This window comes from Doryrhamphus excisus, chromosome 3 (assembly GCF_030265055.1).
Source record: "Doryrhamphus excisus isolate RoL2022-K1 chromosome 3, RoL_Dexc_1.0, whole genome shotgun sequence".
Taxonomy (NCBI): domain Eukaryota; kingdom Metazoa; phylum Chordata; class Actinopteri; order Syngnathiformes; family Syngnathidae; genus Doryrhamphus; species Doryrhamphus excisus.
This window is the reverse complement of record NC_080468.1, coordinates 11,314,715-11,426,492: the sequence shown is the minus strand read 5'-3', so window position 1 is coordinate 11,426,492 and position 111,778 is coordinate 11,314,715. Positions and strand designations below refer to the sequence as shown.

General features: G+C 39.3%; 1 protein-coding gene across 3 annotated transcripts; it reads right to left on the bottom strand.

Annotated features, from left to right (window-relative positions):
• Window positions 1-50,260: 50,260 nt before the first annotated feature.
• On the bottom strand, window positions 50,261-86,978 carry LOC131126083 (BMP/retinoic acid-inducible neural-specific protein 3-like). 3 transcript variants are annotated; one of them, XM_058068262.1, is made up of 8 exons: window positions 86,590-86,978; window positions 86,003-86,300; window positions 75,081-75,283; window positions 72,710-72,915; window positions 63,064-63,169; window positions 61,014-61,250; window positions 57,273-57,495; window positions 50,261-51,848 (listed from the first exon to the last, which is right to left on the bottom strand). In XM_058068262.1, the coding sequence occupies exons 2-8, from the start codon at window positions 86,266-86,268 to the stop codon at window positions 50,720-50,722; spliced, it is 2,370 nt and encodes a 789-aa protein (XP_057924245.1). In that variant the 5' UTR covers window positions 86,269-86,300; window positions 86,590-86,978; the 3' UTR covers window positions 50,261-50,719. The 3 variants fall into 3 exon arrangements, with proteins under 3 accessions (XP_057924245.1, XP_057924246.1, XP_057924247.1); XM_058068263.1 differs by lacking the exon at window positions 61,014-61,250; XM_058068264.1 differs by lacking the exon at window positions 86,590-86,978 and having other exon boundaries at window positions 85,994-86,092.
• Between the last annotated feature and the right edge of the window lie 24,800 nt (window positions 86,979-111,778).

Below are 111,778 nucleotides of genomic sequence, written 5' to 3'. Positions count from 1 at the left end.
TTGACTTAAAAACAATAAAAATCAAAATCAAACAATCAAAACAATATGCGTTCCAAAGAGTAATACATTAGTGTTCGTATTGTATTGTATGTGTTCGTATCGACGCACACATCATCCACTGTGGAACACAGTAATGGTGTTCTGTGTGCCCACAAACGGCTGCCTTGTCATTTTGCGGACACAAAGTCCAAATTATCTTGGTCTAGTAACCCGGAGAGAACCTATGCAAGCATGCAAAGTCCACACAGATACATTATGAGTGTTGTTCCGATCCAGCATAATTCAGAGTGCTTAGATTCTATTTACAGATCAAAAGTGAAGTTTGTTTGAATATGTTTCTTTCGGTCTAATTTTGATACAATGATGACTTTGAATTCAAAACACTTGTGACCACTGTGGAAGAAAAAAAAAACATCAAAACTTGCTTGATCATTGCCTAAATATATCCCCTTGGTTTTCATGCAAGTATAAACCTTTAGGACATCAATAGCCTGAAAAGGTGCTAATTTTTTCAGTTCTTAAACAGGCAAATATGAGTGCAACAGGGTTTAATTGAGTATAGGGATTTTTTAAAAACACAAATTTTCAATGTCATTGCCATGTAAACAGAGATTTTGGAAAACTTCACGCATGTTAGGTTAATCCATACAGTATGAATGTGAGTGTGAATGGTTGTTTGTCTACATGTGCCCTGTGATTGACTGTACCCCGACTCTCGCCCGAAGACAGCTGGGATAGGCTCCAGCATTACCCCTGTGACCCTAATCAAGATAAGCAGTATAGAAATGTATATGTATGTATACATATATATATATATATATATATATATGCATATATGTATATGCATGTTTTGTTATGTAACAATACTGTTGTGGAGGCAATTAAACAAGATATGCAATTATTAAAAGGAATGCTACTTGGCTAGCAGTTCACGTGTCGTCTCCTATGAATTTGTTATGGTCTGCAAAAATAATGTATTTGATGCTTCTGAACAGTCCAGTCAGGGCTGCAGCGTCGCCATGACTTTGGCATGCACCGACAGTCTGTGAATGCGTATTTGTGTGGAAATAAATAGTTTTAAAACGTCACTGTTTTTTGACACAGGAGTGGGGCAAATTTGCATTTTTGAGCATTTGTGTGGGCATGGGCCGAGATTAATTTAGATTGCACAATCTTTGTTTTTCTTTGCTAATCGTTATCTTCACTCTGTGGGGTAGAGTCACCACTTCCTGTTTCTTTCTTGCTAAAATGATTTTAAATGAATAGCTGCCGGCCCCTCGTTTCTGGAAAGGCCCTTCAAATGTGGGAAGTATTCCATGGAATTCCCAGACAGTCACTCTTATTTCCCAGCTGCCATGACCCAAAGCTTTCCATCTGGAAGGTGTCCAAGACAACAGCAGTTTCCGCCTCTACTTCCTGCCTTTCGCCTCCCCCCTTTCTTGCACATGTCTAATCACATGTCTGTGTTTCATGTTCAGTCAAAACATTTACTCACTTTCTGCCGCTTATCCTCACGAGGAGGGGGTTGCTGGAGCCTATCCCAGCTGTTTTCGGGCGAGAGGCGGGGTACACCCTGGACTGGGCGCCAGCCAATCACAGAGCACATATGGACCAAGAGATGCCTGAGGGGGAATCGAACGCGGGTCTCCTAGCTGTGTGGCCTGTGCGCTAACCACTCAACCACCGTGCAGCCAGGTTCAATACTATTCATTCATTCATTCATTTTCTACCGGTTATCCTCACGAGGGTTGCGAGTGTGCTGGAGCCTATCCCAGCTGTCTTCGGGCGAGAGGCGGGGTACACCCTGGACTGGTTGCCAGCCAATCACAGGGCACATATGGACAAACAACCATTCACACTCACATTCATACCTATGGACAATTTGGATGTTTTTGGAATGTGGGAGGAAACCGGAGAAAACCCACGCATGCACGGGGAGAACATGCAAACTCCACACAGAGATGCCCAAGGATGGACTCGAACTCGGGTCTCCTAGCTGTGAGGCCTGTGCGCTAACCACTCGTCCGCCGTGCAGCTTCAGTCAAAACACTGGGCTTTTATTTGTTCACCCACTGCTTTGGAAAGCATACATGCACATCTTTATGTCCCGTTCCAGAGGTACTGTACCATCTGGCTGTGGGCAGAGAATCCATCATCTGCATATTCAGTCAGCGATCCATCTCACGGAACAGGTGGAGGCAGACCTGATGCATCATAACTAAGAAGCCTCGCTCATGACCGCCCCTGCTGCACATGATGCTATCTGTGTGTTATCAAATGTCAGCTGGACATTGAACATGTAGAGTTTGTGCAGCCAGGATGACAAAATCAATGTTAAGCAGCCTCAGCATGAGTGGAATATCAATGATGGCACATGAAAAAGAAGATGTGGATCCACCCATCTCCCCTCAGCAGCTTGCTGTACCTTCAGCTTAGTAAATCTAGATGTATTTTTAATTGTGCTGACTTTTATAAATGCATGCATGAGTTGATTGCAACCCATCGACTATCAAGCTGAGAATAATTGGACAACTGCATCGTATTGTTGCCCGTGATCATGTTAAAAAGCTTCCCAAGCATTTCTATGAATTATACGAGCCAGGAATAAAAAGTTTCATTTTTCCAAAGAATACCCTGCAGGAGGCTAATAAGTTTGGACTCGCTCACATGAAACAAATAAGCCTGCAGCAAAGCCTGTAACGCACCAGCAGGATGTGTGACACAAAGCTAATTGGGTACATTGCTGTTGAATGTGCTTGTGTGCAAGAGAAAGCTGATTTATGGGAATCGTCCATGCTCCTGTATACCACTAATGTGGCTACTTTTATTCTGAAATATAGCCGCTTGGTGACACAATAGGTTGAGCGGGGAGCAGAAGGTGTCGGTAAACAAAACACAAATGTCACCTCAGAGTGATGAGGGCGCCGGTGTCTCTTTCATATTTACAATATGAAAGTGTTTATTAGATTCGCTTGCACAACGCTGTGATATAACAGCATGATGTTTTCAAGGCATGTGCGCTGTGATGGATAGTAAATGATAGGAGGTTTAATACCTTTGTAACGGAGAGGCTTCTCAGATTGTTTATTCCTGACAATAATACCTAATACAGACGTCCGGGCTTATCTGCAGTCCCTGTATGCCTACAAGTAAGCGTGTCTTATGACAGCGCAGCTGCAAAAAAAAGCACCCTTCCTTTCCCTGCCCGATCTTTTATACACTCAAAATTGTGTAGGAGGCTGGAGTCCTGGACCAATCAGCTTTTGTCCTGCTCTTACTTGTAACGGAGAGGCTTCTCGGGTTGTGAGATCGTCTCGAAGGATGCACTGGTTTGGAGGTTAGGGGGTGTCTTCAAATCAAAGAACATGGAAGATTGTCCTCTTTATGCCGTGGTGCTCTATGACATACTGTAGAAATCCTCCCCCTAAGGACTCTAAGTGGGTTTCGAAGAGAGGATAAGGGGATCTTAAAGAACCAAATTATAGAATGAGAACCAGATTGTTTATTCCTGACAATAATACCTAATACAGACGTCCGGGCTTATCTGCAGTCCCTGTATGCCTACAAGTAAGCGGGTCTTATTACAGTGCAGCTGCAAAAAAAGCACCCTTCCTTTCCCTGCCCGATCTTTTATACACTCAAGATTGTGTAGGAGACTGGAGTCCTGGACCAATCAGCTTTCGTCACTGCCCTTACTCGAACCACTTCTTTCATAGTGTTTCTGCTTTCGTTTGTTCGCACGGGCATCAAGGCATCTTTTCCGTTGTTTGCAGGGGCATCAAGGCAGCTGGGATAGGCCCCAGCATACCCACGACCCTTGTGAGGATAAGTGGTAGAAAATGAATGATTGAATGCTCCGATGGAGGGTCATACTTCAAGATCGTTGATTCTCGCTGATTCACCTCATGCCAAAGTTGAGTGTCCGAGCCAGTATTACCCCAGTACCGCAGGACCCCAGTTCTATGGAGGACCCCATACAACCCCAGAGATGCTAAGCGTCCAATTAGTGAGACAAGGCCCAGAATTTATCCAATGACGTCCAGTTTCGCGCAGTGGAACAACCCACTCTATGCTTCCCAATCGAAGACAGTAGACACTCAGGGTCCGACAATGTCAAGGAAGTTGTATCAGTTACCTGTGATAAGTAACTGATTCTGAACAAAAGATGAAAGTATTCTAACCCATATTTTGTCATATGAAATGTACACACAGCAGAACATATTGTGGATATTTTAGGGGAAGCTCAGCATCCTTTGCAGTCTTAGAGCAATCGAACGTAAGTGCACTGACTGGGTCCAGCATATGGAGCTGTACCAATGGTTTGACCTTTTAATCAAACAAGTCAAATGGATGTGTTTTAAGTTTGCTCGACATTGCCAGTGAGTGCCAGTGTATTTTGTTTGTATCACAAGGAAAGTAGTTATGTGTCTGCCCTACAGCCTGAACCCCCCGCCGGACCTGTTAAAAGTGTGCAAGCACATCAATTGAGCCACAGTTTGCCCGGCAACTCTCGAGTGGAGGAGCTCTTCTCAGAAATTGAACCTGTGCATGTTGGTCATTAGACTGTGTGGCTCATGCTCACAGCGTGGTAAGACTGCATACAGTTGACACGTTAACCGGAATCCTACGTGGTCTGAGCAAAGTCTTGAAGCACTTATTATGTACGGATGGCAAGGTTTGCCGTTTAAGACCACCCGTGAATGGTGAAAAAAAAACGTAGAAATACGTCTTTGGTTGCAAATTAGTTAATATTTTGACTTTATTGCTCAATTGCTGCTGAATGAAACAACCTCAGTAAACATACTACTTTATCAGCAGAGACTTGGTGCTTTTAAACTGCCTCAACTCTGCAATTAATTGGTCAAACGGAAGACAAATTGACCTTTAATTTCCCAAACAAAGATGAAAACATTCTTTTTAATGTCTTTATAAAAAGTCATACATTTCCCAATGTAAATATTGAAGCTTTCCAAGACTGACACTAATGCTGTTTGTGAATTTATCTTTGCAAGTGAATGTGACAGTAATGAGCAATAAATCCCCCCTCGTTGCCAAATTCCAGTCATGTGACTCCAAGCCACAGAGTCATGTATGGGAACTGGGCTCTCCCAATGGGACGGAATACCATGCATCATCGAGTAAGATGCAACCTTTGTCACATGGGAGGAAATTGTTTCTTTCTTGTCCTGATAAGAGTAATTAGGAAAAATCTGCACTGAACGACTCATTCTAGGTGAAGAAAATGTAGACTTCCTCAAATAGAATTCTGAAGAAGGTTCAGTTCAGTGAGGAAGTACTCGTGAGTCAAAAATACGCAAAATGAAGTGAGGAAGCAACCTCATTCTCATTTCAATTCTTATGTACTGCACTTTAAAGATAGCTTTATTATGACTTCCCGTTCTATTTTTATCTGTAACATATTCACATGATTTTTTTCAGAGGAACGTTATTAGGGCTCGAGCACTGAGTGCGAAAGCCCTATTGTAATCGTAATGTTTCTTCTTATTATTATTATTCTTCCGACGAAATGACTGCCATTTTGAGGGCCTTAACATGCCTGAAAAGTCACCAAATTTGGCGAGCGCATCAGATCTGGCGAAAAATTTAATATTTTATGGGTTTCAAATATAATGTTCCAAAATTGACTCACGAGCGGCACCTTGAAATTTTAAGAAAATTAGCCCCCGCCACCAGTTTCACCGATCGTCACGAAACTTGGTGGAGACGTGTGATGTACACACACAGTCACAAACCAGAGATTGACCCAACCCACCAAAAAAAATTTGGAGACGATCCGACCATGCATAAGGAAGTTACGGCAGATATACATTGACATACTTACGTTTTTTGTCAAAAATCGCAAAATTCAAACTCTGGCATTTTATGCCATTTTTGGGTTCTTCTGGGGCCCCAGTTGAGTGTGTGTGAGGTTTCCACTGTGTTTTTGACCAGAAAAGTGCATTAGAAGCAAGTTGAAAAAAAATGAAAAAAATGATACACCCCCCCTCCCCCTACGTTTTTGGTCAAAAATCGCAAAATTCAAACTCTGGCATTTTATGCCATTTTTGGGTGCTTCTGGGGCCCCTGTTGAGTGCGTATGAGGTTTCCACTGTGTTTTTGACCAGAAAAGTGCATTAGAAGCAAGTTGAAAAAAACTGAAAAAAATGACATACTCCCCCCTTACGTTTTTTGTCAGAAATAACAAAATTCAAACTCTGGCATTTTATGCCATTTTTGGCTGCTTCTGGGGCCCCTGTTGAGTGTGTGTGAGGTTGTCAAAAACTGTGTTTTTGACCAGAAAAGTGCATTAGAAGCAAGTTGAAAAAAACTGAAAAAAACATTTTTGCATCCAAGCAAAGAATTGGTACCTGTGGGGGCACTGCAATGATGTCAGCCTCCCTCTGGGCTCCTCTGCCTTCCTATTATGAAAAAAAATAAACTCATATTGGTACTTCTATATTTCTTAGGTATACAAATATACCAAATTATACCAAATTATACATTTGAGTGTTAAATAAATAAATAAAGAGCTGCCTAGTCGTCATCCGTGCCACAATGTGCCATTTTATGATGTGGACATGTGTTTTTTCCTCTACATTTAGTGCGTGTGGCTTATACACCGGAATTTATAATAATAAATTCACAAATATGAAATTAAATTCACAACAAATAGCGTGTTTTTTATGTAACGTCAAACATTTATGCCAGAATTTTGCCCTGGAGCGTATAGCATGGAGAAGGTTGCGCATTGTAGGTAAATTTTAACACATGCAAACACACACTTTAATTTCTAATGTGAACACTATCAATATTTCATGGTGTTAAATTTGAGAATTATTCGTTATTTGGATGTAAAACAAACCATTTATGTGTTGTTTATGTTGTGGTATGTTGGTATAGTGGTATATAGTGGTATATATCTTGCTGGTTTTCTCACATTTGTGAGAGGCTATACATGCAAATGTTACATCGAATGATGTAATGTATGTACAGTAGGTTCAAACCTGGATTTCTTGACTTTGAAGCAGATACGCTAACCACTGCACTCTTCTTAAGGTCTGGGCAGGCTGTGATGTGAAAATCATTTGATGGACTCGTTGCTCGCTCTTGTGGTTGCTCTGAATAGTGTCACTCATAGATCCTGTTGGTCAGGGGTGTCAATACTTTTTCCACAGAGGGCCACAAACTGAATGATGAATGGATGCAAGGGCCATGTTTTGTAAAGCTTTGTGATGTTGATGAGAATGTTGTACTATACGTATGAACTTCGGTGTAATGTCCATAAATGACAACTTTACTTTGGTTTGTTTGTTTCTCTTAATATTTGACTTAAAATAATTTTTTTCCAACTATTTCAACAATAAAATTTTCTTCTTTCTTTATTACCACAATAATGTGACATCATTCTCATAACGTTACAACTTTTTCTGTAACTTAATTTCCCCCCAAATTACAACTTTATTCATTGTTTCGTTTATTTTCCCACCATATTACAACCTTAAAAGGTCTTTCTTTTTAAATATTTCAGCTTTTTTTCTAGTAATATTTTGTAAAATTATAACTTTTTTGATATATTCTTGGAAAATGACTGCTGACTTTTCAATTTTTGCTGTTAGTTTTTATTTTTGTTTGTTTTGTTGTGCTGCTCACGAATGAAAAAACAGTTTCACGCCACAGATGGCCTTAGTCCTATTTTAAATATTTATCATTGTGCTTTTACATTGCAGTGGTGTATTATTTCAATTTGTCATACAGAAAGCAGTTTGAAATCTCCGTAAAGATAATTTATTTTTAATGTATATGAATCTGTAATAGTCAAAATATTTATTTAATATTTGTAGAGTTTTGTTTTGTATTATTATTGTTATTAGTAGGAGTAGCAGTGGTGGTTTAGTATTAACGTTGAAAGAAAAAGCGACTACAAAAAGTGAAATATTTGTGCCGTGAGGAATTATCCAATTGACTGGGAAAAAAATGACATTTATTAATAATTTTCTGCGGATATTATGTAATTGTCGAGTTTCCGTGGTGTAAAGACTGGCAGAGCAATGTAATATTCGTCCGTGTGGCAACACGTAGCTGATTGCATCGTTCCTCCAATAGAGTTAGTGATGCACGTGAGAGGTCGTGGTGACATTTTGCAACATTTTTGGTTAGTGGTGTGCCGTAAGATTTTACCAATGGAAATTTTACCAACTTGCCGTGATTCAAAAAAGGTTGAAAAACACCGATCTAACTGTTGGCTTTATGCAACTCCGAGTTTAGCCAAATGGTGGCAGCAGAGTCCTATTCTACAGTCTTGAACACTTCCTCACTTTATATTTTCAAAATGACAGCAAGAACAACAAAACAAACTATCCTCGTATGACAAAAAACATGTTGGGAATAAATAAAAATGCATTCCAGAGAAGTTATTTGCACTGTGCACCGGGGGAAAGTAAAGCATCAGTAAATTCCAAGCCTTGGAAACATTAAGTATGCTTTTGTGTAATATAATAGGATTGTGGGTGCATGTATGCCTGCGAGCTGCAGAATTACCACTGTGAATAGAAGGTGCACATCATAAACACACAATCTCTGCACTTATGTGAGAGAAAAAAAACAAACAAACTGGAGAGATACGAATGCGGTTTCTGCCTTTATGATCAATTTTTATTCTTCTGCAGCAATCCTTGGATACTTAGGAGCGTTTTTCTTGCATCTTTCCCCCAAAGGGCCACATTACCATGCATGTTTTCATAGTCTACAATGTCTATGTTGCTTTCATGCTTTATCGCTGTATGCATATGTGGAACTACACACACCTTTTATGCCTACAGTCAACATTTGGCTTGAAAAACATACGATTATTTCAGCTGTGTTATTCCTGTCCTCTGAATGCACTTGAACGAAAATCTGACTTTCTGCTCTGCTGTGTGTCATTTTCTTGTATTAATTTATTTTAGGAAAAAGGCACTCTTCTTACAGGCCTATTTCTCCCAACAGTTCGCTGTGGATGTGATAAAAACATAATAGGAATAGATGACAGCCTTGACAGATCCTGTTGGAAGGCGACATCTTCCTACTCTTTTTTTTTTTTACACAGTGAATTATAATAATAAAATAGGCTATCGGTGATGCAACAGTGATCTGTTTTGGCAGTTTTTTTTTGCATTTTCTGAAGACACTGTGATTGCAATTATTGAGGCAGTGGGGAAAACTGAGTATATTGACACTGCATATATTATTAATCAACCCGTCTGCACTCAGAAATATACTTCATCTTAAGGTATCAGTAAATCTCTGATTGGTGCATTTTGCAGGTATTCAGTCAACAGAAAAAAACAAGTACATTTACTACAATTTGTAAAACTTTGAAGGTTTGAACCACATGAAATTGTGATGTCCATTTGCCCACAAATGACTACCTCTGCTACTAAGTCATAATATTTTTACTTTTATGTTGTTTTTTCTTTTTTTTAATTCATTCATTCATTCATTTTCTACTGCTTTTTCCTCACGAGGGTCGCGGGGGTGCTGGAGCCTATCCCAACTGTCTTCGGGCAAGAGGCGGGGTACAGCCTGGACTGGTCGCCAGCCAATCACAGGGCACATATAGACAAACAACCATTCACACTCACATTCATACCTATGGACAATTTGGAGTCGCCAATTAACCTAGCATGTTTTTGGAATGTGGGAGGAAACCGGAGTACCCGGAGAAAACCGGGGAGAACATGCAAACTCCACACAGAGATGGCCGAGGGTGGGATTGAACTGGGGTCTCCGAGCTGTGAGGTCTGTGCGCTAACCACTAGGCCGCCGTGCAGCACTAATTAAATACAATTATACAAAATTATCTAAAATGATTAAAATAAATTCAGTTTCTGCAGTGGATGAATTGAATTTACAAGATTTCCTATGTTTTTTTTCATGTAAAATATTTCAAATTATAGAAAATTATTTAAATATTTATTACATTTATTTTATTTTTATTTATTTCATTTATTAAATTATTAAATATTTATATTGTTAATAACTTTTACAATATATCATAGAAGTATTAGAAAATGCCTAAAAATATGATAAAATGATGTTAAATTGCCTCGGTTGTGGCAACAAATGAACAAGGAAAACCAAGGTTTCGCAGTATTTAGTGCTCAGTTACTTTATGGGAGAACATGCAAACTCCACACAGAGATGGCCGAGGGTGGGATTGAACTGGGGTCCATTCACACTCACATTCATACCTATGGACAATTTGCAGTCACAAATTAACCTAGCGTGTTTTTGGAATGTGGGAGGAAACCGGAGTACCCGGAGAAAACCCACGCATGCACGGGGAGAACATGCACATTCCACACAGAGATGGTTGAGGGTGGGATTGAACCGGGCTCTCCTAGCTGTGAGTTCTGCACGCTAACCACTAAACCGCCATGCAGCACCACAAAAATATTCAATTTCTAAATAAAGTATGCTACCTCACAGAAATTCTGTCAGGTTTGGAACCAATGAACTGCTATAAACGAGGGATTACTTTAAAATTTTGAGGGAACCTGAATCCACCACAGCCCAAACACTGTCCATATTGACCTCCAAGTTTATAATACGCTTCCACTGCTGTAAGTGTAGCTATTATTATTTTAACAAACCACCTTTTGAGGGAGAATGCCAAGTCGTTGTCCCACGTATTAAAGGAGAATTACGGCTGTACGAGGAAGGAAAAAGAAAAAGGCAAACTAGAGCGTCACAATGTTTAGAACATATTCATCAGAGCACTTAAGCTAAAAGGGTAATTTCATAAATGGAGATAAAATCCATTAAGGTGATTTGTCTACCTTCCAAAGAGAATTTCATAGTGTTTTCACTCACAAGGAGCTACTGGCGGGTGACAAAGGAAAAAGCTCAATAAATGATTGGAGGCAGGCGTGTAGCCAGGGGATGCGCTTGTGCTGCTGGAGGCATTTTGCTGGCATATGAAGCCCCTCCGAGGAAAGGGTCTTCAAATCAATAAGGTTATCCTGAATGATGCCCTTTATACTTCCCTGATGGGTGTATTATTTTCAAAGACGACAAAACTTTCAACCGTGGGAGACGATAGGTCACTGACACAGGTAGGATTGAGGGGGAAAATTTTTTGAAAGCAACCAACAAACAGTAGTCGCCGGATTACAACACAGTCATGATTTCCAACAATTTTCCAATTTTCCAATATGGAAGAATGAAGTGCATCCCTTGTTGATTTTTTTCTGTCTGTTTGTACATCCCTGGAGTTACAGCTCTTTGTTTAGTACCTTTTTTTTTCCTATGTCAGCGCTTCATCTCACATCTCTTGTGTGTGGCATCCTACCATTCAATGTCGCCGTGACGTGTGAGACTGCAGGAAGAAAAGGCAAAATGATTACTGCCTGAAATGTACAATAGGACTCACCTGAAGATGCAAGTAAACAGCTACTCTACTCTACCACAGATACTCTACGATTTTTTTCAGGTTTTGTCTGCACGAAGGGGTTGGGGGATCCATTCAAATATGTTTGGATGGATCGTTTTTCAAGTCTATGTTTATTTAGTAGGGGGCAGAAAAATAAAGTTTTGTTGAATTGTTTTACACAATTGAATTTATTTTATTGTATCTATTTATGGCTGCACGGCGGACGAGCGGTTAGCACGCAGGCCACACAGCTAAGAGACCAGAGTTCAATTCCACCCTCCGGGTACTCCGGTTTACTCCGACATTCCAAAAACATACTAGGTTAATTGGCGACTCCAAATTGTCCATAGGTATGAATGTGAGTGTGAATGGTTGTTTGTCTATATGTGCCCTGTGATTGGCTGGCCACCACTCCAGGGTGTACCCCGCCTCTCGCCCAAAGACAGCTGGGATAGGCTCCAGCACGCTCGCAACCCTTGTGAGGATAAGCAGTAGAAAATTAATGAATAAATGAATGAATAGTATTGAACCGGGCTGCACGGTGGAGGAGTGGTTAGCGCACAGGCCACATATGAGGTTCGATTCCCCCCTTGGGCATCTCTTGGTTGTTGTCCATATGTGCTCTGTGATTGGCTGGCAACCAGTCCAGGGTGTACCCCGCCTCTCGCCCAAAGACAGCTGGGATAGGCTCCAGCAACCCCGCGACCCTCGTGAGGAAAAAGCGGTAGAAAATGAATGAATGAATGAATATTTGGAACTGGGGTTGCATGGTGAACAAGTGGTTGGTGGTTAGGAGACTGGAGATCTGTGTGGAGTTTGAATGTTCTCCCCATGTGTGGGTTTTCTCCGGGTACTTCGGTTTCCTCCCACATTCCAAAATGTAGCCCTCCTCTCGCCCAAATATAGCTGGGATAGGCTCTGTGTGTGCACGCATGTGTGTGTATGCGTTAAAAGGTTATCTCCCACTTCCTCCTTCCTGTCATGTGTGTGTCTTCCATTCACATGATCCTTGCTGAGTTCTTATCAAATGCACTTCTGCCACCTTGTGGACGTTTTTATGTCTTAAAATGGCTCTGAAGGGAAATGCCTTCGTGGAGAGTTGCATCATCACCTCTTTTTTTTTTTTTTGCCTCTGGAGCAATTTTTTTTTAATATGTATGGATATGTTGTTGGGATTGGTTATTCAGGTTTATAAACAATGAATCCTATTTCATGAAAATTAATTAATCACGTTTAGGTTTGGAACCACTAAACTGCTATAAACCAGGGATGACTGTAATTACATATAAAATAGTCTGTTTTTTTAGTCTGTTTTTTTTTATTTTATTTTATTTTATTTTTTTACCTCTGATGAGCGCTAGAAGATAGCTGGAAGGATGGACGCATGCTTTTGAACACAACAATTCTTCCCCCTCATGGAGCGCCGCACACACAATGCCCATTTTAATTAGATCCAAGCTACAGTTTGCAAAATAAAAGCAGTTTGAAGTCAAAGTCAAATGTGATATGAGCCCCTTGTTCACATACACATGATTCTTTTCTTTCCTCTTAATGTTTTTAATGTGTCTGGACTCGATGCTGGCTGTGCTGTGTTAAATTTGCCCCCCCCATCTCTCAGCAGTCCTGCGTGGGGACGTCCAAATCTGATCATTAAAAAGTATTCTATCATTTTTGAAGGTCATTAGCCATCTGCCGTAGCAGTAATAAAACGTATTCCCCCTTCACTCCGCACATGGATTTCAATACGACTTCAGATGCCAAATTTGAATATTTTTACTGCCCTCTTGGAGGCACACCACCAAATGTGAGCCAGTCAACTGAAACGCGGTTTCAAATGTCAGTCGCAGCGGCTGCACAACGGCGCCTGAACCTCGTGAGTGCTTTAACAACCACGGGACAAAAAAAAATCCACACTTCCGAAAGTCGCTGGGGTGTTTCAAGCTGATGAGGATGACGAGCAAGGACAGAAGGAAGGAAGGAAGGAAGCGGAGCCTAGAGCTCATCATAATCCACCCACATGCATGTTAGCTCTCGCTTTACCCAGGAGAGCTCTTATGGCTTATCAAGACAGATATGCAGTCTAAGCCAGCGCTGATTATGTTTAATTAAGAATCACTTGTGGATGCTCTCTGTGGATGTAACAACTCACTAACAGAGGATAACACGCCTTCTGGGTCATTTTTAAGATGCCTCGTGTGACCATGATAGGCAAATAAATGACGATTCCTGAGCTGATGCCAAAAAGAAAACGAGAGATCAAACAAAGTCATCATATCCGGTTAACAATTCTAACCATTCACTTAAAGAAAATTACCAATGCAAATATAAAAACATGAAATACAATTCATTTTCTTGTGCAATATATATGATTCACTTCAAATAAAGCAATCAATTAAACAGTTGGAAATGTACTTTATCATTCCCTCCTATGATAATATTAATTGCTTCTCTATGTTCATAATTGAAGAGAAAAAAAAAGTGTCCCAGTTCATGCGCTCTCCAAAGAGACTTTAAGATAATGTGATTAACGTTTGTGATTATAGTTGTTACATAACAGCTGGTGGCAAGATAATAGTATCCATTTGATAACAAAGTGGTATTGCTTTTTATCAATATATAAAAGAGCTGTACGTTTGACCATTTTGCAGTGAAAATGCTATTCTAGCACAATAGTGTCAAAATGTGACTAATGTTAGCATTGGAGCTAGCATAGCTATGCTAATGTTTGTATCCTCTGATTCCTCTCCGTAAAGGAACACTTCACTTTTTGGGAATCCTTATGTGAAACATAAACATATATTTATTTTCCCTTTTCTGTGCATTTTAACGAGTAAACAACAAAGAGTAAACAACTTAGTGTGAGCTAGCTAACAATGCTAAAAACAATTTGACTAAGAAGCCCTCTAAAAAAAACCCTCTAACAATGTTTTATTGTTTGCTATACATGCTGTAATCATGCATTAAATAACATACTTACAGTAACTTGCCATATTTTGATGATTTAAAACGTTACCGAAACTTCTTTCCTAGTCGCCATGTAGCTTAAGCTACGTCCGTCAATAACAACAGCATACATACAGCGACAACACTTACAATGTCCGCTCTCGTTGAGATGGCTTTTCAGAATTGGACTTTTAAAAAAAGTTTATTAGCATTGGAGCTAGCATAGCTATGCTAATATTTGTATCCTATGATCCCTCTCCGTAAAGGAACACTGCACTTTTCGGGAATCCTTATGTTAAACATGAACACATATTTTTTCCTTTTCTGTGCATTTTAACAAGAGTAAACAACTTAGTGTGAGCTAGCTAACAATGCTAACAACTAAGAAGCCTTCTAAAAAACCCTCTAACAATGTTTTATTGTTTGCTATACATGCTGTAATCATGCATTAATGAGTACAGTGATAACATACTTATGTAACTTGCCATATTTTGATGATTTAAAACATTATCGAAACTTCTTTCCCAGTCACCATGTAGCTTAAGCTACGTCCGTCAATAACAACAGCATACATACAGCGACAACACTTACAATGTCCGCTCTCGTTGAGATGGCTGTGTCTTCCAGCATTGGACTTTTAAAAAAGTTTATTAGCATTGGAGCTAGCATAGCTATGCTGATCCCTCTCCATAAAGGAACACTTCATTTTTCGGGAATCCTTATGTGAAACATGAACACATATTTATTTTCCCTTTTCTGAGCATTTTAACAAGAGTAAACAACTCAGTGTGAGCTAGCTAACAATGCTAACATCTAAGAAGCCCTCTAAAAAACCCTCTAACAATGTTTTATTATTTGCTATACATGCTGTGATCATGCATTAATGAGTACAGTGATAACATACTTACAGTATCTTGCCATATTTTGATGATTTAAAACGTTATCGAAACTTCTTTCCCAATCGCCATGTAGCTTACGCTACTTCCGTCAACAAATACAGCATACATACAGCGACAACACTTACAATGTCCGCTCTCATTGAGATGGCTGTGTCTTCCAGCACAAGACGTAGATAAATATAGTTTTTCGTGTTAGCTGCTACATTAACAATAATGCTTTAACTTGGTGAATATAAAAGTCAGTTATGTAAATGGAACATTGTTGTTGTTTTTTTAGTTTTTTTTGGTGAGGGCTTTAGCGTCAAAATAGGTAGTCCATTGTTAGCTAGCTCATATTAAGTTGAACACAACATATGCTGGTCTAGAGACCAGGAACCAGCATAGTGGACAAACACAGCTCATTAGCATTAAAGCTACAGACACACAAAACACCCTCTTCCCAGTTGTTTACTAAAACCACATAAACTGTCTAAATTCACGTACTATGGTTCGTTTTGGGCGACAGACTTTGAATACACTATTGTGACCCTGATTTAAAATGATTGAAAAATAGTATAATAAGCGACCTTTATAACATTCCACTCGCGGTGAGATGCAAATTGTCTATAAATATGAATCACTGCATAAACAGCTCCAAGAGAAAGTACACTAACTAATAAAAGTTATTCATTCTAATAACAAAATGTTATACCCACAATTCCAAACGATCACTCCATAAAATATTTCATTCCCTTGACTTTTATCCATCTTATTCAGTGACTCACTTGGGTTACCCCTGGTGACAGAATTTAGGATATCGTTCCTAAATCACTCCATCAGTTTCCAAAGGATTTATGAGGATGAGCTTGGCGGCCAAACGTGTCATAGTCACGCCGTATTCCTTTGGTGCTTTACGATCCGTGAAATGGACTCGGACTCGTTGGTCTTTCTCCTGTGCGGAGGAGGACGAGGAGGATGGCCAGTGACAGACAGAGAAGAGTTGCTGTTATCAACTCTGTCACACACTCAATCAGCATGACTGATGGTGTAACAATGTCAGGTTACACTATCAGGGGGTGGTGCTCATTGGCCAGATTTGTTCCCTACTATTTGTCTTTCACTCTGGCCCAGTCCGCATGGTAACACGTTTGATTTTGTTTTGTTGTTTTTCCGGTTTGAAAAGACTTTATTATGATACTTTCTAAGAGCCAGCTCTAAGAGTCATTTCGTTCGCAAATGACCCATCAATAATGTTTACTTGCAGAAACAAGATATATTACACCCGCAAACATAATAGACCACCAACGTAATACAAATCTGCAGCTTTGAATGTAATAATCCCGCAAATGTAATAAATTTCCCACAAACGTAATAAAATTTGCCTATTGCAAACATAATACTGAATTTCCTGCAAATGTAATAACTATTACATTTGTAGGAAATCTGTAAATGTAATAACTTCTCACAAATGTAATATAAGACAAAATAATGATCTTTGTGGTGTTTGTTCTTTCTTCTTTTAATGAGGGCAAAGGTGTAGATGTCAGATAATTCATGTGTAGATAATGTGTAGATAATTCATTTTTTTTCTTTTTTGTGGAAAAAATATTATTCAAAGAGTATCATTTGAATACATTAAAGGAATCTTTAATTATTAAATTATAATTTATTTTAAATTAAAAAAGATAACATTCATTAATTCATTCATTTTCTACCGCATATTTGTGATAATTGCAATTGTTTGAATAAAATTATTATTACTATTATTATTATTATTATATTTTATTATTTATTTTGATTATTTCTTCCCCATATACACTCAAAATCACACATACAATAATATACTGTAACTAAAACGCACATGTACACCCACAAACAAAATGTAATAATTTCCTGCAAATGTAATAGTTATTACATTAGTTATTACATTAAATTCAGTATTACATTTGCAATAGGCAAATTTTATTACGTTTGTGGGAAATTTATTACATTTGCGTGATTATTACATTCAAGCTGCAGATTTGTATTACGTTTGTAGGTAGTTATTATGTTTGCGGGTGTAACAAGACATATTGAAGGCTGGGCTGTTGCCAGTTTAAAATAATAACCCAAACAACTAAAAAGGAATGTTTACATCTATTGTGCCTCCTCTTTGATAGAAATTCTAAAAGAAGCGGAACAAGTTTTCTCTTCAGACATCGATTGGACTTTGCTAAAACTTTGTTGGCTGCTAATTGCCCTCTCCAGAGCTGGCGTTGCAATTATTTGTATCTACTTCGGTTTGAATTCTATTGTAAACTGTCCTTGAGACGCTAAGACTCATTTCACATCTGATAAAATAAAAAGGCTCCATGTTTGACCCATGATGTGGTATGCTTTGCATCATGGACTTTTCTCTTTCAAGTATTCTAGTACAGGTTGGCCTTGGTTTTGCCTACCTAGAGAATTCCAGAACATGAGATACTTTCGAGACTTTTTTTTTTTTTTTTGCTGTTATGGATGTTATGAAGGGTTCTTTTTTGTACCAAGAAAAGGAGTCCACAATCATCCACTTCACTCGTCTTGTTTTGTTTCGTAGTCTTCCAAGTCTTGTTGTTGCCAGGTTGTTGCGCTTGCCAGGGTTTTTGTTTTTTGACTGTGGATTTGGCCGCAACTATAAATATTTTTTAAATTTCTCTAAAAGATGGTTAAATATCAGAAAGAATGGTAAACAATACTTACTTTTTGACAAGATTTTGTACGATGTTGGACCAGTCTACTTAATCTAAGCAAATGTATAATATAAGACAACCGTATTTTTCAAGAGGAAAACATATTTTTGTGACAAAAAACAATACAAAACATGTCTTAGATTGCAATTAAAAAGGATATTGAAGGTATTTGCTCAATTTTGCTAGCTAAAGATAAAAGCTAAAACAAACACATAGTCTCACAAATACAGACGAAAAATACTTATACACGCACCCACACAAAAAAAGGACTAACGTGACAACTGACAGTTAAGGTGGAAATATCGGGTACGCATATGACAGCTTGCTTTGCAACAAAGGAAAAGCAGAATGTTCCAGACGCCTTGATGCCCCTGCAAACAAAGGAAAAGATGCCTTGATGCCCGTGCGAACAAACGAAAGCAGAAACACCATGAAAGTGGTTCAAGCAGGGGCAGTGGCGAAAGCTGATTGGTGCAGGACTCCAGCCTTGAGTGTAAAAAAGGCCGAGCAGGGAAAGGAAGGGTTTTTTTTGCAGCTGCGCTGTAATAAGACCCGCTTACTTGTAGGCATACAGGGACTGCAAATAAGCCCGGATGTCTGTATTAGGTATTGTTGTCAGGAATAAAGAAGCTGGTTCTCATTTTTATGATTTGGTTCTTTAAGATTCCCTTATCCTCTATTCGAAACCCACTTAAGAGTCCTCAGGGGAAGGATTTCTACAATATCAATAAAAATGACATTTATTTGTTGATTATTATTTTGTTAAAATAGGCATCATAACACTTCTGTTGTTTGCTTCCTTGCCCAAGCATTGTGCATGTGAGTGACAGAAAGAAAAGCTCTGGTTCACTTGGGGAAAAGTCGATGGATGCCACTTTCTGGTTTGCATGTATCACTCTACGTACTCTTGAGTGCAAGACCAAAACATTTTTTTGGACTTTTTCAATGTAGCTTCGATCAAAGAGCTGCCAAATGCCGACTCAAAATTTCAACCTCATATCACCTTGAGGTGCTTTGTTGATCTTCACCTTATTAACCGCTTCACTGACTCATTGACTTTAACCGAGTCAATGGTCCAAATGCTTTTTTTTAGCCCCTGAAAATGGATGTAATTCCTTTGTGGTTAGTATAAGGAGGGCATACTTCTGGACCTTCATCTCCAAGTGTGAAAGACACCAGTTTGTATGGATGAGAGCGACTCACCCTCTACTCTATTAGTATGTGTGTTCTTTGCAAAGTGTTCATTTAACTGTTAAATGCCTCAACGTTGAAATGTTCAAGGAAACTATCCAGCGACAGCCTCCGAAATACAACCGATTTGTCTCCATTTGCCCATCAAAGCACTGTGAGAGCATCACTCTGATCCATTCAGTGGACGTCTGCGGGTGAGGATGACTTCATTGAGCCACAAAGAGGGGATGTGACACATGAGTGGGGGGTCTGTCTCACATGTGGATGCGTCAATGGAAAGTGGAAGCAAAGGCAGCGTTGGCGAGAGTGTGTAAAAGTCACCTGAATTGAGAGTAATGAATCCAGAGAGAGGAGAAGACATGTCTTTCATCTTCAAAACAACTTGAGCCACTCTTTCTTCATCATGGCCTAAAAAAAAAAAAAAGTACATCCTCACAGCACAGATGCCGTTAGCTGCAGAAAAGGAAGGACAGTTTTCTAAGATATTCAACCACTTTACCTCTCGGTTCCACTTTTCACTGCCCTTCGGTGTTTTGAAGCTGATGAGAACGCAGCGCACATAGACAAATATTTGCATTCTAACTATCCCTTTAATTGAGCTTGATTAGAGTGAGGGAAAGTGGTGTGTGAAAGCCGCAAATGACAAACACACAATGCAGGGGTGCCAGGGTAACACACAATGCAGGGGTGCCAGGGTAACAGAATTTAAGCAATACGACAAGCATCAATGTCCATATGTTAGTGGTTCTCAAATAGTGGGGCGCGTATGCCCCCCCCGGGGGATGGAGCAAGGTAGCAGAAAGGACTTTCACTATTGGTATTGGTGGGAACCGCCCGGGTTCTTTAATTCTATCAACTGTGAAATAATTCAAACAGCCAGGAGTCTATTGAGGTCTTTGAAGGGAAACCGAGTCCCTCTTCCTCAGGCATAGCAGTCCAGGTTGTACACCGCAGTGTACATACAAGGCCAGTACCGCAATACCAATACCTCTACTTTTTAAAAATTAAGGTGAATGCATCATCAATCTGAATCTGATTCTCCTGCTCTCTCTGTGTTATGTCTGGGTGCGCCTGCCGGCTGGGCTTGCACATGACAGTGGGCTGTGTTTGACTACCTGTTGCTGTTGGGTTACATGACGGTAAATCAAACACAACAGAGGGAGCGAGCTGTATCCATCTTATATTTATCTTATCCATCAATATTGTAACATGAATTCAGTGTAAAATGGCAATGTTGCCTCTGTCCACTAGAGGGAGCCAGAAGAGTGAAGAGGGAGGATGATATCATTGCAGCGTCTCAATTAATGCGTTGCTCAGGTGCATTGCATTACAGGAAATCCTAGTTATTTTTTCACCATTTTGAATTCATATTGGTGCATGTTTGCATATTTGTCAGTGTTTTGAGTGTTAAGTCGCTGTGTGATGAGTTTAGTCTACAAATTTCCCCACTGAGGGACGAATAAAGGCATATCTTAGTGTTGTGTTGTAAGATTACACCATGAGTCAGACTGTTATAGTGTTATACAATGACCTCCTACTGTTTCCAATATGTTGACAAGCTTTTTGTACATCGATAGTTACTTTTTGTGACATGATTATTTGCTTCACTGACTCATGAGCGGCCCGATATTTAAATTCCACATCGTCATGAATGAATGTTTTTTGATCATATAGTATATATAGATTTATATGGAACATAAATCGATTAAGCCTTTGAAGGTGCATGTTTGCATATTTGTCAGTGTTTTGAGTGTTAAGTCGCTGTGTGATGAGTTTAGTGTTGTTTGTAAGATTACACCATGAGTCAAACTGTTATAGTGTTATACAATGACCTCCTACTGTTTCCGATAGGTTGACAAGCTTTTTGTACATCGATAGTTACTTTTTGTGTATATGATTATTTGCCTCACTGACTCATGAGCAGACCGATATTTAAATTCCACATCGTCATGAATGAAATATTTCTTTAGCAAATATTTTTTGATTATATAGTATATATAGATTTATATGGAACATAAATTGATTAAGCCTTTGAAGACTGGATTCAGAATCATACTCACAATCGGAGTGTGTATGACCTCCATGTGCAAGTATACGTCTCGCTGCAAAGTCTGGCCGTGTTACTGATTCATCACCCAGCTCCTGGACCGGATGACAGTACAACATGGTGGCGGTAGCTGTAACGGTATACTGTATGATGCTCAAGACACGCTAGATTGGATTCAGGTCTGAAGAACAAGTGGACCAGTCAATAGCATCAATGCCTCTATCAACCTGAACACACTATGGCCACATAAGGATGGCCATTATACTGGCCTCTCCACCTCTCCTGGTGTAATAGCCTGTCTCCTCGTATTGCATCCATGCTCTTGAGAATATAGTGAGAGGCACGTTTGGTCATGGCTGATGTGGATGAGCCATCTTGGAGGATATGCACACAGCAGATTTCACCTCACACGGCCACTAAATCGTCTGTAAAGCTATTCCTTGATGGGGCTTGCCTTTAATTTCTGACTGTGGCACAACAGGAAGTGAAACTGAAGCTGATGCTGAATGGTTATTACTTGCTAACTGGTCAGGTTGATATCCCTAAAGTGTGATTGGAGTTCCGCTGTGATGATTACGTGTTTGGATGATTTTAGACGCCTGTATTATCATAACAGCTATGCAAAACAGGAGTGAGCAGCGTTTTTTTTTTAACCCAAAATATGAGAACACCACAGCCAGTGGTTTCAGAGATAGTACAAAACATGTTTACTGTATAGTGTTCAATAATTAATAGCTAAACAGACACTTTCCTACTGATTTTGGACATTCGGAACCGTGAATTGATTTACGTGATGCATTGCATTGTAACCTGATGCATGTTCAAATAAAATCAAACCATTACCATAAGGAAATTAATTAAATAAAGGCTTATTACTCAGCCAAATGGACATATGAGCACATATAATGCAGCATGAGATTAACGCACCCAGTAGAAAATGCACAGAGCTAACAATATTAAACCTCACCTCTGTGCATTCACACACAGTATGAACATTTGTGAACAAGGACGAGGTGGACGTAAAAATAGAAAATATACGTCTATCTGTGCAGCATCGGAGAAAGTCATACACATGGTGTGTTCGTGGCCGCCATACCCGAGGAAGACACATTATTCGTGAAAGTATTAATATACCTGTGGGCTTTCTAACATAGTCAGTGCATCCAGTCGAGAAACAAATGACAGGCAGCTCATAAAACGCACTCATTATTCACAAGTACCACAGCTCTCGTTTTGGCACACAATATGAAAAATCTTCACAATGGAACACTTATTATACACAACATCAAACTTATTTGTTCATCTAACACACGCACACACACAACTTCATGTTGTCACCTTTCTTCTGCAGTGTACTACTTACCTGCTGTGGCTGTTCACAAGTTGCCTTCGAGCACATTATGTAAATCTCAGTGTCGTCAAGCTGTTTTAATATTTGTTCTGAAACCCCTACTGCAATCTGTGTACCCTTCAGGCTCTCCGTACCCCTTTTTGAGAACCTAGAGTCTAAAGAATACTGACATGATTGCTTTGCTATGGTTATAATAAGCTATGCAATCCAGAAATATACATATTTAAGCAAACTGCATATATTCTTTAGCCTAAATTAAGCATTTCACACATAAAAATGAACTAAAATACAAATATAAGTCACCAGTATTGCAGGTGTTCTGTGGTTTCCATGCCAACGACACAGAGGCTATTCTCTGTACTACAAGCCATCAACATCATGATTACAGATGGTGATATTTTCAGGTAGAATTTCTTGTGTAAACTGCTCTTCAAGGTCTCACAGTGGCTATAAGGATGAGAGCTTTGAAAAAAAAAATAGCCATATAAAATAAATTCAACTTGTGACCAGATACAAATGCCGAAACATGAGCACTGTGGTCTCTCAGTTGCAGGCAAGTGACTGAAACCCACAGAAAAGAGAACCGCGGCTGTCAGAATGAAAGCAAAGACTTTTGCAAATAAACCGAGATATAAGAGATCGCATGTTGACAACAGATTTGACATATTTATGACATGACGTTCACTTTGATGGAATTTTGTTGCAGTCGCCAGCTTTTACTTTGGTTTAGCTGCAGAAGCTAAACCACTTGAAATTAGAAAACATCGTGTCTCGGCTGGGATTTTAGGTTACATAAGCAGGAGATAAAGCGGTGGGTGGTCATCTTCATGGACGTGTGGAAAAACCAATGATTCTATAGCTTGTGCCAAGTGACACCCATCACATTTCAGCAACCCAAACACACCTACAAGATGTCAACCGCCTTGCTGAGTAGGCTGAAGGTCAAGGTGATGGAGCGACCAAGTGTGTCTTTTCAGGAGCTGAACCCAATTGAGCTCCTGTGGGAAAGGTGGAGGATAGATAGCCATGCTCTGTGATGCCATCATGGAGGAGTGGAAGATTATTCCAGTCACAAACTTTTGAGTTATTTTCAGTAGTTATGAGATTTTGTTTTTACGTTCTGATCTTGAGTACAATTCAGGCTGGAACGAGAGGCAAAAATAGGTAATGACACAACTCCCCACTAATGCGTTCGGCTTCGGGGCAATTTTAAGCCAAAAAAATGTCCATTAGGTGACATTTGATAAAGAAAGAAACACACATGACAGGAAGGAGGAGTGTAGCGTGTAGAAGGTTACACATTGCAGGCAAAGATCACAATCACACAGAACCTTTGGTGTTCCAAAGCAGAGGTTTTGTCACAGTGCGGCTTGTGAGTTTTTCGGTTCAACCCCAGGATGCAGAGATGAGGTAAAAATATATTTATTTTGCCGATGCAGCAGAATGACACGCTAGCAAGTCCACTCAACATAAGACAATGAACTGACAACGAAGGGAGCGCACACCTGAACTAAATAGGCAACACAAAATGGGAAACTGGTGCGGGAGATAATTGAAAGGAACGGAAAACAGAACAACAGAGGAAGTGAATACAAAATAAGGGCATGAACGAGGAACACAGGAAAAGGAACTGGGGGAGTGTGAATGGTTGTTTGTCTATATGTGCCCTGTGATTGGCTGGCGACCAGTCCAGGGTGTACCCCGCCTCTCGCCCGAAGGCAGCTGGGATAGGCTCCAGCAGCCCCGCGACCCTCGTGAGGATAAGCGGTAGAAAATGAATGAATGAATGAATGAATGAATGACCTGGGGGAACAAGACAGTCAAGTCATCAAAGTTTATTAATGAACACTAAAAAAAGAGAAGAAAAAACCCTCCTGAGCCCCAAGAAAAAGTCCTGATGTGCTGGCCCAAACAAATAAAAGGACAGTGAGGTGAACCAAACTGACTGCTCGCCTGAAATGAGAGAAAAAACACACATCTAAACCCTAAACAAAAAAACGGACAGCTATTCACACCAGAACAAACAAGAAACTAAAAGCTACCAGAAAAAGAACCCAGGCTGCTGCACAGCGTCACGCCAGCAAGAAGCAGTTGAATGGCCCTGGAGCATGACGAGAAGGTGGAGACGTTGCAGCCAACACAAGCAGAGCAGGGAGCAAAGAGAGAGCAAAGCACACCGACACACATTTACAGTATATACCGCATAACGGTGGGGCCAATCAGCTGCTTCCTACAAAAAATCTAAACATAAAATTGTCATCAAACATAAAATAATATTCATTGGATGTCAGTCAGGACAGGTCAGGTTTCTTTATTAATACTTCTAAGTATTACTCAGTGGAGGTCAGTATTCTGACTCAGTGTAATCTTTCAACACTTTACTAACAACACAAAATTCATCACACAGCAACTTAATACTCAAAAGTTGTACATACCAATATACCATGTCTCAAAATGAATAAAAAAAACATGTTTAAGTTTTCCCATGAGGTATTGCGTAAGAGCAATGCATTCAGTGGGGTGCTGCAATGACATCAGCTTCCCTCTCGACTATGGGCTCCGAGTCCTCTGGCTCCCTTTGGTGAAGAGAAGCAGCATGTTAGCACTATTTTCTATGCTATCTACACTCCTTTACTTCAAGTGTTGGTGTTTTTTTCATATTAAATTCTTATTGATGGATAAATGGGGCTGCACGGCGGGGGAGTGTTTATCACGCAGTTAGGAGACCTGAGTTCAATTCCATCCTCGGCCTGTGGAGTTTGCATGTTCTCCCCTTGCATGCGTGGGTTCTCTCCGGGGAATCCGCTCCTTCCTCCCACATTCCAAAAACATGCTAGGTTAATTGGCGAATCCAAATTGTCCATAGTGCTCTGTGATTGGCTGGCCACCAGTCACTGGCTCCAGCACCCCCGCGACCCTCGTGAGGATAAGCGGTTGAAAATGAATGAATGAATGATTGATGAATAAATCTATAAATCTATATTTCTGAGGTATAACATTTGAGTGTTAAGCTGTAGTGTGATGAGTTAAATGTTGTTTGTAAGATGAAACCATGAGTGAGACTGTTATATTGAGTAATGACCAATGGGTTGACGAGCTCATTATGATGTTTTTCATAGCTCATGATTGGCTTCTATAAGAACATATCTGTTTGTTCCTCTGAATTTAGTGTCTGTGGCTTATACACCTGAATTTACAATATGTATTTGTTAGATACATTATAGATATTCAAATCACGAAAGTCCATTCTCCCCTGACCTGCCCAGGGTGGTTCAAGACATAGAAGCATGTGTCAAATGTGCAAGAACTATGTGATTCCCTCAGTCTAAAATAATCATTGAATCATTTGTCATCTCCAAGAGAGTAGAGATGCTGCTACAGGGCACAGAATCTGACAGAAGCCTGACATAATGTTGAATGTGTCCAAAAAGCTGCCAGATGGCAGAGAGAGAACTTCTTCCAAGAGTTCTGAGCATAAACTGTAACTCTGTGAAAGCAGAATTGTATGTATCAGACAAATAAAGGATGTTGTGACTGGAATTATATTGTGACGCTGCTCAACAGTGGAGACCAAAGTGTGATCAAATTTCATTGAGTCGTCTTAGGTACACTTTTGTGTGTCTCTGTGGTGGTACTCCTCCTTGACTTTACAGCTTGTGAACATATGTTGGAGTCCAATAATTAGCCCCAGGGGACACACTACTGTCCTACCTGGAGGGACTGAAATCAATTCCTTTTATACCTCAATTTCTGATTGTGTGTAATATTTTACAGAAATGTGTTTCTGACTAATAAAGTGCTGCTAATCTGATGATTTCTCCCAGCAAGAATTGGATTTAATGTTTGGCAACCATGCAGGGGTCTCAAACACGTGGCCCGCGGGCCAAATGTGGCCCGCAGGACACTAGTTTGAGGCCCCCGCCTTGATATGAAAGTTTAATGTTAGTGCGGCCCGCGCAAGTTTGATATGGATGCTGTATGGTATCATGTACCCAGAAAAAATTAAAGGTTAAATAACTGTTAATAGTTATCCTCCCTATCCGTGTGGAAGTGGTAAGTTTTTGGCTATTTAAGTTTAAAGGAAATAACTTGAAGGCTATCGTTTAGGTCGCTAGCTCTCTAGTTTGCGAGTTAGCATGTGTCTAAAGACCCTGCAGTTGCGCAATATGTTGTAAATAAAAAAAGTATAAATGTGACTATAGTCGTGTTTTGTCATGTCTACAGGGCTCTAATAATGCTTTGTTAATTTTAATCTGAAAAAATAATTTGTCTACCCACCAACTATGTGGTTTCTTAAGTTTTTATTATTTGGTGTTTTATTATTATTATTATTATATTTATTTATTACTGATTGATTGATTTTCTTTATTCTAGATTTGTTTATTTATTTTTCATCTTATTTTGTGCAGAAAAATAAAAATTATGATATTTGAGAACAGTGGAATGTTTTATCAGAGCTTTTATTGTAGAAAATCGGAACCAAAGCACTGAAAAAGTTTGTATATTTTTCTTTTTTTATAAATGCGTTTTTTTTGTTTTTTTTTGGAAAACCTGATGCGGCCCAGCCTTGCCCAGATCCTAGCTCCAGTGGCCCCCAGGTAAATTGAGTTTGAGATCCCTGGTGTAGTACAAAAAAGGGAATGAGCGCCACTAAATGTGAATCTATTTTTCCTCTGAGAGAGGCTGCCGCAAATCCATGTATGGGAACATTTTAGTCAAAGGAACCCAGATAATATGACCACCTAGCACTGAATTTATAAATGTGCACTCCTCGCTGATTTCATAGGAAATGCAGTTATCACAATGAATTATACAGGGGGGATGAGTTTTAGATGAAGCGCAGCACAGCAAGAATTTATCATGCATCCTTCATGAATTCATGCATGCATGTATGGTTTAGGGACGCTCCAATCGATTGGCAACCAATCAGCATCGGCTGATATTTGTGGAAAATGCAATGCTTTTCAACTGCAATCACAAACTCCATGTGAAACTTATATGTCATTTGTGAGACTGCAACACATGCTGGGTAGCATGTTAAAAACTTTGATTTATTATGGTATTTGAAGAACAAACACTTGGCAAAGTATGATTTTCAAGGCTGATAGTGCAGCATCAGTCCAATGGCGGATAACGTAGCCAAAAAAATGGACAACACAAATACCCTGCCCCCAAATTTTATTAATTCACTTTAGACTGATCTTTCAAGGTACACAGAATCTTGTGTTCTATGGCTATATAAACATGGAACATACCAAATGAAATGACCAATAACCAACCTTTCTCAGTGGTGGAACACTCTGGATTTGACAAATGGAAGCCCAGTTAGAGACCCTTCAGATGATGACTCCCACAGCCTAAGACTCGTTAAAGAAGGAAGTTCTATGAGTGATTTACGTTCTCTTGAAAAAGTACGTAAAATATTCATTCGTCATTTTTCTATGCCACTTATCCTCACTCGGGTCGCTGGAGTATGCGAGAGCCTATCCCAGCTGACTTCGGGTAAGAGGTGGGGTGATTTAAGTGATTTTATGGTCCCTTTTTCAGATCATTTACCCAATAACAGGGGTACAGCCAGGAACTATGTTGGGCCCACACTTTTTATGTTTTAAGAATTTTTTAGGGGCCCTGTCAGGGGACCTTGGAATTGTCCAAATTTTCTCATACGGTGCCCCTGACCAATAGCACCCATTCGATTCTATCCATTCCCTTCCACTTGTCCGGGTCACAGGGCAGCAGTCTCAGTAGGGAAGCCCAGAATTCCTGGTACCCGGCCACCTCATCCAGCTCCACCAGGAGGACACCAAGCTGTGAGACATAATCCCTCCAGTATGTCCTAGGTCTTCCCAGGGCCTTCCCCCGACTGGGCATGCCCGGAACACCTCACTAGACAGGAGTCTGGGAGGCATTTGGACTAGATGTCTGAGCCACCTGAAGTGGCTCCTCTCGGTGGAGCTCCTCACCCTATCTCTTAGTGCGAGTCCAGGTACCCTACGCAGGAAACTCATTTTAAGCCGCTTGTATCTGTGATCTCGTTCTTTCAGTCACGACCCAAAGCTCATGACCATCGGTAACGGTGGGAACATAGATCGACCAATAAATTGAAAGCTTTGCCTTCCGGCTCAGCTCTCTTTTCACCACGACGGTCCGGTACAGCAACAGGATTACTGCAGAAGCTTCGCCGATCTGCCTATCGACCTTTTCTTACCATGTTGCCCCTGGCCAATAGCCCCCCATCATAAATAAACTGAACCATTTCCATTAATCCGTGTGATTGGTATCGGCTGACTTTATTCATGGATGCACGGTACCAGAATCGGCAGCACAAAACCTCTGATACATTTGCACAATTCAACATGTCTGTGCCTGTGACCTCCGGGCTGGATTATTGTAACTCCCTCTGAATAGGTTGCCCTAAAAAATATCTCAGGACCGTTCAAGAACACTACCACTAAAGAAGAGATCATATTTCCAAATTCTCCTTCTTACATGTAAAGTACTACACAGTCAGGCACCAATATATTTTAAAAAGCTTCTAGTGACCTATCACCCCATTAGAACACTGCACTCCCACAATTAAGACTTACTTGCAACTCCTAGAAGTACAAGCAGTTGATGTTTGCTAAATACAAGGATGAAGAGTCTTGAACCAGTCATGATGTGCTATACATATCACTATATTGACACTTACTATGGTACCCATTATGTCATTGTATGGTCATATCACCTCGTACTTTGGTACGAGGTACATTATTTAAAAAAAAAGAAAAGAAAAGAAAACCTTAAACTGTATTATGGAAAGCAGGAAGTGAACAAATGTAACAGTTAAAGTACCAGATGGAGGGGTAGGATTTAATAAGCTTTGCTTCTTCCTACTCCTTTTGGACATCTTACTTATTGTGTGGAAATATGGGGTAATAACTATAAAAGCAATCTTCACTCGCTAAATGTACTGCAAAAAAGGTCAATAAGGATAATTCATAATGCCGCCTACAGGGGACATACTAACTCCTTATTTCTAAAATCACAAATACTTCAACTTGCTGATATAGTTAATCTTCACACAGCTAAAATAATGCATAAGGCTAAAAATAACCAATTAGCTAAAATGTCATCCAATACTTCTCTACAAGAGAGGAGAAATATGATCTCAGGGAAGAACTACATTTGAAACACTTATATGCTAGGACTACGTTAAAAAGCCATAGCATTTCAGTATGTGGAATCAAACTATGGAATCGATTGAGTAAGACCCTCAAACAATGCACAACGATGAGCCAATTCAAGAAACAATACAAGCAGTTGATGTTTGCTAAATACAAGGATGAAGAGTCTTGAACCAGTCATGATGTGCTATACATATCACTATATTGACACTTACTATGGTACCCATTATGTCATTATATGGTCATATCACCTCGTACTTCGGTACGAGGTACATTATAAAAAAAACAAACAAAAAAAAAACAAACAAACTGTATTATGGAAAGCAGGAAGTGAACAAATGTAACAGTTACTGATTGTAAAAGTACCAGATGGAGGGGTAGGATTTAATAAGCTTTGATTCTTCCTACTCCTTTTGGACATGTGGAACTGTGAACTGATTATGTGATGCATTCAATTGTAATCTGATGCATGTTCAAATGAAATAAAACCATTACCAATACCATTAGAAGTGTTCAAAGTAGAATGAGTATTTAGTTGCTGTATTTAAAAGTAAACTCCAAACTCATCTTTTCCTAAAGGGTATAGTTAGAGCTGAGCTGTAGTGGTTAGCATTCTGGACTTTGGAGCAGACGCGTCGGGTTCGAATCTCCACTAGTAAGCACCATTGGTATTTGTCAGGAAAGGCATCTGGAATATAAAAGGGCTCAAGCCAAAAATCACTATGCGGATCAAAAAAGATCCGCTGTGGCGACCCCGTAATCAGGGGGAAAAAGCTGAAAGAAACAAACATAGTTAGAGCTGAGCCCTTTCTCCTGATACGCTGATCCTATCTTTTCCTTGAACTAAGATAAAGACGTTTTTTCACTTCATCTACCATCTGTATTGAATTGGTCTGTATTCTTCACCGTGTTACATTTAAGACGCTTGCAATATGACGATTGTTGATGTCGGTTTACATCACTATCTGTTGGCCTTCTGTATGACAGTGTTTTACATTGACTTTGTTTATTTGCTGACATGCAATCCTATTAATTGAATCATTATTGCAAATTGTGTCATTGTATCATTGGCTTCTTGGTGCTGAGCAGTGTTAGAGCCAGCAGACACATATTTACAATCAAGGGTGCCCGCCAGGAATTCTGGGCCCCGTGAAAAAAAAAACAAAAACACTGGGCTTCCCTGGGCAGCTGTTGTCGCCACATCTTTGTTTTTTGGGGAATTGGAAACCATCCCTCATCTATTCCCTGCTGGGCTGCAGCACTGGTCGGCAATTTTGTGTGTACCATGACTTCATAATACTACATTGTTACGACTGAAACTTGATTATTTTGAGTAACAAGGGTTTGTTTTATCATTGGTGTTTATCGTTGATAATTTAGTGATAATAACATCACTCCCTCACTGATCATGGTTCTTTGGAAAATGTGTTAATTAATACACGACTGCTGTTTCCTGGTTGACTATGGCTTATTATTAGTCTAAAAATATTGAAAGACAACTCCGGTTTCCTCCCACATTCCAAAAACATGCTAGGTTAATTGGCGACTCCAAATTGTGTACCCTGCCTCTCGAAGACAAAATAAAATAAAATAAAATAAAATAAATACTTACACTATATTTGGAAAGCAGGAAGTGAACAAATGTAACAGTTACTGATTGTCAAAGTACCAGATGGAGGGATTGGATTTAATAAGCTTTGCTTCTTCCTACTCCTTTTGGACATGTGGAACTGTGAACTGATTATGTGATGCATTCAATTGTAATCTGATGCATGTTCAAATGAAATAAAACCATTACCATTACCGTAGTTGCATTGAGATGGGAACTCGTTGTAATACACAAGGAACCACTTGACAGTCCAAAGCACAGAAGAAGAAACAACACATGTACAGAAATCCATCGTCTTCCGCTTCCCAAAATTAAAGTGGAATTACTTCCACGAGTCATTATGGAGTAAAGAAATATCAGTCAAATATCGACTTGAGGTGAGTAATGACCCTCGAAATATTCACTTATTATGTTGAATTATCGCCAAAGCTCACTTCTGGTCAGATGACATCAGTTAAATAATTATGTGATGCATTCAATTGTAATCTGATGCATGTTCAAATGAAATAAAACCATTAGTACATTAGTCAAACCATCCGGTCAAATCATTTTGAAAGGCTATTCTAAACTACAGAGTAGGAAAAGACAAACAGGGACGATTCTTTGCGAGACTGCCGACTCACTGCTCTTTACAAGACATCTGCTTTTGAAGAAATCAATCATTTGTAAAAAAAATAATAATTTCACTTTTTATCGAACATGAAGAACTCCTACAGGTGATTAATTCCCTGTGAACGTCTGAGGATAAGAGAGCAGGTGCAGCAAGTGTAATAAACCTCCTCCAATCTGTCGATTCCAATGAGTTTCAAAATGACTTATTTATTTGAAGCTTCTCTGTTGGTTGGCACAGATGTTTGGAAGTTAAGAGGAGCAAAGTAATGATGGTAGGCTGTTTGCAGAGGCCAGATTGCAGCAGAATGTTAAAAGAGAGTAAAAGTCAATGCTTACATTTCTCTGCCCTACCTCGCGCTATCTGAACATGTGTGTGTGTGTGTGTGCGAGTGTGTGTGACTCAGTGTGTGCGCGACTGATCTAAAGCTCAGTGGCATTACTCGGTCCACAAGCAAAAGACCCCGATGTGCCCGGACCATATGACTGGATTTAGTGTGACCCAGTTAAGATGAAGCCTTTACTGCTTTGCTTTTTGTGAGTTCTCTTTTAATTGAAGAGACAAGCCCGGCGATGGCGGAAGTAACACGAATAAAAGGGCCATTCAGGTAGTTTATTTTCACTTGAGGTGGAATTAGTCACCTATGATTAATAACCTGACACATCACACGTTCCCTACAACGGAACAATACTGATCCGTTCATTTATTTTAGCCGTGAACAACATTCACAGAGATCAATAGCTTGTGATTTTGAGATGTAATTACCACATACAGCTCAGGTTTTCTAAGCTGTCTGTGGATATGCTGCTTTTCCTCCCAATAATTGGCCACCAGGTCCCCAGCTGTGAGATTACCGCCCTTCCAGATATGGCAGCTTCTGCTTTCTAACAGTCCCCACAGGCTTAAAGTGCTGATTCCAATGGCTTTTTATTAAAGCGCTTATTCCTTCCTAATCACAAAATGGTGTTCAAATGCCTTGTTTTTTTTTTGTTGTTGTTGTTTTTAAATTTTTTTTTTTTTTTTACGAGTAAGCCACGGTTTGATTAATGTGATCAGGGAGTGCTGAAAGTGCTGCCGGTCTCAATGCTGAGCAAATGAAGCATACTAATTGTTTGTTGGAGAATTTCTGTATTAATAACATTAAAAATATAACATGGAGTATATGGCGCCATTTCTCGCACCCCATCCCCACGGGGCAGATATGGAGACAATATAGCGCCACATAACGCTTTACTGTTCTTGCGTCGACCATTTGGGCAAAACTCATAAGCAGCAAAGCCACATTAGTATTTTGTTTTGCTGTAATTATATTATTCCCCAAAGAAAATAAAAAATATATATATCTTTTTTAGAATTTAAGCAGATTATTTTGTGTTTTGGGGGGTAAACACTTAAAAATGGAAGATGGTGAATGGAGATCTTAATAAGATGATGAAATGTTCTCCCGTACTTGCCACACATTGCACACTAAGACTATATTGATTGACAGATTATGACCCTCAAACAATGCACAACGATGAGCCAATTCAAGAAACAATACAAGCAGTTGATGTTTGCTAAATACAAGGATGAAGAGTCTTGAACCAGTCATGATGTGCTATACATATCACTATATTGACACTTACTATGGTACCCATTATGTCATTGGATGGTCATATCACCTCGTACTTTGGTACGGGACAAAAATAAAATAAAAAAAACCCCAAACCCCCCCCCAAATTATATTAGGAAAGCAGGAAGTGAACAAACGTAACAGTACCAGATGGAGGGGTAGGATTGATTAAGATTTGCTTCTTCCTACTCCTTTTGAACATGTGGAACTGTGAACTGATTATGTAAATAAAATAAAATAAAATAAAATAAAATAAAATAAAATAAAATAAAATAAAATAAAATAAAATAAAATAAAATAAAATAAAATAAAATAAAATAACTGAAGTAGGAAAGCAGGAAGTGAACAAATGTAACAGTTACTGATTGTAAAAGTACCAGATGGAGGGGTAGGATTTAATAAGCTTTGCTTCTTCCTACTCCTTTTGGACATGTGGAACTGTGAACTGATTATGTAAATAAAATAAAATAAAGTAAAATAAACTAAAATTAAACAAAATGAAGTAAAATAAACTAAATTAAAACAAAATGAAGTAAAATATACTAAAATAAAACAAAATGAAGTAAAATAAACAAAAATAAAACAAAATAAAGTAAAACAAAATAAAAAACTGAAACTACAGTAGGAAAGCAGGAAGTGAACACATTTAACAGTTACTGATTGTAAAAGTACCAGATGGAGGGGTATGATTTAATAAGATTTGCTTCTTCCTACTCCTTTTGGACATGTGGAACTGTAAACTGATTATGTAAATAAAATAAACTAAAATAAACTAAAATAAAATAAACTAAAATAAAACAAAATTAAGTAAAATAAACTAAAATAAAACAAAATAAAGTAAAATAAAATAAAATAAAAAACTGAAACTATAGTAGGAAAGCAGGAAGTGAACAAATGTAACAGTTACTGATTGTAAAAGTACCAGATGGAGGGGTAGGATTTAATAAGCTTTGCTTCTTCCTACTCCTTTTGGACATGTGAAACTGTGAACTGATTATGGGATGCATTCAATTGTAATCTGATGCATGTTCAAATGAAATAAAACCATTACCATTACCATTACCATTACCATTAGCATATGTTATACGGTATCTGTTTGACATAATATAACAGAATAAGACAATAAGAGCCCTGATTATCTACTGACAATCATTCCCCGGTTTCTGATTAATCGACAATTACACAGTTGTGCTCAAGAGCCTCTTAGAAGACACAGGCTATCCAGAGATAATGAGAGCAGATAGCGTGCTCTTTTCCGTGTATGTGCTGTGCAAATCCACACAAACAGTTTTTTTTGTCCTCTCAGATGTTGCAGGTTGGAGCTCCAGTGGCCCCTCAGCGGGATTTATCCTCTCTTCCTCTCTAATGCTGTGAGTTTAAAGAGAATGATGCCAAATCAGGAGACTAAATCCCAACTCCCCGGTGGTGCAAACCCCAGGCAGAGTCCTGTTTGTGCTGTGCTTTATCAGTGATCTGGGAAGCATTGTAAATCCTTTGCATCGCTTCTTTCATCTGCATACGACTCCGTGATGCTTACTGTGTCATTAGCGCTTGGGTAATAATGAGCTGGTGAGGTGAAGAATGGCAACCTTCTCTTTGTATTGCCTGTGTGTGTGTGTGTGTGTGTGTGTGTGTGTGTAAGTGCAACAGCATTACTCATTATGGAAAGACTTTATGTAAATCCAAAAGCCTCTGTTGTTGTTAATCACGGCGAGGAAGTGATCCTCCACACTTTATTGTGAGACTCACAAGCTCTCCAAATGAAATAAGATGACGGTGTTGATTATGGCTGATGGTGACGTGCAAATGGCCGGGACTGAATTATTCTCAACCATCTAATCAGTAACTTAATTTGCTTTTACGGCACAGAGGTCCATCCTCCAGGGCAACAATCCATATATTGCTTTGTTGAGGAAGCAAATATTTGTTGTACAATGGTCGATGTCACATTCTGTGTTATACCATTCGGGGATTCTCCACCCTGGCTCTTAAAGTTCTGCAAACTGATGCAATATTTTTTATTTTATTTTCCCAAACGACGGAGTGAGACTTTATAGGTTCCTCACATTGTTTCCTGTTTCTTTTCTGTCTTTTTAATATATTTTTTTCTCCTTCAATAATAGAACATCTAATTTAAAAACTGCATTTTGTGTTCAGTTGTGTTGTCATTGACGAATATTTAAATTTACTGCATTTTCTGGACTATAAGTCGCTCCAGAGTATAAGTCGCACAAGGCCAAAAATGCATAAAGTAGAAAAAAACAAACATAAGTTGCATTTTTTTTACCAGTGATTTATTTGACAAACTACTTGACCAAAACAGACATTACGTCCTTTTTTTTCAGTCTTTTGTGCCATCTGTGAATATATTTAATATTTTTTTTCTCTCTTAATAATAGAACATCTAATTTAAAAACTGCATTTTGTGTTCAGTTGTGTTGTCATTGACTAATATTTACATTTATATAGTATAAGACGCAAAAGGCCAAAAATGCATCATTAGGTAGAAAAAAACATACATAAGTCACATTTTTTTAACCGGTAATTTATTTTACAAACTACTTGACCAAAACAGACATTACGTCCTCTCTTTTCAGTCTTTTGTGCCATCCATGAATATATTTAAGACAGCTGGGATAGGCTCCAGCACCCCTGCAACCCTTGTGAGGAAAAGCGGTAGAAATTGAATGAATGAATGAATATTTTTATTATATTTGTATATTCTGCGTGTCCTACAATAGTCACATATTGAATGAGTCAATTCAAAAGAGTCTGAGTTGACTATCAATATCTTGGTTAAATCATATAAAAATGTTACGTGGTCAAGGCTTCAGCTGAGCATACACTTTTTCAGCAAATGTCATTGTTTTTTTTAAGACATAAATTAATTTGTCTTAATAAACTGTTGAAAATGACATGAGTTGTTAACAGAAGACTGACACTTACCACACACACCCGCTTCAGTGGCACAATCCAAAGGAGCTGAAGTGAAAACGAGCTTGAAACGCGAGGAAGAGGAAGTCAATATCGATGGACTTCTTGGCTCATAAGTATTTTGAAAAGGTTAAAGATGACTCCTTAAAGTGAAGTAGAACTTGTGTCAGCAGTTTTTAACAAATCTCGCAACAACAACCAACATCATTGGATCATCATTGAACATCACTGAATGTAATTTGAAACGGATACGATTGTAAAAATTAATCTGGTAACTGAGAGTTTTGGTAAATTGTTGCTTTTATGTGGAGGCCTCTGATTGGTGTCGACTATGGACAAAATCAAAGGAATTAGATTTGACTCAAAAAATCCTTAGTCAAAAGTACAAATACAATTTCTATATTCTGTTACAGAGGACAATTTTGGAACACAAACACAGCTTGTGCTGAATCTGATGCTCATTTTTCAGCTAATTTGTTTCCCTCTTTTAGTACAAATCTAACGGTTCTTTTTCTATGCACACACATTAGCATTTCACACACAATTAAATGTTAATGTCACAAACACTTCCACGCAGAATGGCTGGAGTTTCATAAACACCTCGATGGTGAGAAGCTTGGAAATGCATGATGCTCTCAAACACATCGTAATCAGGTGTAGGATTTGACCTGATGCTGACTTAAGTGGCAATTTACTAGGCTGGCTTTATTGCTGGAGTCTAAACAACGAAAGAGGGAAGTGTACATTTACTGTGACCAGTGGAGACGGTTCAGTCCCTTAAGTCCAATTCTCAGCCTGAGCATACGTAGAGTATTGGATATACGTATGCTTTTGGATTTTAAATAAAGTTGGTGGCTGCATGGCATGCAAATGACAGTGCCTTCGGGTGTTTTTCAAGCTTCAGTATCCAATGTTTGTACTATACCATTGTCTTGTGCTTCACTACAGATTCCCAGGGCAGTAAATGGATCACAAGTGGACTCTTCAGGTTCTCGTAACAGGCTTCATCAGTTCATGCTCAAAGACTAGGTAGGACAGCTCTAGTCTGACTGGATAGGACTTCACTAAAGGTCGGCTGTCCTACCTCGTCAGTTCATTCTCAAAGACTAGACAGCTCAGCCCTCGTGAAGTCCTACCTTGTCAGACTATAGCTGTCCTACCTAGTCTAGAGGCTCAGCTATAGTCAAGTCCTATCTAGTCAGACTATAGCTGTCCTTCCATGTCTTTGAACATAAACTGACTAGATAGGACTCGTCTAGAACTGAGCTGTCTTCAGTTCATGCTCAAAGACTAGGTAGAACAGCCAGCTCTAGTTGGGTCCTATGTAGACTCAGCCCTAGTCCTATAGAGACAATATAGGACTTGACTAGATGTGTCAAGTCTAAGTCAAGTCTAGTCGAGTCCTATATAGTCTCTATTGGACTTGACTAGAGCTGAGCGGTCTTCAGTTCATGCTCAAAGACTAGGTAGGACAGCCCAGCTCTAGTTGGGTCCTATGTAGACTTTTCGAGTGATTCCAATCTAGTTGAGTCCTACCTAGACTATACTGCAGTTGTCCTACCTAGTCTAGACATCTCAGTTCTACTAAAAGTCCCATCTAGTCAGACTACTATCCTTCCTAGTCTTTGCGCATGAACTGTCTAGATAGGACTCAACTAGAAATGAGCTGTCTTAATTTCATGCTCAAAGACTAGGTAGAACAGCTCAGCTCTAGTCGAGTCCTATTGAGACTAGATAGGACTAGACTAGAACTGAGTTGTCTTCAGTTTAGGTTCAAAGACCAGGTAGGGAAGCCCAGCTCTAGTTGTGTCCTATCTATACTTATTGAGTGATTCCTATCTAGTTGAGTGAGTCCTATCTAGACTCACTATCTAGACAAGTTCATGCTCAAAGACTAGGTAGGACAGCATTTCTGTGTGTAGTCCAATTCCTTCTTCGGTCCACCATTCATAACAAAAACATTAATTCATTCATTCATTTTCTACCGCTTATCCTCACGAGGGTCGCGGGGGGGCTGGAGCCTATCCCAGCTGTCTTTGGGCAAGAGGCGGGGTACACCCTGGACTGGTCGCCAGCCAATCACAGGGCACATATAGACAAACAACCATTCACACTCACATTCATACCTATGGACAATTTGGAGTCGCCAATTAAGCTAGCATGTTTTTCGGAATGTGGGAGGAAACCGGAGAAAACCCACGCATGCACGGGGAGAATATGCAAACTCCACACAGAGATGGCCGAGGGTGGAATTGAACCCTAGTCTCCTAGCTGTGCGCGCTAATCACTCGACTGCCGTGCAGCCCATAACAAAAACAATATTAGCTAAATAGAAACTCAAATTTGTCCGTGGGTGTCGTTTGTCTACACAGGCATGCGATTGACTGCTAACTGGGATAGGCTCCAGCACACCCATAACGCTGAAAAGACCATATGTGGTAGAAAATGAATGGATGATGATGCAATATTTTGTATGGAAATACAGACTATTGAGAGTGCTTCTTAATCCAATAAAGGTTAGCCAGGGTGGACGGTGTGGAATATATTCACAGAGAGTATTCAAATTGTTATTTTCCCGGCCCTCATTTGGTTTGCAGATGTCTTACCATTCCGTTGCTGGATAGGTGTCACGTTTTTTTATGATCTATTGTGATTATTCCACTTCATATGAGATGTCTTTATTACCATTGGCAGAACCTGTCTTGATTATCACTATGCTAACTCAATGGGGCTTTAATAGCATTTCAAATGAAAAGCGTCTAACGAGCGTGACCATTGTCCAGCCACATCTCTTGTCGGGTTGAAAAATAATCCCATTCGAAAAACGTCACATGTTCATGTGTTCCGATAAAATAAGACAAACAAACATCTTCTCTTTAGCCAAACCTCTAAAAGCGAGCTGTCTGGGTGTCTCTGACATATCATCAGGCTATTATTCCTGATGACTCCCATGGGCTCGTCCTCTCCATAAACTCTTTCCCTTCATTGAGCCCCCGCCTACCCTCACCAGCATGCTTGTTAAACAGACACTCACATTAGTCGAGCTCATGTTTCCTCAGAGACCCACACAGCTGCCAACCCAAAGCAGTCGCTTATCACTCACCCCTTTGCCCCGTGTTTGAGTATACAAGCGAGCGTGTGTGCATAGATGCTTGCACACATTTATAACCACTGACCTCAAATAAACCCCACGAAAAAAAAAGTATGTGCCAAAAATTGCAACATTCTTCCTCCCGAGTGTGTTGCGTGTTGAAAAACTTGTAAAGGATTGCAGAATCCATTAGCTCGTGTTGACACATGCAAATTCTTACAGGTGATGTATGGTTTATTGGAGCATACAGAATACGGAGACTCCAGCACCGAGGGAGGGAGGAATTATCTTCATGTCCTATCGCTTTGGATTCCATGACAGTTCCTTGCATGCATGTTCCTCAAAGGAGTCAGATCAAGCACCATATATAGAACACATCTACAGGTTACGCTGAGCTACAACATCAGCACCAGGAATCCCGAAGTGAAAGACGATGAGACGATCTGGTCTTATCTAGTCTTTGGACTAGATAAGTCTGTCTAGTTTATTTACCCATTATTTACCGATTATTTACTGATTATTTACCAATTATTTATTGATTATTTACCCATTATTTACCAATTATTTACCCATTGTTTACCAATTACCAATTATTTGCCCATTATTTACTGATTATTTACCCATTGTTTACTGATTATTTACCCATTGTTTACCAATTACCAATTATTTACCCATTATTTACTGATTATTTACCCATTATTTACCAATTATTTACCCATTGTTTACCAATTACCAATTATTTACCCATTATTTACTGATTATTTACCCATTATTTACCCATTGTTTATCAATTATTTATGGTTATTTACCAATTATTTATTGATTATTTACCCATTGTTTACCAATTATTTATTGATTATTTACCCATTATTTACCAATTATTTACCCATTATTTACCCATTGTTTACCAATTATTTACCCATTATTTACTGATTATTTACCCATTATTTACCCTTGTTTGCCAATTATTTACTGATTATTTACCAATTATTATTTGATTATTTACCCTTTTTTTAACCAATTATTTATTGATTATTTACCAATTATTTACCAATTATTTACCCATTATTTACCCATTATTTACCAATTATTTACCCATTGTTTACCAATTACCAATTATTTACCCATTATTTACTGATTATTTACCCATTATTTACCCTTGTTTACCAATTATTTACTGATTATTTACCGATTATTTATTGATTATTTACCCATTGTTTACCAATTATCTATTGATTATTCACCCATTATTTACCAATTATTTACCCATTATTTACTCATTGTTTACCAATTACCAATTATTTACCCATTATTTACCCATTATTTACCAATTATTTACCCATTGTTTACCAATTACCAATTATTTACCCATTATTTACTGATTATTTACTGATTATTTACCCATTATTTACCCATTGTTTACCAATTATTTATGGTTATTTACCAATTATTTATTGATTATTTACCCATTGTTTACCAATTATTTATTGATTTTTTACCCATTATTTACCAATTATTTACCCATTATTTACCCATTGTTTACCAATTATTTACCCATTATTAACTGATTATTTACCCATTATTTACCCTTGTTTGCCAATTATTTACTGATTATTTACCAATTATTTATTGATTATTTACCCTTTTTTACCAATTATTTATTGATTATTTACCAATTATTTACCAATTATTTACCCATTATTTACCCATTATTTACCAATTATTTACCCATTATTTACTGATTATTTACCCATTATTTACCCTTGTTTACCAATTATTTACTGATTATTTACCGATTATTTATTGATTATTTACCCATTGTTTACCAATTATCTATTGATTATTCACCCATTATTTACCAATTATTTACCCATTATTTACTCATTGTTTACCAATTACCAATTATTTACCCATTATTTACCCATTATTTACTGATTATTTACCCACTATTTACCCTTGTTTACCAATTATTTACTGATTATTTACCAATTATTTACTGATTATTTACCCATTATTTACTGATTATTTACCCAATTATTTATGGTTATTTACCAATTATTTATTGATTATTTACCCATTGTTTACCAATTATTTATTGATTATTTACCCATTATTTATCAATTATTTACCCATTATTTACCCATTGTTTACCAATTATTTACCCATTATTTACTGATTATTTACCCATTATTTACCCTTGTTTGCCAATTATTTACTGATTATTTACCAATTATTTATTGATTATTTACCCTTTTTTTACCAATTATTTATTGATTATTTACCAATTATTTACCAATTATTTACCAATTATTTACCAATTATTTACCAATTATTTACCAATTATTTACCCATTATTTACTGATTATTTACCCATTATTTACCCTTGTTTACCAATTATTTACTGATTATTTACCGATTATTTATTGATTATTTTACCCATTGTTTACCAATTATCTATTGATTATTCACCCATTATTTACCAATTATTTACCCATTATTTACTCATTGTTTACCAATTACCAATTATTTACCCATTATTTACCCATTATTTACTGATTATTTACCCATTATTTACCCTTGTTTACCAATTATTTACTGATTATTTACCAATTATTTATTGATTATTTACCTATTGTTTACCAATTATTTTTTGATTATTTACCCATTATTTACCCATTATTTACCCATTATTTACCCATTATTTACCCATTATTTACCAATTATTTACCCATTATTTACTGATTATTTACCCATTATTTACCCATTGTTTAACAATTATTTACTGATTATTTAGCCAAAAAATGCATCTCCCGGTAATCAGCAGCAGTTCAGCCATTATGTGGCTATTAGTAAGGAAACAAACCTTTTTGTTCCAATTAAAGCTGTGGTACTTTGCTTAATGATTTCATCTTTATGGTCTCGTTTCTGTCCAGTTGTAACAGCAAGTGTGCTTCCTGGTTCTTATTTAAAAGCAGCACTAATTGCTTTGCTGCTGTTACTGCCCATTTTAAGAGACTGTGTGTGTGTGTGTGTGTCTTTCACATTGCGGTGCCATAGCCATAGAATATGACAAAACATAACATGGGGCTTTACAAAGGTATAATAACGATAATGAAGTAGAATGTATCAGTGTACAGAGACTTGTAAAGTGGTTTATGACTCATTGAGCTCCTTTACTTGACCATAAAAATCTGTTAACTGGCACTAATCAGACAATTCTAATCATCGGATGTGGTGCGTTTAAATGCGCTTCTGAACTACATAATTATTAAAAAAAAACATTGTTGACATAAGCCACGTTTACATGAGGAGTTTTTCTCTTTCCGAATGACCTTTCCGAAAGCAATGGAAAGGAATATTTTAATCGCGTGTCAACATGCTCCGCTATGGGGCATGCCCAAAGCGTAAACACCAACATCACGTGATACCGAATTCTTCGAGTTTTTCTTTCACTTGTTGGAATAACTCCGTATTGCCAGTTTTTTGTTCATCCAGTCTTGAAATTTAGTTTGAATCAAAAACAAACTTTCCGCAGCAGTCCAGTGCCGATTGCTCGCCTCCATTTTTTTAAATCGAAGAACATCTCGAGCTGCGTGTTACGTTATATCTCAGCATTCGCTGAAAGAACGCACCCGGGAACAGGAAAAGATAAAGTTCAATCTTGCTAATATTTTATAATTAAGAAGAATTATTTTCTTTTTTAATAAAACTGTACTTGTGAATGTCGTATAGAAGGGTTAAGATTCTGTTCCACAGATGGCGCTAATGCACACAAAAGCTGCTTGCCAATCGCCAATAAACAACAGAAGAAGAAAAACACCACGAAGAAGAACGCACCCTGACAACTTTCCATTTGAGCGGGTACAAGATACCTCAATCGGATTAGGGAAAGGAATATTCCACCCCTGTGAATCCGATTATATATTCATTCGGATTGGCACTTTTCTTTCGGAATGAGGTGTATACAAAGGTTACATTCTTTCCGTTTGAGCAAATAACCCAAATGGAATTGGAATATTTGGGTCCATGTATACATGGCTATAGTTTCAATCAGTTATCACATTCTTTTTGGAGTACATAAAGACATAGTGATGTAGAGCTAAAAAAAAATCATGGTCAGGTAGTGCCTAGTCTAAGTGTTAGCTGTCCTAAAAGGCCAGAGAAATAATTTATACGCTGCTGCTGTCCTTCGTTTATGCTCCACCAGGAGAAAACAACAGTTGGTCTTCATGTGGCCTAGTTCTTCTAAAAAATGTGTTTGCTTGTCTCTTACCTTTTGCCTTTTCTTACCTTTTACATGGTGTGAACGATGTCAATTCAGTTTAGCATGATGCAAATTTACATTTCAAATCCCGTATACGCGCTAGCGATTAACATTAGTGAACTCACTAGATGTTTAAGCGCACGTTCTACTTAAACAGAAAAAAACATGTATAAGTTATACTGCGGCTGCATGGTGGTCGAGTGTTTAGCGCACAGACCTCACAGCTAGGAGACCCGAGTTCAATCCCACCCTCGGCCACGTCTGTGTGGAGTTTGCATGTTCTCCCCGTGCATGCGTGGGTTTTTTGCTAGGTTAATTGGTGACTCCAAATTGTCCATAGGTATGAATGTGAGTGTGAATGGTTGTTTGTCTATATGTGCCCTGTGATTTGCTGGTGACCAGTCCAGGGTCTACACCTGCCTCTCGCCCGAAGACAGCTGGGATAGGCTCCAGCACCCCCGCGACCTTCGATGCTGATGATTTCTAAACACAAGACTGTAGATTGTATATAAATGTACGGTACAAAGTCTAATTGATTGACATGCAATTTAATCAAACAGAGTTATGAATTAATTATGTGAAACTATCATTAGTGCCATAACAAACTGAAATGGGTATTATTGAATAACTGTGAATAAATGTGAATATTAAATATTAATGCATGTTTTCTGCATATAATTAGTTAAGTCATGTTAAATATTCATATTTGCGGCATTGTTTTTTTTTTTTTAAATAAAGGGGATTGCCCTCCAAGCATAATCTCCTATTTTACCCCTCCGTCTTAGATAATAGTGAAGTTAAATGTTCAGTTTTCTATTCATTTGTCATTATTGTTACATCATTTTATGAAAATAAATCTATAATTATTGTAATTAAAATTATTTTCTATGAGAAAACTTGCCTTGGTTAGAGTCCCTTTTGGTTTGAATCTGACCTAACCAAATCCCATAAGACAGAAAATAATAGAGACTCGCTGTTATAAAGTATTGAATATCACATTATACTCTTTATGTGATGCCTTGAATAATTGATACCTGATCACATGCATGTAAACAATTTGAGTTTCCCAACAATCAATTTGTGAATACAATATAGAGTCCGTTTTTCTGCAAAAATATGCCTTAAAAGTTGCACAAAATGAAATTTGACGCCTCACTCTCATATTCTCATAATTAAAGATGGCAGAATGGATTAACTCTATGTGTCCGTTTTGCTTTTTCAGTGTCTTTTTGTGTCTTTCTTTCTGAAAGAAGGACAGTTCTCATAAATCGGTGTCAACAGGATAGCAATGATGGACGCTGGACACAATAACTGTCCAGACTACAATATTGGAGAACCGTCTCAGACCAGCTTTATCAGCTCATTGTCAGATCAAGAAGACAAGCAGTATTGGTTCTTAACAGCTGTATTGTTTTTGTATCATTTAGCCTTAAGTCAGCGGGAAAAACTCATACCTGTACTACCTTGCACTGGTCCAATATTATTACAAATCCACAATAATCTGGGTTTTAATTTCTAGATTGCGTACAGACAAAGAATGTGTGCATCTGCATGTAAACTATTGCGTCATACACTTGTTAAGTACGTATGTTTGTGTTGGACATAATGGTGGATGGTTGCAGCCAAATTTGGTGCAGGTTTTGTTTTGTTTTGTGCTGAAGGACATGAGCTTGCCGTGATTGGCTACAGCTGGGGAATCACCATCCATAAGACGCCAACGGAAGCCACCAGGAAGAGGAAGAGCCCATCCCATCTTACTCTCCGCCCAACCTGGATGCGTTGATGTTGAGCTCTGAATTTTTGGACTTTTTAATATTTGTGACCTGCTGTTTTTCTTTTCCTTTTTGTGAATAAATTAATTGTACTCCCGGCTGCAACGGCGGTGGTGTGGGTAGCGTGCAGACCTCACAGCTAGGAGACCAGGGTTCAATTCCACCCTCGGCCATCTATGTGTAGAGTTTGCATGTTTTCCGCGTGCATGTGTGGGTTTTCTCTGGGTACTCCGGTTTCCTCCCACATTCCAAAAACATGCTAGGTTAATTGGCAGCTGCAACTCCAATGTATTTTTTCATAAACAGCCTTTTTCTCCCTGTTTTTGTTGAGAAATGATATTTTCCTGAAACTTACCCATATTCTACTGATTACTGATTACTAAAGAATGGAAAAAGGTAGAAACAAACTTTTTTTCTCTGATGAAAGATGAGTCTAATCTTTGTTTTGGTGTATACCATTTCTACATAGCCCAGGAACACAATATTCTGTGTGCCTTGAAAAATCAGTCAAAAATAATCAAAAAATGTCCGGTACCGAAATGAATTTAACTTAAATGAATGCACTTAAATGAATGAGTCAACATTAGATCAGGGCGGCACGAGTCGAGTGGTTAGTGCGCAGGCCTCACAGCTAGGAGACCCGAGTTCAATTCCATCCTCGGCCATCTCTGTGTGGAGTTTGCATGTTCTCCCCGTGCATGCGTGGGTTTTCTCCGGGTACTCCGGTTTCCTCCCACATTCCAAAAACATGCTAGGTTAATTGGCGACTCCAAATTGTCCATAGGTATGAATGTGAGTGTGAATAGTTGTTTGTCTATATGTACCCTGTGATTGGCTGGCGACCAGTTCAGGGTGTACCCCGCCTCTCGCCTGAAGGCAGCTGGGATAGGCTCCAGCACCCCCTGCAACCCTCGTGAGGATAAGCGGTAGAAAATGAATTAATGAATTCATTGTACTACCGCAAATGTTTGGATCCAGTGGTACTTGGGACTTGAGGGAGTTGGGACCTCTTCCACTTTATTTTAAGGCCTGGTGCTCCCCAGCCAGGGGGCATCCTTCCATTCGAATGGGTATGAATTTGATCTTCACTTTTTATATTCACTCACAATGGCTGTGGCTTAAGTCTGTATATTAATTTAGCAGTATCCAAAGTGCAAAAACACAACCAGCGATAGTAAAGTCTCATTTTCAGAAGAATCCCCATTCATTGTGACGGGTTTGCATGCCAATACAAATACAATTTTCAAGATTAAACACTCTTAATGCACGACATAACCATAAAACTTTCTTAATCGTTCATATAATACCCACAGAGCAATGAACAATGTTCTCCTTGCAACGTGAGGTGTTCAAGTGCATAAATATTAGTCCAACATTTATATTATCTACACATTTACATTCCTTGACGATGAAAACATACCATTACCAATTGGATTCATAATGATATGAATATTAGTTTAGTAGTTACTCACAGAAATTGTATTTTCCATCATGGTGGTTTTCTTCTAGCTGCATAGGTTTTGAAGATATACCTAATCAGTTAGCACACTCCAGATTCCGCAGGGTCTTGGCTGTATATATTGGTGTTTGTTGTATGTTTATAGCTTCATTTCTCATATTTTGTAGAACCTGTTGGAAACTTATTCTGTGTATTTTTGCAACCAATTTTTGTGGGGTATTATGCACAATTCTTAAAAAAAACAAACAAATATGTTTGCTAAATACAAGGATGAAGAGTCTTGAACCAGTCATGATGTGCTATACATACATATTGACATGGTCCATGGTTAAAAAAAAAAACTTTTTAGGAAAGCAGGAAGTGAACAAATGTAACAGTTACTGATTGTAAAAGTACCAGATGGAGGGGTAGGATTTAATAAGCTTACTTCTTCCTACTCCTTTTGGACATGTGGAACTGTGAACTGATTATGTGATGCATTCAATTGTAATCTGATGCATGTTCAAATGAAATAAAACCATTACCATTACCATATACAGATCATCAGTTGTCAACGTTTGATCAAAACCAATGAGTCTTCATGTTAAACACGGTTGTAAATGACAGTGACGCTATTCTTTTTACTACACGCCAGTCAAATGACAACACATTACTGTTCTCCGGCAACAGCGTTAATGTACGCACCATCGTATATGACCACTTTTAAGACAGTGTTCGGCCAAGCGTCAACATATCACAAGCTGTCTTACACTGTTAAAATCTACCCCACTGGAGAGCTGCCGTTATGTGTGCTGTGTTGTTGTTTTTTTCCTCTCCCTCCCATCTGGAGACTCAGAACACAAGGTCTCCATTCTCTTTTTAGGGAGCAGCCTTGGCACAGTCTACTAAGTATATAGCGGGAGAAGCGGCCCTCCCCTGATTTTATACCGTTCCTGTCTGCCATTCACGGTTACTGTGATAGATGAGCTCGGTAGGCACTGAGACATGACCGGCATCAAACAGCAGCGAGTTAGGTATCACTGACGAGGTTACTACTCTCACCCAACAGGGGAGGGAGTTGGACCCTCACATGAGTGGTTGCGACCAAAAGGAAAATCAGCTTAAATCCCCCACGGGCTCTCGGAAAAGGAGCCGCGGGCATACAGCACCGCTCTGCTTTGATTCGCATTTGAAGCAAAGAGCAAAGACAAACGCTTCATCAAGATTCACCAGACACCGGTCTCTCTTAAGATTACAGCGCTGATGGCATTATTCACAATGAATGCAAAGAGATTTGGATGTGTTTTCAGGGATGAAATATTGACTGCGCTCCTGTGATTATCGCACATAGCATGAGGAAATATTTCAGAAAGAATTAATGCGCTCACCTAAGAGAGTTGATGTGGTTGCCCTGACACATTGATGGTTATTGACCACTTTTGAAGAAACATATTTTTTTTTTCCTTAGGCTATAAACACAAGTCCGAGTACTGGCATTGAAGGTTTTATGATTCGAAAATAACCTTTTGAAATTCTTCTCAGACATATCAAAAACCATGCCGAACCAGAAATACCAAACACCACCACCTGGCAGGGTGTCTTTCGGCTGAATTTAGGCAGAATTTTGACACACCGTCAAAACCTGGTCAGTGCAAGTTGATGCCGACAATGAATGACATAAACACAAACGTGTTTGCTCAAGCAAAAAGTTACTTCTGTTGAGACAAGTTTAGCAGTGGAAGGGATTAGTTAACTTCATTGGTTATCTGGTGGTATTAAAAGTATTTAAACACATATTGTTTCATAAGTACCTAAATGCTGCGCTTGCGCTTCACTTGGCGGAGTTTATGTTTTTACCTGCGCTCGACTGTTTGTTTGCATTGCGTTGTTTGTCTTAACTTGAAAAGTTCTGAATGGATGTGAATGAAATTTTCAGAATTTTTGGAAATGGGATGTGGAAGAAGTGATTAAATATTGAGGGTGAGTCGGATCACTGTTTGGTAATGGTAATGGTTTTATTTCATTTGAACATGCATCAGATTACAATTGAATGTGTCACATAATCAGTTCACAGTTCCAGATGTCGCCAAGTTTTTTTAAATCTTTTTTAAAATTTTCTCAATCCATTCCATAGTTTGATTCCACATACTGAAATGCTATGGCTTTTTAACATAGTCCTAGCATATAAGTGTTTCAAATTTAGTTCTTCCCTGAGAGTAAGAAAGTATTGGATGACATTTTTAGGTAATTGCTTATTTTTAATTGGTTATATGCCACAGAAAAACAAAGTGGTGTTTTAAATAGAATGGTCAAATTAAATTGATTACAGTCATATATTTAGTTAATTTTTAATCTATAATTTTACTGTCTTTGCCCCAGTTGCCTTTTTGTGAAATCCATTTTTATGTGTTGGGCTTCTTGTCACAACAACGGTCAGTCACATGCCTAAATGGGCATTCACTGGCTGTCATTGTGTTTGGGCTTGTTTAGCATCAGATGATTGACTCCCATTGTATTTGGGAGGGCAAGGTGAGTAGCTGTAAAGAGACATGAAAATTGAGGAGTATGTGATAGTTGTCAGTGAAAAGAATGGGAAATTTACATTTCAAAAAGGCCCTGACAGCACTTGCTATGAAGGTAGAGTGATATGGTCGAGTTTGACGAATATATCAATGCAGAACACCCAGTGGCAAGTGCAGTGTCAGTTAACGACTTTAGGAATTTAGCGAGCCATACTGTAGTCAAGTGGATAGTAATGAACTGCAGAACAATAGACATAGTGGGAGACGAGGGGTTAACGTAGGGGTTGCATTCAATGACTCGTCATACCATCCACCGTGCAGGACTACCGTGACGACCAAAATTACCAAGATGGATTTCAAGTGGTTAGCGCGCAGACCTCACAGCTAGGAGACCAGGGTTCAATTCCACCCACGGCCATCTCTGTGTGGAATTTGCATGTTCTCCCCGTGCATGCGTGGGTTTTCTCCGGGTACTCCGGTTTCCTCCCACATTCCAAAAACATGCTAGGTTAATTGGCAACTCCAAATTGTGAGTGTGAATGGTTGTTTGTCTATATGTGCCCTGTGATTGGCTGCCGACCAGTCCAGGGTGTACCCCGCTTCTTGCCTGTTGACAGCTGGGATAGGCTCCAGCACCCCCGCGACCCTCGTGAGGAAAAGCGGTAGAAAATGAATGAATGAATGATTTCTGATTTGAAATCATCTCAATTTGGTTGCAATTACTGGAGATCACTGGACCTCAGATACTGTGCTTCTTCCTACTCCTTTTCGGACATGTAAATATGTGATGTACTCCAATGTAACCTTGCATACATGTTCAGAATAAATGAAAACCTTAACTATGACCAACCCTGAGTGTTGGTAAACACAAATGCTTGCTTGCCTTCAGTTAAATGTGGTTGAATTGCTTCCAGATCACGTGCCGGAAATTGAGTAAGTGTAGTTGTCCAAAGCTGATAAATGACTTTTAAAGGCACAGAATAGAAGCATATTGTCAAACATCTTTAATCCATAAAACTACAGCGACATTAGCATCGATTTTAATTGCACACATTTTATGTACAACAAAGCCGTGAACAATGTATCACTCACTTGACAACAAATGGATCCAGCTAAAAGGATGCAAGCTTGTATGTGGCAAGAAAATACAAAACATCAAAAGGGGAGCCATTAGCTACATAGTTTAGTTGCCTCGTACTCCATGTAGTTTGGTTGTCTGGCACTGAAAACTTGCAGGGCAGTGAGAATCCTGGTCACGTCTGCGCTGGAGAGTTTAAGTCTGTGGCGGAGCAAACAGCCAAAAAGATCCACATGGGGGGCCCCCGGAGGGGAGAGGCGGTTTACCCTGTAGCGTAACTCAACGAGCTGCAACAGAGCCGAGTCCTGTGATCCCTGAGTATATGGGTAGTCTATCTGCAGAATCAGGTCCTGGATTGCCTCTGGGTCAAAATGCACGCTGTATCCAAACAGTTGCATGCTGTTCACTTTCATGTAACCAATGTTGTTGGGTGGCTCTGTTTCCTCCAGAGGCTCATAGTCCACTGACGTGTTCTTGCTTCCGACTGCCATTCCTTCCTTGATTCGGCTCCTCAGGTAGAAATGAACTGTCTCAAAAAAGCTCTTCCATCTGTTTCCAAGCGACAACGTCCAGTTATAGCAGTCCAAGGGAATGTCCAATTTGGTCCGCTCCCAGTCTGGATATCCGTGTTGGCCTATTGGCATGGTCCAGCTTTCTGAATGGCTGCCCCCGAATGGGTTCACAAAGAGAGAAAACGCCGGCTCGAGTGTGCTGTTCCTGGTGAGGCAAAACTGCAGGGCCAGTCCAAGGAGCATGTGAACTCGATTCGATTTCACTCGGTTGCTCTTCAAAGTCAGCAGCATTCGCTTCCTCCACGAAGGGTCAAACCAAGTGTTAATCCGGACATCGTTGCTCACAAACACCGCATGCAGAGTGATGCGTGGGTCGCGTCGCTGAAGCAGGTAGCGCTGCTCCATGTCGTGCAAGTCTTGATCACTCTCCAAGCCCAAGTAAGGGTCCGTAGGGTCGGGTACCGCATGTCTGCAGGTTCCCTGGTTGAGGGTGAAGCCGGGGTTGCAGCTGGAACATCGTGTGCGGTTCTCAGTGGAGCAGGACGCACAGCGAGATCCGTCACCAATAGAGCAGGGAATCAGACCCTGGCAAGGCGGATGACTGTAGGGGCAGGAGCAGCTGCGACTCTCGTCACTGTACACACCAACCTGGCTGTTCTCGCCGCAGTACAAGACTGAGAGCGTGTAGCTCAGCCAGAAGTGCAGAGACCTAGGAAAAAAACACAGCTTGTATTACCAAAATTTCCGGTGAATAAGCCCCTACTTGTTTTGAACCCTGTGACTTATATAAAGTGAACACTAATATCATGTATGCATCAATCGTGTTTTCATCTGACAAATCTTAAGTAAGTTTGATGAAATCAAGAATTACTACAGCTTTTGTTTGGAGTGCTTAGTTTGCAATGAAAAAAACATGCCAGGTCTCATCATTGGTGCTAACGAGTGGCGTAATCGAGTGGAGGTAGGATTGCAAGGTTTATAGTGCGTCAATCATCCTCCACCAACAATGGGTTTTGAAAGGCTGGACTATTGTGTGATGAAGAGCACAACTCAAGCTTAAGAACTAATTTGCAGATGAAACTGACACTGACAGCGACAATGAAATGAAACAGAGAGAGAGAGAAGCTGACAACGTCTGTGATGAAGGCTGTTCAATTGTGATGCTGAAAAAGACGACTTTAGTGGTTGTTCAGTCTATCCATCATTATTATGCTATGCTTTCCGGGCTCCTGGGCAGCAAGTAAGAAGGTCCTGACCTCCCTGTACCTAGCAACACCTGGCTATCCCCAGGCCAGCTGAGAAACAAAGCTCCTCGTGTGTGTCCTAGTTCTACCCTTAGGGGTTGACTCTTCCTTTTTAATAAATTGTTTGATTCTAAGAGATAACCAAAAGGGTTTTGTGCTTTTATACAGCATATAATAAAAATACAACCTATGATGTTTCTAATAGAAGACGCAGTAAGTGTTTGCGTACACACAAGCTGGAGAACATCTGCAGCTCCTTTCTTTATTTGTGAGAAAGGTTTCCACTCACTTTCCAAAGACCTTGAAACCCTTCAAAAGTGAATTTTTTATTCATTTATTTAAAAAACTGCCCGACCTGTGAGTTCTCCAAGTAACAGTGATCAGTCAAATATACACAATAGGAGAGAACCGGCGATCCTTTGGTACGCACATTTGCATCTTCCTTCACAGGTGTAGGAGTGGAGGGTGTGGTCACAAGGTAATTGAAAGGAAAGGAAGCCATATTTTTATTTAGCATTTACACGCTATGCCACATTTTCAATTATATAAACCACTACTTTTTTTCTTAAACTTTGAACCCAGTGGTTTATGAAGTGGTGCAGATAAGTTATGGTTAACATCTCCTTTACTTAAGAACTGCTATTAATTGTTAATATAATGTGCCGCTCGAGAGTCAGTGAGGAAACAGTAGTTCTTTCTTTGGTTGGAGCTAATCACAAGCTATCAGTGCACTCATACTGAACTCTTCAACCCATTGGAAATCACATTAGGTCATTATATGTAACAGTATAATAATATACGTAACACATTGTCATCTTACAAAGAACACTAAATTACACAGCAACTTAACACTCAAAAGGTTGGATTGGAAATGTACAATCATGTACCAATACGAGTTAAAAAACCTGCAACTGTTTAAAAGTTTTCCCATAATGCATTGCATCTGAGCAATGCATTCATTGGGGCACTGCAATGATGTCAGCCTCCCTCTGGGCTCCGGGCTCCTCTGAACAGTGGCAGCATTGTAACACCATCCATCCATTTTCTATTCTGTTTTTCTTCCATTTTGAAATCATATTGGTACATTCATGTATATTTACTTGGTATATATTTTGAGTGTTAAGTTGCTGTGTGATGAGTTGAGTATTCTTTGTAAGATGACACCGTGACTCAGAATGTTATAATGAGTCCTCCTGCTATTTGCAATGGGTTGACCAACTTAAGAGTTTTTTCAAAGCTCATTTGGTTAAATATTGTGTGCCACAATATGTTATTTTATTACGTGGACATGTGCAGCTTGTGTTTGTATAAATCTGCTTTGTCCTCCAAATGTATTCGGTGTGGCTTATACACTGGAATTAACAGTATTATTAATATCCTCACGTTGCCATAATCTGGTCTCAGCAATAAATCAACTACATGAAAAACATTGTGGAGTTCAAGTGCCTAGACCTCGATGCGACAAAAAAAGGAGGTCGCAATAGCAGGTGTGCAGACTAACATCCCTTTTCCTTTTCGCCTTTGCACTAAAAACCCAGACAGCGATCTGCACAATATGGCATGATCGTGATATTTTCTCCACCAACCGACAGCAGCGACCCACAACTCACCTCTTGGTGCAGCGGCGCACAGCCCAAACAAATTAACGTTGACTTTTGTAGTATACTTGCTGAATTAAAATGAGATTTTTTTTTTTACGGTAATGACAATATTTCAAGTGTTTTTCTGCATTGTGCATTTTGCTCATGCTCAGACTGCTGCCCCCACTGTCTGGATGGGATGAGCAGAGGTTAATAGATGGCTGGAAGGAGAACCATTCTGACATATTAATTTCTACATGTCTTAATAGCAGGGGTGCCCTTTACATTAAAAGGCACAGAACCGCTTGTCTCTGAAGTTATATCTTGTAAAGGCACAAAATTACAGGGTAAAGGATGTGCCTTTCATTTAAAATTGAGCGGAATCTTATGATTATCATAATATATATATATGTTCTTAAATAACAAAGCTCTAACAAAGACAAAAAACTACAGAAACACAGCCTCACTAGTAATAAAATATTACATCATGGTGTACATGCATCACATAAACAGTTCAATTACATTCATTCATTCATTCATTCATTTTCTACTGCTTTTCCTCACGAGGGTCGCGGAGGGTGCTGGAGCCTATCCAAGCTGTCTTTGGGCGAGAGGCGGGGTACATCCTGGACTGGTGGCCAGCCAATCACAGGGCACATATAGACAAACAACCATTCACACTCACATTAATACCTATGGACAATTTGGAGTCGCCAATTAACCTAGCATGTTTTTTTTGGGACGTGGGAGGAAACCGCAGTACCCGGAGAAAACCCATGCATGCATGGGGAGAACATGCAAACTCCACACAGAGATGGGTGGAATTGAACCCTGGTCTCCGCTAACCACTCGTCCACCATGCCGCCCAGTTCAATTACATATACTATTCAAATATGAAATACACTGGCAGTTAAATGAATAAAACACATTTTCTTAGGGACACAAAACAATAAAATAAATTGATTTAACCAGTGATCCAAACCTGATGTTTATTTTATTTTACAAGCACAGTAGCTGTCATAAAACAAGCATAATTGGATTGCAGACTTAAGACGCATTTGAATTTGACTTAAAACTGATGGATTATTCCATTTTGTTCATTTCTCTCCCAGAAATAGCAAACAACGCTGACTGAGAAAGACATCTACGTGACTGCAGTCATGACCGTGGTGGCTCTTGATAGACTGCTGAAGTCTAGAGTCTCGGTGGGAGCTCTGCTGAACCAGCAGCTGCTACAGTAAAAAAAAAAAAAAAAAATCACAGACCGTAATAACGGAAAGCAGCAAAATAGCAGCGTGTTACTGACCACAGCTGAAATTCTTGATAAAGGGTAAACAGTAAATGCACTGCATTTACAGAGGACCTTTTTACCTTCAAGGTACTCTAAGTGCTTTTGGAATTCTGCCTCCTTCACACAATATTGGTGGATGCTGGCCTGGGAGGAAAGAAGGTGTCTCATTTACGCACTTGCAGCACAGAATCAAATAAGTCAATCCTTCAATGTGATTGCCTATAATATGATTTGTGGATGATTGTCTATACCAGGGGTGTCCATCACGTCAATCATGTTTAGGGTTGGTTTGGTTCCGATTCTGATTCCTAACGATTCTTGAATTGCAATTTTTGCATTTTTTTTTTTCCGATGTATGAATGTGCATCGGCGGTCGAGTCGTCAGCGCGAAGACTTCACAGCTAGGAGACCAGGGTTCAATTCCACCCTCGGCCATCTCTGTGTGGAGTTTGCATGTTCTCCCCGTGCATGCGTGGGTTTTGCTCCGGGTACTCCGGTTTCCTCCCACATTCCAAAAACATGCAAGGTTAATTGGGGACTCCAAATTGTCCATAGGTATGAATGTGAGTGTGAATGGTTGTTTGTCTATATGTGCCCTGTGATTGGCTGGCGACCAGTCCAGGGTGTACCCCACCTCTCGCCCAAAGACAGCTGGGATAGGCTCCAGCACCTTCCGCGACCCTTGTGAGGAAAAGCAGTAGAAAATGAATGAATGAATGAATGAATGTGCATTGTTTTGCCTGTCTTTATCGTGTTCTGTGTCCTGATTGGCTGTAGATCACTGTCAATCAACAGCGAGCAGCGTGTCTCTGAATCTTACAAGTTTTCTCCCTGACGAAACCCTCAATGTCAACAAAACATTCTGCACTCAAAGGGCAGAGGAATGCAAACATTGCACAAAAAGGTGGAATTCTGGATATGCTGAAGGAAAGTAGAAGTTATGCGGCAATAGTGCACCATCCATACATCTATTTTCTGTACCGCTTTATCCTCATAAGGGTTGCCGGCATGCTGGAGCCTATCCCGGCTGTCTTCGGGCAAGAGGAGGGGTACACCCTGGACTGGTCGCTATAGAGCGCCATTACAGAATACAAGAATCTTTGGTTTGTTACATAAAGGAAGAGGAAGAACGACTGCAGCAAGGATTTTAATCCTTGGAGGATGTTTCAAGGATGTTTTAACAAGGATGCAAAAACGCTACAGCAAATCCAAATAAGGATTTGAACTTTGAGAGTTCTTCACAAACTGCCAAAGCCACAATTGTTGCCTTCTTTCTTCTTATTCTCCTACACTGAGTCATTTGGTCATAAAATTTCGACTCCCGTTACACGAAATCCTTGAAAGTGGCAAGAACGTGTTAAGGAACACATACACTGGCAGGAAAAAACAAGGTACCATTGTATGTGTCCTGTGATTGGCTGTTGATTGGTCTATGGGGACCATGGTTCAATTCCACTCTCGGCCATCTCTGTGTGGAGTTTGCATGTTCTCCCTGTGCATGCGTGGGTTTTCTCCGGGGACTCCGGGTTTCCTCCCACATTCCAAAAACATGCTAGGTTAATTGGCGACTCCAAATTGTCCATAGGTATGAATGTGAGTGTGAATGGTTGTTTGTCTATATGTGCCCTGTGATTGGTTGGCCACCAGTCCAGCGTGTACCCCTCCTCTCGCCTGAAGACAGCTGGGATAGGCTCCAGCACCCCCTCGACCCTCATGAATAAATGGTCTATGGGGAGCACCTCCTTTCACCCAAAGTCAATTGGGATAAGCTCCAGCTCCCTGGGACCTTGAAGTGGTAGAAAATGGATGGATGGGTGGATTTAGACGGAAAGTGGTTAAGATTGAATCGTAAATCGTTTTGTTCAAAGATATGTTTTTCAAACTGTGTACTCGTGTAGCCTTTGTCAAAACAAAGAAGCATTTCTCCTTTTGTCAATTTTCAAGTGTGTCACAACAGGAACCATCTTTCTCCCAGGGCACCTTAGTTATATAGGCTGCTGAGTAAACAGTGAACTCACCTCGGCCGCTGAAGAATTATTTTGGGCTTCTTTCTGCACCTTTTGCTGAGGCTGAAGAGCTTGTTGACGGTGCGTCGAGTTTTGGTGAAGAGCTGCTGGCTTCTGGTCTCCAGCTGCCTGTAACGCTGTAGCAGGCTGGCATCTGTCCTCCATAACTGTTCCACAACAGATGTGTTTACTGCGTAATATGTTGGCAGCTTCCCAACAAAGCTCCGGAACTCCTCTGAAAGGAAAGAAGAGCATGAAGGTGCAAACGCTGCTGGTGGTTATTATCCAGAGGATAACGATCTAAAAAAGAAAAACTGTACACTCCTCATTGTTTGTCCCAGAAAAGCAAACAGCTCAAGAGGAATAATAACAGAAATATGCCAAGAGAGCATTTTTTTTAACATTGCTGATCTTATCTGCACGTCAGAGAATAAACCCCTTTCATATTTTATTTCTGTCTCCGACTTTCAACAGTGTGAAACAAAGACAAGATGGCGCAATGAGAACAATCAGCAAAAATACAGTAAATTCTTTCTGAAAAGTTACTTCACATGTTTTTTTTTATATGGAAGAAAACTTCTCTAACTGTGATTCATCATACTGCTGTTAATGCCATATGACGGAGACACATCACTATGCTTTCCAGTACTCGCGCCATATATATTTTTAAACTTTGGAAACGACTTTCATCTAAAATAGAGATCAAACCAGAGCTGCAAAAATATTGTACAACTGTTGTCATGAATGTTAGTAAGTTAGATTGTTCCTATGATTCTGAATGGCGCTATATGTACATTTCCTTAAAGAGGTCAAATGATATGTTCACAAAGTTTACTGGGGCTGCCCCAGACGATGACGCCCCCACCACCACCACCCTATCCTTCTCTAGATACTTTGTTGTAAAAGTCTGATTACCTTCGGATGAGCTTGGGTTTATAATACTCCATCTCGGTAGTCAAATTCATTCAAAAGAGCATAAAACTATATTGCAGTTGACTTGCTGTTCGCAAGCTGGTGCTGATGCTGTCAGAAACAAACCATAAAAAGAACACTGCCTTTTCCCCGCTAAAAAGAGACAGCATGATGTCATGATGTGCTATATATATCACTATATTGACAGTTACTATGGTAACCATTATGTCATTGTATGGTCATATCACCTCGTACTTCGGTACGTGACAAAAAATAAAAATACAATTAAAAAAAACTTTTAAAAACTTTAAAAAGTACCAGATGGAGAGGTAGAATTTAATAAATTAAATAAGTTGCTTCTTCCTACTCCTTTTGGACATGTGGAACTTTGAACTAATTATGTGATGCATTCAATTCTAATCTGATGCATGTTCAAATGAAGTAAAACCATTACCATTACCATAATACCAGTTCACGTACACCCCCAACTGATCATAATGAGGCGGGAGAGCGCCTCCTGTATGACATTTATGTGTATTTTATTATGTGTATATTATATATAATGACGTCACCCTTACTTTACATAGGCTGTATAAATCATGGTGCATAATAAATGTTTCTAAAACGTATTTCATTCATTTTCTACCACTTTCTACCACTCATGGTTTAATCTTACAAACAACATTTAATTCATCACACTGCAGCTTAACACTCAAACATTATACCTCAGAAATATACAAACATTTATTCATCATTCAGTCATTCATTCATTCATTTCCCACCCTCACGAGGGTCACGGGTATGCTGGAGCCTATCCCAGCTGTCTTTGGGTAAGAGGCGGGGTACACCCTGGACTGTGGCCAGTGGCCAGCCAATCTTGTTAGTTAAATATTTTGAATGAGAACACATTTTACTCTACATATTCGCCGCAAAACTCGAGATCTAATGCAGTGATTCGCAAATTAGGAAAGGTGGGGGATTGGGGTCATGACCCCAAATATTTCTGTGCGACTTTGTCAAACTTGAGTGTGAGAGGAAAGACAACAAGTGGAGATTTATGTAACCCAAGTGAAATTGATAATATAATTTATTTATATATATATATTTGTAAACTATATATTTTTAATTAATAATCCCTTTCATATAATTATAAGTGCGTACATAAATATAATATAAATGAAATGTTTAATAAACAACACCCAGCAACCAGGTGATTTTAATCATGAGGCTTGACTCCTGTGATTTTGTGCACCCAATCAGGAAATCCATGCACCTTGATCACATGACACACCTTAACCTATAAATAGCCAACAGGAAGACACTCACCAATTGTTGTTATATTGTTTTGGGGTTTATGCTTGTAAATATCAATACACTACCTAAAGGAAACTCAGATTTGTTTTATCCGGGTCATTTTTCTGTCTTACCTAACGCTTCTTGTCTTAGTCAGATATTTTCCCAACAGGCAACTAATTACTGCTAACTACAACTAATTAAACACTGGTTACATTTAACGTGTTAATCTGTCTGACACCCAGTTGCAGATATCTGCTGGAGACAAGCGTCTCTAAACTATATTGAGTTGAAACCAAGTTTAATTTCATTTCCATAGTAGGGATAACTCAAGGGATAACCTGAGAGCAATAAAACAACACACTTTTGTGAGATATTGTTCCATTAAAATGAATGACATTGAATCTATGAGACAGAAAATATAACTTATTCAACTTTGAAGAAAGAGATCATGTTCCAATTCCGAGTTCTGTTACAAAACACAACATTTAAATAGAGCTAAATGAAACAGCGACCCATGTTCTGTGGGGCAAACGGACAACAATAAATCCAATAAATCCCCCTGATGGGATACAATAGCAACACCAGTAAAACTCTGTTTACCGCTATTTTTATTGCATCACTTTTTTTTGTATAAAATCCTACCAAATCCTGTTAAATTCTCTTCCATCACACTCAGGGGATGAGATAACCTTGGCTTTCAGGTTATTCCTTAATATTCATGCCTCACAGCAGATTAGATGAGATTTTCTGCAGACCTGTGGGTAAATTGCCCTGTAAACTCCAGTTGAGGCTGCTAATCCAATCAGGGACAGAAAATGTGTTTATGGTAATGATAGTTTTGTTTCAAAATATTGCAATATTACATTATTAGGTCCTTGGAAGCAAGCCATGCTTTGTTTGATTGGTGGTCTATGTGTTTGCGCACAAGCCAATTTGCGAGGTGCAAAAAAAGCTGTGCGGAATTACAAGAGGTGCACAGAATGAGGACAAGCAGGCTTTTTGGCCTCAGTCACACAATCAATTAGAGAGCTCGATACTGTTACTGGTACATTAACAACCCCTGGTGATAAGCACAGTCATGCTCTAAGTGCAGCGCTAAGGTCATTGCTTTATTAAAGATTTACTGATTGATAGTTTATTAATTAAATGTCTTGTTTAGTGATTCACTGCAGCACTTTAAGTGAGAGGAAATTGACTTTAAATGGTCATATATTCAACACGGTCCAGACAGGGGCGAGCGAGAGAGAGAGAGCAGCATACTGAGACCTGACACTTTGAGTGACAACACTTTTGATTAAGCCTGGCAACATTTGACAGGCAAGCAACGGTTTAGAACAGGAACAAGACGTGTTTTTTTTTTTCTGTTCGTGTTAGTACTCAGACCCTATAGTACAAATCTGTACTTTCTACTGAAAAACAACTGAAAGTTCAGAACCATTTCCTTTCACTGCGTTATTTATTTTTTATTTTTTTGATTGCACTATTCAAGTTGACATTTTCAAATTATTTTCCAAGGGCAACAATAAATCACGACCCTTGACTCACCGGACTCCTCGAACTCCTCGTTGATCCGCCTCCAGGCGTCTCTGATGCGCAATAGGTTGTTTTGCAGAGTGTCCAGGTCAGCGTGAGGACAGTTACACCGTGGAAAGTCCGCACTACACTCACACCAGCATTCACTGTTTTGGCACATAAAATGACCCTCGGATTTACAGCCGATGTAGTTGAGAGCCGCCTGAATGAAACGGCTCTGCAAGTAACCAGGGAGGACGACCTGCAGCCCTGCGAAGCGTGAAAGACAGGATGCAGACCAAGGCGGTTATTATATTGGTCCTTAAAATACGAGTGGGTACTGCTTTTTCTTTAGAATTAGCATTAGAATCAACAAAATGTTTACTTCCAGCTATGCCTGATGTATTTTATTCCTTGTGTGACATGTTCCATCATCAGAGGTACCACTGTAGTTTATTTTGAGTTATTTCGATCTCACATAAACCATCCTGCTGCCAGAAATGCTCCATAAAAGGGACTAAATGTGCTGCTCCCGTATGTTGAGTAATGTTAAAACCTACAGCTGTTTTAGTGAAAGCACTTAGCTTTTTAAAAGGGGACCCATACATTAAGGCCCCATTTAAAAAAAATCAATGGGCTTTCAACTGAGGTCCGGAGGTTATATACACTTGCATACAGTTGACTCTTAAAGCAGTAATATTTCCTCATACAGTAGCCGGGGCTACAGAAGATCAGACGTCTATTGGGGGTAATTATAAGCAGGGGAGAGGAGGAAGCTTAAATTATTCATAGAGTTACACTTATTTTTGAATGGTTGACTGTTTAATGTTAATGGTTTACTCATCTTTTTTTAATACAATAATTTATTTCATTTTTAAAAAAATGAGTTTTTTGAAGGCAGGATATGTGCAAGTCTGAGGAGGAGCATAGAAAGTTGCTTCTGTCCACCAGGCCGCTAGCCTAGAGGGAAGCTGACGTCATTGCAGATTGTAGTGCCCCAATGAATGCAAAAAATTTCAATGCACACAACACCGCAGTGCATTGGAATGTTGATTGGAATGGTAAATATGTAAAACTACATTGCTAAAATTGTTTTTAACCACTCAATCTGTTTTCCGTGCCTCCATGGGTGCTGCTGTTTTGGTTCTGTTATGGATACTATGTCGAATATTAGCAGCACAAAACATAATTTTTATGTACAGTAGTGTGAAAGAAATACATAATACCAATCATAATTGTACAGCATCACAGGCGTTACTGTGTTATGATGTAATATTATTATCCATGATGTTTTTTTCTTTGGTATTACAGCACTCAATGCTATATGAAGGGGCTTTTATTTGGTGAAAATAATTAGCAGGGCGCCGGACTCTATTTGTATATAATTTCATGCATATATTTGTCAGTCCACTTGGAATAATTTGTTTTATTTTAGCTGTAAGCCCATTTTTTTTCAGGAGCACTTAAACACCCGGAGGTTGCTTTGCATTTCTGCACAATAAAATGTTCTAATGACAGGCCACCTAACGAAACGGAATTGAACGTGACATGTTTTTACTGAATCAGACACCTAGAGTGTACATGAATAAAGCATGCAGGGTTTACAACTGAATATCAAGAGTAGGTGAACGTTCCTCCCTTGATTAATTCCCAGACGACTTCCTCATGTTTTGCTTGACGTGTTTTGCAATCAAGTAAAAGCACAGCGAAAAAGCGACATGGGGAAAACAGAAAAATACACAGTAAAAAAAAAAAAAACAGCTATAAAATACCAATTTTCTGCAGGACTGTGTCGTAGAACGCTTGCTCCGTCGCATGGGGTCAAGCTGCTCGGTACACAGACGCTCACTCACAATGATTTCTATCAAAGCCTCGTCTTCCTGGAGCTACTCTGACATAGTCTCTATGGTTACCGTGATGACCCATATGTCACTAGAAGGCACGGACTCTCTCTTTTGGAAAAAAAAATAATAATTTGAACATTTTTGGTAGGCCGGATTAAAAAGCTTAGCGGGCAGTAAAATTTGACTGTGACTAGTCTATTAAAAAAAAAAAAAATCACAGAAAAATGATATTTCCTTACCTTGGAGTTGAACCTTATTCTCTGGACTGTGAACCAGAACAGAGCTGACGGTGTCCAGATTGTCGTAGTTGCTGCAACCGAGTGGCCCAGTTCTGGTTTCAGTTACCTGCAAAAAAGATTTTTGACCTGTCATTGTGTCTTTTCAAGGTCATTTTGAAGAGCCGGATACAATAATCCCTTTGTTGACGTTAATTGCTTCCAGACCTTATTTATAAAGCAAATACTTTGTCGGTAGAGCAGAGAAAATCAGTTTAAAGGCTTCTGAATATGGTATTAACATTACTGGAGCCCTCCAGACATAAAATAACACCCCTATAGTCACCGTTACACTCACAATACCAAATACAGTATACAAAATAAGACTAAATAAGCCATTTAAGACATATGTGGTACTATAAATGTGCTCCTGAGGGCATCTCAGCAGACAGGAAGTGACTTTGGGGTTCAGCTTAACGTAGATTAACTGTCGCAAAAGGAATTAGTTAATTAGAGATCATTGTGGTTATTACGATATAATTCAATTGCATTAAAAGTCTGTTGTTTCGATAATCAAGTCTGATCCTTGTGCCTCACTAATACTACATTTATTTAATGCATATTTTGAATGCCTTATAATTGTATTTTAATTAATGTAGCCATTTTTATGCTTGAAATGCTTCATTTAGACAAAAAAATTGTAAATATTCATATTCATATTTATTTACTACCAATCGGACATATTCAACCACAAAACATTCATTCAATAAATAATGTATTTTTGAAAAGAATGTAATAGAGAAAGGAATGAATTACTGTGAATTACCGTAGATAAGACTTTTCCCTTAAATTCGGGACCCTGCCGTGCAGCTAATTTATGGCTAAACTTGAGACATCTAAAAAACACTTTAAAATGTTGCCCCTCACCCCCCACATTAAACTCATATTGATACATGTTTGTATATATATATATTCATTCATTCATTCATTTTCTACCGCTTTTCCTCACGAGGGTCGCGGGGGGTGCTGGAGCCTATCCCAGCTGTCTTCGGGCGTAAGGCGGGGTACACCCTAGACTGGTCGCCAGCCAATCACAGGGCACATATAGACAAACAACCATTCACACTCACATTCATACCTATGGACAATTTGGAGTCGCCAATTAACCTAGCATGTTTTTGGAATGTGGGAGGAAACCGGAGTACCCGGAGAAAACCCACGCATGCACGGGGAGAACATGCAAACTCCACACAGAGATGCCCAAGGGTGGGATTGAACCCTGGTCTCCTAGCTGTGAGGTCTGTGCGCTAACCCCTAGACCACCGTGCCGCCTATATATACATATATATATATATATATATATATATATATATATATATATATATATATATATATATATATATATATATATATATATATATATATATATATATATATATATATATTATAATGTTTGAGTGTTAGTTGCGGTGTGATGAGTTTAATGTTGTTTGTAAGTTGAAAATGTAGGTTAGACTGTTTTATTGAGGAATGACTTCCTGCAATTTCCAATGGGTTGACAAGCGATGTTGTGAGTTTTTTCATAGCTCATGATTGGCTCCCATCAAATATACACTAGGAATAAACGGTGTGTACTTGTTGTGGTATATACTTCCCTGTGAAAATAACAACAATAGAGGAGAGTCAATCAATTGTCTCTGAGGATACTGTGAGGATATTTCTCGGCATAATCTTGCAGGCGCAGCAATATGATTAGCTAATGTCAGCATGTTGATCTATTTCTGCTATGCAGCTTTAAATGTTACAATGCTAATGAATCTTTTGTTCAACTAATGAGTGAACTGCATAGCTTTACATCACCATGATGGTATTGTACTAGAACTACAACCTGGTTGTATCCGTGAATGCAAACACATAAACAGTGCAGAGCATGAGGACACGCACACAGACCCGTTTAGTCAGGAGATGTTATTAAACACTTTGACATCCAAATGATGATTTGCTTTGCTTGTGTGTCAAAATGACCTAAAGAGACCCATGAAAGGCATTTTCTACCTCAAATCACTTTTATATGCAGTGAGTCACTGTGAAGCAATCCCTGAAAAGGTCTTCAATTTGTAGACTTCGCCTCTTTAGACGGAGCCATTAGAGGGAGGAAATCAACTCTGCTCTGACCACCTAACGTCAGGCTGATTCGCCGCTAACTTCATTCCGCCAGTAATTGATCCCAGTGTTGCATTTTGAAAACACCAAAACACCGTCACAGGTTTATGTTCCACATCCCTCCCTGACGCTGTGTGTGTGTGTGGTTCTAATGAAAGAATATCCATAGCATGAGCTGTTTTTTTTTTTTTTTTTTTTTTTTTTACATCCCTCATAAAAAGAGATTGTGCCCCTCCTTTCTACTTCCTCCTCTGATCTTCAATCTGCTGCAAACGAAAGGAAGTCAGCATGGCTGGAAATTAATGGGACGGAATCTCTAATCTATCACGGCTGATGCATAATCATAAGAACATGTTTGTGGGTGGGGGCGGGGGTACTTGTCTTCATCAGCAGCGACTCACTTTGGCATGTACGTTTTTACCCTGGGGCTGATGTATGCATACTTTAATAGCTACTTCAGATGTTAAACGGATGATTAGTGTTTCATTGTGAGGTCGCAAAACTGCTGCTCTTGTCTACTCCTTTCAAGCTTTCCTTGACTGGTGGCAAGCCCATATGTATGCATTTCTAATTATTAGGATCAAGTCTTGATTTCATAAAAACGCTTTTTCTTTTAGCCATTATACATGTCTGGACGATTCGGCATTCATGCACTGCAAGTTTGCTGATTTTAATCAATAACTTTTTGTTCCGTTTTCTGATTTTTTCCGACTGGTTAGCGAGCAGGCCTCCCGGCAAGGAGACCAGAGTTCAATTCCACCCTCGGTCATCTCTGTGTGGAGTTTGCATGTTCTCCCCGTGCATGCGTGGGTTTTCTCCGGGTACTCCGGTTTCCTCCCACATTCCAAAAACATGCTAGGTTAATTGGCGACTCCAAATTGTCCATAGGTATGAATGTGAGTGTGAATGGTTGTTTGTCTATTTGTGCCCTGTGATTGGTTGGCCACCAGTCCAAGGTGTACCCTGTCTCTCGCCTGAAGACAGCTGGGATAGGCTCCAGCACGCCCACAACCCCAATGAAAATAAGTGGTAGAAAATTAATGAATAAATGAATGAACTTTTTGTTCCATAATTTGTATTTGTCAGTCCAGGGTGTACCCCGCCTCTCGCCCAAAGACAGCTGGGATAGGCTCCTGCACCCCCGCAACCCTCATGAAAATAAGTGGTAGAAAATGAATGAATGAATGAATGAATGAACTTTTTGTTCCACAACTTGTATTTGTCAGTCCAGGGTGTACCCCGCCTCTTGCCCAAAGACAGCTGGGATAGGCTCCAGCACGCCCCGCAACCCTCATGAAAATAAGTGGTACAAAATGAATGAATAAATGAATGAACTTTTTGTTCCATAATTTGTATTTGTCAGTCCAGAGTGTACCCCGCCTCTTGCCCAAAGACAGCTGGGATAGGCTCCAGCACGCCCCGCAACCCTCATGAAAATAAGTGGTACAAAATGAATGAATAAATGAATGAACTTTTTGTTCCATAATTTGTATTTGTCAGTCCAGAGTGTACCCCGCCTCTTGCCCAAAGACAGCTGGGATAGGCTCCAGCACGCCCCGCAACCCTCATGAAAATAAGTGGTAGAAAATGAATGAATGAATGAACTTTTTGTTCCACAACTTGTATTTGTCAGTCCAGGGTGTACCCAGCCTCTTGCCCAAAGACAGCTGGGATAGGCTCCAGCACAGCCACTGCCCTCATGAAAATAAGTGGTAGAAATGAATGAATGAATGAATGAATGAATAAATGAATGAATGAACTTTTTGTTCCATAATTTGTATTTGTCAGTCCAGGGTGTACCCCGCCTCTCGCCCAAAGACAGCTGGGATAGGCTCCTGCACCCCCGCAACCCTCATGAAAATAAGTGGTAGAAAATGAATGAATGAATGAATGAATGAATGAACTTTTTGTTCCACAACTTGTATTTGTCAGTCCAGGGTGTACCCTGCCTCTTGCCCAAAGACAGCTGGGATAGGCTCCAGCACGCCCCGCAACCCTCATGAAAATAAGTGGTACAAAATGAATGAATAAATGAATGAACTTTTTGTTCCATAATTTGTATTTGTCAGTCCAGGGTGTACCCCGCCTCTTGCCCAAAGACAGCTGGGATAGGCTCCTGCACCCCCGCAACCCTCATGAAAATAAGTGGTAGAAAATGAATGAATGAATGAACTTTTTGTTCCACAACTTGTATTTGTCAGTCCAGGGTGTACCCAGCCTCTTGCCCAAAGACAGCTGGGATAGGCTCCAGCACAGCCACTGCCCTCATGAAAATAAGTGGTAGAAATGAATGAATGAATAAATGAATGAATTCACTTTTTGTTCCATAATTTGTATTTGTCAGTCCAGGGTGTACCCCGCCTCTCGCCCAAAGACAGCTGGGATAGGCTCCTGCACCCCCGCAAACCTCATGAAAATAAGTGGTAGAAAATGAATGAATAAATGAACTTTTTGTTCCACAACTTGTATTTGTCAGTCCAGGGTGTACCCTGCCTCTTGCCCAAAGACAGTTGGGATAGGCTCCAGCACACCCACTACCCTCATGAAAATAAGTGGTAGAAAATGAATGAATGAATTAATTTACGTTTTGTTCCATAATTTGTATTTGTCAGTCCAGGGTGTACCCTGGGCCTTGCCCAAAGACAGCTGGGATAGGCTCCAGCACGCACACAACCCTCGTGAGGATAAGTGGTAGAAAATGAATGAATTAACTTGTATGTCTTTCACTGGTAATGTTTGTTCGCCGGTCCTTTGGGCGCAGTATAGTTGTGTGCTGGCTATACCGTGACTGCAATTCCATATGTTCTATTGTCTTTCATTATCATTCATTAGTGGTGAGTACCTCTGCATTTTATACTTTAAATATGTTTAATAAGGCTGTGAGGAATATTTAGGCCTGAAAGAAAACATTGCCCATCATCTATAATCCTTATGTGAGGCATAAAAACACGTATTACTGTTTTATATAAATGCTGTGACCATATAGTAACATTCACATTCATTTATTTTGCTGTATGTTGGTCTCGTTCTGACTTTGAGTTATGTTTTTCTGGGCTTCCTACCATTTTAGTTCCTGTTTGAGTCATGAGATTGCTAATTAACACAACTTAACAAAATATGCATTTTAAAATGAAACTTTTTATTATTAAGGAAGAAAAAAAATACATGGCCCTGTGTGAGAAAGTGATTGCCCACTAAACCTAATAACTGGTTGGGCCACCCTTAGCAGCAACAACTGCAATCAAGCGTTTGTGATAACTTGCAATGAGTCTCTTACAGCGCTGTGGAGGAATATTGGCCCACTTATCTTTGCAGAATTGTTGTCATTCAGCCACATTGGAGGCTTTTCCAGCATGAAGTCAGCATGGCTGGAAATTAATGGGACGGAATCTCTAATCTATCACGGCTGATGCATAATCATAAGAACATGTTTGTGGGTGGGGGCGGGGGTACTTGTCTTCATCAGCAGCGACTCACTTTGGCATGTACGTTTTTACCCTGGGGCTGATGTATGCATACTTTAATAGCTACTTCAGATGTTAAACGGATGATTAGTGTTTCATTGTGAGGTCGCAAAACTGCTGCTCTTGTCTACTCCTTTCAAGCTTTCCTTGACTGGTGGCAAGCCCATATGTATGCATTTCTAATTATTAGGATCAAGTCTTGATTTCATAAAAACGCTTTTTCTTTTAGCCATTATACATGTCTGGACGATTCGGCATTCATGCACTGCAAGTTTGCTGATTTTAATCAATAACTTTTTGTTCCGTTTTCTGATTTTTTCCGACTGGTTAGCGAGCAGGCCTCCCGGCAAGGAGACCAGAGTTCAATTCCACCCTCGGTCATCTCTGTGTGGAGTTTGCATGTTCTCCCCGTGCATGCGTGGGTTTTCTCCGGGTACTCCGGTTTCCTCCCACATTCCAAAAACATGCTAGGTTAATTGGCGACTCCAAATTGTCCATAGGTATGAATGTGAGTGTGAATGGTTGTTTGTCTATTTGTGCCCTGTGATTGGTTGGCCACCAGTCCAAGGTGTACCCTGTCTCTCGCCTGAAGACAGCTGGGATAGGCTCCAGCACGCCCACAACCCCAATGAAAATAAGTGGTAGAAAATTAATGAATAAATGAATGAACTTTTTGTTCCATAATTTGTATTTGTCAGTCCAGGGTGTACCCCGCCTCTCGCCCAAAGACAGCTGGGATAGGCTCCTGCACCCCCGCAACCCTCATGAAAATAAGTGGTAGAAAATGAATGAATGAATGAATGAATGAACTTTTTGTTCCACAACTTGTATTTGTCAGTCCAGGGTGTACCCCGCCTCTTGCCCAAAGACAGCTGGGATAGGCTCCAGCACGCCCCGCAACCCTCATGAAAATAAGTGGTACAAAATGAATGAATAAATGAATGAACTTTTTGTTCCATAATTTGTATTTGTCAGTCCAGAGTGTACCCCGCCTCTTGCCCAAAGACAGCTGGGATAGGCTCCAGCACGCCCCGCAACCCTCATGAAAATAAGTGGTACAAAATGAATGAATAAATGAATGAACTTTTTGTTCCATAATTTGTATTTGTCAGTCCAGAGTGTACTCCGCCTCTTGCCCAAAGACAGCTGGGATAGGCTCCAGCACGCCCCGCAACCCTCATGAAAATAAGTGGTAGAAAATGAATGAATGAATGAACTTTTTGTTCCACAACTTGTATTTGTCAGTCCAGGGTGTACCCAGCCTCTTGCCCAAAGACAGCTGGGATAGGCTCCAGCACAGCCACTGCCCTCATGAAAATAAGTGGTAGAAATGAATGAATGAATGAATGAATAAATGAATGAATGAACTTTTTGTTCCATAATTTGTATTTGTCAGTCCAGGGTGTACCCCGCCTCTCGCCCAAAGACAGCTGGGATAGGCTCCTGCACCCCCGCAACCCTCATGAAAATAAGTGGTAGAAAATGAATGAATGAATGAATGAATGAATGAATGAATGAATGAACTTTTTGTTCCACAACTTGTATTTGTCAGTCCAGGGTGTACCCTGCCTCTTGCCCAAAGACAGCTGGGATAGGCTCCAGCACGCCCCGCAACCCTCATGAAAATAAGTGGTACAAAATGAATGAATAAATGAATGAACTTTTTGTTCCATAATTTGTATTTGTCAGTCCAGGGTGTACCCCGCCTCTTGCCCAAAGACAGCTGGGATAGGCTCCTGCACCCCCGCAACCCTCATGAAAATAAGTGGTAGAAAATGAATGAATGAATGAACTTTTTGTTCCACAACTTGTATTTGTCAGTCCAGGGTGTACCCAGCCTCTTGCCCAAAGACAGCTGGGATAGGCTCCAGCACAGCCACTGCCCTCATGAAAATAAGTGGTAGAAATGAATGAATGAATTAATTTACTTTTTGTTCCATAATTTGTATTTGTCAGTCCAGGGTGTACCCTGGGCCTTGCCCAAAGACAGCTGGGATAGGCTCCAGCACGCACACAACCCTCGTGAGGATAAGTGGTAGAAAATGAATGAATTAACTTGTATGTCTTTCACTGGTAATGTTTGTTCGCCGGTCCTTTGGGCGCAGTATAGTTGTGTGCTGGCTATACCGTGACTGCAATTCCATATGTTCTATTGTCTTTCATTATCATTCATTAGTGGTGAGTACCTCTGCATTTTATACTTTAAATATGTTTAATAAGGCTGTGAGGAATATTTAGGCCTGAAAGAAAACATTGCCCATCATCTATAATCCTTATGTGAGGCATAAAAACACGTATTACTGTTTTATATAAATGCTGTGACCATATAGTAACATTCACATTCATTTATTTTGCTGTATGTTGGTCTCGTTCTGACTTTGAGTTATGTTTTTCTGGGCTTCCTACCATTTTAGTTCCTGTTTGAGTCATGAGATTGCTAATTAACACAACTTAACAAAATATGCATTTTAAAATGAAACTTTTTATTATTAAGGAAGAAAAAAAATACATGGCCCTGTGTGAGAAAGTGATTGCCCACTAAACCTAATAACTGGTTGGGCCACCCTTAGCAGCAACAACTGCAATCAAGCGTTTGTGATAACTTGCAATGAGTCTCTTACAGCGCTGTGGAGGAATATTGGCCCACTTATCTTTGCAGAATTGTTGTCATTCAGCCACATTGGAGGCTTTTCCAGCATGAAGTACCTTTTTAAGGTCATGCCACAGCATCTCAATAGGATTCAGGTCAAGACTTCAAGTCTTCATTTGGTTTTTCTTCTACCATTCAGAGGTGGACTTGCTGGTGTGTTTTGGATCATTGTCCTGCTGAAGAACCCAAGTTGGTTTCAGCTTGAGGTCACCAACAGATGGTGGCATAGTCTCCTTCAGGATTTTTTGGTTCCATTCATCACAGCAAGTCTTCCAAGTCCTGAAGCAGCAAAACGGTCTCAGACCACCACACTACTACCACCATATTTTACTGTTGGTATTATGTTCTTTTTCTGAAAAATGACGTTACTTTTACACCAGATGTGATGGGACCTTCCAAAAACTTCAACTTTCCCAAAGATCTTGGGGATCATTAAGATGTTTTCTGGCAAAATTGAGACAATGTTCTTCTTGTTCAGCAGTGGTTTTCATCTTGGAACTCTGCCATCCAACCCAGTGTCATTCTTATGGTTGAGTCACAAACACTGACCTTAACTGAGGCAAGTGAGACCTGCAGTTCTTGTGGGGTCTTTTATGACCTCTTGGATGAGTCATCACTGCGCTCTCGGGGTAAGTTTGATTGGCCGGCCACTGTTCAGGGAAGGTTCAGCACTGTTCTGTGTTTTTGGCATTTGTGGATAATGACTCTCACTGTGGTTCACTGGAGTCCCAAGGCTGTATAAATGACTTAATGGCCTTTTGCAAACTGATAGTGCTCAATCTCAGTTAAGTTATATTTTCCCTTAATAATAAAAAGTTTCATTTAAAAAGTGCATTCAGTTGTGTTGTCATTGACTAATATTGAAATTTGTTTGATGATCTGAAACATTTAAGTTTGACAAAAATTTTGCACCACTGTATGTGGGGTTCGAATTGTGTAATTGCGTTGAAAAAAGCGTCATACTCTCTGTGACTCTATGGGGACGCCACACTGTGCCACATAACAGAGTTATGTCATAACAGAGAGGCGTGGCTTGCCATATTGTGTATGTGTTAATTATGGCAACAATTAATGAAATAAGTTAGTTACTGCTGTTTATGCGCCATTTTTGACAGCCCTACTAAAAAAACAACTTATTCTCAAAGCAATGGAATTTTACGCTCATAATTACTACATTATTCTCAGAATTCTATGACTTTATTATCATAGGATTTCTTTGTTCGATGTCAGTGGGTGTAAAGATTTTTTCTGCATTCATAAGTTGGAACAAAGTAGAGTTGGATTCATACATGTAGCTTTTAGGCTGGACACTAGCCCAGTTGCCTTCAGGCAGCGCGGATAAGATATCTAACCTCCCACCAGACTTCCCGTCTTTTTCCATGTGTCTACACACCCGTATGGCAGTCGAGGCGATCTGGAGGTGGTGGAGCCTGCGTAGGGTGCTCTCTCTGTCGGTGAAGTAGGAGGCTGCCAGCTGGTGGAGCGCCTCCAGTGTAATCGGTTCGGTCGTGTTTTTGCTTTTTCCACCCTCGGCACTCACAGCCGAAGATTCCTGACCGAGCTTCCTTTTGTCCACAAAAATGGTTAAGGACTCCTCCCCTGGGGACGGTCACACACAGCGAGTGGGAGCTTCATTAGCTCTGACAGAGCAACGCTAATCACCTTTCATTAGCATCCCTGCATATTAGATTGAGAAGTAGTAATTAAGTGCTGTGGAGGAACTGACGGTTTGGATGAATGGAGGAAAATTCACAGATTAGAAACAGATTATGCATTCATCATCATTAATCAAGATCATTTCATTATTTATCATTAGTATACTGTCCCACATTTCTTTGGTAGCTACCTCTGGTACCTCAAATCAAATGCAATGCAACACAGATTTTAATGGTACCTTCCGAATTGATGCAACTCCATTGAAACAGTCAATCTAAAAAACAATCACAATTTTGATGATAAATAATGATTATGTACATACCGCCTGCATCGTTCTCTGTTGATGTGTGCGTCTCTGCCCATCCCAAGTTCACATAAAATTACTGTGTGTTATATGGGAACACCCAAACAATTTTAAATTGCTTTTGTTGTGCAAATAACGGTAAGGCGGTTAAGTTCAAGGCATCTGAGACCTTTTTCATGTTAACTCACAAAGAGAAAAATTCAATTTTGTATTCAATTTTTTTTTACATTTGTGGTCTTTTATTTGGATATGAATGTTAAATGTCTCATTGCTTTCTGTTTTATGTGAAATTCCAGTTTCTGAGCTTGAATTTACAGTACAATTCTCAATCCTGGCAGTCAAATTCACTAATGAATGTAAGAAGGTCTAAATATGTAGCTGTTAATGTATTTCAATACAGCAGGGGGCAACAGTAGGCGTATGCGTCACAATGACGCAGTAGTACCAGAAGGCGGCTCGTATGTGAGCAAACAGTGATGCTACAAACTCTTAAAAAAAGAGAAAACTAGACAGCAACTGTATTTAAAAATATGCCTTTACCGAAAATGCAGTCAGTAAGCTGATGTGTAACAAAGTAACAAACTAACAAAGTAAACCAATAAATGATGTATGACTTATGGAGGCAAAAGTTAGGTAGTTCTTGTAAAATTTGGATCATGCAAGACTCTGGACTTAGTACAGTTGGAACCCGATGTTTCACATTCGCATTCAACATTGTCATTGAAAAGATATCATATTCACCAAGGGGCTGTCAGGATGGGGCTTTCAAGGTTAGGTAGTAGAAGTACAAAAGAACATAAATAATGAGCAAGGCGAGCCCATCAACACAAACAAACTAGTATGCCAAATTTATTTAAAAGTAGTAATAGGAAACAAAACTAACTCGCCCACCTCAAATATATCCACTTATGTCAGTTTTCCCATCTGGGAATAAAAAAACTCCTACATATCGAAAGGCAGAGCCTTCGTCCAGAAAGTCAACCCTCACTGAAACTGCAAAATAGTGTGCATTCACAGAAAGCCATTGCAAAAAAAAAAAAAAATGCTGTTTAAAAAGCCAGCATTTCAAGAAATGCTGCAAATGTTTCACAGACAGTATGGATTGTCTGTGGAAACACCAGTTCTACAAAGATTACATACTAAATGACATATTGCATTATTATTATTTGGTGACATTTTTTTGACAATAATATAGTTTAATGCAAATTTGCATTGTTTTGTGATATAGCTAAATGAAAAAGTTCATATTTTTGCATTCGTCCATGTTTTTAAGTCACAATTTGGCGAGTGAAAATGCTCAAGAGATTCAATATAGCATTCAGTATAAATATGGTATAAATATTTGGACACAGATGTTAGACATCAGAGAAATGGTCAGTTATTATCTTTACTATAGATTCTGGGCCAGCTATTGCATTGCATGAGATAACAAATGAACCTTTATACAGTCGTGTTGGATTGCTGCTTACAGCACGTTTCCAATAGCAATTCGACTCAGCTGGCATTTGCATCAATTCTCTGTAATTTGTTTGCGGCATATATATTTCCAAAATACACACAATTTATGAAGTGCACTTTATGAAAAAGCTTCAGTAAGAGAAAATAACAATGATGAATGTCAACAAAAAATGTTTTACCCCCAAGTGTACTAATTGTTGTATATGTTTAATCAGATTTGATGATTTCTGAGCCAAAACAACAACAGCGATCTGCAGGGATGGTTATATTCTTTGTTACGAGATTAAAAGGACACAGTAATAAGTGGTGTTGCATATATATATACTTTGTGTGTGTGTTACTGTACCTCCCAGAGTGGCGGAGAGGAGGAGGTGGGTGCCATATTTTTTTATCAGACTTTCAGTAATCGTCTGCAAGGTCGGACGCCTCCCCAGCTGGCGGATGCTGTGCATGAATTCCGGGTCGAGGGGCAAAGCCAGACCGCCACTGCCACCGAGACTGTCTCGTTTGTCCACCGCCAGGCTGTTGACCTTCCATCGACCGAACTCCCTGGACACACACACACAGACACACATTTCATGACTTGGATGCAGCCTTTAGCGGCATTTGTCACTTCCCAGCCACTAGATGAGGTCAATATGCAATCTTACTGAGGATACAGCGTTAGGGTGTGCTGTTACATTGGCGCTTCTATACTCCCCAGCCACACATCATGTTTCTAATTCAATGGGAACAAATCATGCTGGTTTGTTCATTAGCACAAATTGGACTACAATTTTCCATGAGATTTGTAGATAGTTGGTACACGTCTTCTCTGAAAATGTTCACCCTGATATAAGACAACACTGCATATAAGATAGCCCTTGTTTTAAAAAAATAAAGACAAAATCCATCCATATTTTCTACGCCACGTATAATCACTGGGGTCACATGGGTATGCTGGAGCCTCTCCCGGCTTATCGATGACAAAATCAAATGCAAAATTAAGGAAAAAGGTCTAAATGGTGGCCTATTGAGGCCAAAGTGATGTTGAATGTTAATTTATCCATTAATTTGTCATTTGTATGTATTTTGCATTCTTTTCACTAGGGAAGATAGGATTGTTGATCTAAATGCCCTTACGTGCTAAGCAGGGAAAAGTGCAAGGTACTCTTCTTCTGTTCCATATATTATATTTGACTTTATTTGATGTTTAATGATATGCAAATTTGGCCGGAACGGAGCAGGAGGGGATAGAGAAAAGAGGAAAAAAAAAAGAAGACAAAGGGACAAAATGCGGGGCAATACAGACAGAGACAACAACACCAGCAACAAATGCCACAACAATAACTAAGCAACAGAACCAAATAGCAGGACTACATTAGCAAATGACTACTACGGCCACCACAATGGAAATAACAAAATAATATCAACAGCCACAGTGATAATACTGTATCGAAAAATTCATACTTATTAGTAGGAACAGTTGGAATGAAAGTATTAATTATATTAGAGAGCAGATTGACAATAACTGTCACTCTCACTGTAATAAAACCAACAATTTAATAACACAGTGAATTAATCAGTGAGCACAACCAGTCCCCAAGACCAACGAGAGACCACACCCCACAAGGTTAAGGAGCACTGAGGGGTGGGGGGGCACACCAATGGGCGCAGAGCTGCCTGCGCCAACAGGAAAGAAGCCCGCCCATGACCAGAAGTGCCAGCCCACCCTGACACACCAACAGTAAAACATGATGGTGGTAGTGTGATGGTCTGGGGCTGTTTTGCTTCTTCAGGACCTGAATTCTGCTGTCTACCAAAAAGTCCTGAAGGAGAATGTCCACCTTTCTGGAACTTTCTGGAAGTTGTGCATCCCATTACATCTGGCATAAAAGGATCGAAAAATAACATCATGTCAACAGTAAAATATGGTGGTGGTAGTGTGATGGTCTGAGGCTGTTTTGCTGCTTCAGGACTTGGGTGACTGTCTGCCCAAAAATCCTGAAGCAGAATGTCCACCCATCTGTTGGTGACCTCAAGCTGAAACCAACTTGGGTTCTTCAGCAGGACAATGATCCAAAACACACCAGCAAGTCCACCTCTGAATGGCTGAAGAAAAACCAAATGAAGACTTTGGAGTGGCCTAGTCAAAGTCCTGACCTGAATCCTATTGAGATGCTGTGGCATGACCTTAAAAAGGTACTTCATGCTGGAAAAGCCTCCAATGTGGCGGAATGACAACAATTCTGCAAAGATGAGTGGGCCAAAATTCCTCCACAGCGCTGTAAGAGACTCAAATTATGACATTTTTCACAGGATATGACAACTTTATAGCCCTGGCACTTCTGATTTCAAGCAATGTTCATTAGAAGTAAAAAAAAAAAATAATGTGTTATTATATCTCACAAAACTGAACAGAAGGTCCAAATCAGATGAAACAAAAGTAATAATAAGTAAGACTAACGTACGAGAACAAAAAGCACATTTCCTGCTGATCAAACCTAATGAGCTGAATCCACCCTGCAAAGTAATAAAAACTTTAATTTACCCCAAACTGACAGTGGATGAGCAAGGGAGGGCGGCAGTAATGGATGCAATCTATGACAATCTCTGCCTCCTTATAAGTAACAGGGCTCATAAATTCTTGCTTCTTACATCTGCTGACAGCAAAAAGCAGCATTGGGAAGTGGATGCAAACAAACATTTCTCATGTCTCAATTCTTTCTTTGTGTTCTGCGTGTATAAAAGTAGCACTAGAACAAATTGCATAATTAAATCTGTGTGGATGCTATTTTACTGTTGTGCACTTTTATGTATATTGCTCTTTCTTCCTTTAGTAATTGATTTTTCCGGCCACAATGCAGCAATATATGACTTCCTGCAGTGAAATATTGTCTAAATAAAGCTTCAGAGGATGTAGTAACACTCTGTTTAAGCACTGATCGTATACACACAGACAGCTCTTAAGTCATCAACACAAGATTGGTAATCTGCAGGAATTGTTTGTTCCAACTTTAAAGGTTCTGTTTAACTTTAATGTGGACCACTGGATCACTGGATTTACACTGTTTACATTTGTGGAGAGAAATGCAATCGTCAAAAGGACTGGACTCTCAAAGGCGGCTGCTTCTTTTTGGGCATTCATCCAAGTTATTTGGACCGCACTGCTATTGGGGAAGTAGTCAGTGAGAACACGATTTCAAAGGTTTTCAAATTGCATGAAAAATCAAGAGTAATGCATCCAGTCTTAGTGCTGTAATCATCAATGAAGTCCATATGAGGAAAAAAAACACAGTAATCCCTTACGGTTAATCGAATTTCGGCAATAACAATAACTGTGTACAATCTTCTAAATACGGTTAACATTATTGGAGCCCTCTAAACATGAAATAACACACACATATTAGCCAATATAGTAGATATAATCACAGAACATAAGCCATTTAGGATATAAATATATGTGTGTCGGAGGACAGGAAGTGATGACCCCAACAGTAGCCCGTGTTATTTTTATGATTATTATCATCATGATGATTATGTTGTTATTATTATGGTTATGATGTTATTGTCCCTGTTGTGAGATCATTTAAAACTGCAATAAAAGCCTGTTTTTTAGGGCGATCATTTGTTTTTTTGGTCTCACCAAACAATTACTGACATCTAGTGACCAGTATGGAGAACTACATTCACAATTTGAATGCGTCTTCTGAATTCCTTGCATATGTATTTTAGTATATAAAAGCATTTTGTATGTGTATGTCAAAATGATGAATTTAGGTCAAATAATGTGTAATATTTGCTTGAATATGCATTTGTTTTAAACTAAAAATATATTCAAACGTGAAACAACATGATTTATTAACTCATTCAATCCTAGTCATTTTTCAAAATCTATTTTAGATGATTTTGTTTGGTTTTCAAGGCGCGCATAATGTTGTGTTCTTAGGCTATAAAGATATAGTTTAGACTCTCATCTTTCAATCAATCATTCATTCATTTTCTATACCGTTCATCTTCACGAGGGTCGCGGGTATGCTGGAGCCTATCCCAGCTGTCTTCGTTCGAGAGGCGGGGTATACCCTGGACTGGTCGCCAGCCAATCACAGGGCACATATAGACAAACAACCCTTTCCCTTCAATACGTAACCATCCTTTACATAACGCAGTGAGATGCCTTTGAAGCATCAATTTCAATGGGAGAAATGCAGGCTGAGTTCTTATAAAATCTACTTCTGCCACCCTGGGTTTGATTTTTTGGCGTAAAACTGCATGAAACTCTCTTCTTTGTGCCTCTTGCACAAAAAAACGTAAAAGGCTCGGGCGAGCAGTCGGGTTAAAAAAAAACGTATAAATACATTGTTGCAAGATAATGTAAACTTGCAAACAAAGTCTGTTTTTTTGGTGATCACCAATTACTGACACCTCGTAACCAATACAGAATACTACAGTCGCAATTCAATTTTTTATGCATCAAAATGCTGAATTTGCTGAAAAAAAATGTTTTAAAATTTTTAAAACTCTATAAAGCAAACACCATGACCCTCTGTAAAAGTAAAAGTAAAAGTAAAGTAACTGTTATGTGTCTCCTGGTAGTTTTTGTGTAAAGTGGGAGTGTGTGCCATGGATAGCAAGTGTGTGTATTGTGAAAGCCTGGATGAGAGGCAATTAGACCAACAATGAACCGAGCTATTAGATAGAATCTCAAAGTGTAAAAATAATATTAATATGCAACAGACGCAGACTCAATGTCATGGCCTTTAATAAGGAGAGTGTCTTTTGCGACTGTCACTCTGTGTGTCATCACTGAACAAATTTCATGTGGGTCATAAGTCATCTTTTAATTGAGCTCTTTGATATAGAGTAAATATTTAATTCACGCGTGTATGGTTATTTCTTTTGATTTGTGGCTTTAAAGTAACATGGGGGGGGGGGGGGGGGGTGAATAGAATGAAAAACCTGCATTACGTCAAGCAAAACTAATGCTAAATAAGTGAATTACCTGTAAGCCGTTAAAAGAATCTGTACTGTTTCTAATGCATCATTCAATCAATAAATTAAAGGTTTGGAATCCTTTAAACTCCTTTGAACAAAATGATTGATTTTCTTGGGGTTTTATCTCTTCAAGTCAAGCACGGATTGAGGACACCCAGGTAAATTAGCATGCAGTCATCATTCAGCATCAAAAGCTTAAGAGTTTCCAGCTGAACGTTGATTACTAAGTACCACTGCGATTGTAGGAAATGTGGCATCGGAGCTAAACAAAGTCAAATTGATAGTGTGTCTTCTCTCCTGCTTAGACTGAAGCTATTTTTAATGGCCTGGTGCAGACCACTCGGGGAGGCTTTGTAGAAAATTGATCTTCTGTATCAGTCAGTCCAAATAGACCTACCCTGTGATGATCACGAGATCACCGTTTGTTCGCCTGAAGATATAAAAGCCACTTCAAACAAGATAAAGAGCACGAGTCCAATTAGTAAAAGCATCATCAAAAGAAAACCCAGAGGATGCTAATGTCTTGAAAAGACGTCACTGGAAGGCAAACAAGGCCAACCAATTGTTGTGGGCCGAAATGAGATCACTGGAAAAAAGACCTATTTACTGAAGAATCCAGGTTTGGCATTTATGGCGGTAGGAAAAAATGATGAACACAAGCACCGTTAACAAAAACCCAATTAAAGACAAGTACTGCACAGGCAGCTGCACCCCATTTACTTCTTCGATAAGCATCTTTGAGCACTTACCTCCAAGGCTCGCTGGAACTACAGCAAGGCCAAATGTGAAGAGCGTAGAGTACCTCTAGTCTAACTATACTTTACAGTATTGGCAAAGCACATAAATATAGCTCGTTATAACATTGTAGTGTTTTGACCATGTGTCCATGGATACATGGACATAAGTGAAGAATGCAGATATTAAAAAGTCATCTTTTCCATTAAAGTAGCCGTCTCAGGGCTCTTTTAGACAAGAATGCATGCAATTAACTCATTCAAACATTTTTCAAAAGCTGTCCCTCTGGCAATTTTTGATGATTTTGACTGATTTTTCAAGGCACTATAGACCCATAGAACCTACCAAAGGAAACATTAGACTCAAATTTCATCAGAAAGAAAAGTTTGTTTTTACCTTTTTTTTAGTAATCAGTAGTAGAAGATAGGTAAGCTTCAGGAAAATATCAGTTTTCAACAGAACCGCTTTTTGTGAAAAGATACTTTTCAAGCATAACTTTCACTTTGACACAAATTTAGCCATACATATTGAGGCAAAATGTTTGAAAAAACCTGAAAAAATTGTTGTTTTACATGAAAATTTGACAATTTTAAGAAGGAACTATTTACAATTGTCCCATTTGGAACTGAACCATGCGTAAACCGGTGCATGCTACAATGGCCAATGCTTTCTCACTTCCTGTGTACTGTGCAGAGTGTATTTACATGGAGAAGATTGGCCGGTGGTACAGTCTAAAAATGGAATTTAACAACAGTAAAAGCCATAAAGTCAAAATATTAAGACAAAAAAGTTCATTCATTCATTTTCTACCGCTTATCGTCACAAGGGTCGTGGGGGTGCTGGAGCCTATCCCAGCTGTCTTCGGGCGAGAGTCGGGGTACACCCTGGACTGGTGGCCAGCCAATCACAGGGCACATATAGACAAACAACCATTCACACTCACATTCATACCTATGGAAAATTTGGAGTAACCTAGCATGTTTTTGGAATGTAAAATAAGGTGTTATAATGAATCAATGAATAATGAATTACAATTTCTGAAATGAAAGCCTCTCCCCAATTATGGCCTGTTTCCACTAAACGCCCTGTTTTTTTTTTTTGCACTTTCGATAAATAGACATCCTGGTTATCCTGGCATCCTGGATCCCGAGGTTCCCAGGCCAGTTGAGCGATATAAGCACGTTTACATGGATTATAGCGGCGGATATAGACACACGATTGGAATATTCCTTTCCATGTATACTATTGCTTTCGGAAAGGTCCTTCGGAAAGATTCCATTACTTAAGAGAAAAACTCCTCATGTAAACGTGGTTATAGTCCCTCAACATGTCCTGGGTCTTCCCTGAGGGAATAGGGACCTGCCAGTTGGATGTGGATCTACTCCCTTGCGTATGACACCTTATTTTTAAGAGACAGTGCAGTCACTCTACATAGGCAACCCATTTCAGCGGCTTGTAACTGCGATCTTCTCCTTTCGGTCACTACCTGTAGCTCATAAACACCGCTGAGGGTAGGAACGTAAATGGACTGGTATTGTGAACATCACCTTACAGCTCAGCTCCGTCTTCATCCTTCATAAAGGATAAAAACTGAAAAAAAACCCCTGAAAAATGGATGATGTCTGCATTACATTAAAAAACATGAGTGGTCAGACACATGGTTGTTGTTGCATGTGTTGCATCCGCTCAGGGTTGCTAAGTGTACATGTATTGTGATCTGCAGAGATACATATATTATTATTAAAAATACTCTTTTAGATAAGTAAAGCGAGGACGCGGTAGTCATCTGGCATGCATGTCATGTAGCACAGAAACAATAACCGCAGGTTTCAGTATAGCTGTGGAGTTATTGAACAAACCTTTATTGGAGTTCACTGTAGTGACACTCCATGGGATACAAGCCTCGTTCTGCTGTCTGTGCTGTTTTTTTTTTTTTTTTTTTGGCATATGTGTACATATTGTAGCGTGCTAACGCTGCAACCACCCAAGTCTCACTCATTATGAGGCCCCTTGGATACAAATGTCAGTGAGTGAAATCACTTAATGTCTTCTAGTCCCACAGTGCCGCTTGCTGCTTGCTCCGTGCATCTCCCTCTCCCTCTCCCTCTCCCTCTCCCTCTCCCTCTCCCCTCCTTCTGGGAGGCAATCACCGCCACGAGAGACGCTGCTCAGCAGAGAAATAATTGGGGAACCGGGACAATGTGGAGTGTGCCATTACAGCCAATCATCATAGCAAGTGGACAGCCTCAGTATCCGCCTCTGACGGACAGATGGGCATCATAGATCTCGCCCGTGGTTGTAGCCGACAGCTATTCCATCAGCGGGCACATATGGCAAGCAGAGGAATGTACTCCATCCACAATATGACATATCATTACATGCATTGTGAGCAATCAATTGCGATGAAACCAACACAGTGAAGAGAGGAAAAGTGAAATCCAAAGGAGCAAGTAGACAACGTAATCATATGCTACTGCATGACTGGCAGCCACAACATGTAGGGCTTAGTAAATTGTCTATCATAGAGGTCGGCAAGGTAGCAGAGCAATATTAGCCCCGAGGTAGTTTCAAAAAGGGATTACTGTAGGAATCCATTTCTGTCCCTCGGGGTATAATATAGTCGATAATACGAACTCTGTGGTACCTTTTTCAGGGTCAAAAGCTATAAGTAAGTTACTTTAGAGTTGGAAGTGCTAAAAGTCAAACGCCAAAGAAAGCAGTACTACAGTATCATCGCTTAATAGCGGAAGTCATCTTTGCTGAATTGTTGTAATTCTATCACATTATAGTGTTTTCAAGGATGAAAATTTATTTTTTTTCTCCAAAAATTATAATTAATTTTAATTTATTATAAATTAATATTAAAGTAATTATGAATTTAATTATGAATTTAATTATAAATTTAATTTAAAAAAAAAGGTCATACCACAGCATCTCAATAGGATTCAGGTCAGGACTTTCACTAGGACACACCAAAGTTCTCATTAGATTTCTCTTCAGCCATTCAAAAATTGACTTGCTGGTGTTTGTCCATCTTAAATGTTTCAGATGATCAAACTAATTTAAATTTAATTTAAAAATTAACACAACTGAACAAAAAATACAGTTTTTAAATGAAACTTTTTTTATTATTAGGGAAGAAAAAATATACATGGCCCTGTGTGAAAAAAGTGATTTCCCCCTTGGTTGGGTCACCCTTAGCAGCAACAACTGCAATCTAGCGTTTGTGATAACTTGCAATGAGTCTCTTACAGCGCTGCGGAGGAATTTTTGCCCACTCATCTTTGCAGAATTGTTGTCATTCAGCCACATTGGAGGCTTTTCCAGCATGAAGTACCTTTTTAAGGGCATGCCACAGCATCTCAATAGGATTCAGGTCAGGACTTCAAGTCTTCATTTGGTTTTTCTTCAGAAAATGTGTTTGCAAAATAATCACAGCCTTATTAAGCTATTATTTTGATATGTATATTCTTATCCACATTGTTTTTCTCATCCCTCGCCCCAATCCCACTGTCCCACTGTGTTTGTATCACAGTACACAATTTGTTCTTCATTTCTTTGCCTCAGTCACCAGAGTCCTTGTCTAATTATTGTCTGAGAAGAATGGCCTTGGGCCTTCTTAGGTTGGTATCCTTACAGGTGCAATAATCCCGTGGAATTGGTTTCAAACCCCACCATGATAAGTGAATTTCTGCAAAGCAGGATTCCTTATTAATGTATGAAAAGATCTTTTAGTTTCAGCATAGAAGACCTCCTTATGGCCTTCTACATATAGTTTTTTAACATTATTAGAAACCTCTAGACATAAAATAGCACCCCTATGGTCACCTTTATACTCGCAATACCCAATATGGTAGACATAATCATAGAAAATAAGACATAAATAAGACTTGTTACAGTAAATGTGTACAGGAAGTGATGTCAGGGGATTTGAGTTTTAGCTCGGTGTGGATTACGCCCGCAAGAGTATTAGTACATTGATTCATTCATTCATTCATTTTCTACCGCTTTTCCTCACAAGGGTCACGGGGGTGCTTGAGCCTATCCCAGCTGTCGCTGGTCGCCAGCCAATCACAGGGCACATATAGACAAACAACCATTCACACTCACATTCATACCTATGGACAATTTGGAGTCGCCAATTAACCTAGCATGTTTTTGGAATGTGGGAGGAAACCGGAGTTAGTACGTTGATTATTATGTTATTATTCTTGTGCCCGTTTATAATTAATAATAATAATTCAAACCTCCAATGAAAGCCTGTTGTTCAGACAAACAACTACAAAGCATCATGTATTTGAATGCACCTTCTGAATGCCTTATATTTTAATTCATTTACCAATTTGTATCCTTTAAAATGCTTAATTTAGGTAGAAAACTAAAATATATCTGGACCAAACAATAGGCCATATTCAACCATGAAACAGCATGATTTATGAATGAATATGAATGGATTGAGTAAGACCCTCAAACAATGCACAACGATGAGCCAATTCAAAAAACAATACAAGCAGGTGATGTTTGCTAAATGGACAAAATGCACTTCCATTCTCACGGTGATCGACAAGACCGCTAAGTGTAAAATTAAAGAGTAAATCCATACGGGAATTTATCTTATTATCTTTCTACATAAATACAAGGATGAAGAGTCTTGAACCAGTCATGATGTGCTATACATATCACTATATTGACACTTACTATGGTACAAAAATAAAACCTTAAACTATATTAGGAAAACAGGAAGTGAACAAATGTAACAGTTACTGATTGTAAAAGTACCAGATGGAGGGGTAGGATTTAATAAGCTTTGCTTCTTCCTACTCCTTTTTTTGGACATGTGGAACTGTGAACTGATTATGTGATGCATTCAATTGTAATCTGATGCATGTTCAAAAGAAATTAAACCATTACCATTACCAATATTTTTTTGAAAAAACGCCACAAAACATCTTCTTTTAGAGGTATTTCTGTTTCAAGTCAATTGTAGTCCTCAATGCTAAAATTAGGGAAGATATTTTGAAAAGATCTATATATGCGAGATTCAGGAGTCATTTTGGTATTGCTAAATTTAGATTTGAAGTCATCAAAAAAGAAAAAAGTAGCAGTCCAAGTAAGTGAGGAAACTTCTTAAGTATTGCTGCGGAGTACTCGGAGTTACAACTTGAACTGACATCTATTTCCGAATGCAGGTCCATGAATTGTGTTTGCGGTGACTGCAGCATGAAGAATGGGGGGGGGGGGGGGGGGGGGTGAATTTCCCACGATTAGGTTTATTCCTTTTCTTTTCAGGCTGAATATGTAAAGACAGGTTGGCTGAATTTCACATCTCAGAGTCTTGGCAGGTGTGATACCTGGGAGGGCAATCCTGAGAGTGGGCAGGTTTTCAGCACATCTCGACAGCAGCTGCCTTTGCTGATTAATTCCACTCTAGTTTTTAGTGCCATGTTAGGTGAAATGAGAAAGCACATGCACATACATTGCCCTCCCCCAAAAATGTATACATTGCATATCCTCCACGATCCATATAGACAACATACAGCACACACAAACCTTTCTCACCTGTAGATCTTGTATCTGGTGCTGAAGCCTTGCTGGTTTCTCTCTGCAGCTTCTGTGAACTCCAATGACTGGTGGAAGGGTCCTTTATCCGACAGAAGCCAGGCGAGCGAGCCGCCGAGGGCGCCGTCGCCCGGTCCAGCGACTCCGACGGCTGCGTCTCCGGTGGCGGCGGCCCTTGAGGTCCTGCAGCAGCAGAGCCAGAGGCCAAGAGCCGCACTTATCCATAGCAGAGACAGCCGCTTATGACTGATTCTCTGAGAGCTCATGCTTCGCCCAACGACACCTCATTCTCTCTGGACTGCAAAAGGATTGCAATAACTAGTTAACTGAGAATAGTGCATATTCAAATTAATTTAAATTAAAAAATATAAATATAAAAAATATAAATAAATAAATATAAATATATAAAAAAATAAATATAAATAAAAAATATAAATATAATATATTTAAATAATATATAATAAATAATATATAATGTATGATAATATATAATAATATATAAATATAAAAAAATATATATATAACAAGTATTAAAAATCTAAAAAATATAAATTCAAATACAAATTCAAGTGCTGCATTGTACTCACCTGACTTTTCAATTATGACCAAATGATGCACTCTTGGAAATAAGTAGTCTTCCAGCCTTGCAAGACTTGTGGATAAAAGCTTTCCTGTTCAATAACCGGACAATATTGAAATTTCTTTCAACTTGATTTCGACTCTCGCTCAACTTTCTCATAGGGATGCAGACCCCCAGCATCCGTGCATTCCTCCACTCGTCAAAGCACACAGTTCATTCCGGATGGTCCAAACAGCAAACGTCTTCATCCCCACACACAAAAATCTCATATTGTATGACTGCTGTTGATAAAGCTGTTTTTTTTTCTTCCCCTTTTTTCTATTTTCATGCAAAATTCTGCGTGCACCCTGCTGCACCAGCTGTTCTCCTCCTCCTCTTCCTCCCTCATCTGTGTGAGCTGCTTGGTGAATGAGCGGCTGCTTCAACACAGAGAGCTTTTTCTCCCTGCACCCCCACCCCCCCACCCCTCCGCTTCGCCTCCCCCAGCTTTCCTTCCAACACCGCCTCTCCCTTCCCTAAGCCAGCGAGGGAGAGGGTGATGTGTACAATCTGAGTGGATTGCAGTTCTAGGGACCAGCATGGTGATAAGCATCAGGATTGCTTCTATCAGTCAATACCACCTTCACATGATTCATCCTCATTATTTGGTATTACAGGGTGTTCCGCAGGCACATAAATGTACTAAAATCAGTCTGATAATAGGGTAATTATCTCCCTTTTTTTCATTTTATTGTCCTGTGCCACAGCTTTACAGCCGAGGGGCTTGCATGGCTAAAGACGCATCACATGAGGATGACATGCACATTGCTGGATTTGCTGAGTAATTACAGGTCATTATCAGGGAACAGGTTTCTGGACGCAGTCAAGTTCACCAGCAAGCTCAATTTGGCACCTCCGAGCGCAATCATTTCGAAATAGATTATATGTCCATCGTCAAAAAAAAAAAAAAAAAAAAGGTTTCTGTCATAAATGGTGACCTTTTCATAAGCTAATATTAAAGTTTCTTTTAAAAAGTATAACTGCTAAAAGGGTGTTTTTTTATTTTTTCTTCTTTATCTTGCCGAAGTCGGTGGTGAGTCAGACAGATGTAGGAGCAGGTGCTCATGCAGATATTTTTCACCTGCCTTGCAGCAACATCACTTGACAAATCTTTCAGGCATGTGAGGGCTTAAAGGTGCTGTCGTAAGAGTTAGCTGCCATACGCTTGAAAGTTATGATGGAAGAGACAGACGGAAGGTAACACAATGGGGACCAAAGTATTTCAACGCCAGGAGGTTTTGTGGAACCTTGGTTAGTGTCTGCCTTGGTTAGCATTTTTTTTTTGCTGAAAGGGGAACTGTACTTGTTTTTTTATTTTATTTTGCCCATCATTCACGTCATTGGGACACACCTATTCATCATAATTTCTCATCAGTTTCTCCTTTCTTTGAGGTGATTGGTCGGGGCACAAGCATGGAGGTGCGCCCATGTGAGTGCAGGCCAGAGGCCGATCACCTTGATTGGACTCTCCCAAGTGTTACCTGGAGGGGCGGGGGGTTAACTGGGTAGTTGTTGGCGAAATGTAGTTAAATGTAATATAGTGCTTAAAATGTATACAGAAAGTGAAACTTAAGTGTGGTAATATTGAAAGGCTTTTGTAACATAAAAGAAGGCTGTTCTAAGTGTAAATATAAATTATGGTTGGTCCTTCACGGGTAAAAGGGGCTGGGTGAATTGTTAGTGAGGAGGCCTGTTGTGTGTGCTGGGGGGGGGATAAACTGAAAGAGCTCTCAAGCCCATGGTCTGGTGTGCATTTCAGAGGCTATGGCTATCCCGAGCTAGTAAGAGGCCATTTTTACAACAAAAATCTTACATTTAGGAAAACAGGAAGTGAACTAATGTAACAGTTACTGATTGTAAAAGTACCAGCTGAAGGGGTAGGATTTAATAAGCTTTTCTTCTTCCTACTCCTTTTGGACATGTGGAACTGTGAACTGATTATGTGATGCATTCAATTGCAATCTGATGCATGTTTAAATGAAATAAAACCATTCCCGTTACCATTCCTAAGCACATCAATTTCACTAACTGTATTATGCTAGTTCCATCAACAACAGTCCGCTCTCCTTGGGATGGCTGTATCTTCCAGCACAGGATGTGTGCTCCAGTCCTGAGGTAAAAAAAAATGCTGACAGCAAATGAGCATCTTGTTGAGTCTTTGACACGAAATGGAGAGCTAAGTATCCACTTTTCCGCCTGTGAATGACACTGAGGCATCGTGTTAGTCCGGCAGATAAATATAGTTTTTCATTTTAACTGATGCAATAACAATCATTTGGCAAGTCAGTTATGTACTGTGGAACACTGTTGAGTTTTTTTTGTGAGGGTTTTAATGTCAAAATAGGGATTTCCTATGACGTCCGTTGTTAGTTAGCTCATATTAACTTGTTTTCTCGCACAAGAATATAGACACATGTGCATGGACCTTATACTCCATACTCTCCTCATATGGATTTATTTTTTATATTGTGCATTTTTCATGTGGACATGGCCTGATAATACCGCCTGTGTGATGAGAATATTAATGCTAAAAGACACAAAAGAGAGACACTACCATGACACAATGCGTAACGATGTCATGGCCGACCACATTTTTGATGTCCACCACATTCGCAGACGATGTGAACATCGTCTGTTATGCACGCATCATAAAAAGATCATTCTGTAGGTTCATACACATAATATTGAAAAAAAAAAACATTGTCCAGAGACATACATACATAGGGTAATTTTTAGTCCATTCACATACAGCTGTAATGTAGACATATGTTTGTCCACTCACAGATTATCATTAATGCGTCAATTCATACACATTATGTAAAAACATATGGTAGTTATCAGTCTCTCCTTTCATGTACATACTGTATATTATAGAAATATATGTCCATCTGTCTGTCCATTCACATACATATGGTAATCTTCAGCTGGACCATTCCCTTCTCTCAAGAATGTCAGCCCATCCATTCTAATACACATGTAATGTAAACATCAGTTTTTCAATTCACACAAATCAATGTACACATTCACATCCGGATATGATGGAATTCAGTCTCTCTATTTGCACACATATTGTAGAAATCCATCAGTGCATTCACAAACTGTATAGACAGTAAGTGACTCACCGTGTTTCGTTCTGGCATCGTTCAGCTGTAGCGTTTTTGTGTCCTTGCAAAAACATATGGCTTGTGGCGTCGTATTTTACTTTTCCTTGTCATCCTCCATGAACCAAAGATTCATTTATAGTATCCCGTAATGGTGACCTACAGTTATGTTACCCCTACTTTACTACAGTATGTCCAACTTTTTTGTGTGATGGCTAGATTCCTTTGCCTTTTGGGCCTTTTGAGTGTTTCGTCAACATTGTGAGTTTTGTTGGGGAGAAAACGTCCAATCATGCAGAGTCACAACAACGGAACACATGGCAGTGTTGCACAAAGGAGATCGAGTGACAATAGTCAGAACGCAGAACCCAAAGGGCAGGTTCTCTGTGGGTTCCTAATATGCTTGTACAGGCACTTAAACTCACACTGAGATGAGGAGGTCTATACTCCAGCTTCACATATTCAACTCTCACATGAGTGTACAACATCCTCTACTGGTAGCAATAGTAAATACAATAACAGACACATACACTACAACACAGCATTGGTCGTTCTAATACACCACAATGACGCAGAACACAATGAATGTTCATACTATGCTGTTTAAAAAACTGCACTTGAAAAAAAGCATATAGTGATGAGATGATCCAAACATCAGTCCAAAAGGGAGATAAATTACAGCGGTCCCTCTCTCATAGGTCATATAGCTTGTTATGACCCTCTGTGTGTGTGTGACTGACGTGTACAGCAGATGCATCTCTAATTAGTCTCCTGTGTTGTAGAACGCTAGATAAGGTGGTTTCGTGAGCAGACGTTGTCCAACATCAGCTCAATTTATATTTGATGTTTGCCAGCAGAAACCTTTGTCTGGTTCTTGTCATTATGCATGTCGTTCGCACTGAAAAACGGTGTTAAATGGGCTGCGAGAGAAGCGTCTGTTATCCATGACAAGGTTCAATCAATAGTCTGCTTCAATCGATTCGCTTTTGTGTTAATGTTATTTGGCAGGAACCCCTCAGGAAGAGACAGAGAATGTTTTTTTTTTTTTTCACCCCATCTCCGATTAGGGCAATCAATTCAATACCAAGAGGTCACATCTTCCAAGTCTAAATTGCGATAGTTCCCGTTTCACTTAGCTCACAAACAATATGCAGGATGTGAAAGCAGGAAAAAAAAATGTTTCCCACTTTTTAGATTAACAAGATTTACTTCCCCTGGTATCTCGTTCTGGCAGTCAGGACAACTGTAATGATAGGAAAGCCTGCATTTGCTTGTGCAACAAAAGGAAACGCATTGAATATTCCAACTTGTAAATTGTGTAGAGAAAAGATAGAAGAAATGAACGAGGATAAATGAGCTTCTCCCTCTGGGCAGCAGACTGTTATAGTCTCTTGGAATCTGGGTCTTTGTTGTCTGCGAGTGCTGTAATTGAAAAGTTCCAGCCCCCCAGTTTCTTTCTTCTCTCCTCACTATTTTGCTTCTTTCATGCTCTCTATATCCTGATTTCCTTGTCTGACATCCCCAGTTTCCTCTCCGCCATCCAACATCCCCCCTCTTCTTCTGCACTGTGTTCTCGCAGCATCTCGCCTTTTCCTCTCTATTTGAATTCTCTGTCATCTCTCATTTGACTCATTCTTCCTGCCCCCCCCCTTCCCTTGTGCACGTCCTTTTCTCGCCTCGGCTGCCTGCTGAGCTTTACGATGGATGTACTCAAGTTTGATCACTTGTGCCCCAAACATGTGCTGAATCAACCTTAGCCCGGCAGAGCAGAAATGGTGCAAGAAGCCCAGACTAGTCCGGAAAGATGATGTGAGAAGATGTGACATGGCAGCAGTGTTAATGCGCCTAAATGTGAAAGCTGCAGAGCCGGCGAACATGCAATGTGCCAAAGTAATCACAAGTCAAGAATGACATGTGATTTCATCCCATGGTATACAAAAAAAAAAAAAAGGGCAGTACGTGGGGGATGCGGTGACAGATTCAAGCGCACCATATGTGATGTAAACAATTTTGACACAAAGCACAAGTCTGTTTACGTAGCTGTGACTTGTGCTGCTTGGCATCATTTCAAAAGCTCCGCAGTCGGGCGTAGTTATTTCTGTTGTTTGGATGGTTCTGGAAGTGATTTACTGTGTAATTGCTTCCTTTGTTTCATGTGCACTCTAGTGCTGTGGTTTTATTATTCTCAACAAAAAGTCTGTACAACATGAAAACGTGGTGTAACTTGACGGCTTGTGAATGTGAGCGGTATTAGCTTCTATAATTCCCTTTAACACCGAAGTAAAGATAATGATTGGATAAGATATTGAAGAAAAGATGGAAATTAAATTGCAAATGCCCTTTTACCTTCATGTGCTGTGATGCATTAGCCGTCGTTTCAGCACATTAAACATGCACTTAGATATAGTGAAATAAATTCACTCCAGTTTGATTTGTTTTCTTAAAATGCGGCATTTTTTAGTTAGAAAGCTCCTGGAGAATGTTTTCTGCTGAAAGCAACAAATGAAAGTGCAAATGGATGAAAGTGGAAAAGTACTGCCATTTCCAACATGTCCGGGGTTATGGAGAGAAATGTGTGTCTTTTTATCACATCCGGGAAAAAAAAGTTGTAAGATTGTGAGGTACAGTGGTATGAAAGTGTTTGCTGTGAAGGAGTTTTGGCAAAGTCATCTTTGCTGAATTGTTGTAATTCTACCACATAGTGTTTTCAAGGATGAAATTTGTTTTTTTTTCCAAAAAATTATGATTAATTTTCATTTATTGTAAATTAATATTAAAGAAATTATTGATTTAATTATAAATAAATTATTAATTTAATTGAAAAAGGTCATACCACAGCACCCCAGTAGGATTCAGGTCAGGATTCAGGACTTTCAGTAGGACACACCAAAGTTCTCATTTGATTTTTCTTCAACCATTCAGAAATTGACTTGCTGGTGTTTGTCCATCTTAAATGTTTCAGATCATCAAACTAATTTAAATTTAATTTAGAAATAAACACAACTGAACAAAAAATACAGTTGTTAAATGAAACTTTTTATTATTAGGGAAGAAAAAATATACATGGCCCTGTGTGAAAAAGGGATTTCCCCCGAAAGCTAATAACTGGTTACTGGCAGCAACAACTGCAATCAAGCGTTTGTGATAACTTGCAATGAGTCTCTTACAGCACTGTGGAGGAATTTTGGCCCACTCATCTTTGCAGAATTGGAGGCTTTTCCAGCATGAAGTACCTTTTAAGGTCTCAATAGGATTAAGTTCAGTACTTCAAATGACCCTAATGACCCATGACTGTCGCCCCAAGTACAGCAGCAACCATATCCTGAAGTACGCGGACGACACAACTGTTGTGGGCCTCATTCAGGACAACAACGAACTGGCTTACAGGGAGGAAGTGCGACACCTTGTGGATTGGTGCAAGGCGAACAACCTGATCCTGAATGTTGACAAAACAAAGGAGATCATCGTCGACTTCAGGAGATCCAGACCCAGCCACACTCCACTCAGCATCAACGACACAGCCGTAGAAGTTGTGAACACAACCAAGTACTTGGGGGTGCATATCACGGACAACCTCGGCTGGTCACTCCACACCTCCGCTCTGGCGAAGAAGGCACAGCAGCGACTGCACTTCCTGCGGCGGATGAGAAGAGCCTCCCTCTCCCCTCCTATCCTTACCACCTTCTACAGAGGGACCATCGAGAGCCTGCTGACCAACTGCATCTCCGTCTGGTCTGGGAGCTGCAAGGCCTCGGACTGGACGTTACTGCAGAGAGTGGTGAGGACAGCGGAGAAGATCATCGGGACCCAGCTCCCCCCCATTAAGGACATAGCAAACAGCCGGTGTGTATCTAGAGCCCATCGGATCTGCTCTGACCCCACACACCCCCAGCATGGACTGTTCTCTCGCCTGGCATCGGGGAGAAGGCTCTGCAGCATCCGCTGTAGGACGACCAGGTTCAGAGACAACTACTTCCCCCTGGCCATCAGACTGCTGAATGCCAAATAAGCCCCTCTACCTTACTTACATTATTATTATTTATTTAAATTATTTAAATTATTTGGGCAATTTACTGTTCACGCTGCACTTTACATTATGTTGTTCATATTTGGTGTCTATTCTATCTATTTATTCTCCACATTATTATTATTATTATTATTATTTATTATTACTTATCTTCTTTTGTGTCTGTTATTATATGGGAGCCAGGCAACGACATTTCGTTGGCAATTTCACTACTGTGTTTTTGTGCAATGACAATAAAGGGAGTCTATCTATGTCTATCTATCTATCAAGTCTTCATTTGGTTTTTCTTCAGTCGTTCAGAGGTGGACTGGCTGGTGTGTTTTGGATCATTGTCCTGCTGAAGAACCCAAGTTGGTTTCAGATTGAAGTCACCAACAGATGCGTGTACATTTTTGGTAGATTTCATGTATCATGTGTCCCAACAAGTCTTCCAGGTCTTGAAGCAGCAAAACAACCCCAGACCATCACACTACCACCACCATATTTTACTGTTGGAATGATGTTCTTTTTCTGAAATGCGACCTTACCCACACCTTCCTAAAAATTCAACTTTTATATCGTCAGTCCACAGAGTACTTTCCAAAAGGTTTAGGGGTTGAACAAAGATGTTTTCTGGCAAAATTAATACAAGGCTTAATGTTCTTTTTTTCAGCAATGGGTTTTTTGGCCATGCAGGCCATTTTTGCCCAGTGTCTTTCACCTCTCTCTGCAGATGTTGTCGTGGGGTCTTTTGTGACCTTTTGGATGAGTCGTCGCTGGGCTCTTCGGGCCATTTTGGTGGTTCACTAGTATTTTATATTTTTTTGTGAACAATAAAAAAAAGTTTTATTTAAAAACTGCCTTTTTTTGTTCAGTTGTGTTGTCATTGACTCATTCTTAAATTTGTTTGATGACCTCAAACACTTTTCCACTACATCATCCATCAAGAAAGTTTAAAGGCTGATTGATTATCATGTTATGCTACGAAGACTTTTACTACAAAAATAGTAAAGTCATTAACCACTAAGTACAAACTAAATTACTACAGTATTGAATGAGAATAATGACTTGGCTAATAGAGATTCATGAAGCCTCAACTTCCAATGAATGAATAAAGTATATTATAAATATACATTTAAAAACATAATACCTTGTGTAGATATAGAAACATCCAGATTTCTTTTTTGCTTGCAAATTGTTTTTTTTTTCTTTGCAACTCCTTTTTTTTTGCTTACAAATCATTTTTTTGTTTGATTGGACACAAATTTCTCTCCATATGGGGTCAGCGTAGTTGAATGATTCGCAGCACTTTTCAGTTATTCAGGTCAGGAAACACATATGTCCGAGGCTTTGTCAAATCTTTGGCTTCTGTGGCCCAGCCGCTATTTTTGCTCCATCCCTGTACATGCCCTTTCATTCTTGAGTCACACTGGGGCATTGCCGGGGCCGACCTAGAATACTAAAAGGCTGTCACAAAAGCAGGACATGAACATCTGTGCAAAGAGAAGGTAATTTGTGGGAAGGCTGTGAGAAACACAAAACTGTTAAATTGCCTCCAGATAGCAGCATTAACGGAGGGCATAAAAATGATTGGTATTCAGTGACGGTGCCCACAAATGTATGGAAAAAAAATACATACTAATAATTACAAAGTGCAGAGTGCACACAGTCAATATATGCTACATTCTTCATATAGTGGTGTTACTTATTAGATTCTGCAGAAATATTTGTCATGATGTTTGTCTGTGCTAAACCGGGTAGTCTACCTTAGATATGTAAATCAGTTGCTATGTTAATTTACATATTTTGTCAAATTCGCATTAAGAGAGGAGGTGGAACTCAAGTAGGTGTTCCAAATAGACACACACCTCATTTAGAAGCAGTAGAACCATATATTCATATCTTCTATCATATATTATACTTATTGTGTGGAAATATGGGGTAATAACTATAAAAGAAATCTTCACTCTCTAAATGTACTGCAAAAAAGGTCAGTAAGGATAATTCATAATGCCGCCGAGAACATACTAACTCCTTATTTCTAAAATCACAAATACTTAAACTTGCTGATATAGTTCATCTTCAAACAGCTAAAATAATGCACAAGGCTAAAAATAACCAATTACCTAAAAATGTCATCCAAATCTTCTCTACAAGAGAGGAGAAATATGATCTCAGGGAAGAACTACATTTGAAACACTTATATGCTAGGACTACGTTAAAAAGCCATAGCATTTCAGTATGTGGAATCAAACTATGGAATCGATTGATTAAGACCCTCAAACAATGCACAACGATGAGCCAATTCAAGAAACAATACAAGCAGTTGATGTTTGCTAAATACAAGGATGAAGAGTCTTGAACCAATCATGATGTGCTACACATATCACTATATTGACACTTACTATGGTACCCATTATGTCATTGTATGGTCATATCACCTTGTACTTCGATACATGAAAATTAAATTAAATTAAATTAAATTAAATTAAATTAAATTAAATTAAGAAATTAGGAATTCAAGAAACAATACAAGCAGTTGATGTTTGCTAAATACAAGGATGAAGAGTCTTGAACCAGTCATGATGTGCTATACATACGTATCACTATATTGACACTTACTATGGTACACATTATGTCTTTGTATGGTCATATCACCTCGTACTTCGGTATGTGACAAAACTAAAATAAAAAAAACAAAAAAAAAACAACTTCAATTATATTATGGAAAGCAGGAAGTGAACAAATATAACAGTTACTGATTGTAAAAGTACCAGATGGAGGGGTAGGATTTAATAAACTTTGCTTCTTCCTACTCCTTTTGGACATGTGGAACTGTGAACTGATTATGTGATGCATTCAATTGTAATCTGATGCATGTTTAAATGAAATAAAACCATTACTATTACCATTAACATAGAACAGTTACATTGGCTCCAACTAATTCAGTTTTAGTTTTAATTTTAATAATAGTGTGCGGTGTTGTTGCAATTGTGGGTCCTCGCACAGCTGGGGTGCTGCAGATCAATCGTAGCGGCAGCCAGATTCAAATATTAATACGGTTGTCATTCCTAATTGTTGTTATTTTGATATTAATATTAATTATGATCTCTTCTGGGCGTCACCTGCTGGTATTCGCCCTGATGCAAGACTGTTTGTTTGCACTCCCGCGAGTATACCGTACTATTATCAATTGCTTTTTGAAGTTGTTACTTGTCCATCTGGTGAATTGAGAGTCAAATATTCACTCTGAGTGAGTTCTGCTTTTTGGTCCGTATCAACTACAGAGAGAAATAACTTGAAGTTAAGCAGCCGAAGGCTTGGTTGTGTTTACTTGATGATTGCTGACGGTTTCTGCTCGCTGTTTCGCCACTGAGAAGCTTGTGTACAGAGGCTTTCATAGAGAATTCTCTCTGAAAAGAGCAGCCTGCTGCGTCTGCAAATGATACTTTGATAGGGATGAGACTGACCAAAACAAGTATAACCTTTAATGTGTCTTAATGAGATAAATGCGACATACCCGAATTTACCATGCAGGTACCATGCATGTGGAAACAGCTTTGACTGGGAATTAGTACATTCGAATTTTAATACAGATCCAATCATATTTGTGTAATTTATTTATATACTTTATTGTGTGCACACAGTGAGGTAAGCTGTGACATTACATACTCATTATTATTATCTGATTAAAATGCAGAAAATGCAATGTGCTTCTGAAATGACTTTATTCCAGGCGAATCTCATCACAGACTGTGAAGTCTTTATATTTGCACCTCACAGGCTCGGTTTGGTTAAAGCGGAATATTCCTCGACGGAGGGTTTTCACGTGATTAAGTCGAAGCAAACTCGTGTTTGTGCAGCGGGCAAACGTCTTTCTTTGTCACGTCGCAGCTGGTAAAGAACGGGCAAGCGTATACTGTATGTATAAGCCGACAGATGAAGACAGCCTGTGACATATATTATAATTTCTCTGCATCCCATACTTAATTGTGTTCTTTCTTTGTGGGCAGACAGTGCGCCATTTTTTTCTTCTGATGTCTGTAATCTTTTCTTATTTTTTCAAACTTGTTTTGTTTGCTGTTTTCACATTGCTTGTTCAGTCTAGTCGCTGCACACAATGCAAATGAAACTGTTTCATCATTGACATTAGATTTATGAAGACAGAAATACTATTTTTGCCCCATGTTGACATTTCATGTATTGTTACAAAATTGGAAGGTGATCCAAATAAATAAGCATGTACCATAGACAAAAATCTTATATGATACAATAATCTGTATCTATACTTATAGTTGGATACATTTGGGACATTTGAAATACGAGAGAAACTGATATATTAATTATATATAATATATTATAATTATTTTTTATTCATTGATTTATTAATTTATTTATAATTAAATGTTATATAATATGTAATAAATTATATAATAAAAAACTAATATTTATTCAGGTATCAGACTGTACAGAATGAACTTGAAAAAATAGACCAGGAAAATGCAACAAAATGGAAAGCATACAATCATATTCAAGAGTCAAATTGCATGTTGAGTACTATAAATTTGTACATGTTGGTAGGTCTGCATTGAAATGACAGCCTCTCGCACCTCTCCCAAAGGGCCGCCCTGACCCACTATTTTAGAAGCGCTGATATAGTGGAACCTTGGTTAACATCCAGAAGTTCAGACTCTAACCAAAAATAATGCAAATCATATTAATGTGCTACTGAAATTAAAAAATGTAAATTTGTTTTTTTTATAGTTTTACAATTATAGTTTTACACATACAATGAACTAATTAATTAATTAATTTGTTTTTATCGCTTTTCCTCACGAGGGTCGCAGGCGTGCTGGAGCCTGGGGTACACCCTGGACTGGTGGCCAGCCAATCACAGGGCACATATAGACAAACAACCATTCACACTCACATACATACCTATGGACAATTTGGAGTGGCCAATTAACCTAGCATGTTTTTGGAATGTGGGAGGAAACCGGAGTACCCGGAGAAAACCCACGCATGCACGGGGAGAACATGCAAACTCCACACAGAGGGTGGAATCGAACTCGAGTCTCCCAACTGTGTGGCCTGCAGGCTAACCACTCCCCGCCGTGCAGCCCCCAAAACAATTCAAAGTGCATATTATTGGTATTATTTCAGAATTATATCAGAAGTTGCTATATGTATTGTTTATTGTTCAGCTATACATATGTGTACTGTGTATGTGTGTAAGTGATCCTTGAATGTTTACTTTTACAGTATCTTACTTAGCGTAGTGTTTTAATGAATTACTGGAAACTGTACTATTTACTGTCTGTCTATGAATTTACTGAACTTTATTTTTCACATTAATGTCAGGATGAGATATCCAGACCCACATTATTAAATCTTTGCTCAGTAGAAGGTATAATTTCTACCACTATCAGATGATGAGACTTGCCAGGCATAAAGACCAGAAAGAGGAAGAACATGATCAGATGCCAAATATAGTAGTAGCGCAGTAGATGAGTACACGTGTCTACCTTTCACACATGTAGAGCTCGCTCTGTACTTGCTGGTGCATCAACATCCATCCTGTGGAAATCTTCAGAGCTGGCCCGAACCCCGGATAAAAGCAGGGGTTGCATCAGGAATGGTATCCAGAGCAACAAAGGAGCCACAGAAATCATGCGAGTGGGAACGTGATTTGCTGTGCCACACACAAACCCACAGAGTCTATAATGCATCGTACAGCAATATGTTATTTTGGAGTTTCATCATAAATACATTCCCAAATGTTGTCCATTTTGTTAACAAATGTATTTATTATTCATATGTAATAATTGTGCCTCCAACTAAATCATGTGTCCTTTTCAGATTAATCAGATCAGATCAGATTAAAAGTGTGCCATGATTAAAAGTGTGCCATACCATCTCCCGCGTGGGAGATAGCAAGATAACTGGTTTGCCTCCAATTTATTCTAAGCGAAAGAAAAACTGAGGAAGAACGACAAAGTAAGAAGCCAAAAACGTACCACTTCCACACGAAATGGGAGGACAACTTTATTTTCACCATGCCATGTCAACCAAAGGGAATTATGATCTTCTTTTTCTTTATGTTAAATCACCCACTTAATGAGCAACTTGTATTAATACAAAAAAAGAGGCAGTGCTTAATCAGCCATAACGACTTTGGGAAAAGTTCAGTCTGATTGTCCATGTGCTGGTACTGAGACTCTTCTCCGATATGTAAGATACATTGCCATTGGCTTTACATTGCTAGCGCTACATTTCCAGGTTACCCAATTGATGGGATCATTCTATCAGTCTGTGGTTGAAGTATCTGGTGGTCAAACTATACTATGGTGTACAGTTTGGACATTCCCAGTTTGCAGAGTAAGGTGTCTGATATTTAAAAAGCATCAGGTCTCAGGAAAGCATCTTGGAAACTATCAGGTTACAGGAAAAAAAAATGGGTGATTTTTGGAGCAGCTGTAATTTTAGTGGAAAAAAAGCAAAAAATATCAAGAGAAAAAGACCTTTTCAAATGAGAAAAGTTGCAATTTACCATCACTTTAGTAGCATTGAGTGGAAGTATTAAAAGAAAAAAGATATTTATTTTTAAATCAACACAAAATAATAGTGCAAATTTCTGAAAATTTGGTTGGTGAAAAGTTATTGTGAAAATAAAGTCTTAAGAAAAAGGTTGAAATAGTTGTCAAATTAGAAAAATGAAACAACAGAAATTAAAAAAAACTGCAGTAATTTGAAGGGCACAAAACCCAAACTTTATATGAAAAAAATGATATTCAACTGAGAAAGAGATTATCCATTTTACAAGAATAAACTTAATAATATTGTAATAATAATGATAATAATAATATTGTAGGGAGCAATAATTAGTAACAGGGGAAATATTAAGGAAAATATTGTAATATTTAGGAAATTATGATAACACTAAATTGCTAATATGAGAAGAAAATGTTGAAATATTGGAAAATTAAAAAAAACAAGAACAGCAAAAATGTGAAAAAAGAGCACAGCTCATTATTATTCATAATAATGAATATGCTTTTGTGTGTGTGTGTGTGTGTGTGTGTGATTTCAGAGGAAAACATCCATCTCTATAACTACTGTACACCATCGACAATCATATACAAAATAGCTTTTGACCAAATTCAGACGTTAAGTATTGAGGCCTGTTCTCCTAGTGTTTTAAAAGCAATTAACACAAACGCAAAAGCAATTTAGCTCAATCAGCTAGCTAAATGTAGCTTTGTGCGAGCTCCATTAGCCCACTTTAACAAGCTCTAAGTGCAAATGTAATGAAAATAGTACGTAACTCACACAAAATGTTGTACATATGTCAATGAATCTATGTCAGCGTTACAAAACAAACAGACTCACCACGGCACCAGAAGTCTAAAGTACATTTCTTTCGGATGAAGTTTTTGTCGGAGACTGTTGACACGGTTTCATGGTGATCAATGGTATAATTCCATAGACTTGACATATATTCCCGATGTTGTATTGTCTTAATAATACATAAACATGACAAAGTTTTTTCCTGACACCTCAATGCTTGTAAGCTGATGCCTGATACTTGATGCTGAAATTCCATAAACTTGACAGATGTTTTCCTGATACCTGATGCTTTTCATCTGACAACTGAGAATGGCCTAAAATGTATATCATACTGCCGCTACAGTGAATGCATTCCTCAGCAATATGCTATTGGATTATTTTTCAAATACAGTCTTTTAGTATATCAGAGTTGCACAACACTTGGATATGACTCCTGAAAAAGACACACAATAAATGCATTATTCTCACTCACACAAGATTAACGCTCACTTGTACACAAACGTAACTTTCACTTTCTAGAGGGGTGCGCTCATTCCGGGTATTTTTTTTTAACATTGTTGACATACTTATATTTCAGATTATATAGCAAATTGAAATATTAGTCAATGACAACACAACGCTGGAACAGCTCATGCTGGAAAAGCCTCCAATGTGGCTGAATGACAACAATTCTGCAAAGATGAGTGGGCCAAAATTCCTCCACAGCGCTGTAAGAGACTCATTGCAAGTTATCACAAACGCTTGATTGCAGTTGTTGTCACACAGAACCATGTAGGTTGGATTTTTTTTTTTTTTTTTTGTCACTTAATAATAAGAAGTTTGAGCGTTTTTACATCACTGAATATCTTTTGTGACACCAGTCCTGGACATTTTCCGACACACCTCATATGTGTTTATCTCCATAGTAACACTGTGTGTTGCACTTGTGTTATTTTTGCTTACACTGTGAGTGATGTGATTGGTTTGATAACTTCCTGTTGGTTTAAATTGACATTTTTCTGGGGGTCTCAATGGCTTGTGGTGTTTTTTTTCTGCAAAGATGATTGGGCCAAAATTCCTCACTGTAAGAGACTCATTGCAAGTTATCACAAATGTTTGATTGCAGTTGTTGCTGCTAAGGGTTGGCCCAACCAGTTATTAGCATTAGGGGGCAATCACTTTTTCACATAGGGCCATGTATTTTTTTTTCTTCCTTAATAATAAAAAGTTTCATTTAAAAACAGTATTTTCTGTTCAGTTGTGTTTATTTTTAAATTAAATTTAAATTAGTTTGATGATGTGAAACATTTAATTTGGACAAATATGCACAACTATAAGAAATCACACCACTGTGTAAATCTCCAACTCATAAAACACCCCAGTTTAAGTGCTTTGTGTTGACTGTCATGTTTTCTTGTAGTGCGGTTACTAAACAGTAAACACCAAATATCATCGCAAAGTACGAAGATGGCGTCCCCTCCCCCTTTTGTATGGAGATTTAGATATGAGATGGTTTGATTTGTTGCTCAAGTAACCTTCATACATCGAGTTAATCTATGCTGTCAGCCTTTCTAAACAACCAAAGGACACTAAAAATAGTTTTCGACTCAAACTAAGCCTCTAACTTGAATTTTAAGTCCTCGCCTATTTCATGTGCACGGTGCCTTCTTTCTGTCTGTAGTTATCTGTTAATCTGTGCCCCAGCGTCTTCTTTCTTTTTTAAAAATCTGTCTGAAACCTGGCTGAGAGGGAATGTTGTAAACACTTACTGTTTTTTTTTTTTTTCTTCTCTGCAGAGATTTAAGAATGTGAGAGCATCAGTGCAGGGTAACAATGCATTTTCTTTCACTCAGCGCAGCTCTTGTCTGCAGCACAACACTCATTATGTTGAAATGCTGCCCTTCTCCGACACATGGCTACCTGTTGTCCTCATTAACCTGCAGCCTGTCAAGATGCACACACAGCATGGACCTATCGCCCGCATGTACTGTAGCATATCGTTTTCAGTCCACTGGAGACAGTGAGTATGAGATTACGCTGTCCAGAGGATGAGGTGTGTCCAATCCCGTGCTTGGAAAATGGATCAGGAAATTGTGCGGTTCCTCATACAACATGAAAACCAATGTGTGTGTGTGTGTGTTTGTGTGGGTGTGGGAGTGAGGACTTTTGTTTTTCTTGTGCCAGTTTGAGCTTTGGACTATTTTGGGAAGTGAGGTCATTTCAGCCAGTCATTGTTGTACACTGATGAGTCAGCAGTGGAGGATTGGGATTTGGGATTAGGGGTTGTTTTTTTTTCCTGGGCGAAGAGTTCAAGGCACGTCTAAATTTAAAGAGAAGTCAATTTTAAGTTGGCAGCCAACTCCACAAGCCCTAATGCTGCTGAGCGAGACGGTCTTCTGGGTGAAAAGAGGAAAAAAAAAAAGGCTAAACAGCTTAAACAAAGAAGTCCATGCCCAATTCTCCAACATACTGTACAGTATATGTCACACAGTGACCTTTTATTCTGTTGATTAGTAGCTGAGCATCCAGAAGGCGCGGGTGTCACATGCCCGTGCCCAAAGAGTGGTGAAAAACGAACGAGAAGGAGGAGGAAGAAAATTGGCTTGAAATTGCTTTTCCTGGGAAAGTGATAAGAAACGAATGAGACGTTATATTCTGTCAGCATTTAAGTAAACTGTGAGAATGTAGTGGCTGGAATAGCTACCAGGCAGAGTGTTTAATTAATTTGACAAGACATGAGAACATATTAATTCCTCGGTAATACCTGCGCTCTGAAACATGGAAAGTATATCTATAATTATTAAAGATATATTAATGGAACCTCTAACATTGAATACAATCTGACTGGAACAATTTTGCTTTCACAATTTCACTTCACTCTGTCATGGGTTTTCAGTAATTCATCAATTAATATGTCATGCTGTTTTATGGTTATATACTAAATAATATAAACTAATATTCCAGGTTTTTTTTTGCCTAAATTTAGCATTTTCAAGCATAAAAATGGCTTAATGCATGAAAATACTAATGCAAAGCAAATGAGAAGATGTTGACGTAGTATCCTCCTCTAGTCAGTAGGTGTCAGTAATGTGACCGTAAAGTTTGGTGGGACTGGATTGCCAAAACAACAGACTTTTATTGCAGGTTTGAATTATTTGACAACAGGCACAATAATTTCTAATAAAAATACAGGGGAATAATAGAAAAGAGTACTGAGTGTCACGCCCTGTGTGGGTTCCCTCGTGACAGTTTGTGTTCCCTGTCTGGGCTTTGGTTTCCGTTTTTGACACTTATTTTGTATTGGACTTCCTGTTTTGCCCCGTCTGCCTTCGTTGCCATAGTCACCCACACCTGTCCCTGATTTCTGTTTGTATTTAGTTCAGGTGTGTGCTTCTCCCCGTGTGGGATAATTATCATTTGTACTTCTATTCCCTGAGTTGCTTTTTCCTGCTGCTGCAATTTCTGCAACAAATAAATATTATTCACCTGCATTTGGTCCTGCTCTCTGCATCCTGGGGTCGAACCTTAAAGCTCTCGAGACCGACCGTGACAACTGAGCACGTTGTTGTGCTGTTGAGATGAAGATGTAAATGTTACAGCCATCTTTTTCGATGGACAACATCAGAGAAAGTAAAGCTGGGCGATTTGTGAGGTGTGATTTCTTTTTCAAGGAGGCTAATGTATTACTCTTTTGAAATCATATTGTTATGAGAGGCCAAACGTTTTACTTAAGTCGCCCCAATAACTAACAGGAACTATATCATCAAGTGGGGAGTAACACAGTCGATGCACTACACTGCTGATGGGGATGTCATACAACTTTCATTCATTCATTCATTTTCTACCACTTATCTGCTGGAGCCTATCCCAGCTGTCTTTGGGCGAGAGGCGGGATACACCCTGGACTGGTGGCCAGCCAATCACAGGGCACATATAGATAAACAACCATTCACACTCACATTCATACCTATGGACAATTTGGAGTCGCCAATTAACCTAGCATGTTTTTGGAATGTGGAAGGAAACCGGAGTACCCGGATGCATGGGAAGAACATGCAAACTCCACACAGAGATGGCCGAGGGTGGAATTGAACCCTGGTCTGCGCGCTAACCACTCGACCACCGTGCAACCCGTCATACAACTTCATGTCAAAAAATCCAAACTATCACTTTAACTTGTTCACTACCGAACATGCATTTAGACGTTTTGTTTTGTGCGGTAGTCAAACAGAGGTGATGATGCAACTGCACAATAGAAGAGATCATGTTTAGTGTTTGGGGATGTTTTTTGTATGTTGTGGCAAAATTGTTTTGATATTTTGGCTAAATATATACGGCTAAACTTGTATCAACGTTACCTTTGGCTTTTTTTTGTTGAGAACTGATATTTTGTTGAAACATACCTATGTTCTGTTGATTACTTAAGAACTTAAGTTAGGTGTTCACCGAGGTATGAGTCCTAACTTCGACAACACGTTTGTACCCGAGGACTACCTGTAGATTAAATTTCTTAAGCGATGCTGCAAATTCTCCATTTTTGTCACTTTTTATGACCCATTTATTGAAGGAGCTTGTTTGCTTGGAATGGATGCAGTGTAATAATTTGATGTGTATGTAACATCACCCACGACGACTGAAATCTGAAGTTTTTTTCGCCTCTTTCTTTTCCTAAAAAACGTGTTTGAATTCCAAACGGTTGGACCTCAGCAGCATTAGCCTTGTAGAGTTCCCATTGTATTTATTGAACGTGACAACACGCTAAACGTTTCTATGTGGGAATCAAGAAAAGGCCCATATGAATACAGACCTGACACTGTGTCGTGTTTGAAGGTTTAGTGAGCAAATTGCAAAGATTTTCTTTTTAAAGGACAACCCCCAGAACCTGAAGTGAACTGTAGAGTTGTTTTATGTGAAAGCCCGCAGGAACACCACACGCTTCTGGGTTAATGAATCATGATGGTGCCAACAGCGGAGTTTGGATCCACTTGAGCTGGACGGTGTCTGCTCTGTAGCCTGCATTTTAATGGGGAATCTCACAGTTGGAACACATTTGAGTTCTTTTTTCATATATTTGTAGCAAATTCAAAAACATGTACCTTACTCAGATTTTTTTTCCAGTTTGATTGGAATAGCTGGAATGAGGAGTCTTATTAACATCACTAGTTTCCACATGAGATCTCCTATTTTGTATTAATATTTTCCATTTCCGTTGTTAATAACAGAGCTCACATCATTGATTTTCCCAAGGGCAAACACGTACAGCTTCTTTACACTTTCAAGTGACGACTGCAGCCTCACCTTACTTTGATTTAGATAGGCTTTGAAATGGAATCTTCCAGGTGTAGTGTCAGGCTAAATTAAGATTGCTTTGATTTTTTTTGCTGTTAGTTATTACTGATAATGCCTGCTGAAATAGTGACCAGCATACAGATCACCGCATGTTGTAGCCTTCTTTTCGAAGATGCCTTTTGGCCGACTCATAATTTCTTTGGAATCTACATTAAAAACTAATAACTTCAATAACATAGTATAGCAACAGTGGAGATGTAAAGTGCTGTGATTGACAGGTATGCACACTGAGTGACTTCACAATCGGTAAATAGATATGGTGGAGCCTATCCCAGCTGTCGTCAGGCGAACGGCCTTGTGCGACTTATACTCTGGAGTGACTTATAGTCCAGAAAATACGGTATATATATCACTATATTGACAGTTACTATGGTAGCCATTATATCATTGTAAGGTCATATCACCTTGTACTTTGGTATGTGACAAAAAATAAATACAAATAAAAAAAACAAAATTAATTACAAAAAAAACAAACTATATTAGGAAAGCAGGAAGTGAACAAATGTTACTGATTGTAAAAGTACCAGATGAAGGGGTAGGATTTAATAAGCTTTGCTTCTTCCTCCTCCTTTTGGACATGTGGAACTGTGAACTGATTATGTGATGCATTCAATTGTAATCTGATGCATGTTCAAGTTAAATAAAACCATTACCATTACCATTACCATTACACACTGGACTGGTCGCCAGCCAATCACAGGGCACATATAGACAAACAACCATTCACACTCACATTCATACATATGGACAATTTGGAGTCGCCAATTAACCTAGCATGTTTTTTTGGAATGTGGGAGGAAACCGGAGTACCCGGAGAAAACCCACGCATGCACGGGGAGAACATGCAAACTCCACACAGAGATGGCCGAGGGTGGGATTGAACTCAGGTCTCCTCGCTGTGAGGCCTGCATGCTAACCCCATAATGCTATGTTCTGCTGCCACCTTTCTGTTGCTTGTCCTGGTGGGGGCGGAGCCCCCAGAGCACACCTGAAGGCAATCAGGCCTTCAAAAGCCATGCTGTGATTTTGTGCTGCTTAGTTTGCTTCAGCAGCTTCTTGGTTGGCTTTTTTTTTTGGCATTTTTTTACTAGTATTTTTGTTACTTTTTTTCAGCAGTGCCTTTTGTTGTCTAATTTAGTGTAGTTTTATTTTGTACTTAAGTTTTACAAGTGTTCTTCCACTCTGTTGGAGTGTGCTCTGTGTATTAAACATTTTACATACACCTTGCCTCGTCTCTGTATTGGGGTCCAATCAGGTTTTTTGTGTCTGTAGTTTTATCAAAACTCAAAAATCACCATGTTCCCATGAACTGATCTACACAATATGCTGTTTTAGTAAAAGTATTATTTAGTATTGTAAAACTTACATAACCATTGTACAGAACAATGTTTCTTTTTTTTTGAAAATGTATGCTTTGGTAAGGATTGTGTAGATTGTTTTGTGTGCTAAGGACTTACCTCATTGTCAATACTCCTCTGCTCCTTTGTTAACAAAGCACAGTTTGATGCTGCATTCTGCAATATTCATTCAATTATATAAATTTCTTGATAATAATAATAATAATAATGCAGATTTGAGGAGTGGAAGCAAGTGTATGTTGCGGATGTCAGGTGGGCGAGATTTCCAGAGCGTCTGCAAGCCATGGTGCTGAGGCGGGCAGGTGGGACGGTGAGGTTGGATGCAGTAGGAACATCTTTTTGAATTCAATACAAGATGTGACAGGAAGCCAATTTCTTCTATACTGTTTGCTGATAACCTTTATCATGCAAACGCTTGATAGTGGGAGGGGGTGCATCTATGCACCTCTGAGCAGTGGTGGTGGTGAGGAGGGGGCATTCGACCCCTGACTAATCACAACAGGGTATGTAAGCTGCCGAATCCGAGCATTTTGGCCAAGAGAATGCTTCACTTTGTCAGCAATAACACAAAGAGAAGATGTCAATGTTTTGTTCAGAGAGCTTAGCATACATGATTTATTGACATAACATAGGATTGGTATCAACATGGCCTCTTCAATATTTCTCTATGCAGCCCTCGTTGGAAAGTGATATATTGAAAAGTTTCTTAAGAATGAGGGAAAAAAGGTCACAGAATAACACATGAGGCACTTCTAACGCATGAGGCTGCTGGGATTGTGGATGGATTAGGGACGTCATACAACTTTCATTCATTCATTCATGATACCGCTTATCTGCTGGAGCCTATCCCAGCTGTCTTCGGGCAAGAGGCGGGGTACACCCTGAACTGGTCGCCAGCCAATCACAGGGCACATATAGACAAACAACCATTCACACTCACATTCATACCTATGGACAATTTGGAGTCGCCAATTAACCTAGCATGTTTTTGGAATGTGGGAGGAAACCGGAGTACCCGGAGAAAACCCACGCATGCACGGGGAGAACATGCAAACTCCACACAGAGATGGCCGAGGGTGGAATTGAACTCGGGTCTCCTAGCTGTGAGGCCTGCTAACCACTGCATTTCTATCATTAAATATACACTGAACAGCAACCCGGGAAGAGGAACGCTATCTCGCCGTGCCGTGCAATTTTAACGCATGCGCAAACACACATACACATACAGTTCGGTTGTAAATGTGAAAACTGTAAATAGTTGGTTGTATATTTGTTTAAAAAAAAAATTTTTTTGTTGTTTATGTTGTGGCATCATTGGCTAAATATATATATATATTGCTACATTTGTGTTAGAGTGAAAGTTAATAGCTCCTGCATCCTTTAACTTTTCCAAATAGAAAAAGTTGTATGTAACATGTCAGTGAAAATATCATAAACTTCTTTTGATCTTATTTATAGTTGAGAAGTAGTGTAGGACAACAGTGTTGCGGCATAAATCTAGACTTCCCTTTCAGCATTCAAGATGCTACTTGTAAATATAAGTATATTTCAAGGACGTTCGCTGGGCACAGAGTGCATAAAGCCGCAGACATTTTTCAGAGTGGGTATCTCATTTCACGCTGTTTTTTTTTTTTTTTTGCCCCACAGCAGCAAGAGACTGGAGTGGAGGTAGCAGAGACCCTGAGTGCAGTTCAGTAGGGGCAGATAACCATCATCGATCCCACTCATCTCAGTCCTCGGGAGTTGTAGAGTGGGGACATCACAGAGGAGCGTGCACGCAGAGAGTGTGTGTGTGTGTGTGTGAGTGTTTGCACCACAGGGTGTAGCTTCATTTGCACTGCCACAAAATAAGAGTAGTAGATTCTTTGCAGGAAGTCAGAGTGAATATGATCAGAAGGATAAGGCGCGGCGCTACTTCTTTGCGAAGTAGGAGTGTGTGACGTTACAATAACATTGCCGCGAGTCCACTTCACACCTAATGACAAGAGTTTTTTATCTGCATATCGAAAATGAGAAAGCTCGGCTGGTGTGCTCATTATCCTCTTCTGTGTCAACACATTACTCTGACATGCCTTTAAGCGCTGTATCTATCCTAATAGAAACCGTTTAGTAATTTCTCATTAGGATGAAGCCCAACATCTAATTTGAAAAAAATATATATAAATATACCAGCAGTGTGACACTCATCTGCATTCTAAATGTGCAACCCAAACGGGAATAGGGAATGAACACTGATGCAAGGCATGAGTTCCCTTGCTTCACTCGGATAAATTAAAGAAATGCTTTGTGTGTACACACAATTACACCCCTGGACACAAACAACTCACACTCACACAGGTTTGTCTGCACAGAATAAAGGAAATCATCAAAAGACACTCCCAGGATAGCTCCCCGAGTACACATCCAACACAACACCTCCACTAAGGTAAATATACTTTGTGTTTATTGTTAAAGATGGTTGTTTCCTTTTTTTTTTTTTCTTGTATTTTCTTTTGATCTTTGCAGTTGTGTCTCGGAACAGATATGTGTGCGCACCTTTTTGAAAAACGAGAACATTTCATTTGGAACTATAAGCAATTGATGCATCTTATGTGAATTGTTAGTTGAGACGAAACATTCAAGGACGCAAGGACAGGCATAGAATTGAATGGATGGAATACAGATGGATATTAGTATTTATCTTTAAATGTTGCATTCTAGTGGTTAGCGCGCAGACCTCACAGCTAGGAGGACCAGGGTTCAATTCCACCCTCGGCCATCTCTGTGTGGAGTTTGCATGTTCTCCCCGTGCATGCGTGGGTTTTCTCCGGGTACTCCGGTTTCCTCCCACATTCCAAAAACATGCTAGGTTAATTGGCGACTCCAAATTGTCCATAGGTATGAATGTGAGTGTGAGTGGTTGTTTGTCTATATGTGCCCTGTGATTGGCTGGCGACCAGTCCAGTGTGTACCTTGCCTCTTGCCCGAAGACAGCTGGGATAGGCTCCAGCACCCCCGCGACCCTCGTGAGGAAAAAGTGGTAGAAAATGAATGAATGAATGTTGCTTCTGTGAATAGTCCATAATCAGACATGTAGGCACTTTAGAGCCCAAATGACACTGAATTGTTCCATATGTTTAGGGTGACCATGACCAAAAACTAGAACACTTACTCAAATGATAGAATTTACAAAAAGATCCCATAGAATTTCAATACAGTTAAAGTAGGATAAAAAATGGTTATATTACAAAATATAAAAAATACCATCTGTTACAAAAGTCAAATTCAAAGGTTACGCAACATTCATTCATTCATTTTCTACCACTTACCCTCACGAGGGTCGCGAAAGAGGAGGGGTACACCCTGGACTGGTGGCCAGCCAATCACAGGGCACATATAGACAAACAACCATTCACACTCACATTCATACCTATGGACAATTTGGAGTCGCTAATTAAGCTAGCATGTTTTTGGAATGTGGGAGGAAACCGGAGTACCCGGAGAAAACCCACCCAAGCATGGGGAGAACATGCAGGAATTGAACCCTGGTCTCCTAGCTGTGAGGTCTACGCGCTAACCACTAGATCGCCGTGCAGCCCCGTTACTCAACATGTATAGTATAATAGTAAAATACATGAGTATTATCCCTCACATAATATCTTTTTGATAACTTGCAAAGGTGAAAAAATAACTTTGAAATCTCAAAGAAAAATCAGCTCGTCAGAAAATAATAGCTCTCTTTTCAAATCTTACAGGGTCAAGAAATTACTGCAAAAAAATGAAATATTTGTCATGTTCGGCTAGAACTGCTCTGCTGCCGCTTGGAGAGTGATTTTCATCAGGCCTTCATAAGCCTTGCTGGGGAACTCCATCGTTGCCAGATTGTTTCCTGATTCGTGTTGTGCATTCCTGTGTGTTGCTCTTTTTGGTCACTTGCTGGTGAGGACCAGATTGTGCTTTTTGTGCTTTTTCTTACTCTGTTGGAGGATGCTTTTGGATTTTTCTTTACGCCTTGCTTTTGTATTGACGTCCAACTTG

Excerpts from the sequence above, each read along its gene's own strand:
- LOC131126083 (XM_058068262.1), bottom strand. The coding sequence starts at position 86,268 with ATGAGCTCTCAGAGAATCAGTCATAAGCGGCTGTCTCTGCTATGGATA. Across the intron at positions 61,251-63,063 it reads GAATAAGGTTCAACTCCAAG|GGCTGCAGGTCGTCCTCCCT; the intron begins GTAAGGAAATAT and ends CACGCTTCGCAG. Across the intron at positions 57,496-61,013 it reads CGAGGAGTTCGAGGAGTCCG|AGGAGTTCCGGAGCTTTGTT; the intron begins GTGAGTCAAGGG and ends CTTTCCTTTCAG.